The 144,179-nt window shown below is 39.2% G+C and overlaps 1 protein-coding gene across 3 annotated transcripts; it reads left to right on the top strand.

Annotated features, from left to right (window-relative positions):
* Positions 1-24,907: 24,907 nt before the first annotated feature.
* On the top strand, positions 24,908-142,203 carry GHR (growth hormone receptor). Of its 3 annotated transcripts, none has more exons than XM_054283861.1 (10): positions 24,908-24,990; positions 67,982-68,066; positions 81,199-81,278; positions 128,830-128,959; positions 130,012-130,172; positions 131,008-131,084; positions 134,779-134,950; positions 136,235-136,325; positions 139,060-139,129; positions 139,399-142,203. In XM_054283861.1, the coding sequence occupies exons 3-10, from the start codon at positions 81,209-81,211 to the stop codon at positions 140,359-140,361; spliced, it is 1,734 nt and encodes a 577-aa protein (XP_054139836.1). In that variant the 5' UTR covers positions 24,908-24,990; positions 67,982-68,066; positions 81,199-81,208; the 3' UTR covers positions 140,362-142,203. The 3 variants fall into 3 exon arrangements, with proteins under 3 accessions (XP_054139836.1, XP_054139817.1, XP_054139828.1); XM_054283842.1 differs by having other exon boundaries at positions 131,008-131,186; XM_054283853.1 differs by lacking the exon at positions 24,908-24,990 and adding an exon at positions 61,801-61,862 and having other exon boundaries at positions 131,008-131,186.
* Positions 142,204-144,179: the final 1,976 nt, after the last annotated feature.

The following is a 144,179-nucleotide window of genomic DNA, read 5'->3' as shown; positions in this document are numbered from 1 at the left end:
TTATTAAATCTCAGACAAGTCCTTTTGTCACAAGTCCTTTTAGCTGTTATCCCTAACAGTTCTCTGGATGCCTTTTTTGTCTTTAAATTAAGATCCCTTTAACACTCTCAAATAATCATTGTGTAAGCAGAACAGTAAAGTTAATCAAACATAAATGTCTCCAGTGCTGTGAAGCGTGTATTCCAGTGGCAAAGTGGTTTTTAAGGAAAGAGCAACATACAAAATAATGCTTTATATTGAGTTATACCTATAAATTATATCAATATGTTTCTATAAAAACTAACAGAGCATTAAATGTTCAATATATTAATATTGTATGTTATATTTATTACATGGTGTTCATTGATTATATAGTAATATAATTTAAAATTAATTGAAATGGCTATATGATGTAAAGATACATTAATTAGGCAGTTAGTGTTAACTGTGTAGCATTTTAGATAAGAGATTATGTGTAAGGATGTATCTCTTTTGTCTATATAATACTGGTTACTTATGATGAATGGTAAAAGTTAAGAAACAGCAGAAATCCCAAAATTAAGTCTGTTTAACCTTTATGTCATCCAGTGTATTATAGTGATACAGAATGTGGTTTGGCAAAACACAAGTACTGTTATTCAGCTGAAAAAGTCAATTAGATGCTCAGAGGAAGCCACATGGACCTCTTCCTTAGTCCCCCAGAGAAGGCACTTCTGTGTTGCAAATGCAAAGTGCTAAATAAGGAACACAATGTGATAATATTTGTTTTGGTTCCTCTCAGTCATAGTGTGACTTTATCTTGCTTATTGTATGTAAGCTGTACCTTATGTCAACACTTAAAATAGTTACTTTCTTTTATGCTTGTTACAATAGGATCAGAGCACCCTACGAGCACAAATGAGTTAGCCATCTCAGCCCCCAGATATGGTATTTTGTAAACTCCATAAGTATACATCCCAGAATTTACAGGAGCAGCCTCTAAAGTGTTTCATTACTTGTGCTCTTCACTGGGGATGCCTGGAACTCGTTTGATGGCCACCAGTCACTCGTGGCATCTGCTGGCTTCAGCTGCACTGACTTGTCAGCATCTATGAGATGCAGACTGTGGCTGTCTTGGGCTGGGGACCCAGAAAGGAGGCAGCATGTCATTAGTGGCACAGTGTGGTTGTTTACCCAGTATAAAATGAAAATCCACAAATCTGCAGTCTGGAATTAATGTGCACCACAGTCTGTACTAATCCTCACTTTACTGAGTTTATAGCTATCTGTTTAAATTCCTATTGTTAATCTCATCCCTTGAAATAATGCATGCAGTTCTTTCCTTTATATATACACAAGTTGCATGGGAAAATAGAAGTGCAATTCCTTCCAAAGGACAGGGTGTGCCAGTCAAGTTGAATTGTTTACTTATGTACCCTACAAATGTCAGTATGTCAGTCTTATTATGTATAATACCAAAAGACATTCAGAAAACTTAGGGGAGCTGCTGGGATTAATGTCAATATACTTATTATACAAGCAGAGGTCAACAAATGGACTTAATTTAAGTTTTTTTTTTCTGCATTAAACTAATATGAAGAATCAAAATATTTTCATTTTCATTGGAGGAATCATGGCAGTATCTAGGTTGTGGTACTTTTCACTTCCATAAAAAATACACTTGTTTATAAAAGATTATAAATGCTTGATGAGAAAGAAAAAGATTTTATACAGAACAGGTCTGTCAGAACTCTGTTTCATATCCTCTTTTATTCATTAATTAATCCTTCTAATTTTTCACCTTTGATAATGGTAGTTTTTAAGGGTTTTTTTTCCTGGTTTTTGCTTTTGTTTTCACAAAAGTAATTTTTAAAAATTAATCCTCTGTCTATCCTCACAGTTTCTTCTTTGTCTAGTATCCTGAAACCTCCTAGAATCTGTATTTCTTACAACAGTCAAATATCAGTTATCTGGATTGCAGATTATTTATGCAAGTTATGGAAAGACTATTAAGGTTTGGCACAAGCACAGTTCCACTGTTTCTCACACCAGTTTACCTCTGGGACCAGTGTTGCCACTGCTCTGCAGCAAAACACACAGAAAAACCACCCTGGCAGATACAACCTGGTTTCCAGCAAGCCCATCCAGGTCAGGTGCCTCCTGATCTCCTTATGAAGAGTAGGGCAGCTGGGGAGTACAAGTACCCCCAGCCCACAGATCTCCGAGTCCCAGAAGCTTTCTGGGTTTTATGCAAACCCATGTGAACACCTGGACGTGGCTGAGCTTTAGCACAGAGTTGAGCTCAGCAACAAGCCAGAGGCTGGGAGAGCAGTGCTAATCCCAAGAGACAGGGCTGGCCATTAAAGAAAACATTATCTACCACATGTTTTTTCCTGGCAAGATGCAGTCCATGCTCCTATTTATTGTACCCAAGTCCCAGCACTTTCTGGCATCTAGGAGCAAGTGCTGCTTTGAATGCAGCACCAAGGCACATGCTAGGCTTTGCATTTGCACTGTGCAGTGCTATGCTGGAGGCAAAAAGCCCATCCAAAGCACCAAGGATAGCACAGACCTGCATGGTAGTTTCTCTGAGCAGGGCAGATGAGGTCCAAACTTGTTGTTAAACTAGAGCTAATAAAGAGTATTCGTTGCCTACTGGAGATACTGGTGGTACTTTGAACTACATTCTCCCTGAGCTATACATCCCTCATGCAGCGCACTCCTGCAGACCTTTCTCTTTGATCTGTAGATTACAGAGGGTATGGCTACATATTCTGAATTTATTTATCTAATTTACATGCTAAGAATCACCATAAAGAGGTGCCAAGTTTCCTCCACACGGTGCTATAGAGAATTTAGTCTCCTGAATTTAGGTGTTTGGTATCAAGCAATCAAAGTAATTGAAAGTAGATGGTGTATGTGTTTAGCAGAATGGGGTTCAAATCACGCTATTACCTCGTATTCTATTGCCCAGAAAATCACTTCAGAAATACTTATCTAAAATTTATTAGGAAAAAATGCAGTGTGGAAAGGAAATTTCAGCTCACTCTTCTCCTTACTGGAGATGTTCTTCAGTTCAAAGTAAATGGAAGTAGAAATACTTTATAGCTACTCAAGTACTCAATGTGGGCAGGGACTTGTCTGAAAGAAGAGTCCTCTCTTAGCACCTGTTGGGAAAGAAGGAAAGTGAACAACTGAACACATCATTTACATGCAAGATGTGCAATAATTTAGAATACTTCTATTGAAGAAAAAAAAAATTATGAAGCTGAAGTGATTGAAGGACTGCAAGCCATGTCTGGAAACCTCCAGAAATGAAATCTTTGACAAATATTCCTACAGACAAATGCTGCTCTGACAGTGGCTGCAGTCAGAAATGGGAAGGTGAAACATTTTGAGACAAGTAAAAGTCATGGCCAATACTGCCCATTTTTGAAGGGTAAATTTATATTTCATGCATGAGCGAAGCACAGAAGTAGTCTCCCAGAAAGCCCAAAAGAGCTCACAGGCTGAAAACCAACAGCAGCTGAGAAAGTTCTCTGGCAATGATGACAGATGTGGGTAGGAAGGCAGCAGGAGTGGTGATAGAGTTGAAGAGTGGCAACAGAAATAACAAAAGCTGCCTTTTACCCGGCAATGCATGCCCTGGAGTTCCACATACTGTAGAGACTATTTCAGATACTTCTTAGCTTGGATAAGGATGTTAGCCTATGTTTGGATGGCTGCCATGGACATGTGAGAAGGTTAGTAATATTGACATAACTTATTTTGCAGATTAATTTTTTATCTCTGACTGGTTTATTGTTTTATTGTGTCTCTTTATCCCCTTATAAAAGTTATATTTGTTCAAATTACTTTTACTGGTACTCCTTACTCTTGTATGTCTTATTTCTCAAGTTTCTGAGACAGAATCCTAAAGTACAGATTTTTAAGCTTTCAGAAGGAACTGATAGAGTTGAATTGACTTTTTGTAAGGTTAATGAGCACAGTCAGTTTATGATTCATACTGTCGAGCCGGCCATAAGCTTCCAGTTCATCTTTCCCTTCCATGACAAGAGTTGAGTTCAACACCTTCCATGCTTGCTGAATTATTTCTTTATGCTTTTAGAAACTCTTACTGCACAGATTTTACACTTCTGAGAGTTGCAGCATGTAGTGTCAGTCTGAGCTGTGTTTGTCATGGTAGTACTTTCCCCTGCATTTGTAACTGCTTTCCTGGCTGCGTGGGTTTGTGGCTGTATCCAAACCCACTGAAATCAGTATAAAGGTTTTATGACTGGTGGGATTTGGATCTTATGTTTCAGGCTGGAAACCAGTTAGACAAATACATATGAAAATCAAAAAGGTGTTTTGAAGTACCTGCATAATACCTACTAAATTAAGATGAATTAATCTGTCAGGAAGGCAGATGTCTTTCTAATGAAAGTGTCAAGTAATCCTTTTGCAATACTCCTTCATAGCTTTGTACGGCAACGCTTTGTATTGCACCTATAGGAGTTTCCCTGGCTCACCTAATCACCATTTACATTTCACTGAACCTCTGCTATGCATGTGGTTAAAGGAAAACACTCCACATTTAATTATCCAACCAAACAGAAACAGTAATATATGGAGGAAATTAAGTTTTGAAATAAAGAAACAATATATGGGCAGTAATATTGTTGGTCAACTATTGTTGTTAATAACAAACGTAGTGAACATGTTTAACTTGATTTAAAGAGTGAACAGGACAGTCCTAAAGGACAGCATCAGGAACAACTGTTCATCACTTCAGATTAAGTCCCTGCTATTAACATCATTGCTTTACCCATTTCCCCTCAACAGTATTGACAGAGGCTATGAAAATTTCCCAGGATAAAACTTGCTTTAGCTCAGGTTAAGGTAAGGGAGTATTTGCCTTACAGCATATTAATCTTGTGGAAATTATTAGATTTGTCTGTACATGCTCTTGTAGTATCTGACTTCCACTGAAGTGTCATCAGAAGCATCACTAAAATAGGAGAAAAGTCACTGAATATGAGTTTGTAAGTTCATTTTAAATCTCACATGTATGATTTTTTCATTGCCTTCTTTTGCACTTCTAGGTTCTGTAACATAGATCTAGATTTGTATGCTAGACTAACAAAAAAAGCTCACTGCCTGTTATCCCTAAGGGAAGAGAAGCTTCTGTTCTTGGAGTGCTCTTTTTTTCTTGTGGGGAAGAAGGCTTATTGTAAAATTGAAAGTAGGAATAGCAAGAAAAAGATGGAAATAGAGATTCCAGGGAACGATGAGACTGCATGAATGTGGGAGATTTTGAGGCTATGCCAACCATGAAAAAAAAAGGGAAACCTAGATGTTGTGATATTAAAGAGGAAGAAATGTGGATGGATAAGAGCACCAAGAAAAGAAATAAACAATGACAATTGATAATTAAGTAGTAGGCTAGCTAGACCATGTATATTCTGAATAAGAAACAGGAGGGGAATGCATGGACAGGTTGAGACTAGGATGGCTAGTGAAAAGAATAGCAGAGGAATAAGGGTATTCTCTTACCATGGCTTTTACTGCTGAGGAATAAAAATAAGAGGGATTTTTTTGTTTGTTTTTCTTCCACTAGCAAGACAGCAAGGCTGATATTCCCATAATCCTTCCTCTGATTAAAAAAAAAAACCACATAAAACTGGATCTCTTGAAATTTGTTTAAAGAATCAGTTTCAAAAAGAATCTCTCTAGCAAATGGTTGCAAGCCAATTTCTTACCATACTCTTTTTACAAAGCATTTGAAAGTCATTCATCAGAAAGTTATGAGATTATTACTGTATTAATCCAGTAGTTGACTTCTGAAAATTAATTTCACTGACTTGCATGAGTAGGCATTCAAAACAATAGAAGCTTTAATTCACAGGTTCACCTTAATATTTTTCCCTGCAGTTGACATATGTATGACAACTGAGCTTTATGTGGAAAGAGCTTCTAACTTCTCTGGAGTGGTTTTTTGTTTTGTTTTTGTTTATTTGTAATATTTATTTTCTGTCAAAAGCTGTTTGTATTCATGTCTTAAAATAAGATAAACCTTCTCTGTATTATTTTAACCAATTTTAAAGACATGTCATGTACATGCCATCCAAAAACATCCCTAATGCAACAGCCCCCATTCCACAGTCAGTCAAGTGCTTTCTTTCTCATACAACTTTCTGTCCTTCTAGCTGAGAACTTACAGGTTTATTTACTGAATTTTTTAAAATAAAGATATTTGTATTTTGCACTCTGAACTTTACTGTTCACTTGAGAAGCCATATTTAGCATAGGCACCTGTAATGAAGTGTTGTTGTGCTGCTGTAGTTTTATGACCAGCATTTAATACAGAAAATGCCTAGAATCTCTGACAACTCTCCAAAAAACCCCCCGTTTGCCCAGTCTTGATCTTATTATCAGCAATAAATCTCTTTTTAGTCAGGAAAGATTACTGTGGTACAGTCATGAGATTGATGCTATTGCTACCTTGCATATTATCTCAGTCCTACATTTCAATAGTGCTCAAAACTGCACCATGAGGTTGCTGTTCCTGTGCAAATCCTCACACTGGAGCCCAGAAATGTCTGCCTTGCTTCTGCTCTTAAAATCTACCTCTAAAGGGAAAAAAGTGGCTAAGTGGTTTAGTCTTGAAAATTACTGCTGTAGCCAAAATTGGTTTATGGCCTAGTTTCAGGTTACAGCGTGGTTCAATTTGAATGCAAATATTATAAATGTTCAGTGATCAGTTTTCAAGGTGTGCTAGGGGTTGCCTGTGACTTTAACCTACAGTCCTCAGCTGTTTCTTTAGGGTCATCTTGTCTTTACCAATCTTGTCTGTGTATTTATTTATGCATTTCCAGTTAGTCATCGACTTACAATGACAGTGCAGTGGGAGTAGCTGTCTCTCACTGCCAAGTGCATATTCTTTGCCTGGAGCCCAACCAATCGTAAGAGGAAAAACCCCAACAAAATCAAAATTATTCTTTTTGGTCATTTCTCAAACGATGGACTGATTGTCTTTCTAACTTATTTTTGGAATCAGATGTACCTTCTTGGTCTTTTACCAATAAACACAAGGGAAATGAAATCTTTCTTCTGAGTACAGAATATATCAGCTACCTTTTGAAGCCAAGTTTGAGAAGATGGAAATATTAACCAACACCTTCAGTAATATTTTGGACTGTAAAGCATGTATACCCAGTTCCCCGAATCGTAGACTACTTCCCCTGCAGCTTTCAGTAAGAAATTCAGGATGGGTTCTAATTCATGTTTAGATGTTCTAGATCCTGCAGCTATTAAGGGTCTCTCTGTAGGCAGGAGGGATAGTCAGATGTGTACGGGGATGAAACTTTTTAAATCTCATCCTCTGGAGACCTCACTTCTCATCCACAAGCAGGGAGAAGGGAAATGTATTCCTCATGAGGATAAGTGCACTGAAGAATGTCAGGCATTTGCACTTTGACACTACAGCTGTGTCAGTGCCGGACACAGACCACGTTATGGAGGCTTCGCAACAAAAATCAGAAGACTTACTGTGTCGGGGTGACTGTGTGATAGGGAATAGAGTTTGTCTTGGCCCATGCTTCTGAAATTTGCTGAGGCATTAGTGATGGCTGAGGGGCTGTGAGCACAGTAATTACTTCCTTCAGATAGTGAAGAACTGAGAGACTATTTGTGTACTCAGAAGACATGAGTGTAGCTCTGAAAGCCAGATGAAATCAAGCAGAACCTAAAAAATGGAAAATGACTGGTGGTACCAACTGATCACAGGCAGTTATAAGGGTTTCAGTAAGCTGAGAAAGCAAGAATTACTATAGTATAAAAAACTCTTCAATACAAAGACAAGTACACTTCACACTTCGTGTAAAGGCCTGACTCTGAGGAATCTGGAGGGAATGTGGTCTTTGAAGATTGCCTAAGAAATAAGTGCTCAGAGTTCACAGGCTGACTTAATCAAAGCAAGTCACCCATTAAGACTTCCTTTACATCCCAAGTGCTTTGTATCTCAAGGCATATCTCCTTTTTGCACACAGAAAAGAAGGCTTTTTCTCTATGATTTTGTTAGTGTAGAGGGATTTTATAACAAAACTACCATCAGAAAGCCATTTATGCCTCATTTTTATGTTAGCATTGGATTTTTGTGGTGGATTCTGTGATTTGTTTGGCTTGGCCATCTTCTAGCTGAGGACAGGATGTGTGTTATGGACTATCATGCTCATTTCCACGACTCATTCTTCTTCACTTCCTGAATCTTGACTAGTCTGGTCCGGGAGGATGAAAAGCTCTCTTGCACTGGCAGAACAATGGCACTCTGCATAGAGCATCCTACAGTGAAATCTTCTGTTCTCCTAGATCTCAGATGCTGATGTCTAGAGCAAAATTCTGTTAGTGGTGGTGTGGGGCATGAATGTGATAGGACTCACTTCCCAGGCTACCCAACCCTTGGGAAAGGAGGAAGGGTGAACTGAATCACTCAGCCTGGAAGAGTCAAGTCCAAAGATGATATTTGTCAAGGTTAAACAGCCAACATAAACACTTGAACCTTCTGAGGCCTTTTCCTTTTCCAGGGCAAATCACTGTATTAACCATTCTCTTACTGCTAGTGGCAGACATGCTAAAGGATCATCATGGGGAATAGCTTCTGGTAGGGAAGAAGAAGGATCAACAAGTGACTAGCTGGAGGGACCTAAAGGGACCAAGGCTTTATTTAAATGCCCTTGAGGTGCCTTGGTCACAAGACTGAGTCTGGCAGGGATGCACTCATGCTAGTCCCAGACTCTGCCCAGACTACAATCACAGGTCATGTCACAAACCCTGGTGACCTGGGAGCTCTGCTGGTATTTATCATCCCAGCAAACAGTACACTTGCCAGCCCAATGAATTAAGTAGCTCTGGGGTGGAGTTGCAACACAGTAGGCTCATTAACTTATTGTGAAATAAGCAGAATGTTATGGAATAGTACAGAAGATCAGCGGAGGCTACACGGGATCAACATCCCCTTTGTTCCTGCAGGCAGGATTACCAGGTAATGGCATACATACCTTTAGTAAGTTTTGCTGCTTCCAACACTTATAGGTACATATCTGTTCTAATTGCCTTGTTTAACTAGTTTTGAGTCCCTGATTTGCTTAAATCCTACCTTTAGGGGCAATTTTTGATCCTTATGAAACAGTGAGGAGGAAAATGAGTATTGTGATCATCACAGCAGCAATTTTTTTTCTGCTCTTCCAAGCTGAATTTCATTTTCAATAAAAGTTTCATGGATTCTGCCTTGGAAAAGAGGGGAACCTCATCCATCTCAAGAACAACAGTTTGATTTAGAAAAGGAATGAAACCCCAACTGTAATAGTCAGCTGAAGTCAGCTGTTCTGCTGCCTATAAATGGCCAGGACACTGATGAATAAACAGCTAGAGTGCAAAAATAATGGGAACATTACTCTTAATAGATCAAGGCTTTACAAAATCTGTTGTTAGGCTACATTATGGGAATTTGGAAGAATTTTTTTTTTACATTATAAGGAAATATTAGAGGCATTGTTGGGATGGGGAGAAGAACTGTTCAATATTCTAAAAGGAGGTTAAAAAGCAGTGAGAGGCATACCAGCAAAGGAAATTTCCACATCTCACATCCTAAGGAATTTCTATTGTATCTCTAGAGAAAGGAAGAAGAGGTAGTAACCATGGACTAAGCTGTCAGCCTTCTAATGGAGAAAGAACAAAAGGTTGAGATAGAGAAGAAAAAGGAGAGTTTGAGTATTAAAAATGGTAAGAAAGACAACGATCATATCAAATTTGTACTTTGGAGTATAGTGATATAACACTTACAGGGTAAAGTGGCTCATAACTGAATGCTGCAAAGAGTCTAGGAAACATGAAGGAAAAATGATCTCTCTCTTACTACTGATGGGCAAGCTGATCCTTTTCTCCATTTTGAGACAACAGGAGATATCCAGGCCATTATAGCAGGAGAAAGGACTAAGAAATTCAATGCATCTACTCTACTGCTATCAGTAAAAACCAAGTCATTCTTGTCTGTTGTAATCAAGTGTAATTAGGTAAAAAATTAGCAAGTGAGTACACTTCAGACTTATTCTGTTTGCACTGGATTTTGTTTTAGACCTGTTTTTCCAGTTTTATTGGCTTGATATGCTTTGAAAGATGCCATTTCAATCTGTGACCCAGGACACTACAGATGCTTATTGTTCCTATTTTAACAAAACCACAAGGTCTAGGAATAAAATGGCAAAAGAAAATAAGCAGCAAAACTGTAACTAATAGCATTTATTAGCTCATTCTGGTATTAATGAAAGTACAGTTTAACACCAATGTTTTTGTCTATTTCAATGACAAATTTTCTCATTGGACTCAAATTTTACTTTTGTAACAATTATCATGGTAATAATCATGGTCTTCATTTTGCTGGGAAAAGAAGTGTGATGATTATCACCCAACGGGGACAGATGAGGATTAGACTGCTATATAAAATATTGTGTATATTTTTAAATTTAGTTCTATTGCTTGAAAAATTAATTTAAAAATTGACTTGACGACTTGATAGATATTATGCAAATGAGACTGGCACAAAAATTTTGTTCGTTTTCCCTCCAGTCCCATAGCCCTGTGATTTCAGAGCTCATCACAACTCTCAGCCCTGCTTTGATTGTCAAGCACATTCTTGGAGCTGGTTCTCTCAGACCAGACCCTGTAAGGTGTGGAAAGGGAGCTCACATGTTGGCCAGCAAGGACCCATCTAATTATTTATCTCATTAAGTAAATGTCTCAGTGCTCAGTGTAATACCTCTGTGTAGAGGCTGTTCTGCCTGCATTCAGGTGCTGCATTTGTTGCTGCAGCTGCTGTGGATAGCAAAGCTCTCATGAGTACGTGAAGGGCCTGGCCCTGTGGTGTGGCCCTTATTTGAACTTGGCAGATAAGGAACAGCCAATATTTTAAACTGCAGAGTTCAGAACTGTAACCATCTTCTAGCATTAAGGATTTACAGATTTTATTTTAATGATGTAAAAGAACAAGTCAATTCAGAATAGCATTAAACTTTTGTTTGTAACAAATATTTTCCCTGTGTCCTTTCCTCTAACATACTTATTCAGATGGATATTTCGATCAGGTATATACAAAAAACTTTCAAGACAATAAATAAATCCTAAGAGTGAGGAAGGGAAGATAGCTGCCCCCACCATGGGGGGAAGGAGTTAACTGCTTTCCTATAACAGAAAAGCCTTCAAGTCCAATCATGGATGCAGAGGCAAATAACAGCATCAGTTATGAGATAATGTGGTCTTCTTCAAAAAATATTTGAAATGTATAGTCCAGTTACAAAAGTGTTCTGGGAATGATCATAAGGAGCTTCAGCCTCTGAAAACATTAACCTGAACTGAAGCAGACCTGTGCAGCAGCAAGCTGTGCAGCAGAAAGCAGAGAAGGAAAGAGGTGGGATCTGAAAAGGCTGGCAAAGATTTGGAAAGAATATTGACATGCATAAATATTAATGTCTTTCTCTTACATAGAAGAGAGTCCAGAAAGTCTTGATGTATGAAGCAGCATCTGAAAGGAGCAATTGAGACAATGAGCATTGCTGCTGTAGTAATTTTTTTCCAGTTCTGTATTACTGAACTGCGATCTCCAGCAGCTGTGTCGGGATGTGGGGAGGGGAGGCTGTGGTTGGAGATCACTAACAGGGAGGAAAACTCCCAGGAGTTTACACAAAGCACCATTTAAAAGCTGAGTGTATTGACTCAAAGAGAGTTTTTGGTTGGGTTACACAGACAGAAAACTGGTAGGTGTTTGATTAGAATGTGACAAAACCTCCTTTGTTTTCATGCTATTAGGTTTTAAGTTATGGAAATTAATTAGAGACAGCTCAAGTAGGCAGATGATCCTGTCTACATCTGTACTACTAAGTGAAACAGAAGCAGTCACTGATGGGCAATACCCACACTTACATAGTTTTTGGCCATGGTTTCCTCTGGGCCCCCATCCAGCACTTGTATAGTATAATTATTATTTCTGTAGCTAAAATTGTGTGAAGGCTCAGGTTTCATCCTGCCAGACCAGTGTTTTCATAGTGTGAAACTGCACGAATGTGCTGCAAACCCCTGACGTGTACCATGTTGCATGCCCGGGGATTCAGACACTGCTGGGACAGTGCTGGGACAGTCTAAGAGCGAGGAGCCAGCTCCAGTGGTTTAGTCATCTCTGTACTTTCTACTGGAAACAGTTCCCAGCCAGTGCTATTCCCCTGGCATTATTCAGGACTTGCTGACTCAGGTCAAAACTATGCCAAAGAGTGTGTTACATGATGGGGATGATACGGGGCCCAGTGAGAAATCTCATTGCCAGGTCTTGTTTTATTTTTTTGTCATGTTGAAATTACTTTCACTAAAGAGAGAAGATGGGATTTAGTAGAAAAGGAGTGCAAGGGATGACTGGATGAAGCTTTGTCATCAAGGCTTAGGGGACCAAGGTAGATAGGTACATGTACTCCTCCTGGCACTGCCTGTCCTACTCCTCAGGGTGGCCAGGCTTCTCATCTTTCCCTGTGGCAGTGGCCTCTCTTTGACAGCAATCACCAGCTCCAGCAGCACCGTAGTGACGGTGGCATGCTCTAAAGAAGGGACCGCGAGCAGAAAGATGGATCAGACAAGGGACTTTGTACAGAGATAAGGCAGTATTAATGACACAAAACAGAAAATTCACAGAACAGTGTGTTTCACCCACTAAAACGTGATGTGGACCTTGTAGTCTCTGAGAAACCTCGGCAGAACCCAAGGTGGGGCTGGATTGCTGGGAGCTTCCCAGAAGCTGAGCACTTTGCTCACACAAGGTTCAGCAACAGGACCATGCCAGGACTGATGTGGATTTCAGATTTTGTGACTCCAGAGCAGCCAGATCTCATATATGGCAGCCAAGTACCTGTATTTCACTGCTTGAACCAAAGTCACAGGCTTAGGACCTTGGGTGGCAGAACTAAAGTGACTACTGATCTTCAAGTCGGCAGCTTTTGAATTAGGTCCTTAGAAGTTCAGTTCACAGGGAATTTCGAAATGTTCAGGTTTTGGTCCAAATCAAAACAAAGTAAACAAAAAAGGAGTAAAAAAAAAAAAATTGCATTAAACTTGAAATTCTCCTTTTAGGGCAAGTCAGGAGCAGGATTATTAGGCAAATGAAGTATAAAGCACCAGGTGAATCTCCATTGCTATTAGAATTGATTGACTGTTGATTTTATCAGTCTCTGACCTGAGAGGTGACTACAGCAGCTTTCTAAATTCAAAGTCAAAGCAAAGAGACAATAATGTAACTATCAATATATCAAGGGAAAAAATTGGGAAGGAAGTGAGTAACTTCAGGTGAAGGACAATTTTGACTGATAAAGAAAAGGATTTTTTCTGGCCATGAATATATTTAAGCATGGAATGCAATGAGTACTAATAACCACAAGAAAAGCTGTCTTTTGATCCTATCTCAAGATTCATTGCTTAAAATGGGCTCTGAGAGAGTTTGAGATGTTCAGATGACACAAGAACTGGAAACTGTGGACCCCTGTATATAAACTGCAGAGGATGTTGAAGAATATCCATCTTCCCTCTCTGCCCATGCGAATAAGAAGTTTGGAGTCAAGGGTGTGCACCTGAATCTCATGATTCCTAGTTATCAGGATGTATGTAGGCTCTTTATGTAATGCTATGTGTTGGAGATGCCTCTCTTTCACTTTTCAGCAGTTATTCAAAACATCCCACACTGTTCTGGTTTTTCTGTCTCTAAACTTCACTAAAATCATTAGGAGTGAGAAAAAAACAATGAGGAAGTCCCAACATATAAGTAGATATACAGTCATGACAATATTTTGTTGAGACCACTGAAATATGTACATACCAAAGACAGTAATCTTACTATTGTAATCCTTGCCTGCCTGACCCATCCCATTCTTCCCAAATATTTTTCCACTGTAGATAAATGGATGGGGCTTGATGGTTCCAGTCCTGTAGGCTGCCACTTCTACAGGGTGACATAAACAGTGTCTGTGCTGCACAAGTAACAGATGCTATAATTTTTAATGAGATGTGTCTCCAGAATTACAAACTTCCCTCGCATTTCCCTGTCCTTGGGTAAGTTAATGATTTGTTTCATATATTAAATTAAATTTCTAGGATGCAACAGGAGTACTCCAGTGCCTCTCTTATGGAGAAGCTTTGACCAGGCATGGATTGATCTAAGAGGGAGGTCAGAGGCAAACAGACCTTCAACCCTGAGTCCACAGCCATGGCAGCTCGCCTCCTCATCGTGTCAGGCCAATGCCTGCACTAGGAGTTACAGCTGAAAACTACTAATTCAAAATTATAAAAGCGGAAGATTGAATGGATGAAAATGGGAAACAGCAGTTTTGTGACAGTTTCTCACTAAAGCACACCTTCTGGGGTTGAAATCATTAGTGCTCCTGTTCAACAGCAAGTATCACAACTCTCAACATAACATGGACCTCCTCTTGGCTGTGTCAACCATTTTATGGGATTATTTCTGCATAGGCTGTTTCTAGCTGTAGCCTGTGTCAGAGATTTGGGCTGGTTGGATATCCAAGTATCTGTTTACAAACATCAGGATGGATGAAATGGTATCAAGTACAGTCAAAGGCAATTGGAAAGGACACACACTGTTGGTGCTCCACTTCACGGCTAGAATTGTGACTAAAAGCAACAAAACAACATTAGGTAAATGTTACTGCCATTGTTTGAATCCATTTAAATATTACAACTGCAAATTACTTCAAGGGTGCTATCTAAACTCCGCTAGACTCAAGTAAACAATGAAAAATAAAAGTATATATAACTAAGAATTTTGATTAAAGACCTCTTTTCCCTGTTTGTCTGTTTAGTCTTTCTGATAGTCAGTAACAAAAGAATAGTGCAAAAGTCTTCGAAGAAAAAGAACAGGGGAAATTCTACATGCTTGAATTTAATTTTATATACCATGTGTTCACTTTTTATGACTGCTTGAACATGAACAGTTTGGATACGTAAATTCATTTTGAACAAATTTAATCAAAAAAATTGTATGCATTGGGGAGAAATATGGCAAGCTAAGTTGAAATAATGAGGACACACAAGAAATCAATAAGAGGAGTAAGGATACCTAAAATATGACCACAAAAAAGACCTTACTGATAAATAGAGTTATGAGTAAGGTAACTACATAGTAGAGCAGTCTAACATTAAAGGACATAGCCCTTCACTGGTGCTGAACTGCAGACAAATGAGAAAGCTGGACCCATCAAAAGCTTGTGGATGATGGTGAAAGAAGAGGAGGACTCAAAAACCACAGAACAGAGAGTGAACAGAGAATACGTAGGGGAAGCCTTTATCATGAACAAATGACAAATCATTTAACACCCAATGCACAGAAGCAGAGTCACAAGAGAGCTAACTATCCAAAGAATGGGTAGGAAGGGAAACATCAAGTGCATAGATCAATTAACAAGCTCTGTACTGAAAGGCATTGTTCACTTCTATTTCTGTATTAAAAACAGAGAGAGGAGAGGCTCTTCTGGATGTGCTTCTGTACCAGGGAAAAGTACCAGTGGAAAATAGCTGTTTGAGAAAAGAATGATGAAAGGTGACTCGGAGACAGTGACTGAAATAATAGAGTATATATTCTCAGGGAAGAAAATAGAGAAAAAGGCAACAATCATGGACTTGAAGCAGACAACTTTCACCAATTCAAGTCAATAAAAAAGTCAAAGAAAAAAGTAATTAAGTTGTAGCAGAAAACATAAGCTATACTTATCAGAAGGGAAAAGTATTGAGAGAGAGATTAGTTCAGGTAGGCCAGGAACTTTTACTTTATCTCAAACTCACGAAGTTCCACCTGAAAAGTGGAAATTAGATCAAATTCTTAAACATATAAAATAACAGTATGATCCAATCAGAAAACTAAGGCATAAACCAAACACAGAGCTAGAAGACACTTCAAAAGGAAAAAACCATTAAAAATACCAAAGAGAAAACAAAATTATGATTGCTTTTCCTGACTATTTGTGAGACTGGAGGCAAGATAATGACACAGCAGATGATCCCAAGAAGATTGGAATATTTAAAACCTTTTTTTGCAAGTGACAAAAAAAGTTGCACACACCTCACTAGCATAATTAACGTTCATGAAAATAAGTTAAGTATTCAATTCAAAACAGGGTCAGTAGAGCCTTATGGAATGTTCTCAAGTTAGCCAGACCAAACAGACTTTGGCCTAGGATATTTTAGAATGAAGTGAATTCTTCAGATTATCAATTACTTGAGAATCTGTCAAAAATGGCTAAAAGATATAAGTCTGGGAAAGGACAAAAAATAACAGCTGCCTGATATAATAAGAGGGGAGAAAGTAGATGAAGAGGAGGCTGTAAATATTAAATGAATCAATCTAAGTTCAACTCAGGAAAAAAAACAAAACAACCCAGAAACAAATTCAAAGCATATATAGAATTAAGTAAACTCTGCAAATACTTTAAATGAAAAATAATATCATAAAATCTAATTTGGTAATGCATATAATTTTAGACCCATTTTCTTTATTTTGATACTTTCATATCACAAAATTACAGGACCTTTCTTTGTTCTGACTTTATTCCACCTTTTTTTAACAATCTGAATAATAGTGTTAATAAGTTTGCAGATGAGAAAAAGTTGAAAAGATGTGTAAACATAAATGTATTGAAAGACATAATTCAAATTCAGAATTATCTTGAGAAATTGCAGTGGTGGAATGAAAATGGTTTAAATTCTACATTATGTACTGCACTTAGGTGGAAATAATCAAATTTAATGCTCTGATTTATAAATAGCAGTATAGCCTTCAAGCCTTTCTCTTCTGAGCACTATTAGGACGTCACGTAGAGAACTTGGTCCCTTTGGGGCATTATACTTCGGAAGAGACATGAAACAACTGGAGAAGGCCCAAAACTGCACGTGATTAGAAGCAAAGAAAATGTGATCCATGATGAAAGATTTTAAAAATAGAGATCCTTTGGCCTAGGACAAAGGAAGAATTCTAGAGTACATGGCAATTATTTTCAAACACAGAAGAGAATAATCTGATCATTTTCAGTGTGGATAGAAGAATTCTTGAATTTAAATTTTAACAAAATAATAAGAGGTAGGCATTATGGAAAGCATTTTAGCAATAAACGTGTGAAAATCTGACACAGGTCACTTTAGTAAGTAAGGAGGTCTTTTGCACTGAGATATTTAGAAAGCTAGTCAAGAAAATACCAAGAATTAGGAAATGAAAGCAAATCCTGCTTTGGGATACATGCATGAACTACACTATGTGTAGCTAACTCATAGCTTTCCACTGTATTTGGCTTCTCAGTAACTCAACTGTGGTAACCATGTCAAAATAACGACATGTCAAACATGTCAAGCCCATGATGAGCAGGTGGGCTGTTCTGGTGCAGGAGCTACTGCTCAATTTGAGTCTCCACCAGTGAAGGGAAGTAGTCATCAGATCCTGCTTAGAGTGAGGTCACCTATTTTCCTGGAACCCATCTTTATATTTAGCTTGCCCCAGACCCCATGATGGAACTCAGGAGTTGTATAAGAACACTCCTGTTCTCGGGACCCCTGCTCTTTGGCCTCCCCAAGATATATGGTATGCATCATATGGCTATCATCTAAGGTAAAATATTGTTTTGCAACTCCATGAACCAGAAAGAGGCAGGACACACCCTAAACTGGATGACTCTTAAGGCCATTTCTGTGTCCATCAGTACAGTTCTGAGTACCAAGCACCATCAAAGTACAAGCATGCAGGATGAAGAGTTTGAAATAATCATATGCAGCAATTTCACCCAGGCAGTGATTGAGGGCTAGGGGACCATAGATTGTGTGGATGGACAGCCAAAACACTGGGAGGAACTCATGGAGGAGAGGAACTTGTTATGTTAGACCCAAAGGGTCCAGAGATCAGTATTTTGACTATAGGGTACTTATGGCTCCCATTAAGATTACGAACAGGAGAATTATCAGTGTAATCACATCTGCAAAAAAGACTCCATGATAGGGAAACCAGGGAACTACAGACTTGTGGGTCTGATTTTTACACCTGATCAGATGGATGATACAGAGCAGAACTGGGAAACATGTGAATAAACACAGTCTTTCTGAAGAGTCGAAGTGCTACCTTCCATCATCTTAGGAACTTCCACGCACATACAAATATTCTCCCTTGAGAGAAACTTCCCTGTGAGTATTTGAATTACAAAATAATGCAAGTCAAGATTTTCCTTTCCTGATATTACAATTTTCTCAAAATGGTGAATTTTTGCAAAAACCCACACTCTCCAGATAATGGTTAATGTCATCCTGAACAGAAGCACACCCATTATGTAGAGATGGCAACAGCATGTATTTGATCAGTCTGTCCATCTCAAATCCCTTATTGTCACAAATGCTTATGATCTGTCAACTAGAGACCTGAAGCTGAATCACAAATTAAAGGATGCTGCAGCTCCTGGAACTAGCAGACTTATGAAAACAACAAACAAAATTACTGTCTGGCTTTGTTCACATTCTTTGACTAGGCCAAGAAATTTAAGAATCATCCTTTATTCTCTGTGACATTGACCAAATTGCTGTCTGTTGTCTTTTGCATGGTAGCACTACTGTTTAAGCGTAAAGTGAATTTTAAGTACACAAATAATCAAGCATAGTGTCTGTTCCTATGTGTTTTCCTTTCCACCTTAATCTGAGAGACAAAAAAACTTGATGTGGAGAGCAGGAACGTCTAGCAAAATTTTGCAGAAAAATGCTCATGAAATGTGGGTAGACAATGAATACATGCTTTGAACAACTAAACATAAAATACTTGGAGATATTAATTGGTTAGGTCTCTAACATGTTACTATTTAGGAATTCAAATGTAGGAAAGCAACAAAGCCTTGTTTGAAGCGTCTAAACCTTTGGGACACTTAGACAAAAGTGCTTCAGGCAGGAGATCTACCCGACTCCCAAACTTGTTCATTGGCAGAAGGAAATGGAGGATAATATGGACAAATTGGGGCAGAAAGTGGTGTCAGCCTCTGGATTTCAGCTTTGCAACAGTCACAGTCTTCAAAAAACACTTGACAGACTAAGGATGGGATTTAGTTAAGATCCAGAGAGCAATAACAACACATTCCTGAAATAATACATACAAACACACCCACACACATATATATGCATATACATGCTATAAAATTGATTGATGTTTTTCACTGTTCATTTAGAGAAGTTCTTCTGTCTAATGTAACATCTAGGATGCAGGGCAACCTGTATAGTGCTGGAAACAGGCCAGGACCAGCTTTGATATTTCTTGCATTAAAAAATAGCAGTGAATATATCAATTGAACCAAAACCTTTATCTCTACAATCCTCCATCTCCCTTCTTCAGAAAAAAAGCAAGGAAAATACCACCAATATGCACCTTTCCCAGCAAACCAGAAAGTCATTGAATTAATTACATGGCCAGATAGGTCTTTGTTTTATATTAGCTGTAGATACATGATACATGATACATGATAGATGACTTAGATACATGATACATGATGGATGACTTAGAAACAACAGAATGAGAGAGCAAGATACCTCAGGCTCTGGCAGAGTATTTCTTCATTTTTTTCTTTTCTTGCTTTGCCTGTGCCTTCTTATCCTGCATGCATGGTCACGTTGATTCATTGGAGATTAGGTCCTAAGAGAAAATTCTCTGTTTCCACAGATATTTGTTGGTTAGGTAATTATTCTGCTTTCATATAAAGTATTTGGGGGAGCTTTGCTCTGTTGCTTTAAAGGAAGTAACCCAGACAACCCACAAACTAAATTTTTCCACATATTCAGAGGCTGAGAACAGACCTGCTATTAAATATTGGTTTTACTGTTATATACAGCAAGCACTGTGCATTCCCAGCTCTTGGTAAAAGTTTGATCGTGGTTGGAACATGCATTTTATTAGTGTGGTTTCTTTTTGTGGCAAACAAGTGTGTGTCATGGTACTTTTTTTCTGCAATTCTACTTATGATGGAAATCTAGATTAAAGGAGAGCTTCTCATCTTTCAGCTATTCCTTATTTCTTACATGAATAAAGAACATTAAGAAGGTGAAGGAAGGAAAGAAGAATTGACTTTTCCCTGCACAGAATTTTGACTTGCTATTGTCCTAAAAACAAATATTTTGATGGAAAATACAGTAAATGTCTAATTGACTGATTAACTTTCTATGAAGGTTATCACCTAGGTTTCACACATTGCCAGTGGACTTTCTTTCCCCTTAAGTTTTCTAAAAGCATGACATAAAGGGGGAAACACTTATTCACCTGAATCATTCTCTAGCTCATTTCCAAAAGACCAACACGTTCCTTTTACATTCCCCATTTTTTATTACCATCTAGATAAGATCAGTGGAGATTAATTGGAAAAAGGTGTGTATTGTATTACTAAAAACTATGGATTCATAGTCCCTGTGCTTGGGCACCAGTAATCTATACCTGTCCTCTTTAATATTTGCATCAATGACCTGGAGGAGGTATTGTGTACTCTTGACAAGTTTGCAGATAACGCCAAACCGGAGGGATTGGTCAATACACTCAAGGGCAGAGCCATCTTACAGCAGGACCTAGACAGGCTGGATGAGCAGGCTGATGGGACCTGTGAGACATTCTGCCAGGACAAATGCAAAATCTTGCCCTGGGGGAAAAAAGCCCATGAGGTGGTACACAGAGATATTGCCAAAGTGGAGTGAAGCACTACCAGGATGCCCAGATCAGGAGTTGGAGCATCAGCCCAGAGGAAAAGAGTATAGTAAGAACTGAGGAGCACAGAGCAGAGAAGAAAGGAAATGTCTTGCCCCACAGGACAGTGCAGCTATGGAGCAGGCTGTCCCAACATGCTATGCAGCCTCCAGACATGACAGGTTTTGAAACCCAACTGGGTAAAGCCCAGCAAGATTTGTCCTCTTCACTGATCCTGCATTGAGCTGGAGGTTGGACTGGAGAGCTCCTGAGACCCCTTTCTAGCTGCACACTTTCTGTTTATGATTGTGTTAGACACAAAGCCAATAAAATAAGATTATAGATTTAAACTGCAGTTAGGAATGCAGAATATGAACAATATTTTTATTTAATCTCCCTTCTGCATTATTTCATGCAGTTTTGAGAAATATAAACTCTTTTTGTAATTAGTGTAAGTAGTTTTTCACTCAAGAGAACCATATCCATGCACACATTAACCTCAAAGCACAGGGAATTTTAAACTACTCAGACTAAACTACCTTTTTTCAGGCCTCAGGTAAAAGCTCTGCAAGTAAAGCAGTGTCAATTGAGTTCATTTTGCACTACTGTATTAGCAAAAAGCCCAACAACAAAAAGTAGCTTTATTTCCTTTCAATACAAACTGCTACACAAAGAAACCCCTTTACATTTTTAGCATGGACCTTGCATGTGCACCCCATTTTATTGACACAGAAATATATAAATTAACATTGCTTTTGCTGAATACAGGCACCTATTGCCTACTAAATCAAGCCATGGAAGTTTGACTGACAGACTTTACCAATACAGCTACCTTTACACTGTAAAAGCTCAGACTTTAGCCAGTGCTTACAGAAGCACTCACTGGCAAGCAAGTCTGGCAGAAAGTACAAACAGCACTTGCTTTAGACACTTAGCAGGGAAGGAACCTCTTTCAGATGAATTATCATGAACTGAGCTGCTGGAATTCTATTTGACACCCTGTTTATAAACACTGCATTGTACACTATTGTAAACAGAGAGAAAAATCAGACTCAGGCATAATTTTGTCTTCTGCACTTGGTTCCACAGCATCATGCTCAGGAAGGATTTCAACTTTTTTGAACACTGTTTGGAAAGGAGTGAAGCAGCAACTGCATGCAGAGAAAAGGGTAGATGTAGGCATCCCTGGATATTATGTCAGAGCAAATGGTCAGAATTCAGGTGTCTTTGTGAATGTCCTCAAGCCAGACTTGCTTTTGCAGGCTTTCTAAGGAGATTGGACAGAATCTGGAAGAGAGATAGATAATACAGCATAAACCAAAAAGTGAAGAACATAGGCATGGATGAAGGTATACATAGTTTTAAAAGTAGTGTTTTAAAAGCACAAGTTATGAAGTTATACATAGTTTTAAAAGTGTTCCTAATGGACATATGAAAAATACAACCAATTTCTATATTGTTGCTGAGATAAGACTCATGCTTCATATGACACCAATCTTGGGTATTTTACTGCTAATTTATCTGGGAGATTAAACTACTACCACAGATTAGCAGTACTAAATATAGTAAATAGTTTAATATACCCTGAAATCCTCCATAGAAACTGAGAATAATAGTTATCAAAAGATAGACATTTTTTATTATTATTTTAATAACAGACAAGCCAAAAGACCACTGACCATTTATTATGCTATTTATTTGTATTGGGGTGATGGAGAAAATTCAAAGTATTTATCCTACACAGAAGCAACACACAGCCTTGTGATTCCACAGATCCAAGGCCACCTTCCACCTGTAGACAATGTCAAAACTCCACTTTTACCTGTCTCCTGTCTTTCCAGCCCCCCCCCCCCCCCCCTACACACACTCACTAACTTCCTGATTGAAAATTACTTTGGCTGCTTTTGCCTAAATCTGGTCTCGTTGGCAGTGTACTGTGTTTGACATTAGTCCACATGAAACTGAACAATCTATCATGTGAAGAAATAGAAAACTTTATCTAGTGTAGAGAAAGTCCAGGCAGTTGTAAACCTAGACTATGTAATAAATCAATGGATTTATTGTTATCCAAGTTTATTTGTATATATAATGAGGGAGAAATAAATTATTTTCTCCGGTTTATTCATGTGGTATTTTACATGTTCAGCTCCCACTGCCACTTAGTTAATGCAAACCAGCTTGTCATAGTCCCAGGTGTTACTGTGTTATCAGAATGTTGTATTAACAAACCCCATAAACATCTCTGGACCTGGAATCTTCCCCTTTTATCAAGTGCTTCAACCACAAGACTATAGGGCCAGGATCAGATCTGTGGCTGCAATTTCTAACACACTGAGTTATTAATCATGCTTTGCCATAGCTTCAGCACAAATAGTAAGAACGAAAGGTCTGAATAACAACTGCTAGTTTGGCAGCACAGGCATCTCCCGGGAGATGTGGTTATGAATTCCCTGACCAGTGGTAAGAAGTGGAACTTAATGTCCTTTGCACATGTATTAATGCAAAGACAATGGTATTGCTCGATACTGTTTAAAAAAAATCTGCTCCTGTGATTTTGAATGAGGAAATGGCAAGAGATGGTTCTGGTAGGAATAAAGAAGAGGGATCTGTGTGCCTTTAGTTTAAAACCTCAAAGGCAATACTTTCATCATATACTTATCAACGTGTGAGATTTTAATTTCCTTAAGTCAATTGGGAGCTGATGAGGTCACATTTCATGATCCACCTCACCCCTATACATGTCTTCAGCCCCCTGAAATCACTTTGTTTTTTCTGGGCAGAAGAAGCCTGGATCAACAGCACAGTTGAAGGCAGATCACTTGCAGCTCGCTGATCAGCCTTTGAGGAGCACCAGCCTCCTAAGACAAACAGCTCCCAGTCTGGGAGCACCTGGTTCAATAGGAAGGGAAGGGCAGCACCGACCTGAGCAGGCAGAGGTACCAGAGCTGTTCCCAGCCGTTATAGTCAAACAACTTCCATATGCCAGCACTGCTATTCCTGTACACCCAGCACAGCAGAAAGCTTGGGCGAGATACAATTCTCTTCTATTCCCAGTTAATTTCAGAGCCGGCTTTGTGACTTACTAAATGACTGTGAAACTCTTGCAACACTGATCTGTGGGGCTGTTGTCCCACCTTTGTTTTACGAGGAAGCCAGATGATGAGCCATTCTGCAGCTGGGGCCACACACATGACGGGAGGCCCGCAAGGGCCTTAAAGAACAATGTGTCATTGCTGAGGTTACCTTTGCACATGTGGGTCTGCATTCGGTACTTTGTCAATGCAAATGGTACCTAAATAAACTGATGATAGTATGCTCCTTTTTAATGTTTTCTTTCCTAAATAGTTTTCCTGTAGCTACCTTCTACACTCACACTACTTAGCCCTGTGCGTGCACTGCCACACACCTGGCCGCAGAAGTTGCCATCCCTTCCACCTGGCAGCCGCGCCCGTGGCACGCCGACACCTCCTTCACCCTAAAATTGCGTTCGTCGATCCTGAACACAAACATGACTGCCAGCCCCGCTGAGCCCCTGCTTCAGCCTGGGCCAGCAGCCCGCGGCTCGCCCCCGATAGCCATCGCCGGCGGCACTGCGCCCACAGCGCGGAGCTGGCGCCGGGGCCGTCCCCCGCCCGTCCGGCCGGGTTGCGCGCTGCAGCAGCCGCCGTCCCCGTGTAGACGGAGCCCCGGGGCGCAGCCCAAGTGCCGGCACCGGCCGGGGCTCGCCGAGCCGCCCCCCCGCCAGGCACGGTCCCGCTCGCCGCTCTGAGCCCCTCTCCGCGGCCGGCAGCTTCCCCGGTGAAAGACGACGAGCAGTCGGCGGCGATGGCCGCTGAGTGCCCCGCGCCCCGGCAGGGCAGGGCAGGCACGGAGCGGGCTGCGACAAGCGAGCAGTGCCAAGGCCGGCGCTCCTGCCGCCGCCGGGGGACGGTGCACGGGGAGGGGTGTGGGTGAGCACTGCCCGCCGCCCCCCCCAGTGCTGATCTCCCCTCCCTCGCTCCGTCCGTCCCTCCACTCCGCTCCGCTCCGCTCTGCTCGGCTCTGCTCTCCGCCTGCCCTGCCCCGCCCCGCCCCGCAGGAGGAGTGCGGGCTCAGCCCGCCGCCCGCCGCTCTCGCTCGCGTTTTATGACGGTCGCTGCCTCCCCAGAAGTTGGGGCCGGCCGTGGCGGCCGCTCGCTGAGGCGCTCCCATGGTGCCGGCGCCCGCCGCGGGGGGGCCCGTCCGCTGCCGCCCGCCGCGCCGCCGAAACTTGGGGGAAGTTTCCGTGCGAGTCGGTGAGTACCGGGCGGCGGCTCCGCGCCGCTCCCCCCGCCCGCCCGGCGCGGCGGGTTCCCCGCCCCCGGGGGCGACGGGCCGGGGTCCCGCTCCTGTCCGGCTTCACCTCCCTCTCCCGGGATTGGCGCGGGATCGGCGAGCTTGCCCCACGGTCGGAGCCGCTCCAGGAGCGGGGCCGCCCGTGTCCCGCTGCTGTGGGCAGTGCGGCGCCGGAGCCGGGCCGGGACCGCGGCGTCAGCTCCGGCCGGGGCTGGGACGGCGGGCGGGGGGCGAGAATTCCTGTCACGTCCCATGCTGTGGGTGATGGATGGGGTGCCGGGGAAGGGAAGCCTAGCCTCGGAGATCTGGAGAAAGAGTTTTCTTCAGAGAAACCCTCTTTTCTGTGTGGACTTGGATTTTAAAAGCACAGCAAGAATGGTCGTTTAGCTGCTAGCGTCGCAATCTTCTCCGCTGTAATAGACCTAATCAGAATTTTTCTTCTGTATGATTTATTCCTGTTTATACAATCCCTGCAAATCCGACCTGTTTTGTTTTTTTTTAATTTTTTTTTTACGACATTTGTCTGTAATTTTGTTTCTTATTGTGTGGCGTGTTATAAGTATTGCATAGGATAAAAAAATAGAGAATGTTTTGAAAAATAAATACTGCAAATGTTCTGAGCAGAAGTGTGCAAACAGAGGGGTTATATAGCATAGGAGTAACTAGTGTTTTATCATAGTAATTTCTTCGGTAAAACTTGTTGCAAACTCTTACGGGGCTAATGCTGGAGATCCAGTGAGTGGATGTGAACTAGTTACTCATCTTTTCAGTGCAGTATATTTTGTTTAGAGTATAGTGTATTATTAACTTTATGGTGTTCAGTCACAGCCTAACTTTTCTTTTTGTGTAAGCAACTACAGAAGACCCACACCAGGTCATCTTTCTGGTCATGATAATGTCAGAAGTAAGAATGAAGCAGTTAAAAAACTGTAACCCACCACTTGAGTTGGATCCCATTTTATTAATGCTTTAAGCAAGTATTTACTGATATGAAAAATTGAAGTTATTTGTCAAGATCTTTTTAGCTTAAATCCAGAAGACTCTTAACTGTAGCATAGACTTCGTTGCTCACTTCAGCAGAGAAAATACAGTTGGGCATAGAATCAATTTAAGGAGATTTGGTAAGATACATTTAAATGCTGGTGTTCATTTAAAATATGCTATTTTGAATATTGAGATTAAAGTACATTGCAATTGAGATGTCTTGTGGCTCTGAGTGATAAATGTAAGTAATACTGAAAGTTATTCAGACAGCTTGAGCTGTTTGAATAGGAATGTGATGTCTTTCATCTCCACCACATCTCAGTCTCGCATTACTAGAATTGCTACTTGCCGTGTTAATTCATGATGTTAGCATGTTCTAATAATTATGAAGGATTGACAAACCAGACGGCTTCCAATCCTTCTGAGGAGTAATTTCTAACATTGCCAGTAAGTGGTAGTGGTACTTTTATCAAATATGTGGCTATAACTGCTGAAAGTTACACTAATGTACAGAAAAGTTACAGACACTCACCAAATATTTTTAAATTCTCTGAGTATGGCCAATCATTGTTTTTGTTACCATGGGCTGTTGTATTTGTTGTATCTCCTGGTCTTGATGTATTTGCACAGCGCAGTGTAGCACCGTTCAAGTGTAAAAAATCAAGGGCTCTGTAGAGGCAGCGCACAGCACTGCTCCCATGGGTGTTTGTGCCACACTGGCTGGGTTGGGGAACCAGGGCTGGCCACAGAGCCCAGTTCTAGACATCTTTCCAAACTGAAGTGGCATGTAGCACTGTGTATGACCTCTTGTGCCCTCTTCCAGTAAGGAATGATTAAAAGCTCTGAAGGCAAATTTCCCGTTTACAGATTGGTACCATTCCTTTTCATGAACTGGAGACTAAGGAAGTGTGAGTATATAGTTGTCCTTTTAGACCATAACTTCCACTTGCAGGGTCTCTTTTGCCTGACTGTTTGTACACATCTAAGTGCCTATATCACCTGGAGCTAGGCCTTGCTTCTTTAAAATGAAACTTTTGCTGCAGAAATTGTGTTTTATCTTGCACCATTGAAAGGAGCATTGAAGACGATAAATATAGCATCCTGTATCTTATTTGAAATACCAGATTTCCACTAATAAAATAGAAACTGCAAATATTTGTTATTGAGGAAGCAATGTAGGCAGAGATGCTTTGATTTTTTTTTCTCTTATTGAAAATTAAGTGCTTTATCAGATACGACAGCATTTGCTTGCATTCCGCCCAGTTGAAGATCTTGCAATCTTAAGGTACATATCAAAACATTTCAAAAGCATTACAAATTAATAAAAATATTATAGGAATACAAAGAAGAGGGGGTAAAACTTGTGGGGTAAGAAAGGGCAAGGCTACCAGCCGTAATAATGAATCTACTGAGCCCACATGGGAGTCCTTCAGTAATAGGTTAGCTAGAGAGTCATATTTCTTTTAAATAAAAGGGTTTTCTTCTCTTGTTACCAAATGTTTGTGGGATGGAAAGATAATTCTTTGGCCCAGTGGAGCTGAGGTAGTAATTCTGGGGAGAGGGCAGTATGAGGAAAGCAGGGAGAGAGGTAGTGGGGCTGCTACTTCGGTGTGGTGAAGGCGAAAGGCTGATGCAATGAGATACTAGCTTGGCAGGAACAGATTTATGTCAAGACTTGAAGGAACACTTTGTGCTCAAACTGTTTATCACTAGGGAAATCTTCCTTTACCGTATATGAATCCTAGTCTAAATCTTTGTGTGAGGTGGGTGTTTGTTTACACATTATTTTAGTTCGTGAGAGATGGAACAAGCATCCTGTTACCAAAGAGCTGGTTTTCAGTGTATGAGAAACAATTTTTCCCAGAAGATTGGAAAGGCTGTTTTCTGACAGAGATGAATGTTGTCCATATCACTTGTACTGCAGATTAAGAATTCAAAATACATTTAAACACATATTTTATTGACCTTTGGAAAGCATGTATTCTATTTAAAATACCTTAATCCCTAAAATTAGTTATCTTCTTCAATATCAATAAGTTAGTATAAAATTCAGAAATACTTCAGAGTAGCAGGATGGCTTGCAACAGGGCGGAACTTAATGTCTCCTTTGAACAATTTAATGTGCCTTGCTATTTGCTGGGCATTTCAGACATACAATGTTATGAGGATGTAAAAGAGAATGAAAATCACTCTTACTGATGGAGTAACTGCTGGAAGACACAATTGGTGGTGGATGCAAGTGTACAGACGGTTGAGTTGGGGTAACTTTTCAGATGTAATATTGCCCTACTCTTTTGCCATGTACTCAATAGCTGAAGGACTACACGACAAATCAAGCATTTCTGAGTTTTAAAACCCCATCTGCCTTGCTATTCATATTTACGATGCTAATTTAAACCATTTATGTTTATCTTTTGACTTGCCAAGAGATCCAGACTGCCATGCCAACACCCGTACCTACTAAATCACGTTCAGCTTTATAAATTAGAGTTACAGAAGTACTCCTGTAGTGACACAGTCTGCAACATAGTCTTTTGTCCTGCTGTGGCCATGCTAGTGGTTGGATTTTGTGGAAGGGATCTGCTGTGTGGGATTGTGGTCCTCTGGGGGAAGGTGATACAGGGCTGCATGGAGAACGCTGGAGAGACGAGAACCTCTGCTCAGTGACTGCTGGTGAGAGGATATGAAATGTTGATAAATGTAGCAGAAAATTTTAACCTCTGTGCATTAAGAGAATAAACACAGCACCCATTCTGTTGGTGTGGAATGATTTATGCTTCCCCATTTCTCTTTTCCTGTGGCCATTTAGCGAGACTCAGAGCATTAGTGCATTACAGCGCTAGACCTGCTTGGCCTCTGCATCAGGCACCGAGTGACTGCTGAGGATGGGTTCCAAGTGTGTGAAACTGAACTCAGAATGTAAAAAGCAAAGATGCTTTGCTGGTTTTGTGCTCATTAAGGCAGCAAGCAGATTGCTGTCTCTGATCACTTAATAAGCTTATTGCTTGTAATTCTAGAACAGAGGTGATATATGAAAACATAAAAACAAATAATCAGTTGCATTTAAATAGGACATTAACAGAGATGGAGGCAATATTTAGAATTTCAAAAGCTGTTTAAATACTGTGACAAATCCATTATGGTCTTCAAACTCTGTAATTGGTCAGTCCAAACATGAAATATTCTTTTGGATGCACAATAGTAATTTCATACAAAAAAAGTCAGTAGTTAACAGACAACAACTCTGAGGGAAAGTTGGAAAGAGGTTATTAATAACAACTATAATGCTACAGCATTCAAGCATTTAAATAGAATTTGAGTTTTTATAGCCTCAAGAGGAAACAGGATCAGTAATACTCCATATTGCAGTAAATCTGTAGGGTGATTAATCAACCTCATCATAGCCCTCTCCTATGCCCTTCCAATCTTAATCGCAGTAGCCTTCCTTGCGCTAGTAGAGCACTAAATCCTAAGCTACATACAAGGCTGAAAGGGCCCAAACATTGTTTGCCCTTTCGGGCTCCTACAGCCCCTAGCAGATGGTGTAAAACTACTTATCAAAGAGCCTATTCGACCATCAACATCCTCTCCAATCTTATTCATTGCAACCCCAATACTAGCCTTACTCCTAGCAATCTCAATCTGAAGCCCATTGCCCCTTCCATTTTCCTTAGCGAACCTCAGTCACCCTAGCTGATAAATTGATGGTTTGTAGAAACTGTACCTGTGTTAGTCCTGTGAACAGATGTCTTCGTGTCTGACCAATATGCAAAAGTTTTGGGTTTTAATCCACACGCAGTGTATCTCTACAACCTTATTGGAACAGCCAAACAACTCCCTTTGTGCCTGTTGGAGTTTGGGGGTAGTCTGACCATTAAGTACAGCTTGTTGGACAGAAGAAACAGACTGAAAGATCAGTCACATTTTGTTCTAGCTGTCTCAGTTAAATGAGCATGCAGTCAGTTTCTGCCTTACCTACCTGTTTCCCAGCTGCAACAAGCAGTCTGATTTCTGCTAGGTTTCATGGGATTTTTTTTTCATACATGTGTTTAGTGCTACCTAGAGAATGAGTTGGGCTCTCCTTCATTGCATGACTGAAAATGTTGTTTAAATTTTTGATGGAATGCTTATTAAACTGTGTTTGCTCAAGAGCCATGTTATAAGCCTACTTTATAACTGTTCTTAGCAATGCCTTGTTTACTGTTTTCATCCAGAACAGCTTTAACTGTTTGGTGTTTTGATGGTTTGTGGCATTGCTAATAGGTTTATGTGATGCTATAAAAAATGAGTGAAAAACAAAGCAGGATTCCTTCTTGATGGAGGTTCTTGTCCCTTACTTTGCATGAGTTGAAGAAGACTGGTTGTGGTTTGCTTTGGGACCAAACTTTACCTGTTCTGCCAAGAATAAGAAAGATCTGATGCAAGGACTGAGAGAAGAGCCATTGAAAGGTGCTGTATCTTTGGGTTTTGATTGCATTTTATGTCTAAGCCTGTTACAGTATATCAGGGGGGCACTGTGGAACTTTTACTTAAAAAGAAACCTCTAAGAACACCATAGCTTTCGTAATGACTGTGACAGTTCACAGTCAGACAGAGGAGCTTCAAGTCAGATGTTAAGTAAACAGAGTAGAATACAACATGGTCAGGACTCTACCAGGCCATCTCTTTCATAGGACACATAGATCAAACCTGGTGAGCTGTGTTTATGCTGGGGCTTTGGTCTTGTAGGTTGAGTCCTGGATGGTTTAGGGTGTAAAATAGGTGCATTGAGCCACCTGAAGGAATGATTTGCAGGGTGCAGTGGGAAATCCTGCTCTTTTTCTAGAATCTGTTTGCAGGTTTTGGCTGAGGCACACATATAGCTGCAATACATGCAGCTGAAACACTACAGTTCTTGTTCCAAATAGTGCCAGCCTACTGGTCCAGCATGTGTGAATGAGCTTATCTTACAGCTGCAGTGTTTTTGCGGTAGGATCAGAAAGAGTGTGTGAGACAGTGCTTTACACTTTTCAGCTGTGATTCCTGACCTTTGGAGAGCAGCAGTGTGCCTCTGGGTCTGCTCATGCTGGGTGTTGCTAACAAACACTGCACAGGAGAGGTGCTTGTTACGTGATACGGTCAGGCTGGCCGGCTGTACACCAGCCAGTTCTGCTGCTGCAGGACAGCGTGTACAGCACGGAGGGACTGCAGCCTCACAGGGGGAGAAACGGCCCTCCACTTCCCTGTGAGAAAGGCTATTTTTGTGCAACTGTGATGAGCTCTGGTATCTTCCAGCTCTGAGGCGCTTTAATTAGGATGGCCATATCAGTTGAGAAAACATGTCAGAAAAAGAAGTCACTGTTGTAAAGAAGCCTGTGCTTCTGGTTCTTGGGTAAGTATTTTGTTTGAACAGCTAATTTCCTTGAAATATTGGGTAGCTTTGAGAAAATTCATTTCTTTGGTTGTACTACATCCAGTTTTTTTCAGTGGTGTGTAATTTCATCCACCATAAGGCACACACAAGTAGGTTGACTACAGTGGATTCTGTTTGATGGTTCTCAGGGCTCTAGCTGACCACAGAGGTGCGGGTGCTGACAGTAAGGAAGCATGGCATTCACCTCTTTAAGTGATGTGAGGGGCCTGCCTAACTTGCATCAAATCAAGAGGAACAAGAGTATTTGCTTTATACATCACTGTAGAGCTAGCGTGGCTTTATATGAAGGGGAGGTCTTGCCTGACAAATTTGGTGACCTTCTGTGATGGAGCTACAGGTTTGCTGGACAGGGCAGAGCAGCTGATATTATTTACATGGGCTTATGCAGTTGGACACTGTCCTGCAGGCCATCCTTTTCTGTAAATTAGAGAGACATTAGAGAGACATTAGATCACCCACTTGGTGGACAAAGAGCTGGCTGGATGGCCACACTCAGAGCTGTGCTCAATAGCTCCTTGTCCACATGGAGACCAGTGAGGAGTGGTGTCCCTCAGGGGTGGGTCCTGGGGCTGATACTGTCCCACACCTTTGTCAGGGATGTGGACAGGGGGATCCAGGGCAGTCTCAGCAAGTTTGCTGCTGACACTGAGCTGGGTGGGGCTGTCCACACAGGGGAGGGCAGGGATGGCATCCACAGGGTCCTGGACAGGCTTGAGAGGTGGGACCCTGCAAACCTCGGGGAGCCCAGCAAGGCCAAGGGCAAGGTCCTGCACCTGCATTGGGCAATCCCAGGCACACCCACAGGCTGGGCAGAGAAGTGATCGAGAGCAGCCCTGAGGGGAGGGACTTGGGGGTGATGGCTGGTGAAAAACTCACCATGAGCCAGCCGCGAGCGCTCCCAGCCCAGAAAACCAAGGGAATCCTGGGCTGCATCCAAAGAACCGTGGCCAGCAGGTCAAGGGAGGGGATTCTGCCCCTCTATTTTCCTCCTGTGAAACCCCACCAGGAGCACTGTGTCCAGTCCTGGTGTCCCCAATTTAAGAGGGACATGGAGCTGCTGGAGTAAGTCCAGAGGAAGCCACAAAGCTGATAAGAGGGCTGGAGCTCCTCCCCTAAAAAGACAGGCTGAGAAAGTTGGGGCTGTTCAGCCTGGAGAAGAGAAGGTTTTGTGGAGACCTTACAGAAACTTGCTGGTATCTGAAGGGGGAATACAGGGGAGCTGGAGATGGACTCTTCATCAGGGACTGTAGAGACAGGCAAGGAGTAATGGGAACAAACTGAAAGAAGGGAAATTTAGGTTAGATATGAGGAATAAATCCTTTACTATGAGTGTGGTGAAACAGGTTGCCCAGGGAAGCTGTGGATCTCCCAGCTCTGGCAGTGTTTAGGGTGAGGTTGGACAAAGCTGTGAGTAGCCTGGTCGAGTGGGAGGTGTCCCTGTGCATGACAGGGGAGACTGGGGCTAGATAATCATTACAATGCAATTCCAACGCATTAATATCTCTATGATCTATGATTTTTCAGGCTTATGGTGTATAATACTATAAGACCTGTATCCAGCATACAGGGAAATTAAGCAATATGTTTGGCCCTTGTGTCTTTGATCCAGCCAGTGGCATAGGTGAGTGCACTTAATGCCATAATGTTGAAGTGCACTTAATGCCGTAATGAGAAGTAATGTTGTTTACTGTTGTACCCATGTGTTCGTTGTGGCCTGTTCTATTGCTTTTTTTTTTCCAAATATAAAAAGTTAATATTTTATTAAGGTTATGAGGTATATTGTGAAAATCATTCCAGGTCTCTTTTCCTCTCCTGTTCTACTGCTGCAGGTGAAGGTGAAGAGCTCTCTCCATAAAAGCCCAAGGGAACTTTGTGGAGCCAGTGTGAATAAAAATATCCATCTATTGAAAGGAAAAAACTAGATTTAGGAAGAGAGACTCCTCCTGACTAGTTGTTCACATTGAATTGAATGATATGATGGGAATCTTCATGTAGAACCTTCTATAGCCATGCTCCTGTTGTCTTTGCTGAGGTGGGAGTTGCAGAATTTAAAAAATAATTTTGTCCTATTATTTGAACATTATTTCAAACCCAAGGAAATGAGGAGCCAAGTTATCACAGGAGATCTTCAATTAGAAGAGGGAAGCAGTTTTTCACAGTGTTAGCATGTGTTTAGTGTTTCAGTTTACTAAATCATGCAGAAAAGGAGAAGATGTTAAAGGATCAAGAGCCAGGGATTAGACATAGATTCTGGATAATTTGGGAAACAAAATGGAAAATGTGCAAGTAGGAAGACCAGGACATGAAAGTTTGGGAACTAATGGTTGTTGGAAAGACTGCAGGTATAGGCTCTGTAGCAGTTGGTTCCACTCTTAAGTGGACATTTATGCGAACACGTGACTGAACATTAGGTGGTCAGTAATCAAAAGAACATGTTTAAGACCGAGAGTAATGATTTGTTTAAGGATGTGTGAGGTGGCTGGACTAAAACACAGTAAAAAAACCCAGCTTCCTCAAAATGATTAAAAAATTCTAAAGCAATTTGAATTGCACCTAGAAGTGTATTTTCATACTGATTTGAAATTTTCAAAAATTGTTATTATTGTAAAGATCACAGTGTTTCATGGATAGAGCTATGCTAGGAGTAGAAATATTTTTGTTAGGGTAGGACTGATTTTGTCAGTGGCTTGCTTTCCAAATGGCATACTAGTTGCAGTATTTTTTAGCAGCCTGTCAGTGCAACAGCATGTAAAAATAAAGGGAACAGAAAGATGGTATTTTTGCATCAAATAGATGATGTCATTCAACTACTCATTTTATATGTGAGTGGTGGGTACACATACTGTTTGTTTGTGCTTTTGCAGTTTTTGTTTCATTTACTAATGCTGGACTGTGAAAACAAAATATAAGCTGTCAATAAAAAAGGACTGGCACTGTTTGTTGTTAGGGCTGAAAAAGAAGAGCTGTCTCTCACTAGTTACTTTTTTGTTGGGAGTTTTTAAACTTCTAAAAGGTTCCTGCCAGGGAATCTGATCTTGCAAAAGGCTGCAACTGTTTGTGTAAACTGTTTGTATATACAATCCTATTTACAAGAAGCAGAACTGTGGCTTTCTGGGCAAAAGAAGAATTATCCTTTCCACTTTCTACATCTCAGACACCTGCTCTGACCAAATATCTTGAAAATGAGAGAAGCATTCATTCCCATTAAGATTAAGCAGTACCACAGAGCAACAGCCTCAGCTGTGGCTTTGGGGCCTGAAGGTCATACAGCTCTCTCTTCTTGGGACTTTTCATTGTTGCTTCATATCCCAGTAGATTGGTATTTTCCAGATGCTCTGATCTCTCCCTATCCTAAGAATACAGATAGGTACTCTTGCAAAATGTTATTAAAATACCTGGTCAGAAGCAGTGTGCTTGTTTACAGGCTGTGTCTTGTGGAGCCTTTCAGACAGCGCAGGCTGAAACCAGGTTGCGGAAAGTGCTGGATATGCTCAGGCAGAGATGGCAGCTGCGGCTTCAGCTGAGCATCCAGCAGGCTGCAAACACAGCTGCCATCCCCTGCTCCTCACCAGCCCCTCGCCCTTTGCTTCTGCTGAGCAGAAATTGGAGTGTCTCTGAGTTTGGGCTAATGCATCTGAACTCAGCAACCAGTGGTCTCTGGTACCAGAAGAGCAGGCAGTGATTTAGCCTCTGGGTTGTGTGTCCATCCCTGAGAGGGGGGAAGAGCTGCAGAAACCAGTAGAAGTGTGGCACCGCTGGAGGTGGAAACTTGCTAATAGAGAAGAGCAGGAAGGCTGAACAAACAACTGTATTCAGTTAGGCAATTACTGAACAGAAATGAGGCATTTTCTGGGGAAAGAGGAATATCAATCTATGTTTTGCTCCATTGGTGCTGTTCCTACACAAGTGACTGATAGTCATTTGTGCTGGTGCTATAGTCACACAAACAGTACTGGAGGAATTTGGGCATTAGAAAAATGACAAGAAGGAGTACCAAAAAGACATTTAACAGGCTAATATCTATACTTGACCTTGTGTAAGTTTTCTAGGATGCATGAAGGAACTGAGTAAGTCTAACATCAAGTAATTCTAACAATGTAGGTCAAGGATGGAGGGTACGTACTTCTGCCTCAACAGCACTCACCTTTTGTGTGTTCTACATTATAAATAGTTGCTTATCGGCAAAAGCTCTGGCTTTTTGCACTGACTTTTGATCCTTACTGCTCTTACCATTCCTTTCTTTGTCTTGTCAGTTACTACAGGAAAGGACCAATCCCATGCATTATATTGTTTTGTCATTTGAAAAAAGTCAAAACAAATGCTCATATTCCTTTGACTTTTTCTTTGCAGACTTGTGGTGTGTGGAATGGGTGAGAAATGATGCTTTCAAAACTGTCATTGTAACTCCTTTCTGAGAAATGACATAAGGCTCTGGGGAACTATCTGCAGAAAAATTTACAGATTTTATGTGTATTTTGTGTAGTGTTAGTACTTCTTGATATTGTTTGGCTCAAAAGATGTATTCATGGGTGTTAAGTACTAGCTGCTCTTGCCTTGATTACCAGCAAATCACTGTGTAGGGCATGGTCATCTAATTGTTAACAATTTAAGCAAATGATGAAATGGTAAAAAAGAGCCATGTGGACCATTAGATATATTTATTGTGGGGTCAGGAAGACCCACAAGAGTAGTTTCTCTTCAGCTATTAGTAGAGTTGGGCATTGAGAAGTTGTGAAGGAAATTCAAAACAATGTCTCCAAGTTTTGCCAAGATTACTCAGTGAAATCACTTCTTGCCAGATGCTCATGCTGAATGAAAGAGAACACCAACCACTGTAGTGGGAATTAGTTTTCTGAAATTGCTCAAAGCCAATTATCAGTCTAGTTGTTTTAGGGGATTATTAGTACTCTGTGAACTGTTCTACAGTTTGAATGACACACCAGCAGGTAGAAGTTATATTCATGAGGTAGTATTTCTCACCTTTATCCTGTTAACTGTGGGAATGAATACAGCAGCTTCTATTTGGGATTTCAGTGTAGCTGTGAAAAAGCAATGGGAGCACAGATTGTGGGATCAGAGTGAAAGATTTGGTCTGTATTTCCCAAGCAGTAGCTCCTGGAAGCGATACGGAGCTTGTGGCTAGGAATGGAGCCATAACCCTGTCCATGACTGCATGGGAGGCTCTGCAGTGAGTTCAGAAAGACCTCAGCCAGATGTGAGCCTTCGAAGCCTCTGCTCATGGCACTGCTTTCCAAACCATAGCAGAACCTCATACTTTTTTTTTCTTCTTCTTGGAAGAGGGGAATACTTGTGTGTTTTGGTGTGACTTTGGATGTATTGTGCTCTTAGTTTTTATGCAAAAACTACTTGGAAGTTGTAATAAGCCTGGTGTTGATTGTGTTTCATGGATAGTGTATCCAACCCAAGAATACAGGGACCCTGCAAACAGACTATTCCTCTTCCAGCTGTTCTTTTTGGCAGTAGCATGAGCTGAAAGGTTTACATGAGTTAAAGATTCCCGGCTGAGTATGAAGTTATCTGCTGATCAAACCCCTTTGCACAATTTGTTAATAAAGTGAAAATCCACTAAGTATGTTTGATTGCTTCAAGGGTAGGTGCAGCTGGGAGGAATCTAGCATCCTTTCTGGAGTCTGGTTTGTTGATTATTGTGTGACCCAGTTGGCAGCAAGCCTGTCCTATGAGGCACAGGACAAGAATATGCTGCACAGCTATTTTGCTAAGTAGTTGAAATACAGTGCCAGCGTTATTTGGGACAGATAAGTCTTTGATAACCTATTGCTGCTAAGTTGCACAACAGAAAAAACAACTTTCTTTCTATGATAAAACGTTTCTCCATTGTTCATCAGCAAGCAGAGCCTGAGGAGCTCTGCTTCTGTTGAGATTAATGGGTAAGTTTTTAGTCGAGGTGTCAGTCTGTCCTGATGCTCACTGGCAAATCTGCTTATTTTGAAGTTTTCCCGACTGTACTAGATCTCTAAGCATTTGCTAAAAAGCATAGTTTCAGAAAATTCACATTGGGCTGTCAAACTTATTTAGAAGTTATTTTCATAAATCCAGAAAAACTAAAACTTCACTAGTTGGTATCCTCAAAGTTAATCTTATTTTGTAACTCTTGTCTCTGCCACATAATGACTTACCTGCAGGAAACAAGCACTTTTTCACCAGTCTCAGAATGGCTAAAAACTTGCTTCTTAGCAAAAAATAGGAATCTGGCATGCTTCAAGTACAAACCAGTCTCTTTGTGGAGACTTACTGCAGGCCCTTGGATACACTCGTTGCTCTGCGAAGTTAGTTCAGTCACCTGGTGTGGTTAGTATGATTTTTTTTCCCCCTCTGTTTAAATTTCTCTGTTGTTTGAACTCTGCCTGAAAAGTAGACTGGCACATGTTCTCTTATTTTTCAGATCAGTCATGCCAGCTATGCATAAAAGAGCTGGAGCAAAAGCATTCCATATCCGTTAAGTGTTTTATTTTCCAGACTGAAAACTGAATACTTGCAGCTTGTATGTCATTATATGCTTGTCATTCCTAATTACTTTCTGGCATGTTCCTGGGTGTTTTGTAGACAGGAAAATGCATTTGGTTATTTTTTTAAGCTAGGCTAGCAAAAAAAGAAAAAAAAGGAAGAAAAAAAAAAGAAAAAAGAGAGACTTCTACAAGAATGCCAGAGAGGGACTTTTTACAAGGGCAGGCAGAGATAGGGCAAGGGAGAATATCTTTAAAATGAAAGAGAATGGGTTTTGATTAGATATTTGGAAGAAATTTGGTATTGTGAAGGTGGTGAGGCACTAAGTTGCCCAGAGAGGTGGTGGATGCCCCATCTCTGAAGATATTCAAGACTGGGTTGGATAAGGCTTTGAGAAACCTGATCTAGTGAAAGGTGTCCCTGCCTATGGCAGTAGGGTTGGAACTAGATGACCTTTAAGGTTCCTTGCAGCCCAAACCATTCTATCATTCTGTGAGTTAGAAAACTTTTGGGAGAAAGAAATGTGTAGACATAATAACTTGCATTTCATAACTGGAAATTAATCATCAAGCATATAGTTATTTTCAAAGAATGTAAGTATGTGATTTTTCCCTGCAGGTATTCTGAATACTGAAGGAAAGCATTGAGATTGAGTATCAGATTTTTATGCACAAACTCGTAGATGTGTACGGAGAAGCAGATTTGTAGTTCTGACCCTTTAGACAGGCTACCAAGTGAGCTACAATAACTCATCTGAGGCTAGTGGTAAATAGAAACTGTGCCAATGAAGAAAAGAGTTTCCCAGCTAGCATTTCCTTTGCTTCTTTAGATTTTGTACTTTCTTGACAGTCACTTGACAGCTTGACTACTCTCAAAATGTGCTGGAGTATCAGAAGCCTGTTATCTCCTAAAATAGCTGTTGTTCCTCACACAGAATGTAAATCTCCAGAGTCACTGCAATGAAGAGTCATGCAGCTTTGTGGGGTGTGTGTCTATACATGGGTTGCTTATAACAGATTCAGACATGAAATTACATTCAAAGGCTATGGCTGCAAATTTAAGCCCAGACTGATTATTTGGCTCTCATCCCTCTGCCATGGGAGCTGTAGTGCAGGCTGCATGAGCTGCACCCCTAACTGGAAGCTGTTTTCACTGGGCTGATGCAACTTGTCCTACAACTGCCTGGTTCCAGGAGAGATGGGAGCCTGTGGCAGGAGCCTGCCTTGTCACCAAGAAGGGCTAGGCAAATCCTTCTGGGAGCAGCCCACAGCAAAGCTGGTTTTGGCCATTCACAAAGCTGCTTTTTGCCAGCCTTAGGTACCAGCCAGCACATGAGAAATGTGACCTAAGGGTAGCTTGTCTGTGTGGGTGGTCTCCAAAGTTTGTTAAAGTTGCTGAAGAGTATGCACATGATGTAGTATTGTTTCCACCAGATACCTGAATTGTTGTTTGCCGTCTGTAAAGACTCAACAGACTATGAGAAGTGCAAGGCCGCCACAGCCACCTCAGTTTAGAGCCTGCTTTTCAGTGGTATCTGCTGAATTTCACTGGAAGCGTGCTGCCTGCTGTGATAAACACGAGCAAAGACTCTTGCCTTGGGTGACAGTAATTTATTACTTTTACAGTGCCATAGCCATAGTTTGCAATTCAGTCAGCTATGCTAAACATATATGAAGATATCTGCCCTGGAGAACTGCCAGCCTTCAGGAATAGCAGGATAATTTATGCTGCTGAACAAAACAAATAGAGTCACCTGTGGCTGTATACTGCATGGTGAATATGTGTGCTTTTGTAAACTGTATTACTAATCTAATGATTCCCAATATTAGTTGCTTCTTTGTACCTTGCTAAAATAGCTGTAGGAAAATATTTTCCTGAAATCTGAGGTTTTAAAGGAATTTTGAATATAGCCTGATGAAATATGACAGTGCAGGAATCCTGGAATCTTTCCCTTAGAGTGAAGAAAATTACTCTCTTCTGTGCAATGACGTGTATAAACTCTGTGCTATAAGCTTGCCTCTGACTGGATGAAGTAAATAGTAATTTTTCTGGAACAACAGAAGTTTTCAAGAAGTCAAGCCAGTTGCAATTTTTGGCTTGAATTAGAGTAATAGTTTCATCTCTCAGAAGTAGTTGTGACTTTATAACTCATAAATGCTGGACTGGATAAACACATTTAAAATAAAAACTTTTTCAGTCTGAAGGATTATTTTAATGTTAAAAACCAGTTAAAAACCAACTAAACAAAAGTAATTTCAATAAGTCCAAATAAGTTCAAATAATTTCAAGTGCATTCGTACAAATGCAAAAAATATTTGGTATTGCATAAAATGATATAAATTTGCTAGAGATAAAAATGTCAGTCTTCCTATAGAATTATGCATCAACATGAATGAAGCCAACTGAATTTTTTCATGTCACCAGAAGGGCCTGTTACTAAACTGTTTTTTTGCTGCCAGGCTAACTGCTGTCAGGTTTTTTTTTAATAGAGAAGTAAGTACTTTTACAGTGTTCATGAGGATATTGAAATGCCTTGAAAAATAGAGAATTTTGTTAAATGATTACTTACTGATACAAGGTATTGATTGTGCAAATTACTACTCTTGGTCAAGAGTAGACATAATGTGCTGTATGTGTTGTAGACATGATGCTGATGCTGCTGGTGCCACGATGGGCACCTCTGGTGCTCATTCTGGTGAGTGGATGCACCTCTGTCCTTTGGAGAGTGTGCAGCATGCATAGGAAGCTGTCTCCTCTCGTGTGGATGGGTCAGCAGAGTCCCTCATCACCTTTGAGTGAGCTCCACAGGGTCTGCTACAGGGTCATTTTGCTTTTATTCGTTATCTAGCTGGAAAGGAGCTGCTTTAACACCAAGAGCGTAGTTTCCAGGCTGCAGCACTTTGGGCTCACCTCCCTTTTCCTTGCTCCCTCACAAGTCTTGCATCTCCTCTGTAAACAAACTCTCACCCTCTAAAGCTTTCTCCACAGGTCAGGTTTTCTGAAACGTTTTATCTTCATTGCCCTCTTTGGCAGAGTCTTTCACTTGGCAGCAGTATTGGAAAGGAGAAGCCTCTAACATGTGCTGCTCCCATTAATGTGGTACAGAATACCAGGTGCCGATGAGACAATGGCATTTTCTCATCAGCTTTTTCTCCCTTTTGATTTCCACTGGTTTGGTTTTTTCCCCTCTTCTCTTTGCAGAACTGCTGCCTAGCCTGTAACTCTTTACACTACACTGGTCAGTGGTACAATATGACACATTAAATCGTAATAAAGCAATGAGAAAAGTGTATTGAATCATGAGAAATCCTTAGATGCGATCAGGTTTTGGTTTGAGTTTTTTTTCTGTATCTTTTTTTCTTTTTTTCCCCTTCAGATGCTGCCCCAAAAAATGTGTGTAAGAAGAAACTTCAGGCTGAAAATTGCTTTAGTGAAACACAAAACATCCATCTTTATTTCCAGGTTAGGTTTGGGCAATGCAGGATTTGCTGTGGATCTTGGACGTGTCCTATGCTGTATTAGCATGACACTAATGCCCTGCTGCTCTTTGTCAGAGCCAGCACCAAAGTCCTGTTTGGTTTTAGGTGTGTAAAGGTCTTGGCTCTCCTTTCTTCATGGACTAAGGTGGTAACTGCAGTAGCCAAACTAAGCATCTGACAGTACAGCTTCCCTTTGGATCCTAACTGCTGCTTACAAAACTTTGCAAACACAGCTCCTAAGCTGGCAGGCTGCTTGTTTTCAGCTACAGGGAGAACCCTCATAAAGGCTTTCACTCTCCCTGAGGTCTATTGCAAAATGAGAATGTTCCCTTTCTCTTTGGCATCAATCGGGTTTGTAAACTTTGATAACAAAAGAAATACTGAGTTCATATTCCAAAATACTTGGAATCTGGTTGTTGATTTTTGGGTACATAGGGCTGTTGCTCTCACACAGAATAGTTCAGCCTTTAAAGTTCTGTCTGATCCCTTTACACATTTTCTTGTTTATTCTGTCAGATGGCTTATTCCTGGAAAACGTAATATGAGCACAATTTCCAAATTGTGCTGAGGGTAATTGTTCTCTCTTGCTGTGAAAGCACTTGGTGGGATGCATAGTGGACATTTATGTTACTGATTTTTTAGCACCATGGATGAGGATATTCACATTACCAGAGACAATGAATGGATGGGGTGTGTACCTAGAGATGGAGATGGGCGGGTAGCACAAGGGTGTGATGCTTAGCTGGGAGTTCTGACTGTTGGGCAAGTAGGAAGGGCTGCTATCTGGGAGAGGCTGCAGGAGGTAAGACTTGCCAGGGGTCACCTACTGACTTTCATCCACTCATCTTGGGCACAGGTTGCCCCCCTTGCTCTCCAGCCTATCTCCTTATCTTGGCCATCCCAGCTTCTTTTTGCCTTTGAGGCTGACCATGACTGCTCATATATCAAAAGGTGAGCTCCCCTTAGCAGCCTGTTTGTTCATCTTAATCCAGATGCTGAATTATTTTATATTTTAATTGTTATTTTCACACTTTTCGGGGGTAATAAGGACAAGAGGCAGTGCTATTGTAAGGACTGGTTTACAGAGGCTTTGAAGATGGGGCTGTTCCACACTGAGGAATAATGTTTTTTCCCTGTGCAGCATCAATCACTTTGCATTCTGTTTCCACTATGACAGCTCAGATATAATTACTGTTCACCTTGGGCCACTTAAATGAGTACTGTATATTCCTGTAAACCTTTTAACCTGCTAAATTAATCACATGGAGAAAGTTAATGCTATTTATATTTAAATAAAAATTTGCAAACCAGGCAGGAGGGAAGAGTGTTTTTGTGTACAGTGTTACCATTTACGCTCAACTGCTTGAGGGAAGCTGGTGGCTTTTTGAGAGATTATGAGTATGAGCTTCTGCTAAAGGCAATTGACTGTAATGAAGAGTATTTTTTAAAAAAGGGCACTGTCCACTTGAATATTGTGGCAGTCAGTAATGTTAAATGCCTTATGGGGGGCTACAGCTCCACTTCTCATTAATCCTGTTTATTTATTGATACTGTCATGTTTGGAGGGGGTTGGATCTGAAAAGACGTGAATACAAATAACAAGGTTCATTCTCTTTGGTTTGCTCCCTATTTACCTCCATGCCCATTTAGCACCTTGCTTGAGATTTAATCTTACACACAGTGCTATAAAATGCCTTAAAGCATTCAATTTTCAAAGAAGTGCAATATGACTTTCTCTTGCTTTTAATGAAATTTTACAGCCTTCAGTGTTGCATACACTGATTTTGCAAATGTAAATCCTAAAGGCTGATGCCCCAGAAGAAATAAGAAAGCTCATTTTTAAGCACAACTTTAAGCTAGCATCTTGAACACTGAATGCCTGTGGTAAGCTTTGCAAGTCAAGTAACTTCTTAATACAGTCCCATTCACCATCTTTGGCGTATGAATTTCTCAGCTATTTAAAATACAGAGAGTAGAAACTGCATCTTTTTCTACATCTTCTTTCTCAATCAGTGAGAAAACTGATGTACAGATATATGTGTTGTGCATTACTTGCTTTCGCAAGGTGGGCACTACTGAAGTCCCTATTCTACAGTACAATCTCTAAGCATAAGCCAGTGTGGAAATCACTGGTGCAGAATGAGAACACATGCATCTCTCTGAAAAGACCTCATTTCATGTCTGGGCAGTGTTGGGGGGGAGCAGTGAGGTGCATTTTATCATGGAAATGTTGGAAAAACTGTTTCAAGTGCAAGGAAGGGACAGGAGTAAAAGTAGTGTATAGCACTGAGTCATACTTGTTTAAAAATATAAAAACATTACTTTCCATGTTAAAATAACCAGCAGTTGTGTTTGCTTGCTGGAATGTAGTTAAATTGTTATCTCAGGAGAGTGTGCTCCCAGTTAATAGGATGTTACCCAAACTTTACCAAAAGTACAGGAATTTCAGCATGTTTCACCATTAAGATGTTTTTAAAAGTGAAGACACATCCTGCCCTCTCTTTTTCATACTTTTTCTTTAAGCAACAGTTAAACCATCTCAATGACTCTTAATGCCACTTATCATTGGGAGATAGATGAACACTGAACTGTTTTGCCCTTTGCAATTTATTTCTCAGTTCAGGATGGTGACAAGTGGCCTTTAATTAAAAGGGGGGACAATTATACTTAATTGTTTCCATTGGAGGATTTTAAAAATCTTTTTAATTGTGCTACTTAAGATGTTTTCCTCTCAAAAAGAAACTGATATATTCATTTGTGTATTTGTTTCGTTGTTTAAGTGCAAATACTAACAGCATTCCAGAACCTTCTCCTCTTGCAGTGACTGTTGCTGTTTATCTCTGTGTCATCTATGGCTCATACTGTTGCACCCAAACCTAAATTCTTCACATCTTGATTACCCAGAGCAGAGGTTTGTTGCTGTGCTGACCATCGGCATCATTAGCTAATACATTCCCTTTGTGTCTGCAAGTCAAATGCAGCTACAGTGATATTTCTGTGTTTGTGTAACTTGCATACTTTGTAATCATCAAAATATCAAAAGATCAGGCTTTTCAAAAGTACATATGACTTAATAAATGTGTTTCTGATGTTCTGATGTATCTACTGGAAGAGGCATTTAGAGAAGGGGGGAGAAGGATTTATTGAGAAATAACAAAATGACTTATCAGAATTACTTCTCCTCTTTTCTTTCCCTTTGTGACTATTTCCATTATAAACTGAAGTTATCAATGTCTGCCTGAATGGAATTGAGATAGCTCTCAGAAGCTGAAATACTTTGTAATTTTTAACCTTCCATTTCTATGTTTACATCTGCTAAAGGCAGAAAGAGTTTAGTAGCTCTGAAGAATGTTTGTCTAGTTTACTTATATCTTTTTCTGAGGGAAAAAAAAAGAAATGGACAATGTTTTCCCTTGTTCCTGAAATTCCTGAAATAACATGAATGTGTTTATCCCACACTAGATGGTAAAGATGGACTCCTTCTGACAATTAAAGTTGCTCTCCATTAAGGAGTGTATGTACTGCATTTAATGAAGCAGCACTTAGCTTTGCTAACATCAGTCTGGAGCAGTGCAGAAGTTCTTTTAGCACATGAGTGGATTCCCAGAACTCTTACTTTGTAAATAATGTCTGTGCCCAGTGAGCCCTAATTGATAATGACTGGTAATGTAATACCTGCTGGCTAGGCCTGGTCTTTACTGAAAGAGCTCTTTGAAACTTATTTATTGATTGCTGCAATCAGTTTAGTTTTAAAAAACAAAGAAAGAAAAAAAAAAAACCACCAAAAACCCCCAGACGTTAATTTGGTCTCAGCTTTCTGATAATTGTTTTTCTTATTTGATAGAGTTAGTGATATTAAAGTCTCAAAACCCTTGTCTGCCTTTTTACTTGTAAAGCATGTCGTGGTTTTGATTATGATCTCAGGAGCAGATACTGAATAAATGTAATTTTTTGTCCAGTTCAAGAAAGGCCGCTCCAAAATAAAGACATAGAATTTGCCTACTCTCTGTGTCATGAGGTTTTTATAAACTAATTATTATTTATTTACCTGTGCAGAAAGTGAGGTTTAGTCACAAGGCCGCGATGGCGTTCTCCTCACTGTCCTGAGGGTTTCTGTTGCTTTGTATTTGCACACACTGTACAGACATCAACTTTTGAACCCTTGTCCCGTGGTGCAGACTATGGCCAGCTCTGCTGCTGTCTGCAAAAGGGATGGGAGTTGTGCTTTCATCTGGTGAAGTTGTGCTTTCATCCTTCTCACCTTTAGTGTTTCCTTTCAGGTTTTGATTTCATTGCCATTATCAGAGAATGGATAATGCTGGACATAGATCATCCAATGGTGACATTCACATAATGTTTTCCTCTTCTCTGTCTCACTTTATGGACATTTTAGTAGTTAAATTCTTAGTGCTAAATTACTTAATGGTTGCAAAGTGATCAGTTTAGGGAGGGATAGCTGTATTGTTTTGCCTTTATGTATTTTTACTTCAAAAGTGATTTAGTTACAGTTTTTTATGACTTGCACTAACTGTTGTAGAAATGCCTAGTGGGAGGTAAGATTTGCTTCAAATTATCTGAAAAACAGTAGTCCATAAAAGAATGCATGAAAAAGAATTAACTGTTGATTTTTAATAAAGGTTTAATTAATAAATAATTATTATTCGCTCTTTATTGCTGGGTGGTTTTTGCTCTCAGCTTTTCACTGCTTTTTAAACTAATTTTTAGTATGTATGTCAGTTTTACACCAACAAGGAAGACAAATACAGTACACAAAATCAGAAAAATAGCTATAATCTAGCAGTGTATTTTAGTTGGGATAATTTAAACTTAAGTAGCATTTTGTGGAGAACTGATTTCTGATTTTGATGTGTCCCTTTAAGGATTTGTGCTTGGAGACTAATTTGTGCCCTGATTCACTCTGTGCATCTCACGTGTATTTTGGCTGAGCAGTTGCACCCTGAATCTTTTGTGACAAGTTTATCAAGCCAGTTGATATAATCTGTCAGTCCTGGGTCTGAAATGGGCATGGGATCATAGTGGTTCATAATTTACAGCTCAGCGGGTGTTTTACAAATGATTGCTCCAACCAGTGGAGAGATGATGCAGTTTTAAGTGTTCTAAGGCACAAGGAGTGCAACAAAATAGTTCCAGATGCACCCAGACCATAAATAAACATCAATATAGGCGTCTTCTTCTGACATATGTAGTTATAAAACCAGCAAAACAAATTTACAACACACTTTTATTTTACCATTACTCTGTACAAATAATAACTATTATTAAGCATTTCTTTCCCAGCTGTTATTAGAGTCTAACATTGGTGTATAATACATTTGTGTTAATGATAAATGTAGTTAGTTAAAAATCCCCTCCTTTACAGAAAAATACTTCAAATACAATGGAAAATTTAAAGTGGTTTGTAGCTCTTTTGAGCATCCAACAATATGGTAAAGAGTTTTGAGCTTAGGGATATTGTAGACTGCTAAAAGGCCTGGGGTTTTGGGGGTTTTTTGGGAGGGTTTTTTTGGTTGGTTGGTTGGTTGGTTTGGTTTGGTTTGGATTTTCAAGTTTATTTTCTCAGAATTTTGCATTCTGCATATTCTGTTGTCCATTCCCAGCATGCCCGCTTATGAACCTCCACAGATTTGGTCTTTGTTAATAGCTTCTGTTTATTAATAAGACTGCACCTCTGCTGAAAGCAGCTTGACAACTGGTGTGATTGACAGTATTTAAAAATAGTAGAGATACTTGCATTTCTTTTCAAGATGTTAAATTTTTTTGTTTTGGCTCTTTCACATGGCAGTTGTCCATCACTTCACTGGAATACCCTCCTGACAGCACCATGGGATTGTGCTGGTGTGAAACAGGGCAAGCCAGTACTGTCTTGTGCATCCTGCCATGCCAGGAGTACTCCCAAAGGTGCTTTTGCTGAACACCAGCACCTGTCTTCCATCCTTCTATCCTTTCTGCAGGAGAGCCTCCTTGGATGACATTTTTTGGGGGAGCCACAGGGGTATTTGGACTAAGTTCAAGATGTGACAAGGCATGGTGGTAGCGTTCCTGGTTGTCATGGTTTGACTCTGGCACAATGCCACTGCCCCCATGAGAATACCCTCTCCCTGGTGTCTGCTGTGAGATGTGACCAGGAATAAGCAAAGCAGGCTCCAGCTTAGAAATAAAGAAAACTTCATTAACTAAACTACAAGAAAATAACTAAACTACAAAGAAAGGAAAAAAAACCACACAAGGAAAATGAAAACCTTACAAAAAGCATTTTCCTCCTCCCCCAACTAAATTTCCCAATGCAATACATTCCCTCAAAATCACCAACTCTCAGTCCGGCACCACCCTTTAGAATACTCAATCCTCAGTTCATGAAGAGGAGAGGAGTCATTCTTGCACCATAGGCTTCCGCTGGAAACACGTTGTAACCTCGTGTGCTTCCATGTCACTCAGCACCGCCCGGAAAGTCCTTTTGCCATCGTGACATCTTCCTTCCATGCCCAGTGCTCTCACCACCGTGCATGGACCAGAGCTGCTTTTAGGGCTGTCTTTTAAGGATGCCTTGTCTCACTCCAAAAGGCACAGTCTCTCCTTCGGGACATCTGTCCCCCCTAAATTTTTTTCACCCCCTGGGGCCGAGGGGTACCCACACTGAACCCTCCTGGTTCTGAGGCACTGCCTCCCCCTAAATGCAGTCTGTGTGTCACAGAAAAAAAATGGTTCTGTCTATGGCCACACAAGAAAAGTCCAGCCAAAAGGCCACTCCGTCATCTCTCCCCCCACTCAAAAGTCTTCTGCACTTCCCTTGTGGTCCATCCCTTCTTATCTCATCTCTTATCTCTCTTCTCATTCAGCTCCAGGAGGATCAGCATTTGCAAGGTTTCTATCATGCAAGAAAAGGGTTAAATATCTCAGTCTCTGCTGTCTGGAGCTCTGGAACTCCCACGCTGCCCTGCCAGGCACCTTCTTGCCGCACTCCTTCTCCTCCTGGGCTGGCCGCTGTCAAATTCAGATGCCGGCTCTCCCTCTCTCTCTGCCCTGGTGGGGGGTGGCTGCCTGATGTCTCTTGGTGCTCCTCCACCCTTCCATCCTCAAGGGCCTCCTCACCTCCCATGTCTGTCCAGGCCCAGGCCTACCACATGGCTGCCCTTCCCCTGCCCAGCAGCAGCAGCTGGACGGGGGAGGGAGATCCGACCTCTTTCCCTCGAAGTCCCAAGAGATCCTCCCAGGGCCGCAGCTCTGGTTTTTAACCCCTGTGTGTTCTCGGAGGCATGTCCGAACCTCAGTGGCTGCGTCAGATGCCAATATTAAAATCTGAGCACCCATTGGTAACCACAGCATATCCCAAAAAAACCCCTACTTCCTGTCAATGTCAAACCACGACACTGGTGTTGTACCAAAGGCCCTTAAAAATGGCCTTGCAGGATCCCTCTGAGATCGGTATCCCCAGCAGGTGGAAACAACTGCCTGGGAGCTGTGCGTTGGTACTTTAAGCACACCCAGAGCTGAGACCTGCAGAATGGCTACCTCTTTACTATTAAAATGTTTTGTTCCTAAAACACGCTTAAGAATTGTTTTCAGCTGTGGGACTTGACCCAAGCCAGTGATCTGCCAAGGACTATGGTGAGATAACCAGGCTTCATGGGAAAGACATAATTGTTCTTTCAGGAGCAATGTGCTTGGGAGCATTCCTGTGTTTATTTTGACACACAGCCCAAGTGAGGACATCTGATACTAGTCCTTTTGCTCCTCTTCTGACTTTCTATATTGAGGTCATTTTTGTTTCAGCAATCTGGTGATGAAGACCTGGACACTCTTCCAATGTTTTCAAGTAAAAAGAAGCAATCATGGTGAATTCCTGTGATGGAGGAAGGAATGTCCTGATGCATGCTAAGGCCAAACTGACCAAGGATTTTTAACAGGAGGAAAGCCTTGAGTTGGTGAAGATCTAATTTTAAAGGACGGAATAGCATTTTAGTTTCAATTTCATAATCGCATAAAACTGTTTTTAATGGCTTTTCAACAGAGACATCACACAAGGCTTTTCTTTTTCTTGTGCTTATTATATTGTATAATTGGTTTCTGGTAGTATCAAAACACTAGGAAGTTTATCTCAATAACATAATTAATCTCTACATGTTACAATTTAGTCTTAGCAAGGTCTGTTTTCCCAGAACCTCATATTTAACATCAAGACACTTTGAATTGTTTGTATATGCTTTGGTGCTGTCCCGTGGTTTTGGCAGTCAGTGCAGTATCCAAATCCCAATACCTAGTGCTTGCATCACCTCAGCTTTTGATGGCCACCCCTGGGTCACTGGGCAGTTGTGTCTAGCAATGCCTGGAGTTAATAGGATTCAAAAGCTTATAAATACAAAGCAGCTTCCTCTAGAGTGCTGTGGGGTTCCACCTTGTATTAAAAGTAACACAGCAGCCAAACTAAAAACATTAAGGCTTGGCTCTAATGGTCCAGATTTTCAGAAACTGAACTTTCAGGTCTAACTGCTTTTATTTATATAAATATAAATATATTTATAAAATATATTTATTTATGTATTTATCAAGTACCACTACTACTAGAATATGCATAAGGAGCACCTAAATACAAAAATAAAACCCAACCAAAACTTGTGCTATAGATTGAACTTGCTAGGTGCTTCTTAAAACAAGACGGCTGCATTAAGTGTGAGCTATATTCAGCATGAGTTTGCAGTGGGAAAGTACCTGAAATTGATCCATTTTTTTTCCAGCATATCTATCAAAATCCCATGGAATATTATGCAGAACTCTTTTATACTGTGCATAGGCTGCTTCCATGGAAGCTGAGTGGCTCTTGGTGCCTCCTCTGGTACCTGATGCAAATGCCATCTTCCCATGCTGTCAGACTGCCAGCACTTGTCCTCCTTGCAGTCCAGAGAGAGGACAGAGCACTCTGCCTCCATGCAGGTGGTGCAGCTACTGAATTTTGCTTATAAATAATTTGGATAGGGGAGCAATAATAAAGAAGTCGTGTAGTTCTTTTTGGAGCTATTTGGTTTGCCGCAAGCCCAGTCTCTACAGACAATGATAGATCTCTGCCTTTCAGTAAGAAAGTTTTTGTTGCACAGAAGGTAAATATAGGTTGGGGAAGTTTTTCAGTGTATTTATACTGTTGACCCATAGTTTATGAGCAATTCATCTTGGCTGTGTTGAATAGCAAATTAATTTGCATCATTTTGTGTTTTCTTTCTAAAGCTGGCAGCTGGCAAGTAATTGGCTTTCAAAGCAGGGGTCTAAATGTAAAGGAATATAAATAAAATAAACTGACCTGTATGAATATAGCATTGAAATACCAGGATTTTTGGGGGGACTAGAATAAGAGAATACACCTGAAAATAATGGTGGCTAATGTCAAACAGAAGGATAGTAATTTGTACCTCTGTGCCATGTTTTTCATATGCTTTTGAAATATCTGAAATACGTGTTCTCCAGAAAGAACAAACACATGAGATTCTTCAAGATGTGAGCTAGAAATAACAAGCCCAAGAATTGCAAGTGTTACTCTGGAAGACACTGATAATTCTGTGGACATGAAACCTTTGTCTTCAGAAGCCTAAGAATGTTTGTCTATTATTTGTCAGGCTCTTGAGCTATGTCTAAGCTGTATAATACATACCATTGTGAGCTGTTCACGTTTTTAATATTACAGACTCTTATTTTTTTGCTAAGCACTGTTTAAGAACATCATTAATCCCTGATGTTCTCAGTTAAGAATAAAATAAGTATATGACAGATAGAGAACAGCAGGAAAAGACCTTGAAGCAAAAGTATAAGGACTCTGTTCATCTTTCGTTAAGAAAAGAAATTCTCATCACCATCACAACTTTTTCTAACAGGTGAAAATATTCTTTTCCCATATTGACTTGGTTTATTTAAACTGGACATTCATGTAGAATTCTTAAGCATTTATACATTTGAACTAGAGAAAATAAGGGAAATTCACTTGAGTTATTTTTTCTTCGTTTGAAGACTGTCAACTTCGTTTGAACCCAGCCAACTGGGTTTCTATTATGTTTTATATCTCCATAATAATTTCAACTGAATAGGGGTCTGGCCACAACATATTTACTCTCTGGTATAAACCTAACTGTTTCAGTTTTCTTCTGAAGTTAAATCCAAATCAGTATCTCTTGATGCTTCCAACAACAGTAATGTTCTTTAAATGAGCACTCTTTGCTCATTTGGTGGTTTGAAGTGCCTATTTAATTCTTATAGTGCAGCAGATCCTTATGCTCACACAGCTGCCACCATCAGGGAGGTTTTTAAAGAGGCTGGTACCGCTCACCTGGGTGCTGGTATCTTCTCATAGCAGTACAGTAACTTTTCTTGAGTCTTCATATTTATTTAATTGAAGGCAAATTTTCAAGTTGTTGCTGCGTTTAAGAATAGTTAATTGTGATAACTGTTTGCAAAATCTTTGTTTTACTACAAGATATTTCTACAGCTACAATTATGGAAGGTATGGTGTTCTGGGCTGTTTCCTTAATGCTTTAGCCTGATATAACTTGGGCTTAACAGGAGCAAGCCACAAGATTGCTGGATGAAATCCTGAACACAGTAAACAAGTGGGAAATATACCTCTGAGAGGTTGCTGTCTCTCCACAGTCAGAACCACAGTAAAACAAACCTGATTGTGAAGAGAGGATTTGAGCAGCAGCAGAGGAGCTACACATAATATTCATACTATTTTTCACCCACAGCTGGGCAGGGCAGTGTGTAAACACAGAGTGGTGTCTGCTGCTGTTGCCATGCAATGCCATGCCTTGCTTGGAGAGGAAAGAATCTGATTAGTATGAGCCATCACCTTCCTTCACTGCAATTCTTAGATCTGTGGTTTATTAAACATCCAGATTCCTTAGTAAAGTGCCGAGTGATCCCAGGATTTTGCTCTACAGTTATTTTACAGAGCAAGTACTGCTAAGCTGCTTACCTGTGTGATTCATAATTTTTTCCTCAAGGTGATGCATAAAGAAGGCTTTATTCTGCATCTCTTTTGCTTAGTGTAATACCACAGTGACAGGAGTGAAACAATGTTTATTGTAATATTCTGAGTGTTTCGCAGCTCCATGTCAGTCATGTGGAATTAGCTTATTAATGTTGATGAGAAATCTCATCCAAAAAGTGAGTGCAAGAAAGGAATGACCTTTTACACTTCTGGCTGGTTCATCATGCATGCTTACAAAAGGATCTTGCCATAATTCACAATCCTAACCTGGCAGAGAAGCAGGTATCTGGCTGGTGTTAGTTTTGGCAGTTGGTTTCTTTGTAGCTTAGAGTCTTAATTAAACCTTTGAGAGCCTGGGGGATTACTTAAACATACATGCAAATTATCTTAGTGTTCAGGAATTTTATATGTTTATTTTTAAAGACCTTCCTTCATTTCTTTTCTAAGACTGGAATGGAAAAGAACATATTACCATAAAGGTTTCTAAAATGATATTTATGCATAAAATGCATATTATCATAAAGGATTTCTCTCTGGGGTTCAGATAAGGAATTATATTAAGTACTTTTCCTGTTGCTATTCCCTGCTGAATTTCTTCATCTGATAATATTACTGTTTAGGAAGTGGTAATGTAGTCATCTAACAAGTTAATTGTAAAAGCCCAAAAGGGGTAATGTGATTGTGCTACTGTAACAATAGTAGTCAAGCATTCTGGTCTGTGATTGCCAGTTTTAAATTACCACGATTTCTAAATCATGCAAAGGAATTGTGGGAAACAGAACTTTCAGCTTTTCATTAGAAATGCCCCATTTTCTGTCCAGGATCGTTCAGCCATCTGTCTAACAGACTGCAGTGGTGCTTCACAGGCCATTCCTTCAGCAAGCCAGGGCAGTAAGAGCGGTGTGAGGGAACATTCCTTAGTGTTGCAGCATCTTTGAAATCTTAACTATGCAGGTTTGTGGCTGAGAATCGAGTCCACTTCTCAAGGTAAATGATGCATAAGCAGGCACTGGCAATTTTCCATGTTAGGAACTCTTCATATGTTTCACATACATGTAATTAGCTGGTTAGCATTTTGCTGTATAAGAGATGCTTCTCCTTTTTACTTTTAAAAAATAGAGTCCAACTCCAGCATTCCTGAACTAATGTATTCTCTGCCCTTGTGTGATTTCACTAAGGTATCAGAGGACCTGGTAGCATCCTGTAGAAACATTCTGGAGAATCAGAAGGGAAAATACCACACGCAAAGATTTCAAGTAGTGTGTAGGGGGAAATAAGTCTCAATTTTAAAATGAAGTCAAAATATCTCCCATTTTGAAACTTTTTATTTTAATATTCATGTTACCCATGTTGTTGGTATTGGACTGAGATGCAGGCTATTCCCAGGAAGCCCTAGTCCTGTTGTAGATACTCTATATTTGCCCTGTGGTGGAGAGGGGAAAGTAGTTCACACTGCATGTGGGGGCTTATTTCTTTCTGGGGTGTTTAACAAAATGGCACTTGAAGAGAATGATATTTTGTTAAATGAGTTCTGAGCTAGGACAACTGAAGAATTTAACTGGTAAGCAACTGAACTGCTGGTTTAATGTATATATAGCCTTACCAGTTTTTTTTTGCTGTCTAAAAGTGAGCAAAGTTGTATGAGTAATGTCAAAATCACTATTCTGCAATGGAAGTGAGTGGTATTTGGGTTAGTGTCTCTTGCCATTATAAGGCATTCCTAATGCTTAACTCTGCCCTGATCCTTCCAGTGAAATTTTTACCACTTGAGCACATCATATGGCCACAATGTGTATGTGTGGGAGTTGGGATTTCCAGGATGCTAGTGCCTACATCTGTCACAAATATGTGAAATGTGCTGGGATTCCTAATCTTTTATTTCAGCCTACCACATTTCACTAACTCTACTGTGTTTTGTATCTGCTCTTCTTCTCTTTAAAGGCAAAAAAAAAAAAAAAGGAAAATATTAAAAGGTTTCTCTGCAGAAATTTACATCTGCCTAAGTACACATGGCATGGAAACAAATATAGCAGTCATTCTAATTATAAGCACAAATTATTATGAAAGGGAGGCAGTTGCCACTTTATTTTTAAAAATGCATATTTATGAAGTAATGTAGATAGAAGTCATCTATATCTCAGTTCAGTTAACAGCAGAGTAATTGATATGTTTTGATTAATCATAAGCTAGTGTGATGTTGTTCTTAGTGTGGAGACAGATACTATCTTTGAAAAGCATTAGCTATTTGTGCTTATCAAGTATAAGCAGTGGTAGTGAAATGCCTTCTGATTGCCTTAATTTACTATTATTTTGGCATCAAATAAAAGAAACAAAGTAATTTTCAGTGAAGAAGTCATTATATCTGATAGACACTTCAAATTTCCCTTAGTGTTCTTTTGTGATGATGTGGCAATAAAAAAACTGTTCTTCAGCTGTATGCAATCTTTCGCTAAAAATTAGATCAGTGAACTCCTAACTTGATTTTCTTCTTTGTGCAGCTTTAAGCTGTTCAACTAATTTCTTTCTGGCAAGAATTTCCTTTTTTTTTTTTTTATCACTTGAGGGGGGGGGATTTATTTAAATTTACTTATTTACTTTGGCCTCTAAATGTCTTTCATTTCAGTTATCCTTTAACCTTTGAAGTAAGATTTGGGTAAAATTTTAAATAATGTCTTCAAACAAATTCTTGCCTCTCTATATAATACTGCAGTGGATACTAAATTCAGGGGGAAGAAAAGAAAAATTTTGCAGACTTTCATTGAATCTCACTTCTGTTAAAGTCAGTTCGAGTTTACAGTTATTTTCAGTTTATTCCCAGCTGTATTTTTCAGTGTGACAAGAGAAATTCATTTGGAGTAAGAAGTAGGAGGATTGTGCTCAGTCAGAAGAATTTACATGTATGCAAAGCTGCTGTTTCTGGGTGAGGCTTCTAAAAGATAAGAGGGAAGGAGGGAGTGAGTTTGAAAGTAACGAGCTAAAATGGAAACCCTCACAAAAAAAACCAGATTTGTGGAGTTCAATCAGAGCAGTGAGCAAAGAAGACTGAGAGTAGAATTAAGATTCTGATTTGTTTTCCAAAAAAAAGTCTTCAGGAATTTTCTTGAGGTGCAAAATATCCATATTTTAAAGTCTGGATGATTAGACTTCTAGTGAGTGGATGTGTTTGGCTTGATGAGTTTGAGGTGAAAATTGTAGGCAGATTCATGACAGTTCTGGGCTGGTAGAACAGAGAATTTTGCAAGATGAGAAATACTGAACTTATTTATAATGGAAAAGTAGAGCCCTAGAGTGAAAGGTCAGAAGACAACATGAAAGAGGGACAGAGAGCAAGAGGAGGGAGATGAAGGATTTAGAGTAGACCAAAACCAAAAATCCATCTAGTTAATAGTTGAGAGAAATCTTCCGGCTCTTTCAACACTAATCCACTCCTTTCCTCCTTTCTCCAAAATCAAAGATATCAGAGGGGGAAAGTAGTAGATGAGTTGCACTGGCTGGTGATCTGGTGGCAGCACTGGGACAATGGCCCATGTGGAGCAGCTGTGTGGCAGCTGCCTGGTGTATTTTACCTGCACTGTTCAGAGATCTCTCAGTAAGCAGGAGATTGATGTGACCTGCAGTTACCTTCTCTTTCCTGGGCTCTGTCTTAGAATGGCTTGAATGTTGACTCATAAAAGGAACACAGAGTTTGTTCAGTGTTCTCCATAATGCCCCTGGAGCACTTTTTGGATACCTAGAAAAGAAGCTGGGCCTCTATAGCAGAGTGACACCACCCATGCTGTCTGAATGATGCTATCCTTGAGTCATCGCCCATGTGGGAAGAGCTGATCTGTGGGCCAGCCTGGAGATGAGCTGTTGATCAGCACAGACTGTACTGTACAAAACTGTGAGTTTTGTTGCTCTGTTTTGAATCTTCCTTGGTTATTTTGAACATTTTGCCATAGCGTGTTTTCCAGCACATGGTGAATAAGAAATCCAAAGTTTGTTACATGACATCCAACCACCTCACCAGCATATCTACCTTACCAGGCTTTTCTTGTCCTCTGTCTTGCCCTGCCTGTGCAGTGATCCTTGTCCCTTTGAACTAAGTGGAAATAGTGAATATTTAGACTTAGTTAAATATTTTATTTCTCTATTAATTTCTCTACACATGTTTAATTCCACCCTCAGGCTTTGTTACACTCTTAATTCTTCTCACTTAATTTTTCTAATGCTCAGGGAGTGTCATTTGAGCTCTTTCTTGCTCTGTCAGAGTTGAATTCATCTGTGCTCATTCAGGTATGTCCTTATTCACATTTCCCTATGGACAAGTCTAGTTCTTAGAGATGTGATAGGACCCACCATGTCCTAAAAAGCTGAAAGATTCTTAGGAGTCATTCATCAAGAGTATGAGCTCCCTTTGAAGGAGGGGGCTGAGGGGCATGCATGTATTCTCCCTGCCAGTCTTGATACTTGCTGTAGTCATTGTGGCAGCTGTGGCATTCTGAAAGAGTGGGTCTGTGGTATGCTTATGAGAAAAAGAGGATGTATTCTTACTTGAAACTGGCTTTCCTATGTGAATTATTTAAGTAAATCAATTAATTGTTGGGGTGATTTCTCCTGATGGACGTCACTTCAGCTGTGGTTACAGGAATGGATTTCTACTGGTAGGAAGTGCTCTCACAGGATAAATCTCTTCCTACCTCAGTATTCTGTGCACTGGCTTTCACAGGTAAAACTGAGTGTAGCAGATTCTGTCTGCTGGGCTCCCTAGCAGGCTGATTCTCAGAAGCAGCAAATTCATGGCATGGTAACTGCTTTGGTATTTGGGTGTGATTTTATGTGATAATTTTTATTAAAAATTCATGAGTTTGGAGAAGAATACTCGCCCTGGTGAGAAGCAATTTCAGTTTCTCACACTGCTACTTAAACTGAAAATGCTGGAAACAATTGCTTTCTTTTTTAGGTCTTTGAAAAATCAGCTACCAAAGTAAACTACATTTGATAAAAAAACTTAAATCATTGATTGATCTTAAGTTCCAAATGATAAAATTACTGAAATGTTCTGATATCAGCATGTGGTCTGAGGACTTAGTGCTACTTTAGAAGGAAACAAAGCATTCTAAAAATTGCACAAAGCCATATCTACAGTTTTTTTTACAGATCTGTGACCAAATTCTGAAATGCTACTTTTATCTTTATAACTGTTATTGTGAGTTTTCAGTCTGACAATGATCAGTTCTATAATTCATGCTGCCCTGGCAATCTTAACTGATGTCCACTGTTCTGATTCATTATTTTTGGCAAGGCAAGGTAGCATGCACCAGAGTTAAGAGGAACAAGTTGAATTGAAAGTTGCTTGAAATGTGATGCCTTTTTTTTCTCTCTCTTTTTTTTTTTTCTTTTTTCTTTTTTTTTACCCCTAGGGTTTCTTTTTGATAAAATTTTTTTATTTGTCTGTGTAGGTTGCTGTTTTCATTCTGAGTTTGGTATATTATTTTTCTTAAATCGTGTTCAGGTTTTATTTCCAGAAAGTTGACTTCATTGTTCTTTGTGCCCAGTACAGAACTGCTTACAGAAATAGATGCTTGTAAATAATCTTTTCGAAGACTCACATTGTAACAAGTGAAGCCCTTGATCCCTTCATCTAGGTTCTTAAACACTGAACAGGTAAATAAGAGCTTCATGAAATTAATTATTCAGTAATGGAAAATGAGTATTCAAGTTTATAATAATGGGTGAAGGGGTGAATTGAACTTTACATTAAACTTACCATTAAATGAAAGAACAAAGAAACATAATTTGCATCTGTATAAATGCACATGCTTTGTGGGAATCTAGTTATTAAGCCTAGAAGCATTCTTTGTAACATCTATTCAGTTACTATCAGCACCAGTTAGTCCACTATGAGAAACTTCTGAAATAACCTGAGGTTTGGGAGAGCTAACAAAACCCACATCTCTTTGTTTAGGTTCTTCAAAATATTTGGGAGTCCTTGATAACTTGCAAGTCCCTTCTATACTGAGGCAATTAAATTTACAAACACATTATTAAACATACCTTACAAAGGCAAGAGAACTGCGAATCCCTTTGTTTTTAAGGACATCATTTACCATCAAGGTATAATTATGTCATAAGGAAGCTGTTAGAGATTATCTGATTAGGCATATAGGACTCTCTTCAGTGAAGCTTTATGATGTCTGCATACTGAAGTGGGAAGAGGAAGCCTTTGTTTTAAGTGAAAGTGTTAAGTGAGTTTACTTGATTGTCTTTTGCAGTTATTCAGTATTTATGTTGTGGACTGTATAAACAAATATGACATAGTTGGAAATAAATACCTATATGAAATAAGTATAGGTATGTAAATATGTAAGTAAACTTATATTCCTAATTCAGCCTAATATTGGCTACAGGCTGGAAGCTGAGTCCTGCCATCTGTGGTGTTCCTGCCAACCCCTGAAAATAGGCCTCTTTGAATTCCTGAGTCTGATTTAAGATTGTTGATTTAATATTTTTAGAAGGAAAAACAAGCCTAAATCAATGGAGAAGTACTTGGCTGGAGATTTCAATTGCACAAGATACATGTTCTCACTTGAGACCTTAGGTAAAAGACTCTGGACTCATTCCTATGTAAATTCTGACCCCAGCCCCCAAAAAAATCCTGCTAATGATGCTTTCTGTTCCTTAGTTAACCACAGGTAAAGAAATCTTAGTTTTTGATACTGGTGGTCTTTTAGTTGAACTCAATTTTTCATTGGCTGGATAACACATTGTTTTATTCTTTTCCTGAGATGTATCAAAAAGACTTAAAGCTAAAGAGGCAGTGTGGATGTAAATGTACATGAAAATCAGCAGCAGAATTTAAGAGAAAGTAAATAATGGCTATGACAAGAACTTGCAACATGAAACGGAAACTTGTATTTATACATAAAACCTTTAATTTAAATATATACATCGATGCAAGCCCAGGCAGTCTTAGGAAAGATGAGTGGAAGGGTATGAATTAAATTTCCCAAGTGCCTCATTGTGACTGACTTCCCAAGGAGGAATTCCGGAGCTGTGTTCCTTCTTCTGTTGATCTAATAAAAGGATTGAATAATAGAATGTTCAAAATAGAATGGAAGAAAAATACAAAATCTACTCTAAAATGTCCTTGTTGTATAGGCGGCAGAATTTGAGGCATAGAATATCTCTTTTGGGTCTCTCTTTCCATGGGTGACACAGGTCAGTAATGCCATGTATAATCGTCATTGAGTTAAGGAACTGGATTGGAGATCTCCTTACAAGCAATATTGGGCTCTGAAATAAAATGTTGAGTCTTGCTTGAGACCTTTAAAATATTTTTTTTTCCCGATCTATTAACTTCTTTGTTGTAGGGTTATTCTTCAGATTTAGGTTTTAGAAAGTAGAAATTTTGAAAGTTTGAAGAAAGATAAGACTAAAACCAACAAAAAATGTTTCTTCTTCAGCAATTTTTAGAGTTTGGAAAAGCCATAACATATTAATATTAAACATAACATAACATATTAAAAGCCATAACATATATGGCTCCCGTGGCTTTGTTAAAGGGACAGATCTCTAGCACTAAGAGTATTTGTTTTCCAGAATTGTGGAGGATTACCACAATAGAAATATATTTAGAATATGAAAATATATAAAGTACAAATGTAGCTTGCAACAGAGGGCAATAGAAAAGCCACAGCTAAGGTGTAAATCTTAGTGACTTTTTGCCTGTTGCATGATACCTCAGTGGTGATTGTTGAAGAACAAAATTTAGACCTGTATTTTATAATAACAAAATATTTATTTTGAACATGATTTGTGCATTCGCTCATATTCCAGCAGTATTTGAGGCCACAAGTATCTCAGCATATTGCATGAACATCTGGTGAGGCCTGGATGCCTCACTCAGCCCTTGGCTGGGCATCTAGAGTCGGTGGAAGGGGCTGCGTTTTAGCCCTTCATGCCTGTGTACTTCCCAGCCACACTTTTCAGTCCTGGCTGACTTCAACACCTTTCTTCTTAGCAAGCTTCTGTACACCCTTTCTTTAATGCTTAATCTCTTCACAGGGGCTTCTTCTTGATAGCACGAGTCACGCAGACCTTGGAGCTGTGTGGTCAGTGGTGAAGGGTTTAGGCATTGCTCTGTGCAGCCAAGTGATGTCCAGGTTCCCCTGGCTGCAGAAGCTCTTAGGAAGTGCAGTTCAGGACTAAAAAGCTGAGAACATATTTCAGAAGTGTAGAAAGAACAGCCCATTATGCTACATAATTTTGAGTGAAACTCAAAATACCCAGTAACTAATGAAGAGTTACATTTCTTGTGTCAGTGAAATCTGAACCCTGTTAAGCTGAAATGGCAAATTTTAGCCTTTTTGAGGAAAAAGGAGTGATAGTGAGGCAGGAAGCGAAGTAGCTGTTTTAGGATATGGCAACAAAGTGGGCTTTTTGTATTTGCTGTTGAGTGAAGAGAACGCTGGAGAAAGTAACCACTCACAGGCAACGCTTTGTTTGAATGTGACCAATTTGTAGAATTTGTAAAGCCAGACATTTAAACATTAGGAATGCTTAGGGTAGCAGCTACAAGATTTAATGGCCAAACTAAACTCAAACGTAGAAGAGATGGAGATAAGGTAAATTTGCTGCTATCCCCTAAATCTCTCTCCTTTGTTCTCAAGAATGATGAGCTAAGGTTGCACCATTCCAAAAAATAGAGAGGGAGAGGGAACCCTGGAGGTTTCGTCTTTGCCTGAGTTACATGCTAAGGCCCCAGTACGCCTAAAATAACATTTGTATCTCTGAATTATAAACTCTGTATTTCAAAGCATAAAATGTTTACTCACTGTGCTGGTTAGTCATGAGCTTTTTTGATCCAATAAATACTGTTTGTATGTTTCTGTATTAACAGTTTGCCAAGTCATTCTATATACTATGTGTTTTCTTAGAGCACTGACAATTTTGGCAGCATACATTTATTGGGTGATTTTCTGAATACCCTGTATTTACTTTTCAAAAATTCTGTATTTTTTCTTTTTCTTTTTTACAGTCTTAGTTCCGTGAACCACAGTTTTTATTCCTGCTTTAGTTAATATTAATAGATTTGTTTTTCCATATTAACTGACATTTTATGTGCCTATTGAGAAATGTTTAATCAAAAAGGAGATTAATTGAATTGCATTAATTTCATTAAGTGATCTGGCTGGGAAGAAGGGGATTGGATCAGATAATGTCTGACACTGTTGCACTGCCTGATTTTCTCCATTTCTGTTACACAGATCACCAGTTACTTGTGCCAAGTGATTTGTTTACTTGAACAGCAAGTTAAAGTGATGGAGATTTTTTTAAAATTAATATTATTTTTCTTCTAGTAAATTCCAGTTTTCATTTTGTTTCAGCCTTGTAAAATATTTTTTGTTCTTTATTTCTATTTTTGATTCCTCAGTATCTTTTCGGTTCCATTGAAGAGCAATCTAGTGCTTGTTGTTTCTGCTACATGTGGATTATCACCAGGTACAGTAATCCATTATGTATTTTTCTTAATTAACTGGCTATTACCTTGATAGTAAAAAGGTGCTCAAGACTTCAAGCAACATTTTTATGTCTGTGCTCTTTTGAAGTTAGTTTCTTAAGTGTGGACATAAGAAGTATCTACAATAATCCAGTAATATATTTTTTTCTAATCTTTTCTTTGTCATTTTCCTGTTAATTTATCAAAAGACTTTTCCTTTTAAGTTACTGATATGTCAGCAACAGTTTCAGCTAATAGAGTTCTGGGTTTCCAGCTGCCCCGATCTCAAAATACTTTCTGTAAACATTGACTAAGCTATTCTTCATAACATTCCTCCAGCACAAGAAGATAATTAGCTGTAGCTGGGAATATGACATATTTCACTTAAGAAAGGCAGTCTGAATTTCTGGATACCACAAGAGCTATGTTGTTTGACAAGTGAAATTGCTAGGATTTCTGTTTGCATCCTTTACAATACTGGTGGTTTCTTTTAAAAGGTCAAAGAGGTGTATTAATTCCTATATTTGGCCTTGTACCACAGTGTAGACGTCCTGAGCTATCCGTCCGCATATACTCTTGTAACCATAATGCAGTGGAAAACATAAATTCATCTTTTATCCTACCATGAGTGCCAAAAAAGAATCAGTTGTTACTCAGCTTAGCGCTGCTAAGAAAATGTTCCGGTTATTGTTATGTCAAAGGGGAAAAGACTGCCAAGTCTGTAAGGGCAGAAATGTGGTTCAGTGAAGTATTTAAAGCATGAAGGGCAGGATTTATTGTTAGACTCCTAAAGATATGAATAGATTGAGGAGGGGAGGGGAAGAAGACTCTGATTTGGAACTAGAATGTGATCCCTTGTCCAGAGTAGATTGGTGAGACAAGTGTAAAGTAAAACAGATTCAAAGCTTTTGGTGTCTGAAGAGAAGAAGAAGGGAATGGTGATGGAAGGTTCTGATGTGTTTTCTTCGTGTTTCCTTGAAGGAATATAGGGAATTCCTGTGCAGAAGAGAAAGTTGATGAGATAATTTAAGGAGTGAGTTCACAGTTGCAAAACACTATTTTAGCTGAGAATGTGAAACCCCATTGCAAGTTTGAAGGTGAGAAGTTTGAACCTAAGAAAGAGCACATAATCGCAAAATATCCCAAGTTTTAAGGGACCTATAAGGATCATTGAGTCCAACTTTGCCCCTCTCAGGACCATATAGAACTGCTTTAGTTAGTATTAATAGATTTAGTTAGTATAAATTTATAATTTTTAATAAATTTAGTTAGTATTAATAAACCATATAACCAAGAGCATTGTCCAAACAATCCTTGGAGCCCTGACATACTTGGTGCCATGATCAGGGGAGCCTGTTGGAGTGACCAACTACGCTGTCAGTAAAGAACCTTTTCCTAATGTCAAACCTGAACTTCTCCAGTGCAGCCTCACTGCACTTCCTTGTGTCCTGGCACTGGTCACCAGGGAGAGATCAGCACCTCCCCTTCTCTGCCCCCAGGCGGAAAGTGTACCTTGCTGTGCCAGGTTCCCCCTCAGCCTTCTCCTCTCCAAGCTGAGCAAGCCAACTCACTTCAAATGGTCTTCGTAAGTCTTGCCCTGAAGGGGTTTCACCATCTGGGTCGCCCTTCTCTGGACACATGTAAACAATCTGATGTCATTCTTACACTGTGGCACCCAGAAGTGCCCCCAGCACTGGAGGTGAGGCTGCCCCAGGGCAGAGCAGAGCAGGACAATCCCCTCCCTTGCCTGGCTGCTGATGCTGTCCCTGATGCCCCCAGGACGCGCTTGGCCCTCCTGGCTGCCAGGGCACTGCTGGCTCATGTTCAACTTGCCATAAAATGATTGGAATGACTCAAAAGTGCATATGAAGAGTCCGTTTTTCCTTTTGTTTGAGATAAATACTTTCAAAAGGTTTAGGGAAAAGTAGTTCAAGACTCTCAGCAAGTGTCACACATCACAATCTAGGGAAATAAAGTGCTTTTCAGGTAAAATTAGGATACTTCCCAGACAAATTGTTTTGTTTTCCTTTGAGTTAGGGTGTAGAGTAGTGGTTTAACTGGAAATGGAAAGAAATAAAATACAAGAGAAATAGAATAAAGAGACAGGATTCCTTAGGTCAATCTCAGGAGCACAAATGCTCTGGAAATAGGTGCCAGATATCACAGGTGCCAGGAGTCCTCTGACACATCCGTTAGAGGTAGCCCAGCATAATGGAGAAGCAGGAACTCCTGGACAATCTTGTAGGACTTGTGAATCCATGTCATGTGTCTGCTTGGAAATAATCCACTCCTTTTCAATTTTCCATGCAATCACAGGGGTTTTTTGCAATCTTTCTTCCAAAGCATGTAATTTATACCCGCCTCTTATACTTAAAAGTCTGCTGCCTGCAACTTTTCAGCTAGATATGTAAATTCCACAGAATTGTGGAATCATGGAATAACTGAGGTTAGAAAGGATGCCTGGATATCATTTAGTCCAACCCTTGTGCTCAGAGCGAGATTTCACTAATGCAGTTGTGCTTTGAGTCCATTGGACTTTTGAGTACCCCTGGACTCCACAACCTCTAAACAATCTCTTCCACTGTTTTGTCTCCTCTTCAGTGAAAAAGGTCATTAATGGAGATTTAAACAGAAATTACTCTTGGGCTGCTGCTTTAGTGGCTGTGCCTCAGCTGGACTTTTTGCCAATGGCTGAAATCCTTTGAGCAGGGCATTTCAGCCAGTTTCCAGTACATTTCTCTAGTTTGTACTTCATCATTAAGATTTTACATGGGAGAGGTTCAAAAGCCTTTCCAGCTTTTTTTCAGCACTGGACCTTTCCTTAGATGCTTTTTTAAAGACTGAAAGAACTTCTGGCACATTTGAGTCCATTTGATCTTGTCCAGATTATTATTTTCTGGTAGGTTAGCTTAGGACATAATGAGAAGATAATAATGGGCAAAGATTGTCACATCCCAGTTAAGGCACTGATGCATCTGGGTCTGTTTCTTATTTTGTGAAACAAACTAGTTTCGATGGGCCCTGTCAACTCAGTGCTGTAATCCTTTTGTTTGCCTTGTGGATAACAGTAATCAAATGTGCTTCTGTATCTCTGAAAAAAAAAAAAAAAAAAAAAAGAGCTTCACCTATATCAGTTATTCACGTGAATCTGTGTTATCCTTTTTCAAAGCTGCAGTATTTCCAAGAATCATTTTAAAGGGAGACTGCTAATAATTTTAACATCCAGCCTGTTACCTTACGTACAGTAATGCCTGTTTTTCACACATAATGAACTGTCAGAGCCAAGTGCAAATATAGCTGATTTTGTGCTTGTATGGTTGTTCTAAACTGTTGCTGCCGGCATTTTTTGTGCTATCACCCCTTGCTGCTGCCACAGATAGAGTGACGCACTTCACCTGCAAGAGAGAAGTAACAATATCTTTATTGAAGTAAAGCAGCCATTTCAGCCATTTAACAAAGTTTGGTGGTAAATGCGTCAGCAGTTTAACAATATTCAATGGCAAGATATACTTGATTTTTTACAGCACAGAGGATGGAGTCATACAGAACTGTCCCGGAGACCATCCTGTTGAGTCACAAGGTTCAAAGGACTCCCCTGTGTTCAAAATTTTCTGATGCGAGTTTAGTTGTGCCTGGATCCAGACTTAGTCCCAGGCTTGGTCAACACTTTATGGCTAAAGGATTGTAATTGCATAATCAATATTTTATGTCACTTAGGTAAAATTTTGAAGTTTAGCATGTTACTAATCACTTACTGAGAACCTTCTAAGGCAAGGAGTCTCTCAGCCCCAAGAATTAATGTAGAGAGGTGTCCATGCTGAAAGGGAGCTCCTGGAATACAGCCCCTTCTGTGCAGGAGAGCTGATCAAGCCTCAGGCTGCCCACTGTTTATGGAGTAAGATGATTGACTTATGGTCATATTTGCACAGCAGCCGTATTTCGTTTGGCGCATGCTCAGCTAGCCCTCAGCTGTTGAACAAGCCTCACAGGCCTTAGGTGTCAAGCAAGATTTATGGCCCTTAACTATTGTGTTGGTATCTGTGAGCCAGATGTAGCCGTCACAGCCACCCCGGGTGGCTGTTGCACAAGCAGAAAGCGGCAGGGGTTGGAGCACATCGCCACAGCTGCCAAGAGTGAAACAAAATGTTCTGAGTACAATCAGGTAATCAGAACTTAGGACATTTCCCTTTGTTGCCCATAAAGTAGCTGAGAGATCTTTTCTGCTGCTGAGCAGGGTTTCAAAATATTTTGGAAGGACTGCTGGAATAATTTTTTCTGTCCTATTGTAATAGGATTCTGACTTTGTCATATAAAGGTCATTTCCCCTTGTTAGTGCCACAGCGAGTGTTTTGAAAAAGGAATTTGTCAGTAGTCCTTAGTAGCTCACTTCAGTTAATAGCTGGCTAAGACTTTATAACTTTGTTCCACACTAAGCTGTCCTTTTATTTTTGGAAATGGGAGTTGTGGCTCACTGCTCAGTTATTCTGCCTGAAATTCAGAGTTCTTTCAAAAGTCCGAAATTAAATTAACACAAGACTCCTTGTAGAATTGCATATGAATGTGGGACACAATCAGTAATATTCTCAGCCTGCGGAAATGTGTGCAGGGGCTTTCTAAAATGTGTGATAATAGAATTTGGCTGAGCATATTATGGGGTAGACTAACGTAAAGACTTATAATGTAGGGGCTTGTCTACATGATGTGAACCAGGAGGGAACCGTGCTTACAGGTTCTACTTTGGATAACCGCACATAAGATGATTTTTTTTATAGTAATACTGCATATTAGTCATGCTTTTGCATGGAAACGGCATTCTGTTTATCTCAAATATCTGTTCAATTTTTCTCACTATTGAAGGATTTTCTCATTTGGCAGGTAGGGAGGGTATTGTTTTGAGGCTTTTTAGTATAAACTTGGAGGTGTCAGCCTTTTACACATTGCACTAAAGAAGGATTCCAGAGAAATGTTGATGAAACTTTCACTCAAAAGCACATTTTGCTTTCCATTGTTTAGTGATCTGTCTGTACATTAAAATTATACACATAACAGATAGAAAATTCTGGGGGTACAAAAAGATTCTAGATGCTCTTTTTTCAGCTAGTGCTAACTCAGTAAAGGAAAATTATCTTCTAAAATGTTACTTTTTTTTTTCAGGCTAGGGCAGTGTGACCCTAGGCATTCAGTTTGCATGTACACAGTAGTTCTTTAAACATTATTTGAGGGGTTTTGCAGTCTGATTTTTCCCCCCCATGTTTTAAAGAGCTTTATGCTGTGAAATCTGGTCGTCTTTTTGTAGTCCCACCCACTAGAAACCAGATTATTGTGAATTATTCAAATAATGTGAGCATTATTGGACTTTTTAAATATCTGACTTTTTAAAATGTCTTCAAAAACTGACTTGAATTCTTGGGAAGAAGTAACTTTCCATGCTGAATTTATGTTATTTTTCTTTAACAGAGAAATGCTGCTAGTTAAGAACTCTTTTGGATGCTGCTGCTGTGCCAAAATATCATGGCAGCGAAAATGTGCTTAGGAATTCAGAACATATCACGCTACTTTTTTTTTATCAGTGTGCCGTCTTCATGAGATTTAGACATCCTCCTTTAAGAGGGAAATGAAATGTTGTTTTCTTAATTTCACCAGTTTAAAAGTTACTGTGCTGTAATTCATTTATCTATAGTGGTAGTAGGAGGAGTTGTTGTTGTTGTTGTTGTTGTTGTTGTTGTTGTTGTGGTAGTGAGATACTACTCATCCTCTTAGTGGTTCAGAGATTACTTCCAGGGCAGCTGATTTTCACCAGGAATGTGCATTAAGAGTGAGTTGATCAGTCACCTTCACCTCTCTTTGCCTTTTGAGTATGTGTTCACGTTAATGTCAAGGTTGGCAGGGTGCTGTGGCTTGGCAGGCCTCTGCGGCGCGGGGCTGGGGCCCGGTGCAGTTTGAGTGAGCAGCCCAGGTGCTGCGCTTGGCGCCGCCGGGCACACGGCCCTGCTGGTGGCCTTCCCTCAGGGACAGCAGGACCAGGACACCAGCCTGGATTTTGTCATGGTGCCCTCCCACCGCAGGTGACCTTTGCTGTTCCAGAGCTCAACTCTTGTCTGTTTCTCCTGTTTCCATGAAGGTGCTGGGATGGCTGGAGAGGGTCGTGATCTGCACTTGAGCTGAGGGAGGCGTGAAGCGTTGTCCATCCCCTGCTGACATTTGAGGTAGGGTGATAATTTTTATCTTACCTGCGAGTGACTTTATTACCAGTGTTGGCTAAGCAAATTGATCAATAGTGTCCTTTAATACCCCAAAATAATCCACACAGATCCTAGGATTCATTCCTGCAGGAGGTGATACTTAGAATGTGCATTATACAAAATTCTGATTGGGATCTAATTGTCCTATTTTAATACCCAAAACAATCTAGATATATGAACTAGGGCTGTCTGATTCAGTTCTGATTAAATTGATGACTTCAAGCCTTTCTGTCAATCTCTAGTAGCCAGCATTTGAGATAGAGGGCTGGGTGACTCTTTGAAGTGGTTAAAAGCCATTTTTCCTTGTCAGAGAAAAATTATTATACTGCATTTTAACAAGCCATTTCCCCCATAGAGTGCTATTTAGGATATTAATTAGCTGAATTTAAATGCACACTATTGAAACAAATAGAGAAAAAAAATCTCTATTTTATGAATGAGAGAGAATGTGAAAATGCCTATAAGAACACTGTAGGTAACAAATCATGGTTTAAATAACACTTAAACATGTCATTGAATTTGAATATACATATTGGTTTTAATTAATGTCTGATTCATTGGTTCTCTCCTGTATTACTGAAAGTCTAATCAGAATACAGTGGTGTAAATTTGAATTGGACATCACAGAAATATCTAGTGTATAAGGCATTCAGACCCGTGGTTGCTCATGGCGTGAAGCTGAAAAGCTGTAATCTGGTGTTAAATTGCTGCATGAGACTTTACAGCTGCTATCTGTGTGTACTGTAGCAGTTTTATGAGACTTGAACTGGCTATTCCTGTCTAAGTGTACATAGTTGTACGGTCATTAAATAGAAAAGAAATTATAGATATTTCTAGCTTCAGTTTCTATAACAGTAGGTAAAACTTGCTGTCCTATGTCTATGTTTTTTATGTTTCTGAAACCAGATGGTATAGCCCTAGATTCATTCATGCACCTTGGATCTCTGCTTGGGATATTTGCCTATATGAATTTTACCAAGGAAATGAGAAGGTCAGAACAGTGAACAGTTAGTTGTAAAAATGCTTGTAAAGTATGCATTAATTAGTCATTAGCGATGTTCTTAACCAAAGCCTTCTTTGTTGTGGTTATCATGCTTTTTCATACAGAGTTCAGCACACCTGGAAAACAGTTTTTGAATGACTTCTGTTATTTTATAGCTGAAACATGGCCAAACATCCATACAGAAAACTGCTTCTGGGCTCTGTTTTCTTGGCTTCCTGTGCCCAGGGAGTGATTTGATCCATAGTTAAACTGCCCATTCCTGATTCCTCTGTGAGCTGCCTAGAACTAGAAGGACACAGCTTAGACACGGGGTCTGGCTTTGCTTCTGAGCTCCACCACAAACTCACTCGGGCTCTGTCACCTTCTGTAACCTTGTTGTGTTTCAGTTTCCTGTTTGTAAATGAAGGCTAATACTTACGAACTTTCAGAAGGGACCAAAAGATCCCAATCCTTAGGAAGTGCTATTTGCACAGTGCTTATCATCTTTGATGTGATGTTGACGTGGTGTTACCAGGGGAGAATTTAAACCTTTTGCATTTATGTGTGACTGATTTTTATTCTTTCAAGTATATTAATTTAGTCACCAGTTAATGAGTGTGATTACTGAAGAAAAACTTGTATGCAACAAATGAACTAAAAATAAGGACTGATTTATGCATCAGGGCAATTCAAAACTCTGTCTGCTGTGATATTCCACATTTTTAATAATGTCGGGAAAAATATATGCTATGAGGAAGTGATTTATTGAATATTGCTGTACAATTTGTGTTGAACCTGAGAGCAGTCAGTCTCATCACACTTATGTGAACGTGGCTCCTGTCACACAGTTGGTGTGATTGGTGTCATGCATATTTTACCAGATAGTATCATTGCTAATGATAATTTTAAAAAAAAAGATTAAATGTTTTTATGTATATATATTTTTATTTTGCATTTTTTAAAAGTTTCTCTTAAGATGAAAGTCTTTGGTCTCTCCAATAATACAGCTTCCTGTGATATAAAATTAATTCAGTACAAGAACTACAAAAAAGGAACAGTCCTCCTCTTTCCCTTCCATGCTGACACTTTCCACATGGCGTGTGAGTGAGACTGCCATTCAGAGCCCAGGGCTGAGTGATGTGAGGGTGTTTAGTGGTGGCTGATTAAAGGGAGAGAGCCAGTTCCTAAGCCTTTTGCTGACAGGCCTCTGTGCAAGCAGTCTTGCTTCCTACTTTAGTATAAAAATGCATACTAGGGCAAGGCTCCTAGTCAGACTTCAGATGAGTTGGGTGATGTGCTAGATGAGAACAGCCCCCAGCAGGGCTTTACAAAACTCCCTCCAATGTCCTGCCCTTTAGTCTGCTCCTTTTTTTGAATGATATATCTGAGATCTAGCTTGGTATGGGATTTATATTTGTGAATAGACAGCACAGAGTGGGTTTGTGCCTGAGAAATACTTAGAGTGGTTGTGGGTGAAGCCCCAGGCTCTGTGAATTTTATCTGTAAATATCTATTTCCTCATGGTCCCATACAAATAACAGCGACAGCAGTGGAAAAATGTGGGTGCATTTCCCGTTTTTAATGAACAGTTGAATGTGCTCCAAAGTTTCACTTTTTTAATGAGTTGGTATTGTGATGGAGTTCCTGCAGAGAAGGAAGTCATAAAATCAGTGAAGGCAGCGGTGCTGTCGCTTGGCCAGCCAGCCAGCTTTGCACGGGGCAGCTCTGTTGTTTGTAGCACCTGTTTGTTGCATAGTATCCCATTTTGATCAGTCCATACTTGATGTGCTTTATGTGTGATGTCTAAAATCAAATTTTGTAATGCTGAGCTATGATTGCTTTGGTCTCTGACATTTGAAAAGTGGTATATGTGGTATGATAGGCTTACATCCACTACACTGGTGTTACTACAGCTAAAGAGCACAGTTCATTTCTGTTGTTTGTGAAAGAGCTATACATTTATTAAGATGGCTTTTCTAGTTGCTTGAGTGTTTCAGATGAGCTTTTCTTTCCTCTTAATTGCAATTCTTTCCATCTTAATGCAAACTGTCAGTTTGGTTGGTTTGTTTGGTTTTGGGCGTGGGATTTTTTTTAATCCACTACAGCTTTATTTTGTGTTGGTGAAATGGCTGGCCGTGTATCCACAAGACTGTAATATTCTGTGGTATATAAGGGGGGTGTTGAAGTCCCTGCTTTACTCTGCTGCTAGGCTGAGGTTTAAATGCAGGCAGGTTTAAATGTTCCTCTTCCCAGTGTGTCCTTTTCTCTGTCTTTTAAATGGATAATGCCACTGATTCCTGCTGCTGGCTGCTTCCGGATTTGCTGATGGAAAATACTATCTGGCATAGTATTAAAATTAAAATACCTCTTTAGAAATTGGTCTGTCAAATTATCTTTAAAATTAATATGGTTGTTTCTGTGGCTTATTTTACAGACACTTCTTAATTTCTCCATTGGTGAAGTTTTCTTACGGGAAGCGATAGGCATTGGAACAAAGCTCTGTCAGTTTCCAATGTGCATTTTTAATCACAGCCTGGCATTTCTCTTTATGTCTTAACAGGTAATGAGCTGTTAAGAGAAAGCCATCATTGTAGTGCTATGATAGCTGCAGGTGCCCACGCAGATTTACTAGGAGGTAAACTCTCTGAACCAGTAACTGTTCAGTAGATCGTTAACTCTAGAGATTACCAGGCATGTCTGTTTGGACTATGCACCTTAAAAAGCAGGCTGGCTTCATCACTCAATGAGCAATCCAAACTTGTCTCCCCTTCCTTTAATAATCAGTCATATTTCAAAGCTGTTCTGGATCCCATGTTACGTACCCTTCTACCGCTCCAGAGCAGGAAAAAAGGCTTTCCATGAGCCATCCCGTACTTCCTGCTCATCAGATCTAACCCATGCTCATCTGCCTCACAGGATGGAATCTCATTCTCTCATATGTAAAAACTCAGGATATAAATATATATTTATATATATATATATATAGAGAGAGAGAGAGAGAGAGAGAGAGAGGATGTAAATAATGAGCTGAGTGCTTGTGAAGGTGCACCTTCAGGTTTCATCAAAACACCAATATGACTGTGTGCATGTGTGTGTTAAGTATGTGCAAGCACATGACACAAACCAGACCCCACTTCTGCTGCTTCCTTGGGAAGAATTCTTTTAGGGCCTGTGATAACTGAAACAGCTAAAATAATGCCATTGTATGTTGCAAAACGTGGATTGGAAGAAGTTCCTTGAAGGCCATGAAAAATCAAGCCGTGTACACAGTTTGTGCACTTTCAGTAAATTCTATCAGCAAAAAAGCTAGTCAGGCTCCCTATATTTGGACATACTAGACACTCTAGCCTTGGAAAAATCTCCAGTTAAAAATTAGCAGCATTCCTCCTACAGCTCTTGGCCTAAAAGGTGTCATCAACAGCCATATCATAAAAATGCGTATCAGAAGTGATTGTTTCAGTATAAAGGTTTTAGAGATCCTGTTTGGATGGTATCTAAAAATGCTCATATGTTTTTAAGCCACTTTGGTAAATGTGGGCATAGTCTGTCTCTGTATGTGTGATGCTTCATCAAAACATACTTTACATTTAAAAGTTGGGTATTTTGTATCCCAGGTCTTACCAGCACAGGTGGAGACAGAAGTTAACAGACTTTTAAAGAATTTTATGAAAGGTTTGAACAGAGATCATCTTTTCTTTACAAGCTATTTCTTACCTCATGAAAACTTGTTTTGGCAGCACAGCATTTAAAAATACTGAATGATCTTCTCCACTTGCTCGTTTCATTCAGCGCTTATTTCAACTTTTTGCTGATTTTCACAATTAAGGATCTAGCTCCAAATCTCTCTATGTGTTGATATGAAGTAGTTTAAGCAGCTGTTGAGTGCAGTAGCCTACTTTCTGGTAGGTGCCCACCATTTCTATATTCAGGTTTGTGTGGACTTAAAGCGCCAAATCAGCAGCAAATAGGGGAGGGAACAATGGTGGTATGATCCCAGAGAGGGCACATGGAAAGCCAATCATACTGTTTCTTATTAAAACAGAACTTCTTAAACATTATTTAATTTTGCTTGCAGTTATTGTGGAAAACATTTGCATTGAATAGGTGTGCTTATATGTTAAATCTGAATCACTTTAACTGAAATTTAAAGTTGGCTTCAGTCTGCATATTACAGACTCAAAATATACGAATATATGTCATATCTTAAACTTGCATGAGCTGCAGGACATACAAAACTGCAGTAAATTAAAATGCAGTGATTGCTGTTAAACCTTCCGTCAGGAAGATTCTTTTCCTGCAGACCAACTGATAGTAAGTATGTGAGTGCTTGGAGTCCTGAGTGGTCATGCAGAAATGCACTCAGAAATGCTTTGTCTGTCATTCACTAGCTTTCACTTACTGTGCTATTTAAGTTAATGACTTCCTAAATGCCATACAGGCTCTGTTATGTAGTCTTTAATCTGATTAGGAGCACACTAATAATTTAGCGTGCGATTAAACCGTATAATTAATTTGTCCCATGGTAATGAGCTGTTAAGTAATTCCATTAGTCTAGGCTAAATATCAGGCCTTGAACTTAAATTTTACAACTTCTTGAGGATTTTTTTTTTCTAGAAGAAATGTTTTGTTTTTTTTTTTTTAAATAAGTACTATTTAAAATTAAAAGCCTGCTAGCTCTGATTTCCTGAAATTGCTCTTTGACCAAAAATGACTGGCTATTACCAACTGTTCCAAAATAATGAAACTCTTAGTGATCTCAAGTGAAATAGAATTGGATTACAGCCAAGCATTTTTGAACAAAACATTCTCAATTTCTTCCAATCACCTTGAACTCAAACCTGCCTTGCAGACTTCAAAGAGCAATTTCAGGAAATCAGAGCTAGCAGGGTTTTCATGTTATAGAAGAGGTCCAAGAGATCAGATGTGGATTTATTTATGATATGTGCTGAAACCTAACTGAATATATTTGCCCAAGTACCAGGCAGTATTTTTTTAATTCGAGCAATAATGCAGATACTGGCTTTCTGCTGGCACACAGCAGAAAGCTTACAGAGATTGTCCTGACTGAACAGTGGAACTGACCTGCTGTGTAATGATCCTACAGCACATATAAAATGGTAATTTGTTATCAAGCATAAAATAATCTTGTCTGTTTTCCCTCATATTCCAGCCTAAACTCACAGTGGTGTCACACAGGTTGCTTTGCACCATGTTTCCTGTGCTTCATTATTTTTCCCTAATTTCTGTGAGGTGCTAAGCTCTCTCACCATGCCAGGAGAATTACTTAGCTGTGTTCTCATGTTAAATGCATAATCTTGCCTGCTTTAAATCAGATGTTTTTTACTGCTTTGCTGGATTGGGTCCACACTGCTGTAGTCCTGATGGGATTTGAACTTCAATGCCAGCAAGGCAATGAAGAGCTTTTGCTTTGTGGTTTGGGATTTTTTTACAGAGCTGGAAATACCGTTTAATCTCTTTATGTAAGGTGTGAATAATTATCTCAGTGAAAGGCTATTGAGTAAAATCACATTTTTTTAGTACAGATTACTAGGGGTGTAATAGATACAGACTTAGATATTTCTCTTTGCTTTCTTAACATGATATTGGACATTAAATTGGATGCATTATATTTCTTCAAACAGATTGGAATACATATTTGCTTCTAGCACTTTTCTTTGCAATTCATTGTACAAATAACAAAGCAAAGAGCAGAATTTTGTCTTTTGGATGACTGCTATCTAATAATAACTAAATAAATACTAATAATACTAATAATAACTAAATTACTAATAATAACTAAAAAATCCCCCAAAAAACAAAAAAACACCAAATCGAGAAGCCTTGGAAGAATTAGTACTATAGTTGAGAAAGTGTTTTTAGCCTGAAAAACTTACCATTCTCACAAATAGGCCTGAATCTTCCTTAATGATACAATTATATGTAAAGCTGAGTATCTGCTCAGGAGTTCCCGTCTGCATGTTACGCAGCTAAATGTTTGCACTTTCATCTGAAATGCATTTATTTCACTGCTTTGATCAGTTTGGGGGGCTGAAAGGCAAACAGAGCAATTGAGTCTTTTCCAAGTTCAATTTTTTCTATCTATGTAGTAGACAGTAACTTAAGACTATAACTGCAATCCTCTTTTTAGGAACTGTTTTCTGATGGCGAGATCTACTAGTCTAAGAGCTGAGATCCTCCTGTGTACCTAGTCCATTAGGTTACTGCTGTCAAAGTACAGCACATTTTATTGTGAATAAAGAAGTGATACTTCATTTGCCACAGCCATCCTTAGAGTTATTAGCCAAGCTTTTGGAGAATGACTTTAAAGAGCTTTCAGTACAACCCCAGAGAAATGTCCAAATGTGGATTCACTGAAGGGCTCCTTAACCATATCAAAGAACTGATAATTATTTGGCCTGTTACAAGTTTAAATCTATTTAATTAATAGACACATTGATCCATAGAAAAAAGAAACCCACTGAAAGCATTAAAGGTGTCTCTTACAGTAGAGAGAGAAATAAACTGGGTGTTGAAATTAAAATTTAATATACCTCTCTATTCCAAAATCATAAGTTTGTATAGGGAAAAATATTTTTTAAATTCAAAGTGAGAAATTAATTCAATAGATTCTATTTGCAATTTTAACATTTTAACACTTGCAATCACTATAAATTATTTAGCTGACATAAAGACCTAATGAATAGAGTTGCTTCTGTTCCATAGGTTTAGTTTGTGTTTATATGTACTTTTTTATAGTCCTCAAATTTGCATAAAAACATGTATAGTAAGTGCAACTTTATGTTTCTTTTTTTGTTGAGATTTTGACTTTTTTTTTTAAGTGAAATGTACCATTTATGAGGTTTTTGTTTGGTTGGTTTTTTAATTTGGAATACGTAACTTCTGCTTCTGTGGTATCATTCGCTGACCTTTTTATATCCAGGATAACAGTATGCAATAGGTGAGTGGTGTGTTCCTCATATCAGCTGAGACAATTTGTTATCTCTGTTTCTTACTGTGGCTGAGTATAGAGCCCTGATGAGGGCTGTGTAAAAGCAGGCACTCGTCCAAGGGATGCTGATGACTTAATCAAGCCGTAACATCAGCAAGCAAGGGAAGAAGGCTTTAAGTCCATTGCAGTTTTAGATTGTGTTGATCAGAAGGGCTAAAACTAATTTCAGTTGCAGCATGACTCCATCCTGTTGGCACTCAGGGGAATGAGGGTATGCAGGCAAAGTGATTTCAGCTATGCACTATCAGCCAAAGCGATGGGAATGTTTTTAGGCAAGCACAGAAAGATTACCTCTTGGTATCACTGGTCACGCCCTGAAATAACTTTTAAGAAATGTTCACACTGTGAATAATAAAGGCCTTTTACCCAGAAAAATTCTGCACAGGTACATGCATACATATGTGGTAGTTGCAATAAAGAAGATTCAGATCTGGGGAGCCTGGAGTTATGTTCCCTTCTCAACACTTGTTCTTATTTGGTGGTGGATCTGCTGGTGCATATTCTCATGCATGGCATACTCCTGTGCTATTGCCTCTTTCTGATCTAATGGAATGATGAAACAGCAGTGTATGGAAAACTCTTCAGATTAATCTTCACTCAGTAATTTTGTGGTTTGGTTTGCAGCAGGGAGGCTGCTTTTTGTTCTGTGCTAGCTGCAGAGATCCTGCTGTTGCAAGCAGTGCTAAACGGGAGGGGGTTACTGGGGAGAAACTGTCATATTTGGAGTACCCTGAATTAATGGTCATGGCAAAAACAGAAGTGCCATAATAGGTACAGTTCAATGTCCTTGTCCTCCTCTTTCCTTCTGGTTCTTTCAGGTTCAGAAACTATGTAAAGGTCAAGATCTCAGTTCAAGCAAGTTTTTCTTATAAGCAGGTCTCCTTCTGGTTTACTTTGAGTGTTAACATTTTTACCTGACCAGAGCAGATGGAAACAGTGTGCTGTGACTAAACTGTTTCTTTTCTCAGGGAGCTTCTTAGCCCAGTTTCGCCTGTTTATGCTGACTCTGTTCATGTCCCACTGGAGAGATGTTGTGTTTAAATTCACTTGTGATTGACCTTACTCCAACATTGCTATAGAAAAGGGCCAAGATATTTTTTTTTTATCCTTTTTATAACTCCTGGCTCTCTTTCTGTACTGAAGTAATTAGCCTGAGCTGACCTCTAGCCAAATGTTTCTGTGGTCAAGTTTCAGCTGGCTTGAGGACAGTCAGCTGCTGTAATTTTTTTTTTTTTTCCTGATTTTAACTCTGTTCATTCTTGCAGGCTGCTGGAGTTGGGTAAGACATAGAATATAATTCTTTAGAATAGTATGTTTCAGAAACTTTAAGGTTTGGGGTTTTTTTCTGTTGAATAAGAGGCACTTTATTAGTGCCATTTGTCTTTCATAGGCACATAGGGTAGGTGTTGGGAGGTAAATACTACTGGATTGTAAAAGGTCAGTTTTGTCCTAATGCCTGCAGAGAAGCTGTCTCTTGCTTGGTTAGCAGGGAAGAGTCTGGACAGTACTGCTCCTATTGACAGCAAGCTCTCAAGAATGCTTAGAGGAAGGGCAGTGGGTCATTATGGAACAGATCTTCAAGAATTTTCTGCAAGGCAGTAGTTGTCTGATGGTGATACAGGTGGTACCTCAGAGGACCCTTCTCTCAGAATTTTTATTCTGTACCACCAAAAGTGGTATTGTGATGGGGCAGTTCCTGCTTTCCACCAGATTTTCTCCCATGAGCCTGGAGCCATGGCAATGTAGCTCTCACTTCATCTCAAATACTGCTAGAAGTGGCTGTCATAACTGCAGCCCAGCCGAGCTTATGGTGTTTGTGCTGGATGCAGAGGTCACGTCCCTGCTGCTTCACACCCTGTGCAGAGCTCCATTTGCCTGGGTGAGGCCTTGAGTACAAGCCCTATCCCAAGGGCTCTGGGTTGCAGCTCCAAGGAGATAGAACAACTTGGCCTTTTACAGAGGCTCTTGCACAAAGGGTGGAGCATCATGCATCCATATTTTCAGAGCAGTTACTGTTTTTGAGCTCAGTCCTGTCCATATTGGGTATGTTCAGAGTATACCAGTTGGATATTATTCACTGACACAACTTGTCTGAATGGATAACTCTGTGGGATATCCCATGTGGTTTTAGGCAAAGCCAAGACAGTGTTTTGTCTTGCTGAGATTCTGGAATTTGTGAGAGTCCACTGAAGAAACATAATTTGTTTCTTTACTGTGTTTTACTAACAGAAAGGCAAGGGATGAAGCAGCAATTTTGTTCATTTCTGATGTTTAGGAACACAAGTTAATCCTGTGCCCTGTTTCAGAGTGATGGTTGTTTTTGTCAAGGTCTGTGGCTGAGCAGGACATTTCTCAATAATTGTAGAATTGCTCTTAAGCAAGTAATAGCTACTGCTGGAGGGAGGCTGTGCCCTCCCCTCCACTTGACTGCTCACTCCCATGCCTGTGCTGCCCCAGCTCTGCTCATGGGCTGTGTCTTTGGACCTGATAAAACAGGTCTGCAAACAGGTTAATTACAATAATGGTTTATGGATTAATTTTGACTAGAACAATCTCCTGATGGAGTTCACTGTGTTGCAGGTATGTAAACAAGCCTACCACTGCAGGAGGGAACAGCAGTACTGGAAGAGGATAACAAGACCTTACTGAAGTGCGGTGTGTTTGTTGACATCTGTAATGTGTTTCCAGGCTCCTGGGTTAGTGCTTCAGCTTCTAAACCTTCCAGACTCTTCTTGGAAGGAGACTGAAATGGCTACCAGTCAGGTGTCCAGGGATGGAGGGGATAGTCATGCTGTGACAGCTGCACATGGGGACCAACCCTGGTCCTACCAGAGTTGTTTGGTGTGGTTATGAAAAGTGAAACAGTGTTGAAAAGTGAATGATGGATTCTGATCACATTTGTTCTCACAGGAGGACTCCTGTGAGGATTTGGCCTTCTCTTGTGGCTGTTAATAGGCAGGAAGAAGTAGAAAGACTTGGAAAAAAAGTAGTTGGAAGATTAGCAGAGGCTGATGGATGTGGGAGAACAGGAAAGTGGGAATAGGAAGGCAGCATTTCATGCCTGGGTACTGGGAAAGGAGAGTTGTAAATAAAGTGACGTTGTTCTCAGGCATGTGAAAGAGGAAATAAAACTTTAGGGAGAAAGCGGAAGAGCAGAGTGGGAGAAGAGACTGATGGGTATACGTTGTGTAACAGGAGAAGAATTGACAAACACAGAGGCACATTTTTGTAGTAGATTTATTTAATAACAGATAATAAGAATCCTATAAACAAGAGTACAGATGAAGCAGGAGGACCATTTGAGCTACCTGAAAATTTAGCTGATCTCGGATGAGCTTTGTACTGTGGCAATGTAGCTCCTCTACTGAGATTTAGGAGGAACTGTTGGCTTGTGGTTTGCTTTATTAGCTTTGTCCCAGGTCTGTGCATTCCAACAGCTGCAGTTGTCACTTCTCCTGGTCCTGCTCCCCAAGTTATCTCACTCCTACACTGCCCCAAATCCTCACTAAAGCACTTCTCTTTCTTCCTTTCTTCCTCTCTTCCTCTCTTCCTTTCCTCTTTTCCTCCTTTCTTCCCCCCTCCTCCATCCATCCCTCCCTCCGTGCCCCCCTTTGGTGTGACCCATGTCTGCCTGGCCAGAAAAAAGTCCTGCAGGTGCTTGGGCAGTCCAAAGAGCTCCTATAGCTCTTCTCTTGGTGTAGTAGTCCCATGCCCACTCAGGCTGGCCCAAGCTTGTCTGGGTAGTGCTGCTGGGCATCCTTGTCCTGATGTGTGTGAGGTGGGGAGCATTTCCTGGCTTACCTTTGCAGGTCTGGCTTAGGTTCTGCTAGTCTAGAGCAGTTTGAGTAAATGCCAACTCATGGAGATGGTAATAGTTCTGGATTTTTTCTGTACTGTGATTCCATCTGCTCTCTTAGTATAAGAAAATTGAGGGAATAACCTTTTAAATTCAGCATTACTATAGTTTTACATACTCTACATTCTTGTGTTTTATGGTCTTTAACCTTATTCAAACTTTGATAACTGTACTAAGCAACTGACTAGTTTTTGACACCCAGATTTGATAGCATTGTTACTTGATAACTAACACCTACGTCAAGATTGCTACTCATTAGTTGGCTTTGGACACTTGTCGTTTAATCTCCTATTAGAAAGGAGATTAGAAGGAAATAAAGAAGAAGGAAATAAAATCTCTAAATGAAAACAGTCCAGTGTAGAATCAGTCTGTCATACCAATTTACAGTCAGATGTGGAAGTGGAGCTATTCTCTCTCTGCTGCCTCTCTGAGAGAGGTGTTAGTGTATGGTGCTGGTTTGATGCCACGCAGCAAAAAAAATGCTGCCTGACTTGTTTACACATCCATGCTCATTTTAGCATGTATGTTGTTGGTTTAGTTTTGAAGGTCTCTGGTAATCTCCATGGCTATAAATGGTCAGGTTATAATCCATGGTATGGATGTTTTCCCCATGGTATGGATATTTTCCCCATACTTCCTATGGACACCTCAGGAGGTTTTTGGGAGCAAGGTGCCATCTTGTGCAGGTGTCTGCACAATCTGCAAGTCCAAGCTGCTGCCCTTCCCCATTGTTACCAGATGCTGGGGATAATGGCAAGAGCAAAGTAGAGCCTCAAAACAGGATTGTGTGATGGGGTTGTACGATGTGTGTACATTTGTGGCACAAGTGAATTAAGGAAAACAAGGAGCGTGCTTTTTTGGGGGAAGTTGTAAAGCCTTGCTGGTTTATGCTGGGATTGTGTTTGCATTCTTAGAAGTTTTAAAGTCATTTGCAGATGTCAATTGACAATACTGATTTTTCCTCCCTCTGTATTTATCGAGAAATCAAGAAAATACTTGATTTTTCCTCCCTCTGTATTTAATGGACTAGAAACGCATAAGCTACTTCTCTTGTAAATACAGTATTTACTATCTGTTCCAGACTGCAAGATGATGTATTGTTTTATGAGGCAATGAACAATAAACTAAATGTACTTCTGGTTTAAATCCAATCAAAAATTCAATAAAACTAGATAATAGCTTAAATGTCGTATCAGATTAGTAATATTTGCTTGTAAAGAAACTCTCTTATTGTCTTTTCATATTACAGAGTTAGGAGTATGGATCTTCGGTATCTGCTGTTTACTTTGGCACTGATCTGTGCAAATGACTCACTTTCTGCAGGTGATGGTAAGTTTTATGATGCCTTTCCATGCCTTTATGTGTGTAGATGTATAAATATGTAGCTTTATTTAAATCGTATTTTTATATTGAATTTTCAATGACTGTGCAACTTTCTTGATTGCAGTAACCCGGGTACCTAATGTGACAAATGCATCAGTTAATCTTTTTGTAAACATAGTGGGTGAGGTTGGGACACGTTGCGAAATGAAGGTGAATTTCAAAGACAGTTTTTGATGTGTAAGCGAGATGAAATTGAAAGAATGAAAGAATTGTATGGGATTAGTTCGTTTTTTTTCCCTAACAAGTCTTCTAGCATATTCATATTTTAAGTTTAGTATATTAATATCTTAAGTGTAGGACTTAGTATAAGTATAGGACTAAGTATTTGGACATACAGGATAAGCATTTGAAGACTGTATGCTTTGAATCTTAGGCTAGTAGGAACAAGTTTCATAAGAAATAAGCTTAGTAATTCTTGGGTGGAGATTATGGGATTTCAAAAGAACATGTACCCTTAACCAGCCAGCTGGGACTGGTGTTTAACTCATTTAACAAAACACACGAACTTCAATGGGACTTGCATGTTGTGTCAGATTGATCTGCTTATGCTTGCTATGATCTAATTAACTAAAGAAGTGCAGCTCAACCTGATCAGCTCTGTACTGTTCTGGTTTTCAGAACAGACAGCAGTAACAGTTTTCCATAATAATTAATTTCATGCAGACATGTCACTGCTTCTTGCAAAGCTACAGAGCAGCTGCAGCTCTGTAAACAGGTGCCCCTCCTGACTTAGCAGAGCAAGTCAGAAAGGGCAGTTTGTCAGGAAATTTTATTAAAGTGGGATGAAAACAGCGTCCACAGCTAACTCTAAATAAAGTGATATAATTTTCAGTGAAATTTTCTGACATCTCAATTTTTTTTTCTTTAGGTCCATACTTTAGTTTTACTGACTGCAAATTAAACATCTATAGACTTGCAAGCCATGTAACATCAGCCTTTCTAGTGCTAGTTTTAAAGTATGGTAGTAAGCCTAAAGGCAATGACATAGTTGCCTGTAGTCATAACTGGCTCACATTTTAAAGGTATAGCCATAGCTCTTTGTCTTGATACAGTTCTGTATTTTCTTGGAGTTGCATACTTTGAATTTCTAGGTGTCTTGTATACATTGAAGCACTGGAGAGGCATATGAGGTGTTACTTGGATGTTAATGGAGACCTTAAGCTAAAATAGTAAATAATTAAAACTCAGGTGATCAGTTCTCAGACAATTCTTCTATAAAGTTCATTCTGTTTATTAACAAACAGGTTTGGATACAGAAAATACAAGTGTCTGTTTATTTACTTCTATGCACGTGGCTCAAATGCTTGTCCTCTGTGCTAAAGAGAATCTGTAAGGCTGCTAGTTAAGACTTTTTCTTTAACATTTACCAAACATATACACATGCACCAGCTCCTATTCATTGTGACCACAGAAAGGTCAGTAGAACAAAAATTAATGTGTCCTGACTTCATCCTTTCCCCCGCTATGTCTGCATTTTACAGTAGACTCATTCAACAGTCAAAAATAATCCCCAGGGCAGTCTACTGGACCAACTGATTTCTCTCTTGAGTTTTAAGAACACATGAGGGTTATATGATCCTTGGCAGATGAGCTGTGGTCCAGATGTCCTAAGTGCAGTAAAAATCATTGTTATAAATAAAACTTGACCATAGCATCGTCTTTGTGTGACTTTGTCAATGTTGATGAAATAGTAATTTCTATGAGATTTCCTTCAGAACCAAAAAATTAAGAATATTTTGGTTGTTTCTGTGCTTAAATACAAGACACAGTACTAAATATTTATGTTCTGATTTGTTGTCCTAATAAAGATTGTGTGTGTGAAGGGAATTGCTTTTTTTAGTGATTGCTATTGATTTAATTGCTTCTAATTCTTTGGGCACATGCACAGTGAGAATGTCAGAGAAGGAAGTATAAATTGAGCAGCAGTATTTGAGATAACAGTATGAAAGAACACCCATTTGCTGTTCTTTTGTGATTTAGGAGGGAGTATTAGACAAGATCTGTTTATTACATGTTTGAGTTTTTTTCTCCCATGTGAATATGCTCATATCTACCAAAGTTCTCATGAGGATCCAGCCCCACTCAGGTCGTGAATCCTGACAATCTTACAGTGCTCTGCCCAGCACAGTCTTGCTGAGACCTTTGTATAAAGTTCATTAAATGTGCTCTATACTTGTACCATATCTGATATGTTGCCTGGTGACTGGATCTATGGTGTCATGATTCCCTAAAAAATTCACTTCAGTAGTCCTATTTCTTCTGGCAGCAGAAGAGATAAAAATTACATATGTTTTGTAGTCTTGTACCAAAGCCCAGTACTGAATCAGTGTAATATAGACTTGCACATGGGATACCTACATGTCTTGAAAGTAAACAAAGTGGAAGTTCAGCTTTACAAGAGTGCTTGGAGTTGGCTTTGTGCCATGGGGTCAGATCCACCCAAGATACAGTGAAATCCCATACAAGTTTCCTTCTGGCAGGATCAAGGATGTGAGGCCAGCAGTTGGCTAGGCAACTGCACATCATTTGAGACCAGATATTGGACATTTAGTCACCTGTTTCCTGTCTCCAGGCTGGTATCCACTTCCGCTGGAGGCTTTCTATTGATTTAGCTTGTTTTTCATGCTCTCCTCTTGCAAAGAAGCTGGCTTCCAGCTCCCTAAACTGAGACTGCAGCTAGCATGAAGTGAGAGAGGTTCCCACTGTCTCTGAGAGGGTGATGCTCGAAGTGACCAGGTGTGTCCACTGCTCCAGGCCTTTGACTGTAATTCAGGGCTGAGCAGGTCTGGCACTTTCAGCCTTTCACCAGGGTTGCTGACCCTTGTGCTGTCCATTCCCGTGAGCTGCCTGATGTACAGTGACAAGGAAAGAAAGTAAAGGCTGCAATAACAGGAAGGTAATTTCTAATAGGTGCATAATTACCATAGATAAATGGGTTTTCTGCCTTCAGGATTGGAAAGCACAAGGGCCGTTTTCACAGCTGATTAAGACTTTTTTTTCAGCAGAATTAGGCTTCTAGGTTGCTTTGAAGATGGGTAATTGTGTAATTTTGACATTTTAGTTTAATTTAGTTAATTAGATACATAAACAAGAAAAAGTACTGCCTCATAAGCAGATGTATATCTGTGCAGTATTAATTGTAGTTCAGATATAAAAATATATAATTGCATGCAAATACACAGTTTGTATTTGAGATTTTGCATTAATGTAACTGTAGTGTTTCAAAACTATATCCAGAACTCACCAAGTACTTTGGTTTACTGTACCTGCTGACATCAGAGCAGTTGAGGGGGATTGCTCAAGACACAGACTGAAATATGTTTAGGAAGCAAAATGAAAGTTGTGATATTGTTTGCTTGTTCCTTCTCTACGTCTGATGAGCGTAAGTCAAATAAGGACATAGAGAAGTAAACTGGGAACTAGTCCCAGTTAATAAAACAACACATAAGCTCAAGCAGCTCCAAAATGAATTTCTTTCCAGTGAAAAAAATGAGAAATGTCTTTTACCATATTTTTATGCTAGGACAAAGTTAATTCCAGACTATTACAGTTATGTTAATTTATCCTCTGAAACAGCTTTAGAAAGGCATTAATCTTTAATTGTTGCACAAGAAAAATAATTTTGAGTGAACTGATTGTACAATGACAATTTTAAGAGTAACAAGCCTTATATTATAATTCATTTTATCTAATTTGATTTTTAAAAATATTTTTCTTTTTCCATCACAGCTTTTAAAATTATTTTATGAACCTGCTATGCTCAAATAGTCTATTTTCATAACTTTTATTTAAGAAATAGACTTAGTTATTTTCCTTTCTGAAACAAATACAGTCCAATTTTTATTTCCACCTGGATGTCCTTTTGTTTTACTGGTGTCTGTTGCTGTACTTGGATGTTTTGTGTGCATTACACATTGATGATAAACCATCCAACTATATGTGTGCACTGGATATCAGTGTTCCAGTTGCAGAACTGGAGATTGAATCCATAACCCATGCATATGACTTCAGAGTCATTAAAGACATGCCTGAGCAGCCAAGATTTCTGTACAGGGCTCCCAGTGATCTCAGTGGACCTGCAGGACATCTGCATCTTCCTAGGATAGTCAAAAGCTTACAGACCTCTCTTTAAAACCTTATGCCCAGGTATCTGATACATAATTGACATGTATTTTCAGGTAATTAAGTCAACTCTATCAGCTGTTCTGTGTGCCAGGGCCTGTTTTGCCTAACTCTCTATTTACTATTGGGAGCTTGGACACCTAAGGCTAAGATTTATCACAGGGATATCTCTAGATACTCAAAAAGTGTGCATAAAACTTGTAGATAGCACACCTGTGCCTTTTAAGCTGAAGCTGGAAGGCAAGCAGAGTATCCTGGGCAGTCTGACATAGCTACAGATGCTTAGGCAACTGTATTTTGCCCTATGGGGCATAAAGGGAGCTAACTTTAGGTGTTCTTATTTTGAACTGAGCCTCATCTTTGCAGCTGACTTGTTTCAATGTGCATAATTCTGCTTGCTTTCTTCTGGGTAGTGTCATACCTACTCAGCCAGACACTGTAGGTTTTCTGCTACTGTCAAGGTGAGGGGTCTTCTCACTGGACTGTTGGGAAAGCATGTGAGATCTTGCTGGCAGACACATGTTGTCTGAAGGCTTTTGTGACATGTGAAGAAATTATTAGAATTAAATTAAGCAGAAAGGTGACTTTGAATGGCAGCATATTCTCTTCTAGGACAGGGAAATTTGTCCTTCAGTTCATGGAGTCAGGAGGTACCAAACGATTCAGAAAAATGGTCTTGTCTGTAAACATGTTTTGTGATTTAGATGAACTCAAATTTTATAGATGCAGTCAGTAACAAAACGTTTCTCAAGTATTTTTTGGGGTTTTTTTAATAACTCCTTTCATAATCACAAAGACTAGATATATTTGCATATATTAAAATCCTCATCTTGTTAGGAAGGGACAAAAGGACAGAATCTTCCTTAGCTTGAGCTGCAAACATTCTTGCCTTCTTTTGGTAAATAGTACATAATACAGTTAGTAGTCATTTGTTCACAGTGGTCATTTTCTCTTCTTGATGCTTTTAGTTTGGTTCATCTTTCCTATGGCCTTTCTTTATTTTGTCTGTTTTCTCAGTTAAATGCAGCTAAATATGGAGCATAAGTCCAAGCAGAGCTGACAGGAAAACCTGATAAACTGAAAACTGTAATCAGTGTGATGAATCCTGGTGGATGTGGATGGGGGCAGAACTGTTGAGAAGGCAGGTTTAAAACTTCCACCTGAAAACAAAGCCTTTAGAATAGTTGCCCTATTTGCCTATTTTAAGTGTTTCCAAGCAAGAAGTGTGTTCCATTATGTAGAAGAAATTGCTACAGACACATTCCAAGAGCCAGAATCAGAAACCTTGGCACAGAGAAGCATAAGTTATACCACTGCGATCTGGCTAAGCCATTTCAGCTGAAGAGAAGATTCATTTTGGCAGAGAAAAAAATAGTATTTCCATCATCACTTTCCATTGGGATTAAGGATAGCTTTGATGACTAGCAGAAAAATCCAAGGGAAGGCCAAGGAAGTGCACTTCTGAGTTACTTTTACCACTCTTGCTTCCTACCCAGTAGTATATATTTCAGGTAAACCATTTGTCTGGGCCTGTGTGACAGTATCTCATGGGGAAGAAAGGATTTCACATTGCCTGTTCTTTTACAGAAAACTATTTGGGATTTCTAAATGTGGAAAACACATGCTGAAAATTAATTGCAGATGGGGCTATATTTTATAAGAAAACCCAGAAAATCAAAAGCATTTTAAGATATTTGAAGCCTGAAATTGTGCCCCAAAATATCTGTGTTTAGGCTTACATCTGAGTAGATCCAATGGTTTAAATGCTAACCTGAGATGCAGAAACTTGTCTCCTTTGTCCTGTCTTCCAAACCACATCTGTGACTCCAGCATTTACTGAAGATTTTCAAGGCTTTGAATATCTTCACCCACAAGCCTGCCAAAAACACTTCATGGACAATCAGCTTCAATCAGATACCCTGTAAAAGACGGTACATGCCAAAGTTTCCCCATCCAGTTATCTCTGTCATCCTTAATATTCCTCCTATTGTGTGTATTTCCTTCATTGCTCTTTTGTTGCTATCATATTTTCTTCTCTGTTTAACACAGACTTGCCAATTTGCTGTCCTCTGATTGCTGTGTTTTGAGGCAACTTGCAAGAATTAGCAACTCATCAGTGGTTAGTGCCTGGTGTAGTCAGAAGGAGAGGTCAGTCTTCCTCCCTCCCAGGGGCAAAGCTTGTGATCCCAGCAGGGCTTTGCTCTCCCAGGCAGACTTACAGACTGCAGGCTAGCTACCAACATGTGCCCTGGTCCTCCTGTGAGCCAGAACTGCTCCTCTGCTACCAGGACAGAGCTGCATCCAGAACCACTGACTGATAGTGGCCACTTGCTTTCAGAGGAGTGAGGCCAATTTGAAACACAAACTTTTTGCCCACAAACGGAGTGAAGCTTTTGTATTTGTGGAGGAAGATCAGGTGATGGAAATTATGCAAAACCTTGCACAGCAGTTAGTTACCACTATCTAAGAGGCTAACAAGTGAGAAAGTTCCTGGTTACAATCTTTAACTCCGCTTAGTATTTTAAATGTAGTTGTGTATTTAATGTGAATTAGAGAAACCATGTGTACTGCACTAGCCAAATCAATGCAGTTAATTAACTTTGCAGCAGGGGAAAGAAAAGTAGCTCTAGCAAATAAACACTAGTCTGTATTATAAAAGCAGACGACATGAGTAGTCGTTCCACACGACTGAATGAATCGTTCCATACAGTAAAGTACACACAGAGAAAATTTCTTTAAATACCATCCATCTCTAACAGGAAAAAGAACCTTTAGTTGCTGCATATTCATAGTATGTAATGAAATGCTCCTGAAAAGGGGTGACTTTTTCAATTTATTTAAACAATGATGCAGCTATTGTGCAGTAACTTGCACTGCCTGATTTAAAACACCAGGGATTTTTACAACCAGGAGACTCTTTGCTATTTTGCACATTCCTTATCCATGCTGTGACAGCAGGGATTGTACTGGAAACTGAGTAAAAGTGTGACTGGAATTTGGAGAGCTGTAATTGAACAGATCTGGTTTCTGTAAATCAGGGAGTATTGTGTGCAGCTCAGCAATATTTTGACACAACTGGGTGTTCCCCCTCAACCATTCCAAGGGATCCAAAGTGAACAAGAAACATTCTAGAGCAGGAGTTCCCAAGATGCCATTCTTGAGGCACACAGAGTGACCCTGAAAGCTTCGCACTGGCCGGCACCTGCAGCAGAATCAGATGATTCTCAGGGTTGCAGCAGAGCTTTCAGCACAGCTGGGTAGTTCTGGAACTGGAGCCACCATCTGAAGTGTGCCTAATTCCAGCCTTGAGGAATTTTTGGTCACTTGGGCTCCAGAGACACCCCTGTTTCCAACCCTTGCAACTGCCCCAGTCTTCCTTGTTACGCTCTGGCACACTGAACTGGTACCCAGGTGATTATTGACTTCTGAGGATGGAAAGGGGAATGGGGATGAGATACTGTTGGGGAGCTTGGCTGTGGTGTGACCCTCCACAACAAGTTTCTGGCAAGGTTCCCCTTGGAAAACAAAAGTACCTGGCATAATGTTTCCCTTCTGAACTACTGGAGAGGTACCCATGAACTATGGAAGAGTGATGTAGTAGGTGAGAGGCAGAGCTGCAAACTATGAGTCCTCTCTCTAGCTTCTGAAACTGGAACAAGTCCTGCTACTTAACAAGATGGAGGTTTCTCTACTTTGCTTGCTATTCTCGCCTTTTGTAGAAGCATAATCAAATAGTAAGAGCAATGGTCAGTTTTATTCAGCACATCTAACAGATTGTGACTCTACTGGGGATTTTAAATTCTTCCTGCATAATGCAGTGAAGATTTTCTTTTTTAGAAGTATTGGGGGTTTTTTTACAGGTGCTTATATGTCTTCTACTAAGTCATTTGGTGCAAAGGGGTAAAAAAAGAAAAGCTGTAATGTATGCTGATAAAGTTGGTGGAGTGTCTAAAGAGCCATACAAAATACCAATTCAGTCCTGTGATTCATTCTCGTGAAGTTGGTCAGGGAGACAGACAGTTGTTCACTCCCTGCCATTTTGGATTTTTTTTGAGCCCTTGATATAGCACTGTAAGCAACAGTTCCTTGAAGAAACACCAGGGACAAAAAGGAAGGACTTGTATGGATTAAAGAATTAATCAAAAGCGGGGTAAAAAAGAAAAATGAGCTCCCACATCCAAGGGTATCTCCTGTCTACCCTTGTACAGGGAAGAATTAAATCCAGGTCTGTTCTGCTGTGGCAGGACCGGCTGGAAAGCAGTGCAGGTCTGGGAGGCGCTGAGGGAATGAGGGAGAAGGATGCGAGGGGAGCTGCTGGAGCCCTGCAGCCCTGTGCACAAACACTGGGCACTGCTGGAATGGGGCTGCCCAGGGAAACGCCACAGAGTCACCCAGACCAGCAAGTGTGTCTTCTGTGGGCTATCCCAGATTGTACCCTGAGCATATTCGGAGAAACATGCTGAAAGGAAATATGTTTATTTTGTATTTGGTCTGGGATTTTGTTTATTTATTACTCCCTTAGAAATGTGTAGTCTTGGCTTTAGGGCTGACGCAGAAACTTCAGAAGCAAATTGAAAACTGACTTGGATCAAAAATTTACTCTTGAATCCCTATCTACTAGAACCTTTCTGTGTATTGCACTTTGTAAAGACAAAATAACAAGACCAATTACGTGCCTGGCAGGCAAACACCATGTGCATCATGTTGCTTTTAAGATACACTTTGTGTTTGCTACCTATGCCTACTATATAACAGGAAAAACAGAGAGTATTTAATAAATAGTAAATATTCAACAAAAAATTTGTACAAATAAAATAATGTCATTATGCCCTTTGAATATGTGTCTGGTCTCCTCGTAGCTGAAACACTGAACAAAGAATAATGTGATAATTTACTTTTAACAGGAAAACTGCGAGTGTTAAGGAAGCAAATTTAGGTAATAACTATAAATGCTAACATGATCTATTTATTGTTTGTTGTTAGTGATCAAGTAGTTAATAGTCAATGTAATTACTTCAGTAAAAATGCTGATGTCAACTATAGTTACTGTTTTAATACTGTATAGGTTTTAATTCAAACCATCTGTTTTAATCCTTGTATATATCCTGGGTTGATCTTTACTTGCAGTTAAATGTTTTTCTGGCAGTTAAAAGTAATTATTAACGGAATGGAAATTATTAGTGGTTCATGGTTTGGCAAGGAAAAAAAATGCCTTTTCAAGTTCTTGGTGTCTCTTTAAGAGAGCTCCTGCACCAGAAATGGTTGAGGTTGGAGTATAACACAGAATATTTTCTGTCACAAGTCTATGTGATATTTGGGGTTCATCCCAGTGAGGTGTTTGGAAGTGTAAGTCACTCGTCTGATTATTCTCCACCACTTAATTAAGCCCATTTATTTCACATGGCAAAGGAAATATGGGTGGTTTATTAAAAGGGAGGTATAAAACACTGGGGAAGAATGTCAGAAATGCTGGCATGTATGCATAAACAACGTAATTTACTTTCTAGTGAACTGTGTCATTCTCCAGTGTATTCTTCACAGGATTTATAGAGGATCTTTGGTCTTGCTAACTTGCTGAATCAGCTTTGACTGTAACTGTCCTAAAATTGCCCCGTTACTCAAGGATATCTCCACCTGACTCCAGAACTCAGCCTTCATGCTGTAAAGATCTGTTAAGCCACTTTGCAGTAAAAAGAGAAGCATCTAGGGCAACTCCAAAAGTAGTGAAATAGATGTGAGATCAATAATTTATTATCCTTCCTTTCTGATTTCATAGCTATGACACAATAGGAAACTGTAGAAGTTTAACAGAAAAACCCAAAGTATCTCCTTCTACTCTTGTCACATGCCTTTCAGCACACCTAGGGACCTTCAGAACTCAATCAAAGTCGTGGTTGGATCATGCCATACTTTATAGATGTAGAGGGCAAGACTTCTCTCTAGGAAGGATGCACTGGAAGCTTTTCAGGCTGTCCAGCTGTCACAGCTGACTGTGTTTAATCTCCCATTCTTGGTCAAGCCAGTTAAGCAGAGTTAAATCGTTGTCTACAAAAATACTTGTAATAATATTGCAAGAACCCTTCTGACAGAGACATAATGTTAAGACCAGTAACAGAGACAAAGCCATCAGAATTTCTTGTGGTGACCCAAAACATGCAGCTGATATTATGTACTTTTCAAGGCTGTGAATGATGTTCATAGTTTAAAGTAAATTTTTCTCTGTTATGTCCTTTTTTCTTTTTTCCTCCCTGACTCAAGAAACATTTGTTTTTTTACCAGGAGGAACATGCGTTACAGGATCTGGCACGTTTGCATGTGGTACAAGCTTGTGAATGTTTTGTTGAGATAAGTGAGTGACAGCTTCCAGTTGATGTTCTGCAGGAGGTGAGGGTTTCTTTCCAGAAGCCCTGACCATCTGAAAATAACTATATTCTCCTTGCAGAGCTCCCAGTCTGACATGTTATCTTATCCCCTCAGTACAGCAGTGCTGATATTTTACTACAACAGTTTTTCATGCTAATTGTCTTGGGTAGCAGCTTTAGTTACAAGAGCTGAAAGGATTATATCTATCAGAGTTAGCATTTTGTCTCCGTTGCCCAGCATTATAACAGAAGACTTGATTGTAAATTGTTGTTAAATGCTGTTTTTCAGTTGTGACAGCATGTTACCACTGGAATTCAACTTATTTTTGTTCCAATTTTTAAGCCAAAAAGGGCATTTTTTCTTAAGAGAATAAGGCTATGTTTTCTTCTGTTTTAGAGAAGTGTCAACAGTTAAGGCCGTGCTGTTTAATTCCATTATACCCCCTGGAAATTTCTCAAGAAACATGAGTTATGACCATGTCAATGCTTTTCACTTTATGGGTTTCACATCTCAGCAACTTGCAAAGATGTGTGAAATACAATTAACAGTTCCAGTAGTCCCAAGATACCTATATATAAGCACTGGCTTTCTAGACATAGCATTGTTTTTTCCCAAAGTCATAGCTATCCCTAAAGGAAACAGAGTATTAGCCTTAGTATGTGGCTCTTAACCCCATTTAAGAACGCAAGTGGGACCTGATTAAAATAGTATATGGCTTATACTGGTGGGAGTCCTTGATCTAAAGAGAGCTGGCCTCTGTATGTTGTTCTAATTGCTGTGGGAATACCATCATGCACTCAATTGTAGTTTATGAAAAGCTGGTGTAGTCTTCCTAAAAACTACTTTTAGAAAAGTTCTGAATCCATCATATTGTTACTGCAGATAAGCTGCCATGACTGGTATAACATACAATATTTCCTGGTTGTCATGCACTGTAGCACTTAAATGCAGCATGTTAGAAAGACATTATTTTTTTACAAAAATACATTAAAATGAATTGTCCTTCCTTTTAATCAGGGCAAGTCTAATGTACTAAATAAGGAATAAAATTTAATCCATATTTGAGATGGCTACAGGGTAGATATGTCCCTAGGAGTTTCAGACTGTCCTGAGTTCTCAAGTGTTTATTTCAGTGCTAAGGCATGAATGAGCTGGGGAGTTAGTTAGGGATTTTTGTTATTTTTGTGGGTGGTTCTCACCTGATTGGTGTGAAATTACAATTTATATTGTTTTCGTTTCCTGGAGGGAAACATTTACCTGAATTGTCACTGACAGACATACCTGTCACGGGTCTCAGCAGAAAGGCAAATCAGTGGCCATAATCTGAGATCTCCAGATAAGGCTGAGGTGTATTGGCAGAAATGGTGACCTTCCAAAGCCATTTACTTGTCCTAAAGAAAGCAAAATTCCTGTGACTCCTGCAAGACTAATAGTTCTATAATAATGACACTGGTCTGAAACAAGCTTTCAGCATCTGGCTGTGCCATAGAAATTCCTCTGTGTCCTTGGAAAATTGATTAATATCTGTGTCCTGGCTCCCTAGCTGAAAAGTGAAAAGGCACTTCAGGGATAAACTTCTTAATCTGTTTGAGTTTATCAGATATTATGGTGAATGAAATTGCTGAGGTTGTGCAATACCCTCTGTCAACAGCATTGTATTTATTGTACAGAACAAAGTGATAGAAAATTGTATCTCCTCCTCCAGCACTCATGAAGCTGGCAGGCTCCCTCCTCCACCAAGGCAGGGAAAGGTGTCTGTACGCTTGTCAGGAGGTAAGGGACACCACCCAGGAGCACATAAAGAGCTGAAGTGTCCTCCAGCACATGTATTTTTTTTTTTTTCTGAGTAAATCTACATACTTGCAGAAACTATGATTTTCTTCCAACAGGAAAGGTCTTACGTTAATGTGGGCCCATAACTAATTGTTGCCATGGGAAACTCTGAAATGGCCACCCACGCTTTTATATCTGAATGGAGCTTGTGTTCATTCCATCTGTGGGTCAGCATACGCAGATTAGTGTGTATATATGTTTCTTCCCTGGTCTAGCATGGTCAAGCTGAATTATGAAAGGTTGCCTTTCATGTTAAAGATTCTGGAAGCATCAACCAGCCCTGGAACACTCTGTCTTATGGGGCTGCTCCAGTGCTGACATGCCCAGAGTACCCTGTGGTCTTCCTTCAGTTCATTGGTGTGCTCAGAGCTGATGAAAGGCACAGCCAGTCTTAGGAAATTTTCACTTTAATTGTTGGCAGCGTGACCCTGCAGCCCTTCTCCCCACAGAATGAAATATTGTGCAAACATGAAAATGCAAATACTGGAGCTTTTCAAAGAAGAAAATATGGTGTTTTGAATTATAAACCTATTTTACCCTTTTCTTGTGCCCAGACTGTATTGTCCTGTGTGAAGTTTTCTAAAATACTTGCATTGTGAGATGTGCGCTTGATTTGGAGAATCCCAACTCAGATGACTGAAGTTTGGAGAAATGGGAAGTGACCTAGCCATCCTTGGTGGCAGGTAGTGACTGAGGTGTCTGCTGGACAGGAGAAGGCAATGTCACTGGCACATGGTTTCTGCTAACCAGCAAGTGCTTGTGGAAGGTACTTGGACAAGCAATTCTAGATATACTTGTTGATAGGTAAAATTTGGCTTATTTTTAAGCTGCTTAGTTTTTGAAAGCTTTTTTAGGTCTGCTACTGAAGACAAGGTACTTGCTAGCTACTTGCTAGGCTAGTAGCAAGCACTAATTGCTAAGCTAGCAATCACTAGGCTCAATAAACAGGGACTTCTCTCACTGTACCATTGTCCTTTCAGAGCAGATCTGTGTGAAGCAGATTCAAACATATTGATGAAATGTTGTGGAAAAGGCTTCATTGTCACTGGCTGAACTACACATTTTCTTTGGACTGTGAATTTGGCACCATTTATTGAGACGAAAGAAACACCAGCCGTAGAGTGCAATGCTTGGCTCCCTCCCTGCCTTCAAAACAGTCTAACCTGCCAATTTCTTCTGCATACCCAAATACTGACTAGATTAATATAAGTGTTAATTATAGCATCATTTGAGACAGCAAGCTAGCACTTGTTGCTGTCTAGCACTTTCATGTTGGTGTGTGAGCACCTTTAGTCACTAGCAGCTCTTTTCCGTAAATACAGGATAAGTCACAGCTGTCACAGGAGCATGACCCTTAATGATCCCCTAACTGTGTGACTTTGTACAATTTATTAAGTTGTTCCCCTGATTTCCTCATTTTTTGTTTTGAAAGGTTTTTTAAAGTCTGAACAAATAGAGACTGCACATTCAATGAATTTAATTTTATTATGGTGGATTTTTTTTTTATGATTATGATTTATTCTGGCACTTCAGATGACTAGATAAACTTAGTGGGATTTTGGGATGTGATTTACATCTAATTGTCACACTATTGCTGTGCTTGCATTTCCTTAAATGACAATTTTGCTTTAACTGTGGGAGAGCTCACAAAAATGTTAGCTATAATGAAGTACATACTGACAGTATAGACTTCCAGTAGGACATTGAGGTGCTGGAGTGGATCCAGAGAAGGTGGCAGAGCTGGTGAAGGGTCAGCTGGGGATGAAAAATCCTGTGAGGAGCAGCTGAGGGAGCTGGGGGTGTTTATCCTGGAGGAAAGGAGGCTCAGGTGTGACCTTACCACTCTCCAGAACTGCCTGGAAGGAGGCTGTGGCCAGGTGGGGTTGGTCTCTTCTCCAGCAACCGGTGACAGGAAGAGAGCTCATGGCCTCAAGCTGTGCTAGGTTAGGTTTATGTTGGACATTGGGAAGATTTTTTTCACAAAAGGGATGACTGAACATTGGGATGGGCTCCCCAGGGACATGGTGGCATCCCCATCCCTGGAGGTGTTTAGGACTGGAAGTGACACTTGCTGCCATGGTCTGGTTGACAGGGTGGTTTTCAGTCACAGGTTGGACTTGATCGCAGAGATCTTTTCCAACCAAATTGATTCTTTAATATTGAAAGTGAGAGTACCAAGCTAAACCCCTCTGCATGCAGGCCACCTGATGCTCATTATTACCTCCTTTACCTAGACTTGAGTAATTTACTAATGAAGAAAAGACCTTACAAAAATAATGTGAATTTAAAACATATTTTATAAAAGTTCCCCTATTTTTAAATGATCTTAAGGATATTTTACTAATTAGTTAAACTGAATTGCATAAATGAGGCAGAAACCTGTTCAAGCTACAAAAGATTTCATGATCTTGGAAAGAACCTTTTTTAGTAAAATATCAATATTGAAGTTGTAAAAGAAGAAGACTTTTGTTTTTCCACCCTCAAGGTTACTTATCTAACTGCTATCTGTATTTTTGATGAGTTACCATAATATTTTGTATTTCTGTTACTTGGGCCACTTAAAATATCTTTATAGATTTCCAAGTAGATAAATCTCTGCTTTCAATTCTTTGAAATGCAATAACAGATGTTTGTCATGTTATGGTTGTAGTTGTAGAACCATAGGCACAACAGGAGTTTCTAATTTACTTCATTTTTCTTTCATTTTGTGAAGTGCCTTACTAGAGAAAATGGATTCTTAGGGGTATGAGTTACTTTAAAACATGAAATGTACTACATAGGGACATATTACAGATGCAATATTTTATCCTTTAGCTGAAGTATCTTTTGAAAAATTAAGAAATTTTTGTACTAAAAGTATTTTTAATAAGTGAGTAAAACTGTACTTAGTTGTTTTTAGGTCAACAAAATTCTTCTATTTTAAGTGTTTGCAAAACAGTTGTATAGAATTTTTTGTTGTTGTTGTTGTAGTGTCTTGTGTGTTCTTCTTTTTCTTTTCATCCATTACTGAGAACTTTAATCATATTGAGCTTAGCCCAAAGGTTTCCCGTGTTCCAGCTTTTAAGCTGCTTAACCTGTGTAAATACATTAGGGCTGTTCTAAACCATTAAAAACAAGAAGAGATAGATGTGTGCAAAGTTCAAATGTGTTCTGCTGGCTTTTATCATCAGTGTGAATCATACAGCAATTTAGAAGCTTAAAATAGTTCGTTGTTCATAAAACACAAAATACAGAAAATGAAATCTCTTTAGAGGAAGCAGAAATATATATTGAGCATTTCAGTTCAGTGTTGTGGGAGGTTTCTTGCTGTAAGGGACTTTTATCTATTTGTATGTTTTCTCCTTTTTTTTATTTAATTACTTTTGGTGTATTTAGAATGGTGTGTTTTGAAAGCTGCTGAAACTGAAATCCATCTTTCATCCTCAAAGATGAAGTAGTATAGAAATACATTACTTTACTTTACTACTTTAAAATACATCCTGCTTCCAGGACAGATTTGGATCACAATTGTTGCCCAAGTCAGGATTCAGTCTTCCTTATGAATTAGTCTCTTCTTTTTCTGTTATTTTCTGAGACCGATAGTTTAATTTAACATTTCATGCAGAATGAGTGAATAAAAATGCTCAGAAAACTTAAAAAGCCCCAGAAATTACATTTTGTGGGCCTCCTGTCTGAAATGTCCATGACATAGGATAAGCACTACTGAGCGACAACCAAAACATCACTGTGTAACCAGTGTGATTTTCATAGAGAATCCAAAACAGAGCACTGTACCAGCTGCTAGGAACAAAGCTAGCTCTACCCCAGCTGAAACCAGGACTCAGCTATTCCCTAAAAGCAGTAAGCACAGTGTGCCAAATCAGCAAAGCTGAGTGAGGAGTACATCAATTCAGGAAAGTGTATGAAATCTTGTAGATTCATTGCAATTGATTGGAATTTTTTTTTCATCTTGAATTGTCATTTGTGTACAGACACAAAACAATAGATACCTGTAAAGTGACCATTACTAGGAGTGACACCGTTCACTTTTGTGTTGGGAAGAGTTAGAGGTACAGGGGAGGCAGTACTTGAACTGAAAGACAACTAGATAACAGAGGGAAGGAGTCAGTGAGCTGAGGTGATATTTGTGTGGGGACCTGTTCTTTTCCGTGCATTCATAAACAACTCAACAGACGAGGCAAATGCTGAAGTTTGCAAAACAAGAAGTTTGTCGATGCCCCACTAAACCATAAAGGACTAGCTAAGGGGCTGCAGAAAGTCCTTACAAGGCAAATGCTTGGGTAATAAATCATTAGCAAGCAATGCTTGGCGTAGATAAATGCCAAATGATGCTTGTAGGCAAAATACAACCCTAACATGGCACATAAATTCATGCACTCTAAATGTTATGATTCAGAGATGGGGTTTTGCTGTTGTGACAGGGTGTCCCCAGGAAGGTCAGCTCATTGCTTTTCACAGCTCCATTCCTCCCCACACCAAAGACATAGAGCAGAACTGGAAAAGTGCAGAGAAGGCCAATAAGGATGAACAAAGCTCTGCAAGACATTCCTTGAAGGTCTTTCTTCACCTTCAGTTTTCCTAAGCTGTTACTTCTCAGATGCTCCTACAATTGATGTCCTGAAATGAAGAACCAAGACCTTCAACAACAGAGGCGTCTCTCACTTGTGCTCACAGAGACCAGCTGGGTTGCTGTGTGCAGGCGCTACCTGATGGCAGCACACAGGTTGCATGAAGCCATACCCTGGAGAGAAGAAGGCCACTGGTGTGGCTAATTCTGCACTCTGTCTCAGTGTGTGCAAAGTAGTTCTGGTTGGGTCTAGTCACTCTTGTACTAATTATTGCATCTGACACAAGCTTTCTGGAGGAACATGGTCAAAACTAGTTGATTGAGACAAATACTACACAGCCAATTTTTAAAAGAACACCATGAAAGAGTAAGGGCCTCAGAAGTCCTACTTTTCTGTGGTTGTTTTGTTTGTCTGCCAACCTTAAGCTAGAGTTTAAAAACATTGTGCCGAGATGAAAACTCAGTTACTGAGCAGGAGTAATAGAAATGTAGTAGAGAATAAGGGCAGCTCCTGTTATGTTATGTTCTCCTCCATTCTGGTATTTGTGCTATTTCCACAAAAAATACTGGAAATTGTCTAGTCTGTAGTCAGCTTGAGGGAGTCCTTGGCTCCTCTTCTGCTCTTGGTATGAAATAAGTCTCATTCCAGTTAGAGTAAAAAACAAGAAAACAAAAACAAACACAGGAAAAAAACAGGAGAAGAAGAATTTGAGAACATTTCAGAACAAGGATGGGCAGCACTCAATGTTTCTTCTCCATAGTTCCTTCTACAGCCAGGTTTTTCCAGCTGAGGAGGCTTTATCCATCCTCAAGAATTGCAGCCCCATCCAAGAACACATGCTCTTGGCAGCAAGCTGGTCCCATGTAGCAAGAGAACTGAAAATAGCTTTCCTAAGGGAGAAGCTTTAGGCATGGCTATCTAATGTTGTTAGGTTTTAGAGTATTTATTTTGTGTGATTAGAGCATTGGAGATTAGGGTGGGGGGTTGTGCTAGTTTGTTTTTTTCTTCTTTCTCCTCAAAAATAAACAGCTGAACAGTTTCCCCACAAAGATAAATTATATCAAACCTGCTGCTGCATATGAAAGCCAAATTTCCAGTCTGTAGTTTTGAATTATGTGGAAAAAATTCAGTCGTTGACATCAATGCTCAGTCTTTGTTTTGTACTGTTTTGTAAGTGGAGTTGGCTTATTTTCCAGTTTTCTCATTTATGTTAAGAGCAAAGAAGTACAGCTAACAATAATGTTGGATAAATAGATCAATAAAACCTTAGCAATTTTGTTGGGGAAAAAAATGGTGGAATTTGGATCACCATTTTTTTCTAATAGGACTATCTGTTTTCAAGTAATTGTTAGCAGTGCCTGTTAATTTAAAGCAATCTAACCAGCCACTGCTGTTGGAGGATTGTGACCTGGTCACCCACTCAAGGCAAGACACTATGTCATTTAAAAATAAATCCTTAGACTGTGCTAGTGCTACAGCTTGATTCAAAATAAGTGGGCTACTTTAGTGGTAGTAGCAGTAGTAGTAGTAGTAGTAGTAGTAGTAGTAGTAGTAGTAGTAGTAGTAGTAGTAGTAGCGTGTGTTGTGATAAATGATCCTTCGGAAGCTCTTGGTGTCTTCATATGCAGTGCAGACATAGTAACAGAACCATATATTGAGGTAAAAATTGCTGCGTATGCTTCTTAGAGAGGACCTTACATTTGAGAGTGTCAAAATACTTAATAGAGATTTAATACAGAATGACAACAGGTTTCATTAATATTATTTTCATTTAATTGCTGAGGGAAACAGCAGTATAAAGAAACAGTGATTTTCCAGAACTGTAATGATTAAGAATGTGCAGACTGGGCAGAGAAACAATGGAGAGGCAGGTTTCTCATTTTACTGAGTTTTGCATATTTCTGTTATATTAGTAATAAAAGTGATGTTTTAAAAGTATGTGCTATACTTATAGAGTATAATTTGGCAATATAGAGAACATCTGGTTCTGACTTTTAGTTACTGGTAGGGAAGATCAATAGATTATTTTGGGAAGGAGTTGAAGAAAATTTTTTTCATGTTTCTTTTAATTTTGGGTTTTACTTAATTTCAGATACAATTCCCCACACTGAAAGCATAAAGTAGAGACATTTTGTTTGCAATGCTGGTTACATTCTTTATATTTTATCAGCTTTCAGTCTGCTGAGACCAAAAAAATCCTATCAACTATTAGCAGCTTCACTTATTTACCAAATATCATTTATATGAATATTTTGGCTTTTCTGAATCACTTTATTGGTAGAATAATTTAAGTGTTGCCTGAAACCTGAAAAATATGTGAAAAATGTGCAAGGAAAAAGAAATTTATGGTATGAACTGTGCTGTTTGGTAATACTCAATTTATGAGTGTGCTCTCTGACGACACTCACAACAGAGTGCTTATTGAAAGATTGATCCATGCCACATAAGAGAAAAGAAAAACATAAAAGAAGAAGAGATGAATGGTGATGGATGAGTTTGAAAGCTAGCCACACAGTGGACCACTCTTATCAAGAGCAATACTCTTTTAGTAATTTTAATGATAATGGCATCATTTGATATGTATTTGGTTGAAAGGTAGGACCAATATTATCTGTATTCTGAAAGAACAGAAAATTCAGAGTTTGCTGATTTTAAGTTACATTTCTATTTAAATACTTGTAGTAGATTTTCACTCTTGCTCTGTTTTGCAGGTTATAGTCCTATGCAAGTAATTTATTAATTTCTGACAGAACATTTACATTTCAAATGGTTGAGTATGGCTGTTGCACACTAATTTCTTTCTACAAGGAGCTGAAAATCCTTTGCACCCAACAGCACTGAGAATTAAAGGCACTTCCTGGATTTACTCTACTTCATTATAGAAAATTGCAAACATTATTAAGTGGTTCAGAGCAGGAAACATGGGAAATGGTGATCTCTGCTAAGGGATACCAATTCTGCCAGATCCACAGCACTGAGCATTCATTGAGTACAACATAGAATTGCAACCAAAGAAAATACTGGAAGACCAGAGCAATTAAAAACTGTGAATTAAAAACTGTGAATTGAGTATGATACTCTCTGGAAAAAGGAATGATAAATGAAGAAGGCTGATGCTACTGTTAAAATTTTTCTGCATTTCAATGCAGAACATGTCAAAGAAAAAAGTATTTTAGGTTTTTCTTTCCTCATAGAATAAGGGAATTTGTACCAACCAGATATTTTTCACATAAAACATTATGACAAAAAGGCAAAATTGTTATTGATTAGTGTCTGGAGCTCTGTGCATGAGTTATGTACATACTACAGTCAGCATAAGAACCCATTCCTGTGTTTTGGAAATCTGGGATAAAAACCATTAATGCATTAATGCTTTGAGGTAGGTTGCCTCCAGAAAAAAGCAAACAAATTCTTTTTAGGGTTAGGAAATAGTAAGTTTCTCATCATGCTGATTGTGTGATTTGACCCTCCTCTCTGCCATCACAAGCTGGACAGTCTTGTTTCTGCTTTAGGAAGAATTAAGATCCTTATTAAGGTGTTTCTTTAAATAGCAGTCCACTCTAAAAACAAACCATGGCTCGCCCTGGTCTTATGAGCAGATACAACTGGACTCTTCATGGACTACTCTCATGGAAGTTGGAGATGGTTTTGTTCTATGTCTTTAGGGCAGGATAGTGAGCCCTAAATCTCTGCTGGTTGTCACGAATTGTTGATTTATAACATTTGTCCTGAACACGATAAACTGTTCCATTTGTCAATAGGACTTAACAGTTCTCATTAAAAGTTTTCCTTCTTAAGAATGAGTGGCACCATTTTTTACTGACAGAAGCACAAGCATTTAAAGCAACGATTTTTAGATCTGTTTTCATTTTTGTGGAATAAGTGTTCCAGGGAAACAGTAAGATTTACTGTTGGAAATGCTTATGATGCATTTATAGAGATGTGCAGCAATCGTTTTCCTAGTCTTGCTGCCAGGTGTCTGAGAGGCCTATTTCTAAATGTTATTATGATGAAAAGACTTCAGTAAGGTTTCATACATTGTTCTACAAATAGCCATTTTCTAGCTCAGTTGTGAATTGTGTAGAGGTCTTTTGCATAAAATAAACAGACCAGTATATGGGAGATTAGGTCAAAGTAAACATAATTTGTCCACTACATGGAAACAAAAGCAGCAAGTGTGTGTATATGCATGTTTTTTTGTGTATTCAACTGAATGTTTTTATCTGTTGTCTTCACATGAGAGAGAGAGTAAATAAAGTAATTTTTAGGATTGCAATTCAAGTCAAGAATGAACTGGACAGCAGAGTATGGCTGACGTGGATGAAAAATGCATAAAAGAGCTGAAGTAAGGGCAGGGAAGGGTAAGAATAACAATATGAGGAAAGTGAAAATCAGGGACACAATGAAAATACTATATAAGTTAAAGCTGCAAAATGCTGGCTCATCAAGAAGGGCAGAGTGCGGCAGAATATGTAAGATTGTTTTGATTTTCTTTTTGTCAGCGTTTACTCATTCTTTGTTCCTTTCTTCCAATAGGGAAAAATTATCTTGAGTCTTCAAATGTGTCTGGAGTGATTATGTTTAAGAAAGCCTTGATTCAGAAAAGTCCTAGCAGTTCTTACAATATCTCCAGATTTTACTATTTTCATCCAAAGTTGAATTTTTGAAGTCCGGTTTATAAAACTGAAGAACAACAGCCTTCTTAGTTAACAATTAGTAATCTATTCTGTATGGCCCCTTTTGAGTCATAGAAACTTTCAGTCACCGAATCAATCTGAAGAAAACTCTTCAGGTCCCTAGTCTACCCCCCTGCTGAAAGCAGGGCTGAGTTTAAACTTAAATCAGGTTGCTATGGGCTTTGTCAAGTTTTGAATGTTCCACAAACTGTCTGGCATACCTATTCCTGTCCTTGACCACCCTGACTGTAGGGCAAAAACTCGAATTTTTATGTCTAACCAGAATTTCCATTACAGAAACTTCTTCACTGCCTTCACCAGTTCCAAAACTAGCATAGTCTCCCCAGCTGAAGCTGCTGTAGACCTTCACATCCCCTACCAGCTCTTCCTTAACTGTAGGTCCTGCAAAGCATTTCCTTCAGTTATCCTGAGGTAAAAAATTGTCACCAACAGACTCAGTTAACCTGGGTAGCAAAAGTAAATAGGGAAATTTTCAACACCTGTACCTAGAGATGCTTTGGAGATAGATTGACATTAACACAAGAATGACAGGTAAACTTCAACCATGACTGAGCTCATCATAAAGCTGATGTCCATCCGATTTTACATGTCTCCTGTTTCTCTCCACTGATTGTAAAGGCTGCTGACTGTGCTATGTGTGGGTATCTAAAGTTGAATTCAATTAGTCACGCCTTTGCTGACATAAATGACCACATCTCTGTGTAACTCATGGGTATTGGAATCCTGTAAGATGAAGTACAAACTTACTGAATATGATAGTTGCAGTACTCTGAAGGACCTATCCTATGGGGATGTCATTGTGGCATTAGCATTTAACATTGGCAAGAACATACTTTATTTTACTATAACACTTTTATTGATATTAAATATCCTGTTAGTTTGCTCCAAAATGTTTGCAAATTAAACTAACGTAGGCTGTAAATGCTTTCTTGTCTGCTCTGCACATGTTCTGACAAGTTGATAATTTTATCTGCTGCTTCTGTTCCACAGTGCCATACTATAGTTTTTGGCTAAATTAGGCAGTATCACTTTATTGTTCAATCTGTGAAAGCCTAGACAGAGTTTTTACAACTGTTGATAGAAAAGGTTGGTCTTGGACAGGTATGTGGAAAAATGCCAGTCTGACTGGGAGTTCAAAGGAAAGCAAAAAAAAAAAAAAAAAAATTTCCAGCATCTTGGGAAGAAACCTGAATCTGCACAGACACACTGGCCTTCTTTAGAGGGTTCACAGGCTCTTTTCTTTCGGTTTTGCTGTGTATAAAAATTATTAGGAAGAGATTGAAAAGGTGTTTCTAACTTGCAGGCTTCCTTCCCCTGCCAAAGAGTGTCATTCTCCAACCAGCCTAAATATCCCTCCTTAATTAGTAACAGATGCAGCAGTACGTGCACAAGCGTTGTGTCAGGAGGACATTTAGAATCATAGCAGAAGGTGCTGTGCCAGATAGGAAAGGAGTATGTGAAGCTGGAGCAGGGAGTTGTTAGGAGAGTTCAACAGTTGTTTTGTAAAGATAGGGAGGGAAATGGGGCAGCTGTTATGGGATTTTAGGTAACATTGCACATCAGACACATGACTCCCGCTTCTCTTCACTGGCAGTCTTTATCTGTAATTTAGATTTGTCAAAAATGCATAGGAGTTACAAGAGATTCCTCCATAACTGCTCTTCAAGATTATGCTTAAAACATTTAAGCATTTTCCTCCTGTCTGCAAATGGAGAAGCTTTATAGCAGTTTAATGTCCACATTTTCTTTTCCTCTTCTTCTCTTGCTATCACATTGTTGTGTATGGAAAGCAGGCAAGGTGCAAAGATATTAGTGACTGCACCAGTACATGTAGAAGAAGCAAAGAGCATAGCTGCACACAAAATTAAACAAAAAATATTTTTCTATCCCTTCTTTTAGCAATGCTGTTACTATACTGGTTGTATTTTTATTGCTTCTGATTATGTTAAGAATATAGTAATTGACCATATATATTTAATAGAAATTGTTATTGATGTTTTATATATACTTGCAACAATCTCAACATATTTAGACCCTCAATTCCAAATGCTAATTTTGAAAACTTTTGGGGTTTGGTTTGGTTCAGTAGTCTTTGTTGTTATTGTTTTTATTCTATTATGGTTTTTATCATGGTGGCTATGATTTTATTATTACTTTAGAATAGTAAACTTATAAATATATGAAGTTACATTGCAAAGTTTCTGCAAGTCTCACTAGACACCATGACTGCAATCCTTTTTATACCAGATAGGCTGTAATTTATAAGTACTGGTGTTTTCAGTGCATTTTTGTGACTTTGTAGACTAATCCAAAATACTCAGATTTTAAATTTATTATCTGTGTAAGAGATTTAAATGTATTTTAAAATATAGTTGGAGAAGTCGAATCATGAATGAGCATTGAAGTGCAGAGCCTTTGATAGGCACTGACCCATAACTGCATGACCAAGGAGGTAGAGTGGCTCCTCTGGTGTCATGTGGATAAGGAGTGTCAGGCACTATTGATGCATCTCAGCTGCCACTGCCCCTTCAGAAATACCCTGTGAAGGAAGGATGCTTCCAGGAAACCTGGACTTGAACTTCCCCAAAGCCATTACAATGGTTTTGGTATTAGGAATACAGGAATGAGGCTGGCAGCCCTGCTGCTTGCAATGACAAGCACTGTCAGAAATACATGATTTCTGTTGTCCTTCAGGAATATCACAACTGGTACCACATGGTTCCCACTTTCCTCATTGTTTCTCTGTACAATGAGAAGTGAGGAGTTAGGCTTCGAGGCAACAAGAACTCACTGTGACCTGACAAATCCATGAAACCCTTTGTGATGGCTGCAGAACAGTGCCATGGGATAAGGTAACTGCCCTTACTATGCTGGAGGAGTTTTCATCAGTTATTGTTTCCCAAGAGTTGGATAATTTGGAGAGCTTTTCTGTAGGCCACTTCAAACAAACTGGTGTTCATCGCAAGAAGTGTTTCCAGTTCTTAAGTGTGCAAAGTGATTAATGAGGCTTTTCAGAAATATTTTTCAGAAGCACATGAAAATCATCTCAGTTCACAGAAATATGGGGCTTTGCCAGATGTGGAATATTCTAAAAGAAGGTACTTTCGGCTCAAAATTTCTAACCCTGTACTTACACCCAATATGCTTTCAGGTGGGGTGTAATACACAAATACCTTGGGACATTTTCTTCCTAATAGTTATATTATTGCATAAGCTTTATTTTTTAATCTTACTGTACAACACACTTACAGAAACTGGCCGGTGCTGTGTGGTAATTACCGGCTAGATCTACCACTTTGCTTACAATAATTTTCTTTAATGAATAATGAAAGATCTGTAAAATTTATTCATAATATTTATATTACTGTTGTTAAGCTAGTGTGTTGTTGTGGGATTGAGCAATCTCGAGAGCTTTATAAATACTTGCAAATATTGCTGACAAGCTGGAGGCAGTCCAGTGGAGGGACACTAGGATGGGTAGAGGGCAGGGACACACAATAAACAAGGGAAATGGAAAAAACTGGCTTTGTTTTTTGTTACCTACAGGAGCTTTCATACCTACAGAAGCCAGTGTCTTCTGAGAGGTGTACGCAAAAAGTAAGAAGTGGCAATGGCTTACAAACTGCAAGAAGAGATGACTTGCATGAGCATAAGAAAAACATTCTTCTGCAGACAGAAAAGGTTTTGCCAGAGAGGACATAGGATCTCCGTCTTCAAAGTACTTCAAGCAGGACAGTGCAAGGCCCTCAGCATACTTATGTAACTTCAAAAGTCCTTCCTAGGCTAGATGACCCCCAAGAAGTCCCTCCTACCCTAAACTGTTGCTTTTCTCATAAAGAGGCGCATCATAAATAAACACAATTTTATGTCCTCCTCTGCACTTGCAAGCTCACTGGTGGCAGAATGAGTGTAGGCAGTGGTGCTAACATGTTATGAGGTTACATTTTGCCTCAGTCTTCCTACTGAAATATTCACAGTTGCCTGTAGTTTACCGTGGAATTTTCTTTTACTCTGTACGTGAAATTGTATGCTCAAATTCTGGTGCTCCTGCAAGGGCTCTTCAGTTCTGTGTGTGCTCAGTAGAAAGTAGCTTGCACTTAGAAACTAAAATCTCCAAAGCCCCTGACATCACAGTTTGCTTAGGCTCTCCCAGCAATTAGCACTGACGAGGCTGTGTGTGCTCCCGAAGGAGGGTGTCAGAGCACGCTGTGTCCCCGGGCTGCAGGGATGAAGCCGAGTTTCTGCAGCAGCCAGAGCCAGCTGCTGTGGGCTGGGATGTGGCCAAGCCTGGGAAGCAAGAGCAGGAAGCCTGTCTCTTGTGTGCGTTCAGTGACCCCTTTGCTGGTGCCAAAGCAGTGTGGAGGAGGGAATAGGCTCAAATTTAGTGGGGACAAAACGTAAACGGCGAGGAAGGGATACAGGCAAGTATGCAAAAATACAGATGCTGTATTTTTGCAGCTGTGTGGATGTGAGCTGAAGGCATCTCAGTGGTCCTGTAGATCCCTATCTGCTTTTCTTAATCATTTGCATGCATTTGTGGCTCCCTCCTGTAGTGATGTCTCCATATTCCAGGAGAATATTCTCGAAATATTGAAATTTTCTTTGGATAGTCATTTAGAATAAGCTTACCTGAAGTGCAGTTGAACCCATCTCTCTGTACAGCCTGTCACCTGCTGCTGTTAACATCATGCAGGTATTCCCTAAAGGTGATCTTGCATTGTGTAACTTCAGGGCAGATGAGGGTCTGTATTGGCTGAGACATGCAGGGCTGGGTACACAGCCAGAGAGCAGGCTGGACCTGTTTTAGACAGACTGAAAGAGAAGGCATCTGCACAGCAGCTTGCTTGCTGTATGTTGAAGAACTGTGGTGACACACAAAGAAAAGATAAGGATGATCTGAATGGAAAAGGGGGGCTGAGCACAACTTGAAGAGTGCATTCTGTGAAAAGGGCAGGAATCAAATGACAGGTCTGTGATACTGAGGCTTGAGGTCACACTAGCAAAGAAATGCACAGAAACTCCCTGTATAATCCCTACAGCCTGCTTTCATCCAAAGCCTGAATTAGAACTGTATTTCTGTCTCGTCAGTCTGGTGCTTCATGCTGAAGGGATGTAAATCTCACTGGCAAAGCACTTGTCAAAGCAAAGGACATACGGAGTTCCAGCAATTAGGCATTTCCCATCCTGACAGGGTTGTTGCAGTTGGAATTCAGGAAGGTTGGCTCATATTTATTCCATATTTTCCTCCTCTGTACATAAGTGTGTTTTATTCACTGTGTAGTAGAGCTGCAGCAAAAGAAAACAAATCTGCTGGTGACTGAGATTACCCTAGGCACTGCACCAGAAGCACACTAGTTTTGTCTCCTTAGAAGTAACATATTAGCTTTAAGAAGTTAGAGAGGGAATGTTTTGTTACATTTCTCTTCTCAATTTAATCTGAATAGGCCTGTAGTACATTTTGCAGAAGGGTCCCATGGGGGAATTGTCTAGGTACACCCTGTTCTGCATGAGTAAGCATGGCACAGATGGCCCCACCCTGTGTTCGTTTGATAATTAGTTTGCATCCTTTTTAGTGATAGGACTTAAACTGCTTAGGAGTGACTATGATCTTGACATGCCTAAATTACAACCCAGCTTTCTAAAAAAGCTGTTGAAATGTTAATGGTTATTCAGTGTATCTTTTATGTGAACTTAAAAGACAGTTTTCATAGAAGAAATTGCCATTGTGTCAACAAGAGATTTCTCACCAGAGTGCCTGTGACAAAAGTAAATCCATTTATAAATTCTGTAAAAAATTACTAAATGCTGTAACACCCACATTATGCAAGGAAGTTAGTAATGATAACAAGGATTCTGTGGCAGCAGTTTAGAGAAAACTTTGCAGTATTTTAAGGTCTTGATACCTTTTCATTTGTAATACTTGTGAGGTTTTTTTTTGTGTTTCTTATTGCAGTCTTTAAACACGCTTAGGTAAGTTTTCACAGTCACATGTCACATAGCAGAGCTGTGGTTCTCATGGACCCTTCTGGACTTCAGATGGCAAAACAGAATTCACACAAATCATAGAATCATAAAGTGGCTTGGGTTGGAGGGGTTATTAAAGACCATCTAGTTCCACCCCCCTGCCATGGGCAGGGACATCTTTCAGTAGACCAGGTTGCTCAGAGTTCCATCCAACTTGGCCACGACCACCTCCATGAATGGGGCATCCACAGCTTCTCTGGGCAACTTGTTTTGGTGCCTCACTACCCTCATGGTGAAGAATTTCCTTCTAATATGTTATTCCTAATGGTAATTATTCCTAGTTCTTCATATGTTCTTCCTCAATGCTTGCCAAAATGTATTTTCTGAATTTTAGTAGTGACCTATGTTGTCTCTATAGCAAAAACTCAGTGTTCCCTGTGAGGCAGCCAGGACAACTGTTGGATGCACCCTAATTGAAGATACAAAGATCTTTTGGGATTATTTTTTTTCTCTCCCTGGATTAGCTCATTTCCACTATCCCACTTCAGGAGGTTTGCTGGGAACTCTTGGTCCTGCATAGAAAACAAAATTGTGTCCTGGGACCACAGCAGGGTCTGTCCCTCAGCAAGCAGTCTGCTGCCATTCAGAAATGATGTGTCACACATTCCCTCATGCACTCATCAAATGCAATGTTTACTTGAAGTCAAGGAGTGTGGAATATCAAAGAGAAAATCAAAGAAAATAGTGGTAGAGGGAAGAAGATGTCAAGAGGATGGATGAAGCTCTGCTGAGCTATAGTACAAGAGGCAAGGGGCAGAACATGATGTTCAGGAAGTTCCACCTGAAAATGAGGAAGAACTTCTTTATTGTGCTGTGGCTGGAACAGATTCCAGAGAACTGGAACAGATTTCCCAGAGAGGCTGTGGAGTCTCCCATAACGGAGATATCCAAGAATGATCTGGACAGAGTGCTGTGACATGGCCCTGACTGGGCAGGGGTGTTGGACCAGATGATTCGCAGTGGGCCCTTCCAAATTGACCCATTCTGTGAAAGCACCTTAAGGAAAAATGCAAGGAATACATCAGTGGAAACAAAGACATTAGGGAGGGAAGGGGATGACAAAAGGAGAAAATGAGAAGTGTGCAAAAGGATTTCTGTCACTAGGATTTCTGTCACTAAGTGACAAACCTGAGACATTCAATGCTCTGAAAGAGCATGAAAGGGAATGTTTTCTCTGATCTTCCCATCACAAGAATGTTAGCTCTTGTCTTTTTACAAACTGGGCTTAAAAAATCCTAGCGTTGCCTTTCTTTTGACTCTCACCTTCCTAAGGTGAGTGCCTGGCCCCAAGTGTGCTCAGTTTTCATTGAAATTGTACACTTGGATTAGATTATTCAACTAGACACATTTTCTTGCTGTTCTGTCCAGGGCCCTACCACACTATAACACAGCAGTCAGAAACTGAATTGATTCTTGCCACAGACTTGATTATTGAGGGATTGAAAATTAGATATTTTTTGGCTCTTCTGAGACTTTACAGGCCTACAAGCCATGATAGCCCCCTTCGCTTTTCTTCATCCCTCCTATTAATCTCTCAAATTGATCTTAGTCTGTCATCAGTGACTGGATCCCAAACCTGTGCATCCTCTGCCTTATCTTTACATGTAGTTCAGAAATCACAGACAGAGTAAATGCTGCAAGAGCTGCTCCACAAGTTTTGCAAGGGGAGATGGTGGCGTGTGGAGTGAGGCAGATCCTAATCTGCAATAAATAAGTCTTTTTCCATCTATCTCTGGTACAATCTCAGCAGCAGAATAAGCATATGGCAAAAGCTTAGGGAATACTCTGTTCCTTTAGTTCTTCAAATGACTCCTGCTTGTCATAGCTCTGCCTGGAATTCAGACAGGTTGGCTTTGGAACTTACAGTTGCTGCCGGCTGTTGGAAGTGGTGGATTTAGAGCAGTCAAAAAACCACCATGAATGCTGTATTTATTCTGGTAATGGAAAAATTATTAGGAGGGTTTTTTTTCACAAGGGAATACCTGCCAGTCTTATTGGTCCTGAATGACTACTTGTTAAGAGACTTTATTAAGCTGCCTTTCGTTTCGTTTGGTATGGTATGTCCTTCCTTACAACAAATTGCCTCTTTTTGTAAAAGATACTAAAGAAACTACTTTGTTTCTGGCCTAAAGAGGCAATGCAGCTTAGGCTTCCCATTCTTGGCTGCACTCCCACACTGGTGCTTATATAGTAATTTGTAAGTGAGCCTGAGAGGTGCCATTTACAGACAGAAGACAAGGTAGAGCTCAAGAGAAGAGTAGAGGGCTTTACACCTTTAAAAACTGTGAATTTCATGCTGCCTCTGCCATACATCTCCTTCTGAGCTCTCTGTGTACATTGTACATAACTTGGGTTTTCTTCTGGCAGTAAAATAGGAATTGTTGGCACAGAGCTGTGAACTGACGAGAGCTTGCCCAGTATTTCTTTACTAAAGTAGAGGAAAGAACTTGTGTCATGTTTGTACTACGTAGCAAGTTTTATTAATTTTTTAATGTACTGACAAGGGATAACAAAACTAGGTTGACTAATTAAATAAATTGTAATTTACTTTGTAGTAGAAAACATATTTTGAACTACCACAAGTTGCTACTCATGTCTGTCTTCCTTGCAGGCCTGTCTTTTCAAAAGCATTGTGAAACAGTAATAGCTGTGCCAGTGTAAACCTAAAATTCTATTAGCTTTGTATCCTATCTCCTGGAGCTCCAGTGGTTGCTTGCCAAGTGCACAGCAGAGAGCAGAGTGGAGTGATCACTGAATAACACACCTTCCGCTGGTGTTGTGTGTCTCTGGGGTTTGGAGCCAGAGGTGGTACCTTGATAATCATTGCCTTTGAATACTTTTTCATCTAAAGTTGACAGTTGCCCTCTTGAACATGCAGATGTAGAAAATTTTAGGATCCTAAATGCCATTTAGTAAGGATCTTCACAGCTCAGCTACAAGCTGTGTGGAAAAATGTGTCTTTTTGTTCCTTTATCTGCTACTTCCTAGTTGCATTATCTTTCCTTTTGGTTTGTGGTTTTTGAGTTGTTTCATTTCTTGGGGGGGTTGTTTCTTTGGTGTTGGGGGGGGTGTTTGTTGATTGGGTTTTGTTCTCTAATTTTAATTTAAAGAGACAGTGACTCAGACAGTCAGGTCATCTCTTCTTTCTAGTTTTGTAAATCTCACTACTTTGCTATCTCTTTTCCAGACAGGGAAGTCCTAGCACATTTATTTTAAAATAAATAAATTCTTAAGCTTTTGTGGTAGGCTTGTCTGAAAACAGTTTAGGATAGGATGTTGATTTTCCTTTCCAACTCTGATGAAGCCGGGGAAGGAGATGCACCTGGGAGAGGACAGAGATCCCCATTGTGCAAATCAGCTGCTGTCAAATGTAAGAGCAGCTGTTTGGAAGAAGTTTACAGGCTTTCTGCAGTGACAGTGGGTGATGGTTCTTTGACTTACCTTCTACAAGGCAGCATTAGATATTCTTTTGTAATGTTGCCTCTCTAGATGCTTAAGCAACTGATACTTTAATCTGCTCCTCACTTAACCTGGTTTGGAAAGGGCTTGGCACTTTTATGGGAAAAAGGATCCTGATTTGAGCTCAAAATATCTGCTGAGTGATTTCTAAAAGAAGAAAACTTGTAAAAACATATTTGATTTATGGTTCAGTGAGACATACGTAGGCATGTTTGGGGGCCAGGTGTAGATTAGTCTGTCAGCATTTTGCCACTGTCGTAGGAATTTCCAACATGTGCCACCATGTTCTATGCCCTTAGGACTCAAAAGGGATCACTCCTATGTTTGGTTTCCCAGCTCAAATAACAGTACAAACATCTCACCAACAGACTGAGACCTACACTGACCTATAATAGGATTATATAAGCAGTCACTTCAAGAAAAGTCTGTCTGTGCCTCATGTGATAAAATTGTGCCTTGTGCCAGGGACTAGTGCAAATTTAGGCACACTGTCAAGCCTATAGTGGAATTGGAGCAAATTTCCACAAAATTATGTGGTGTTTCTAATTCAAAAGCTGTTTTCAAAATGAAGAACCCGTAATACTTAGCATGAGCAAACCACTAAGGAATCACCAAATCGTTTCAGGTGGAGATTTCCATAAAAAACAGGCTCCTGACACTGAGATTGTCACCTCAAATAAATATGTTAGAGCAAAGATTAAAACATTCAAGTACTAGATTTTGTAGTGGGATGTGTAAAGAAGACTTAACTGATGGCATTATTAGCTCTGCTACTGATACATGTTTTATTTTAACATGCTTCTGTTGTCTTATATCTGTTTTGTCATGTGGACCCTGAATCTATTCTCACTACTCTTCCCATCTTCCAACAATTTTTCTCTCTTACGCTAAGATAAGATCGCAAAAACTACTAAAATTTTTTGAGTTTTGTTTTACAGTTATCACAGCAGTATCTGGAGTACCATAATTTTTCTTTTTCTCTTCATTGAAATGTTTTGATTTCATTTGAATGCTTTCCTCAAGCTTTATCATCTAGAAATGAACCTGGAAGTCTTATATATTATACTGTAGTATTTCCCATTTTCTTTGGTTTCTGGTTTTGTTGGAATAATTTTTACTTTGAAAATAATATTTTTACTGATAATTTGACTTTTCATTTTACTCTTCCTGGTAGAACTAACAAACATAGTTAAAGATTAAGAAAAATTGAAGGATTGTAAAAAAATTTCAATCTTTCATATTTCAAATAAGGCAAAGCTGGACATTAAATGTATATAAAACTTTGTGTTATTGTTGTTTCCTAAACCAGCTTGCTTATTTGTCTTTAATATACATGGTTCTCAGATTTGTTGGGGCCTAAGTTGCTGGAGCTGGTTGTACAGTCGACACAGAAATGTTCTTCCAAATTTCAGGTTCACTTAATTGGTATGAATTGCTCTCATTAAGTTCATGTGTGGCATGTGAAAGCAGTACAAGCTGATTTCTTTTGTCTTTCATGTTCATTCCTGCTGCTGGAGCCACACCACAGGCCAAGACAAGGGACCAAATGTTCTTCTGCTTGTGGCTGTTACTCCACCCAATGTACCCCTGAGTGATGTTTAAGCTGTGCAAAATCACTGGCACTCAGCCTTAAGACACCTCATGAGGAGCAAGGGTGGTTTCTTGTTTTCTTTATTCCCCAAAATAAATACTTTCACTACAAGTGAAAGAATTGAGCTCATCTGTGCCTGGCTGCTTGTTTCCTAACCATGGCTGCCTCCCACATGCCTGGCAAAAGCTTTTTTTGCAGTCACATGGAAGGCTGGCTTGATAAACTGATTTAGCTGGAAAATACTCTTTTCCCCACCAGCCCCCAGCCCACCTCGCCACCACCCCCATGGCAGCAGTCAGCTGCATCCCTTTCCTAGTTCATTATACCACCTGATCATACAGGCTGTTGGGCCAGGGAGAGAAGTGGCCTTGGAGCTTCCTCCTTCCTGCAGCACAGGCAGCTGTGCCTGCTGGAGGAGCTGGCAGGGAACTGCAGGCAAGGAGGAGAGATCAGCATCTCCAGGTAGCAGATCAATATCTTCATATGGCAGATCAAAGCACCTCAACTCCTTTCTTCAGGGTATGAATTAAGCCCTTTGAAGTCAGAAGGTAAGATTCCATGTCTTTGCACTCAGAAGGCATGCCAGGGAGCCCGGGGAGAAGGAAAGTGGTAGAGCCCACACAGAACAAGGAAACCTTTAGGGCAACAGTAGTGGCATGTATCCATAGCACCCTGGGAAGTGTTCAGTGGGGCTGTTTTGACATCATCGTGCTACAGATGTTAAAGAAGTGATGCCAGGCTTGTTTGTAGAGATCAGGAACAAGTGATTGCATCATGGAAAGATTCCCTGTGCTCTCTTGCTTTGATAGTAGCAGGAAACCCACAGAGAGATTATCCAACTTGTAGCTATTAAATATCCTGTGTCTCCTGCTTAGGGCAAACAATTGGTTTAGGAAGTGATTTGATTTACTGTTTAGTTTTCTTATATGTGTCTTGAGATGTTGAAGGAAATGCCTGATAGCATGGGATACTTCCTGGGCAATGAAGGGACCAAACTGTGTGTAGCAGAGTTGCAGAGGGAAGTGTTCTTGGCTACACATGAGAAGTAAGACACAGGGTTTGTGAGGATGTTTATTATTGGATTTATGGCAAATAGAGTCTCTAAAAATTGCTAGTGCAGTATCTAAATAACAACTTTATAATCTATTACGATGAATTATAGTATCTAAAGAGTTATAATATAAGCAGGTTCAGCTAGAAGTATACAGGTTTCTTCGGCCTTGCAGACTTCACAACTTTGTTACAAAGCAACAAAGCACCTATGGAGATGCTCTAGGTTCTCTTCTCCATATTTGGTTGAATCTTACTCACTTTTACTCAGATATCCAAAAGGGAATGTTCAGTCTTCGGCCTGGATGGACCTTGCTGGCATCCCTGGCAGGGAGGAGGCCTCCACCCAGAAGCTGCCTACAACCTTGGGAGGCCAGTTTGCCCAGTTGTCCCAGTCTCCAGCAGCATTCCCTACACTTTTACTGGCTGATGTCCTCCAAAGTAAATGCAAACATGTCAGCTTTCCCATCTCTGGAATACATTGATTGTGCAATCATACAGACAGTTCCTCCTGCAATACCCACATGATGTTCCTTTGTTGGGAAGAACCACATTGAACATCAGGGAAAAGGAAAAAAGGGTGGGAGGGACAAGGAGGATGGGCCTGGGGGGAAGGGAGATGTGATGTGTGCATGCAAAGTCCCAGCTATCTTCAGTTGTTGTCATACTGACCAAAGTCAAGGTAGGTGAGGTTCCTGGGAGTCTGGCATAATGGTAAAACTCTGTCAAATGGTTGTATTGAAACACCCTTGTTGGTCCTGTGAGTGTCAAGAAGGGCTTTTGAGCTGTGGATTGTGACTTCACTGTTAATTTTGTGTTTTCATTGCCCAAGAGGAGCAGTATGTACTCCAAAATCCTGACTGCAGGTGGTTCAGCAGAGGGAACATGGTGGGGAATATAATCTGTCACATTTCAATTGTCCTCTCTTCTCAGAGCAGTTGTCATTTTTTTTCTTCTGTAACATCTGCACGCTTTCACCAGGACAAAGTGTACGTAGATAATGTCTGCACGTCTCTTTTTCTCTGAGTCCTGAAGCAGTTAAGTCCCTTGGCTTGCTAGTGAGAAAAGGAACAGAGATACATATTGTAAAATACAGATGGAATTTTCTGTGTCACCAGTGAGGCCTCTGTCTCCATGTCAGGCCCTCTTGTCTATTGTATTACTCTTCTATCTTAGGGAGGAAGGCCTAAGATAGGCCTAATATTAATACATAGAGGACCATTACTGGATATCATTGCTTGAGGATCTTTCTACTTTTTAAAACAAAGCTGTTATGTATTTCCATTTCCTATTGTTTTGTGAAAGATTAATTTGCTAAAGAGATCTCTGTCATTGCCTGGACACTGTCTGATGTGATCTGTATTTTTCTTACCTTTTCAAAAGAAAGAGCTGAGAGCATCTGAAGAAAAAATTATCTTCACATTTCCTAAGTTACCATTTTTTCCTATTTTGAAATTAAAACAGTTAGTAGTAGTAGTAGTAGGAGTAGTATACTTATATGTATTTTTATTGTCTTAGGCCTGTCTCTGTCTGTGCTAGGCCTACATGCAGAAGCTAATCATATTATACTGTACACTCTACTAATACTATATCTTGTGCAGACACAGCAGAAATTATTTGCACTTTATTTCTGGGGTAACCATCAGAATGTGATGGCTGATGTCATTCAGTATATTTTTTTTTCTTGGTCACTGAAATAAGCAAGGTGACAGAAACCCAGAAGTTCACCATAAACTCAGAACTTTGCAGATTTTGAGGCTGACTTGAGTTTTGAATGTCACCTCTGCAGTTTTCGTATTCACTCTGGGGACTATCTTTATGTGTGGTGCAGTGGTGCAGTGCAGAGTCAGTGGAAACAATCAGATAGCCTCCCTCTAGGTGTAATTATTTTTTCCAAGCTCTAACTGCATTCCCTGTTTTAACATTACTTTTAACCCAGCTATGAAAGGAAGGTGATGAAAGTCACAGGGGAGCCCCTGCTCAGAGACTTCCAAGTCAGCTTTGAACACCATGGGAAAACCTGTAACACTTGCCTGGCTATACTCAGCTGGATTGCAAGCTGAAGAATTTGTCTGTAGAGATGCAAATAAGCTTGCAGGCTTGAAGCGCTGAGCTCAGCTTTCCTGAGTTTAGTCCAGCTGTGACCAGCATTAAACACTAATGAACATCTGCCAAGGAAGGGCTTTTTAATGGAAATAGTGTCGTTCTTTTGGTAGAGTCTTTACTGCAGTGTCTTAGCAAACAAATCCATGTTTTTCACAGTTTGCAAAGTTCAGCTATAATGGCTGATGTAAACCTGTCCAACTGTTTGGGATTGTTCTGGCCTCAAAATCAATGACAGAGAACAAACATGATGGACTTTTATTGACAAGTTTACTTCTTAGATGTGTCAGTAAGGACAAGTAGGTTTAAAATGTTGCAACATTTTAAACAGACTGTATGCTTACTTTTGCCATTTAATCTTTTTCCTCAGTTTTGAGCTTTTTCAGATCTAACGTTTTGCTGTAACTGCTGCCTTTCTGTTGAGTTTCTTGAATGTCAACTTTTCACAGAAATATTTTGCTCTTTCTTTCTATGTTTTCATTAAAAAATTAATTTAGTAGCTACTCAGAGTAGCAAAGATCAAATATTTTGAAAGAAGCAGTGTTTGTTTAAAACTGGGGGGGTTTCATCAGTTACTCAGAGCTTGTGAATGAGCCTAGGCTGGTTCTTCAGGCAGATGCCAATTTGTGCAACCCCTTCTGACTTTTTGGAAAACCAGAATAAATATACACTTATGGCTGTAATACAGACTAATTAGTGTCACTTATTTCAGTTGAATAGCAACATTTGTGCATTGGCTTTTTGTTCTCAGGCTTCTGTTTAAGCTTCTTTCTGTAACATGCATTTAAAAAGCTGCTTCCAGGTAGGATTTATTCAATACTTGGGTTCTTGTCTTCTTTCTGCATGCTTTTCCTTTTTTTTTTTTTCTGTCTTTTTTCATCTACTTTTTGTGCGCTGCTTTTAGCTCAGCATAATAACATGTTTTTTTCTTCACCTGTAGATGGAGTGAATTAATCCCTTAATCTCATGTTCCTCAGTGTGCCAAAAATGTAGTTTTGGTCAATTTATATAATTACAGCTTGCCGTTTTTAATGAAGAGATGGTGTGATTATAACATTATTGTTTATACCTGTCTGAGTAGCAAATCTACCCCTTACTATGCAGGGGTAGGTGGAATCATCACCGTTCTGAGACTATATCAGGAAAATCTGGCTGAATGCACAAAAGTGGTCTGTGACTTGTTTTAAGACCAATTTGCTCTTACTAAGGCGCTGGAGCAAAATCACAACTTCTGGCTCTAATGGTGCATTTGTTGACATTTACAAAGTAGGAGAGGATACTGTAAGAAAACTCAAGAGAGCATGGAAAGGTGGGCAGGAAGGGAGGTGACACGTGTTCACTGTAGGAGACAAGTTCTGCAGTACCTGCCTTCATGGTTTCCAAAATTACAGGGTCTCTAGAGCAGGCAAGGTGTATCTCATTGTAGTACCCAGTGTCAGTGAATAGCGCATACATCAGTGACTAACCACCTGCATCTAGAAAACTGATTGCAAATGGAGCTTTCTAACTGACTGGCACTTAGTGTGTTCTTTAATGTGTGTCTGACACAGTGAAGCAAATTGTTGATGGCAGGATTTTTCGGAGTAACCATTTGGGATTTAGGAACTATTCTTCCTTTGAACCATCTGAGCTCACTTGAAGCAAACCTCTCTGCTGCTCCTGTTTCTTCCCTGCAAAAAGCAGTAGTTTTGGGGAGATGATGGGTAATTGTTTAATGATAAATTGAATGAGGGCAATTGCAAAAGTCTTCATGTATTGTGTGTAAAATGTTCGTGACCTCCTGACTTTAACTGCATATTGGAGAGCTCCTAGAGGAGAAGGAAGTGTGTTACTATAAATGATATGTAAGACTGTTTCCTGACTGACCTCTATTTCTTTGATTGTTTTAAAGGCTCATTAGATCTTCCCTTATTGATAGTGCCTATTAATCTTTTGTTAATCCAAATAAAGCATGAAAAATGTATTCCTTTTGCATGAATGGCACTCAGGGGAATGGACCTCTCCTTGGCATAGTATTGTTAAAAGTCCATGCTTTTATCAGAAATGAAGTCTTCTGAGGCATGCTAAAGACTACAGTAATTCAAGAAACCTAGGTTGGTCTTTAGTTAACTTGAATGTTTGGGCTTGGTTTCTTTCCTGTCAGGAAATGTCTGTATTTTCAAATTTAAAAAATCACATCTTCCCTCTAAACACCTCCTGTAGTCATTTGAAAAGACTAGTTTATGAAATGGAAGGTGGAAAACAAGCCAGGTGGGAAAGTCTCATTCTTTAATAGCCACCAAACTTAAAGAATATCTCAGGAGCCTTTATTTCAAAGACTTCAAGTATTCTGTCCATGAGCCTTCCCTACGTAAGCTCTGAAGCTCAGGGCTGATAGCACTGGATTCTTAGAAAGACAAAACAGGTGCCAGAGAAAGTCAAGTTCAGCAGAGGATACATAATGTAAATAAATAATTTTTGGCAGTCTGTCAAAAAAAAAAAATCCTCTATAAATCTGTCCACTGTGATTTTTGGATTTTCCATTTTACTACTCTGCAGTAGTAAAATAAGGATTAGTCTGGAGGCTTACTTCTGGCCACCCAGTGCCATAGAGATGATCAGAAGATCTTTTAGGTTCAAAAGCAGATGACAGAAATAAAAGCTGAAGGAAAATATGTTTTATTCCCTTAAGCCCAACTCACTTCTTAGTCATGAGTGTCCCCCGTTTGTATGTTCTCTGATGTTTTGTTCCTCCTAGTGCGGAATTGCCAGTACTTCTGGGAGTGGGGGGTGTGTTTTTCCACTGTTGACTTAATTCCACCAGTCTAACATCATTGACCTGAGCTCTTCTCTTGTTTGGTATTTACATCATCCTGAATTTCAGATAAAGTCAAGATGCATCCAGCTCAGCAACTTTCCCATTTTGGGAAGAGCTTCAGATACTCCCTGTTTGTAATTTACAGCTGTGTCACATACATTTCCTTTCATGTGCAGGAATCCAGCTGGGATCCACAGCACATGTGTCAAGTCATGGCTGTGAGAACTGCTTGGTACTCCAATTTCTTGGTTGGGGTTTTTTCAAATAAAAGTTGTTTGTAAATTAGCAGGACTTTTAAATGATCTATCACAATATTGGCTTCATTTCTGACCACTAGGAGATGGAGATTGTTGCTTTATAAATATGATTAAAAGGACAATCATAGTAGGGCTGCCAGAACTTTGCTTAAGAGGAGACAGAACTGTTGTCACAGTGATTTTCCTTTTAAAACCTACTAAAAAAAAACTTTCTTACAAAAGCAAGAGCCCTGCAAAACTGCAAAGACTCATGTACTTGTTAGGTTTGAAGGTAAAAGGAGGAGAAAACAATTATTTTATTCTTCTTGAGTTTGATTTTTAAATTTCACTTTGAAGTTGGAAACTCATAGTTCACGATTTATTGCAATAATAAAGCTCTGAATTATGGAATGAATAAACATTCTGGCCACAGTAATAAAACAGATACTTAAAAAAGCACAAGAGAAATATGGCACAACAGAATATTCTAAAATACTCGATTAAGTTTCCTTTGGGATCCAAAAGAAAGTGTTATGGCCTAGAGCTGCAAAAAGACTGAAAATACCATGTAAATCCCTGTGTAATTCACAGTCTGTCTAATGATGAAATTGGATGGTTGTCATGATGAAGAATTGTGAAGAATCACTAGACTTCAGTCTTCAAAAAGTTTTCAATCATCACTGCCACAGGAATCCTTGGACTCCTTTGAGAATTCAGCTTCTGTTGAGTGCCTGTGACCCTGCTTGCCAAGGATATTTTTTGTAGTAGCACTTCTCAGGGAATGGCTCAGTAAAATGCCATGAAATTTCATTCCAGGTGAAGGTAACAAATGACTCTCCTAGTAGCAGCCTCCATATCTGTTTTTATCTCCATAGTTTTTAAATTGCTGTATGGTGACTGTAATAGGAACTTCCCTCTAGACTAAGGAACAAATTGTTGCTGCCTTTTTGGAATGCCCTTCAAAGATATTCAGATAATTATTCTCTGGATAGATCTAGAATTTTTGCTTCACTTGAATAAAGGCCAAATTTTACTGCTTCAAATGGAGATGGTTTAAAATCTCTGTAGAGTAAAAGGTAGGATTTTCCTGCCATGTAGAAAGAGATACTGCAAATATACCAGACAGCCATTGTTTTGAAGAATGGTTAAAATCCGCAGAAATCAGAAATAACTTGAAAGTTTAACAGTGGAAAGTACAAGAATTTAGAGATTAACTCTGATCTCCCAAAAGCAGTGTGAATTAAAAGGACTGAATGTCAAGAACAAGGCCAGACTGGGGGCCGTATTTCTGTGAGTTACTTCATTCAAGTGTAACAAGGGTGTGGATAGGAAATAAACAAGAAATATCAAGACACATTTCTGTATAACCAACACTGTTTTGATGATGTTTAGGACACAGTGTCATTGTCATCTTGCCCATGGATTTTGGGATATAATATCACTGTTAGTGCATGGCTGCATCTTGATGATGAATGAAACCTGGCAAACTCACAGCCCTGCTTTCATGGAGCACTGATTGTATTAGACCTGATGTCTGACACTTAGATTTGTGAGGAAGGCCTCAGTCTTTCTGTTGTGCAGAACTGCATTATTCTGCAGTAGTCCTTGAACAGGTTTGCTGTGTCAGTGCTAGCTTGTCTCTTTTCACACTGCCCTTGCAACCACCTGCTTTCTCCTCCAGTCTGTTGCCTTAGTATCTCTCTTGGGTGATCCCAGGTGCATGCAGTTTCTGCTCTACATTATCAAGGTATGCATGTGCCAGACCCACAGTTGTTGTCTTCACTGTTTGAACTGAGTAACAATGACTGCAGGCTTACATCAGCTCATGTGTTTCATTTGTAGTTTTTCAATGTTATGCTTGTTCTGCCTTACCTCAAGCCTTTTGCTGCCCTGACTTACCTTCCTGTCATAACCACTTATGCTTTCTTGTGCTTTTCTTTCCAAACATGTGGTTTTCTCATTCTTCTTTTCACCTGTGTCTTTGTTCTCCTTTTTCTTTTTCTCCCTGTTTTGGCTCCATTTGTCTACTCCCACTGCTCTACTTCCCACTACTCTGCTTCCTTTTTTAAAACAGTCTCTGTATTGTTGTCAGGCTGGCACTTGTGCTGTTTGCTTTCCTAACATCACTGCACAGTCATTTGCTGCTGCCAGGTTTTGCAAGGTGTGCCTCGCAGTACCCTGCCCTCCATGGGCTCCATGCACCAGCCACCTCCACCAGGCTCTGGGGCTCAAGGCTTGGTCCCCTCTTATCCCCTGGTCAGACCAAGACCTGGCTTCCCTTACCCAGTGTCAGTAGCCACTGCAGTGCAGTCAAAGTGCCCCATCTGCACAGTTTCTTGTTTATAGGAAGGGAGCTAATGTTAAAACAAGGGAAGTAAGTTGCAACATTTAGGCAGGAGCATTAAGATATGCCCTAGAGTGACTTTTCATTGTTTTGTCAAGTTACAGTTCTTACACCTCACAATCTTACTCCCCATGTCCTCTGAGTACTCTCTTAGAGTTTGGGAAGGTGTTAGGTCCTAGATTGGGAATGCCAAGTTGAACTTTAGCTTCTCTTTCTGAAAAGCTTGTCTTTCTGGTGCTGGTTCTGAGCACCAATCTCAGCAAAGATAACCCCTTATTGCTGCATGGTAGGGAGCAATGCATTTGGTTTTAGACAGTGTTAACTTTGAACTGGGCTTCAGAATATAAATTGCTAGTACATATGCAGGAGAAAGAAGGATATTGAAAATTTTTATCAGTTTCAGTTTGCAAACTGAAAAATTTGTTTGCACTGAGAAGGGCATGGAAGACCTTTTGTGTGTTTGCTAATTGCACGTTCTCTTTGACACAGGACCTCATTTGTGCTTCCATATTTCCTCACATAATCTTCCACATAATGCTAGCCAATACTGAACATCTCCAGCAATGGCTGTAACAGATAAAAGCATTACACTCTTTTTTTTTTGTACATAATTTCTTGAAAAGGTCATTTCAGTTTAAGTTACAACTACGTAAGCAATTAAGAGAGAATTGAAAATGGGTTTGTTACATTAACTGCCTTTCATTTACAATTATCATGACCTTTGGCTTTGCTTCTCTTTATTTGTTATATGAAGGCAAGCCAGTAGACAGTGATTACCTGAAACAGAAATCCCTTGATTCCACCACTGCACGTGGGAGGGCATGATTTGGAAAGCACATGCCAAGTACCATGGGACATGGCATATGTGCACATCCACTCTCCTCCCTGTACTTTCGCATGGGCAATGGTACTGAGTAATGCTGTGTGATTGTTTTTTCTCTCAGTCCTGAGCTTTATTTACTTTGTTTGTGTGTACTACCCTTACATGTGTGAGCCACATTGATTTCTGTTCTGTGGATGCTTGATAGCATAGAAAGTGTGGGAAACCAGCACTGCTGTTAAGACTTCTATGCTATGGAATAAGCTCAGTTTCTCCTGGCTTTTGTGCTTTTAACCACATCAGACTCACTAGACTAAAGATAGAGGAAGTTTTTTTCTGAAAGATCAGCCAGAATAGTTAGCTGCTTTGCAGGGATGCCTACATAATGTATTTTGAGATAGCAGTCACCAAATTATTGTTCAAAGCAGAAGTAAACATCCCACTTTCATTCTTCTAAAAAAAACACCTGAATTTATAATGAACTAATAAAATATTTAGGCTTACTTCATGGTCATAGTATTCTCTTACACAACATTTCCCTTCTGTTTTCACTGTGAAACAGCATATCAGAGTTATCAAGTTTTGCTTTGTACAAGTCTGTCAAGTATTTTGTACAACAGAATCTGATTTATTACTGATGTTAAATAAATTTTATTCTTTTCCACAAAAAAATATTCCAGAACTTGTTGGTCCTTTATGGGTCCCTTTTACTTAGGGCAAAAACTGGGTCAGATTAGCAAGCAGCCTGATGAAGAGGTGACCTGGTTCTTGTCTCCCTGTACTGCTTCTCCTGCTCTCTGTATAGGATGTCTGACAATTTATTAGTACTAGATTGTACCTATTCAACATATCATCCACTGACACCAAATGTGGTTCATTTTACTGCCTAATTTAAACAAATTAGAATTTCCTGGTAGCACAGAAATCAACTGGCTCTTATTAATTAAATGACCCAACCTTTGATGGGCCTGGTGGATTCAGGAGCAGGAGCTAATTGACGGAGCATTTACTGCCAATGTACAAATTTGAGCTACAGGAAATAGCACTCCAGCTCTTCATAGCTGTTTTCAGTGTTAACTGTAATGAATTCCCTTCATTGTATTGCCATTTCCACCTTTCTGTATTGCACTCTAGCAGTGACACATTGTATGTGCTTTGAGAATGGATTATATTAAGAGATGTGCTGTTGCATAAGATTTTAGTTATCAGTGATTTGCATATTGTGGCATGTTATTCTTCTGTGAGTTTAACTTTGCTGTAGGTTTGATTGGTACAGGAAGTTCTGATAATGGATAATTCTACTTGAAGCTTCTAAAATTCACACTAGAAACACCTCATTTTGTTCAGCAAAAGTGCAGCCCCTTTTATCATTTTGTGTTTAGTTAGCTTAATTTTTATCAGTCATATGCTTATTATCATTTCACCTACCAAAGTCCTACACCAACAAGTGAGATATTTCTGTACAATTTGTGTACTCCTCCACTGTTGTCCCTGCAGAAGTGCTAGAGGTCTGGTGGCAGTAGGACTTTCTCCAAGATGATGATAAACTGTTTTGCTACACCCCAGTTACATATGTCAGTTCTTTAGTCTTCCACACTTTCAGCTCCTTTTAAAGTTATATTTTATTAGAGGAAGGGCGGGAAGAGGAAGAAAAGGAAAATAAAAAAGTAAATTCAATCTCTAAAAGAATTAGCCTTCTGACACTTTTTTTCCCATGTTTTTTCTTGTTGAAATGGCATATTTGGTCAAGCCATTATCTTGAGTAAAGCAAGTGGTTTTATTAATGACAGTTTGACTGGAACTTACTGGTTTAGATAGGAAATGAGCAAGTGTGCATCCATGCTTTGTTTTGCTCTTCTTTGTTTTTCTCTTCTAGTCTATTTAAAATCTTGGTTTGACAGCCTTTACTTTTATTGCCCTGCTGTCTTTATGCCTAAATGCATTCAGCTGAGCTATTGCTTACAGTTATCACATTCTGGGACAGTTTGTTCAGATGGAGCTCACACAGGATGCACAATGCTGATAATTGACTTGTGTGGGAAACAAGGAATTCATGAGCTCTACCCCAGGAATGCCAAACCTTACACAAGTTAATATGTTAAAGTTTTCTTCAGTCAGTCACAAAATCTGCGGCTGGAAACTTGATACAGAAACTGGAAATGTTTATCATAAGATAGTATTTCTTTCAAATAGTCATAAAATAAAAATATACGTATTCATATAAACTGGTTAACCAGGAGTACTGAATCCCAAACAAAAATATTCCCTGTTCTAAAATTCTTGGGACTGTTGATGGAACATCTATTAGATAAAGAATTAATGTTCCTGTCATGATGAAGTGAAAATGAGCGACTTGGGGATACATTCTTCTGAAGTTACGATGTAAGAGATCAAGTCTTAATCTGTATTCTGCATTTCTAATCCTCTCCATTGTAAATGATGCCATTCTGGTGTGCTATGATCTGTTTTCCTAAAAGAGTTTGTACATCTGAAAGTGTGCATAAAGCTGGTAAATTGCAGATAATTGATTAGTAAGACATGGTAGAGCCTAAGATTCTGCTGGACCTCTCAAGATCTAAGTGAAGTTTGATTCAATTCAGTTCATTTCATTATGTGAAAAAATGACAGTGTGACTTTATTTACTCCTACAGATGAGAACATAGTCTGCATGGTCTGTAAATATTATATGTTCTAGCTATAAATACAGATATAAATACATCAACAGAAATACTCTAATTTAGTAGTTTTCCAGTATATCATTTTCTCAAATTTTTAATGTGTTGCAGTAAAAATAACTATATTTGCATGTAGCTGAGGATAGAAACAGGAAAAGCCATAGCATGTACTTCCTTGCACACTATCTGTTTATAGAAGAAGGGAGAGACATGTGTCTTCTTGATTATAGGTATTATGCAATTTTATTCATGTCTTTGAAGTAAAAGCAGAAAATATAATTCATTTTTCTTCTGTTTTTAAACATTTTTTTCATCTGTTTTGCTTTTATATAGTAATTTGATTTTCAATTAAGTAAGAAAATTCAAATTTGAAAGCTGGGACACTCGCACTTGTAAAAGTAAAAAAAATACAATACTGGTTTTAAATCTTTTATCCTATTTTGTTTTGGATTTATGTTACAACAATTTGCAGTTTCGTGATCATGTGCTGTTTGTAACAAAGACATCTACTGCGTGGAAATTGTTTGACAAATGATGTGAAACTATGTAAAAGCTCAAATCAACATCAATCCCAGAAGCATTTTGAAGTTTTGCCAAAGCTGTCAAACACTAAATATCACACTAAAAATAATTAGACACGATAGTAAAAATGTTCTGTTTCAATATTTTCTGGAAAAAGAACAGTGCAATTTGTTTTCCTTTGCACCAACAGTTCATTTCAATATTTGTTTCAGTTTTAAACTGAAACTTATTTAAAGTTGAGTGAAACAGAACATGCGGGCTAAGAAAAAAAACAGGTTTTTAAATCTTTCCAATCAAACTTCACTTATTTTAGGGTGGCAAGATGAATTCTCAATGCTTTGGGGAGGCAGGAGAGGGAAGGGGAGAGCAGAGAGATTTAATCTAACCAGCTTGTGAAATCTATTTACAGACGTGTTCTCAGGCTTTGTTCATTGTCCAAAGTGTAAAATCAGACAATTTTATGAGATGACCAAAACAGAAATTCATAAGACTCGTTTACCAGTTAGTGCCTGATATGGACACTTGGCAGTTTGTAATATAAAGTACACAATTTAAACCATGGAGCCGGAGAAAAACAGATTGCTCAGGCATGGAGTGGCTGCGTCTGTCTGAGCCATAAATAAATGAGTCAGTGTTCATGAAGGCCACAATATCCTCTTGTGTAGCAGGAAGTCCCTAGTGCTTGTGGATGACTGCATCTGACTTTGAAGGTAAATGTCTTGTATCAAGTATTATCCCAGAATCACAGAATGGTTTGGGCTGGAAGGCACCTGTAAGATCCTCTAGTCCAACCCACCTGCAATCAAACAGGCTGTCTTCAACTAGACCAGGATGCTCAGACTCCTGTCCAACCTAGTCTTGGATGTTTCCTGGGTGGGACACCCACTATTTCTCTGGGCAATCTGTTCCAATGTTTCGCCACCCTGACATTAACATATTTCTTCCTTATTATTTTGTCTGAAATTCTGATATTCACAGCTGTGATATATATTTCCAGTGGCCAAAACCTTCGCAAAGAACTTTGCATGCAGGGTCGAGGAGCACCATGTTATTCCCTTTTCAGGGATCATTTCACCACTCATAATACCTGACTAACATCTACATCTTAAATGCATTTTGGAGAAATTTTCTTAAATAAACGATCATATTCCCAGATAGTCTGTGAAGAGAGGTAGACAATTCCATGTACTTTCTCTGAAAGCTTTTCAGGCCAAATAGGGAACACTGGCAATTAGAACCTTCAAACTCAGGGAAAAGTTAAGGCTTGGCTTTGGAAGCAGTGAATCATACCTGCAACTTTTGCGTTTATACTTCTCACAAGAGTTGATGTGGCTGACTTACTGCAGCAGTCATTTTATGAGCTTTCCTTGTTTCGGTTTTGACAAAGAATAGAAATTATGGATGTAGAAGTGGGCATGTGGCAGAACATGCCCATGCTTAGCTCAGGTAGCTCAGCTCAAGGTAGCTTCTGTCATGAGCAGGTGTCATGAAATGCATCAGCTGGGTATGTGCTAAGCTGTGGTGAGTCTGATGGAAGCTCTGCAGTACCACACCTTCTTCAAAGCAACTGAAGTGCTAATTCAGTTGTATCTGTACTGAACTAACCAAACTGGGGACAGCCAGCTAGTCCAAAGGCAATGAGCCCACTGTGCTCAGCCGTGATGTGACCTCCCTGTGTGCAGTATTGGGCGCTGCAGTTTAAGAAGATTTGAATGTCCTTGATTGCTTCCTGAGGAGGGAAACAAAGCTGATAAGAGGGCTAGTGACAGGACATGTGGAAATGTTTCAAAACTGCACCTGAGGGCTTGGGACTGGACATTAGGACAAGCTTCTTTAAGTGGTCACACTCTGGAACAGGCATCCTAGAGAAGTGGTTGACACCCCAAATCTGCCAGTGTTTAAGAGGCATTTGGACAGTGCCCTTAATAACAGGCTTTAACCTTAGGTTAGCCCTAAAGTGGTCAGGCAGTTGGACTGGATGATTGTTTTAGGTCCCTTCCATCTGAAACAGACTTTTCTGTTCAGTTACAGCTGTAGGGCTGGCAAATCCCTTTGCCTAGTGTCAAGCTGTGATTATATTCACTTCTACATGGCACAAAGGAGAGCTTGATGCATCTTTCGAATTTATGGCTTCTATATCCCTCTATATGTATGCATGTAAGAATTTAAATCTTGCCTCATTGTACATAAGGGATTGGAAGAAAAGTTAATTATTCATTTTAACAGCAGGTTATCTGGGGTTTGGATTTGTTTAATGTGTATCCTTCTATCCCCTGCTTTTTTTTTCTGACAGACCTCTTGCAGTGGCCACAAATCAGCAAATGCAGATCACCTGAAATGGAGACGTTTTCATGTTTTTGGACTGCTGGAAATTTTTATAACCTCACTGTTCCAAGAATACTACAGCTGTTGTACAAGAAGAGGTAATAAAAGCTGAAAAAGGAAAAGAGAAAAGTATTTTTTGGCATGTTTGTTAGGTTGCTACTGTTAATTTTTTGCTGTGATATGAACCATGCTCTTTTAAAGGGTATAAACCCATGTTTTAAGTACATTTTTTCCAATGTTAGATTTCATTGGTAGTTATTGAGCAATTTGCAGCAACAAGCATTATTTGACAGATAATTAAGAACACATTCTTACTAAATGTAGGTCCAGGTTGCAGAATCCAAAACTGAACACTATATAGCTTGGGTAAGGATATTTTAATAGGCAACTTCAGTTTATTCTTTATCCATCTCACCTGCAACACTAAGATTCCTTATATGTGTGCACAAATGTGGAGGTTGGATACAGGCCCTTTCAAATTTTTATTAAAGTTTTATGAAGTCCCCATTGATCAATTGATGTGATAAAATCTGAATGTACTAGTCCGGGGGAAAAGGCTGCTATGATACTGGGATAATGTTCCATTGAGTCCTGTTCAATTATGATTCAGCTCCACTTTAAGCTTTTTTAAATTTCAGGTTGCTACAATGATTAGCCTGAAAAATGACATAGACATTACCAGTAATGGCTATTAAAGAAATAGGCCTTTTGTTCACAGGAATAGGAGGACGTGCATTTCTGTTCCCTCTAATGGACAGGGTTTTGATCTTTTTGATCTACAGATGATGGTAATGATACATTTGCCAAGCAGACTTAAGCCTAATAGCAAGGCTGGCTTTCTTAGTTACTCTGAGACATCTCAGAAATCATAGGAATATAGAATAACAGAATCATGAAATGCTTTGGGTTAGAAGGCACCTTAAAGTTTAGCTATTTTCCAGGCCACTAAGTACCTGAGTACCTAAACTCAGTTATACAGGTTTCTTCAACAGTGGTTTCATTGTAAATCACCATCAGTACTGACATGTTTTTATCCCTTTCATAAATTTTACAACTTATCAGTACTGTGTCTAGTAACATCTGTAATTTGTACTTTGTAAGGTCTGTAAATCTCTCTCTCATGAATATTGCATTTTTGTTTTCATTCTAGTAATGAGGAAGACTGGAAAGAATGCCCTGATTATATTACTTCAGGACAAAATAGCTGTTACTTCAATGCATCCTACACCTCTGTGTGGACACCGTATTGTGTTCAACTTGCCAGTAAAAATGAAGTATATGATAAAAAATGTTTCAGTGTTGATGAAATAGGTATGCTTCCATTATGTATCTTACCTCTATAAGTTTTTGTATTACTTAGGCTGTATTTAAATATTGCCTCTCAGAAAAGTTAGTACCTAAAATATATGATAGGTGGGAAGGGATTTGATTTTGCAACACTGTAATGTGATCCACACCAGAAAATACTGCCTAGATTGGAAGAAAGCTTAAAGGATAAAATCAAATATGTGATTTCTTTTTCTAAATACCAGTGGTCTCTCAAATGTGTGCATGCTCAAATGAGCTTGTCTTTGCTTTCACTTTGAGTCCTTTGTAATGCATACTAGATCTCCTTGTAGAGCAAAGTTGGCATTAAAACCTTGATCCTGCAAAACTCTGGAAGCCAAACACTATTTTTTTCCTGAATCAACTGTAATCTAAAGGATCAGGATGTGTAGTATTTCTAAGCTAGGATTTATATTTATGGCAATATGAATCTTGACTGCCTGGGACTTTACAGATGTTATTGCTTGTTCAGAGTGGTAGTGTACCACTCTGAACAAGCACTCTGCATATCCAGATAATTTATTCCTACAGGTAATTAGAATACCCAATGCTGTCTTTTATTCAGCTGAGCATTCATTCTTAATCTTCTTTATTAGTTGGTTGGGTGAGATTTGTGCAGAACATATCTACTACCAATTGGCAGAGTGCCTTCTTGTTATCAAACTTGCAATAGCTTTGACATTGCAATATATTTGATTTTAATCAGAAAATACATGGTTAATATACTTTTTAAGTCCTGAAATAATTTATCATTATGTAGTAAGAATGGTCATTTCACATTGAAAACTGGCTGTTTTATTCCAAATACTCTTTTAAACAGTACTACCTGATCCCCCTGTCAACCTTAACTGGACTCTGTTAAATACTAGTCAAACTGGGATCCATGGGGATATCCAGGTAAGATGGGATCCACCACCAACAGCAGATGTTCGGAAGGGATGGATTACTCTGGAATATGAATTGCAGTACAAAGAAGTTAATGAGACAAAATGGAAGGAGGTATGAAACAAATATTTATTATACATTAGTCATAGTGCAGTGCAGGCTTGTTCTATCCCTAACACTCTTGTACCACTATGAAAAACATGTTTGTAACTGCTAATCAGACAATGCCTTGTTTCTTAAACAATGTACCTGCATTTTTTCTGACATTTTCTAGCACATACTGTAACTTTATGTGTCAAGATAGTTGACAGGCAGGGTAATAAAAAGCCCAGAAACACCTGTGTTATATTAGTAAGTATAGGAAGAGTCAGTATATGCAAGTGTTTTCAAGGACAAAATATTAATCTATTATTTTCTTAAACCTCAACTATTTAAACAGTGCATGATGTTTCAGTAGTCTGAACAGGAATATTTTGTTTGGTAAATATCACCATGTCAATCCAGATTCTTCAGAGTACCTGTAAATTTATAATATGGATGGATGGATGGATGGATGGATGGATGGATGGATGGATGGATGGATGGGAGGGAAGGAGGGAGGGAAGGAAGGAAGGAAAGAAAGGAAAGAAAGGAAGGAAAGGAAGGAACTGACTTTGAGTTACAATTTAAAATTTGATACAATAAGCAAATAAAAATAATGTAACATAGATAAGACTTACAGATTCCATGCCAGACATCAACAGGAAGTTTTGGGATAGTCTGTGAAAATATAAAATAATATATTATAAATATTTTAAGCTTACTTTTTGAAAATCACTTAACTTCTCATGTAGTTAGCTTTTCTGTTACAGGTAAGATATTGTGCCCTTCTTACCTGAATGCATAGGCTAAATTCCAGTGTGTCATGGCATGTTTGCATATGGAGAGCTCTTATTCAATTCAGTAAGAACATTGTGTCAGAGCAGAATTCTTCCATCGCTTTCTTATTAATATGAACTGAGTTAATTGGCAGAAAAAAAATCCAGAAAATACTGTTACAAATTTGTCATTAACTACAAAAGTAAAATTCCAACAATTTGAACATAGCCAGATTTACCTGTTGAAATGTAGTCAAACTGGTTTGTTTGCCTTCCCCTGCAAAAGACCTTGGCTCACTCCTCACTTCTGGTCCTTCCCAGTGTTAGTATTTTCTCTTTAACCTAGTCCTTATTAACAAGTCTACAGCCAAACAGGCCTATAATGTCTGTAATGATTTTTCCTATTAATTCTCTGTCTTTCTATGTATACTGGTTTAATATATTAGCCTCTTAATATATATATACTTAGTATATTAGCTTCTATTTTAAAGCCTGTGAAATGTGTTAAGTTTAGGCAGTAAATCAATAATCTTTAAGAAGCTGAAAATCTGCAAATGTTCAAAAGCAGAATACAGGTATGTCTCTAAAAATGCACCATTTTAATGTTTTTTTAAATAAGAATTTTGATATCAGTCATATAAATACCCTAATAAAGCTTTGTTCTTGCTCCAGTACTGTCAATAATCCCAGAACGCTTTGAGAATAGTTCTTCTCAGGAGAGGAAAGATTTGAAGATCAGTCTTCTTTCTGAACACAGATAAGGAATTCCTGATTGTGATACTTGCGTCAAGAGACAAAGTGTTATAGATTATGTTGGACTTAACCTGTGTATAGTGGAAGGTTTTGTAAGCCTTTCATCTTAGGAATATAAACATGGCATAATTCACTGAGACTTATATATGAGAGTACAAAAGACAAATTTCTGAACAAAATCCTGGTCTGGCCTAGGACAAAAGCAAATTCTGAATGACAGCATTGGAGCAATGCTACAATTTCACTCTTTGGATTCCTTGCTACAAATGCCTTCTCTAATCAATGTTGAAGCACATTAAGACATAAATGTCTGCTTATACATGGTCAAGTTATACATGTCTACTTATTACTAGTTTTTTACACAAAGGATAATCCTTGACTGCTTAAATACACCATAATGCTTTGTACATGTAACTAATAAAAAAAATTAATTTATAGTACCTTTTATGGTACTAAGTCCCTCCTTACTAAGATTTGCTTGTAATTTTTCTAGATTTTTTGGGATGATTCATTGCTTTTTCATGCACAGCCTTTATTGTTTTCTCAATATATTTACTAGTTGAAAATAAATAATTTCTAAATTGAAAGAAGATTAAACATTAATTAGTAAGTGTTAAAACAGTAAGTTATAGTGATAAGAGGACCAAAATTATTTTCTGAGAAACGTTCTAAATGAATAAAATCCACCCTGACATAATGGGTGTTCATGAGACGGAGATAAATTTTTGATTACCTTTTATGATGTCTCTCTCATATGACTTTTACTTGAATTAATCTATGACAAATGCTGTTTGTTCATCCTTTCACTTCTTGCTGAACTTTCCCCACTCCATACATCCTGCTCCATCCAGGAGTCTTTCATAAAGGCTCTGATTTATTCTTCTTGGCTTTTTCCAAGTAAGACCATTATTTGGGATGTGTGTAAACTTATCCGTAAAACTTCAGTCAACTATTTCTTTATGGCTTAATACCATGAAATAGGTATATATGAAATATCCTTCCCAATGATTTCCAAATGGATATTCTACACATATTAAAAACATTGGTGATGTACAGCTGTGGTTCTCCACAATGCTCAACTACTACGAGAGAAGAGCAGTCTGTCTCCTCCAAAATGTGACTGGTTGTAAGATGATGTTGTAAGAACATTGGAGTCAGGAGTCACCAGGGATCAGACAACTCCAGAGATCATACCTACCAACAAATATTGTCTCAAGTTGAGGTTATGCAGCTATAGAGATTATAAGACTATGTTGTTGAAGCTTCCTTCAAAATCCCAAAGGCAGCTGTTGTCCAGATATTTTAAGTTCTAGCCATGATGCTTTTTTTCTGGTATCATATTTGATTCTAAAGTAAAAGTAGAATATAATATCTGCCACTTTGATTTCTATTTTGAGCACATTTTCCTTATTTTGTATACTTTTGTAGGGTTATTGGAATGAAAATGCATATAGAGGTATAATAGAAAAAGGCAGAAATTTTACTTATTACGACCTCCAGTATGATTTCCTAAACATTTTCATATTCAGCAGTATCTAAGTATGTTTCAGCTAATATAGAAGTTTCAAAGACCATAATCTGATGCCAGCTGTCACACAGTCTCCATTATCACATTTTGTATATAGCTGGAGATTTTGATTGTTCACCAAATAAAAACATTTATAACATGCAAAATGTTTGGTTATAACCATTAAACCCATAGTGGAGATTGCAGTAATTTAGAACTCCTGTGTTATTTTAACAGCATTTTTGGCATTCTGTAATCAGTAATGTTGTGTTATAACAGTAAAAAGTATTTACAACCTGAAAGATCAGTGAAAGATGTTCACACCACCTACTTATGGTATGTAACTGGGGGAAGCTGCCTTTCTTCACTGACTGTATCTTCAGAGCTTGGATTGTCTGCTTCTGGTCCCCTGAATCACAGAAATGCCTGATGACTACTAAGTTGACAGTAAATGGTGTGAATGTTCTCTGAACTCTTCTTGTGCTATCCTTAAAATGCCCAGTAGCAAAAATGCCTTCAGAAATAAGCAACATTGTAAAATTTCCAGTACAACTCAAACAAATAAATCACAGTTCTTCTGTCTTTACAGTTAAAACCCAGGCTCTCAACAATGGTTCCACTGTACTCTCTGAAGACAGCAAGAGATTATGAGATACGAATCCGATCAAGACAACGAACTTCTGAAAAATTTGGGGAGTTCAGTGAAATCCTCTATGTATCATTTTCTCAAATAGGCATTGGATGTGATCATTGTACAGAAGGTAAATAAGAGTTTTAAAGCTTTCTGTCCAGTGTTCCTTGGCCCAAAAAAATAAGAGTGACATTTCTGTAGGAAATTTTAAATTATAAAAAAATTAGAAAAATCTAAGACTAAAGCTAGAAAAAATTTCTCTATGCTTTGTAGTTTACAATGTAATATTAAGAATAATGGAATTGCTAGTATTTAAGAGATAAAACATTTCATTTATCAGCATTGTTCGTAATTTCTACTAAACTGCTTATTTCAATAATTTCTAAATTCTTTGTAGCCACCTGCGAGGTAAATAAAAGGGGCTTTTTTTCAGTTGATTCAGTTGGTCCACAAAATAATTAATGTTTGACCTTTAGAAAGAGAAGTGGTATGTTTTTTGACACCACCATACCTTAGTTTTTGTGAGAGAAAAATAGTTTGCTTGTGATTTTATGTGCTATTAGTAATGTTCTTTCAGCATGAATGAACAAGTATTAGCATGGTCTGTGGCATTATATGCCCTCAGGACTACTTGATACCATGTTCCAAGCATTTTCCTCATGGCTGGTTTTGCTATAAACATTATCTTTATTAAGATATTGTTTAGATTTATGAAATCAGTCTGGTTTAGCAAGGAGTCCCAGTGGTCTTATAAATGCATGGAAACTGCTGAGACCAAAAGCTGCCATGGATTAGGAATGATACTTCCCAATTCAGTGCTGTGACTGAGGCTCTCCCAAACCACATCCTGCTCACTCAGTCCCTCTTCCCCTTTCTGCTCCAGTGGGAAGGAGTTGAAACTGATAACACAAAAAGTGAAGATCACAGGTCAAGATACAAGCAGTTTACTGGAGACAGCAATGAGATAAGAAAACAAACAGTAAAAGCATAATAATATACCACAATACCACAATATTAATATAATATTAATACCACAATATTAATAGCAAAAGTATGCAAAAGAGAGTGTGGTTCACACCCTCTGAGTGAGAGATGCTCACTGCAGAGACAACAAGCAATGTCAGACAATGCCACCACATTTTTCAATCAGAAGTTACACCCTTCTTCTTGGTAGGCAGTGAGTCCCTTCATCCGCCCCTGGCTGTGACATGAGGTGGTATCCAGGAACATCCAAGTGCTGGCCAGAACTAGGACAAAAGCCCATTTTTATTTCTGCTGAACATAGAACTTTTACATTTGAGTAGCAAACATTTTCATCAGTTTATACCATTTTGGAATCCTCAAGTGGTGGAAGACAAGGCTAAAGTTAAAGATGTGACATTCCTGCTTATATGTTCATGTTTTGTTCTTTCAGAAGTTGAGTTTCCATGGTTCTTAGTTGTTGTCTTCGGAGTGTGTGGGCTGGCTGTAACAGTGATCTCAATCATGCTGTCTAAACAACCAAGGTAGAGACTTTTTATTTGTTGGATTTTATGTACCTGTAGCTTTAAAAAAAAAAGGAAAAAATAAGATCTTTTGATTATTTCAAATATGGGGGACAAGGAACAATTTTGAGCATTTTTGTCTATTCTTGTAAATTACATATAACTGAGATTAGTATGTATGGGGCCTTCAGCATGGGGAATCTGATTATCTTGATCTTCCTCTTTCACTGCAGTACATTTATTCTGCAGAATTGACATGATTGATTTACTTATGCTTTGAAATTTTTTTTTTTTAGTTCAGTCAAATTTTGAACATATTATTTTTTATTCACATGCTGTTCAAAAGTTTAATACAAACCTATGTCTATATATTTGATTTTGTTCTTAGACCATTCCACTAAACTCTACTTCTTGAAGCCAAGGGAAAGAGATTGATTCATAGAGCAATATTTGGTCTCTGTGGATAAAGTGCAGTTTCTGTAGATAACAGGAATAAAATGCAACTAAGCACAGAATTGCATTGTTTGTAAAAATTATGAAATGGTGTCATATACAAAAATGAAAGAATGAAACATAAATAAAAATAACAGGTGTTAAAATTAATTAATCTTCTAATATGTGTTTTCAGGGGTAGGTTTTGGCAGAATTCAACTTGGATGTCATATCAGTACTGTTATACACTATGGAGCAACACCATGGTCAAGACCCAGTGCACACATGGGTGTTGTCAGTGGTCTTGGGTATACACTTTGAAAATGAACACTGAGTAGTTTTGCACATACCAAAAAATGGTGAAATTTCATTTCACATACTGAAATTACAACAATTTGGTGCATTTGGAGCAGATCTAAAAATAAATTTTTCATTAGGCAGTAATTTTTTATTTAGGCAAGCTCTATGCTTTGACAGAGTTTAATTTCAGGGAGCCATTCCCTGCAATAGCATCCCAATCCCAGATTTAAGAGCAAGGCTCCTGATACAATTTATGACAAAAGCTTGATGTGTCAGAATGGAGCAATGTGCATGTAGCACCAGGAGCTAAGGTCAGCACACTGAACAACAGGTGGATCAGTCTGAGAAATTTTCTCAGTGAGAAAATCCTCAAGTCTGAAGCATATCTCTAATCAGATTTTATAAATATCTTCCACGCTAATCATGAATGCTGGAAGAAGCTTTTCTCTACTGAGGATCTCATGTGGAAAGTTTTTCTGGACTGCAGGTGTACACCCTTTCCTTCAAGCATTGCCATTTAGTGGTGAAATGGCAATATTTTCTGCAGAGAAGCAGCCTGCATAGGTTTTCCATAATGCAAAATATCCATGCTTGGTTACCTTCTGATTCTGAAAGATGCCAATTAATATTTTCCTCAGTTATGATCTCACAGGCTCTGAGCGAGTCTCTGTAGGACAGATGCCATAGGTTTAGGTCATTAGAGCTGAGAGATGAAAGCTTGAATTATGCTAGGCTAAGAAAGGAGCAGAGCACAGTTCTCCCTCCCAAATGTCTTCTCCAGGCAGTGAGTGGTAAAATTCTTTGTCTGTTTCATTAGAAGCAATGCCCAGTCCTGTCAGAATACCTGATTTGTGGATTCAGCTGTAAAGCACAAGTCCAAACTCTGAGAACCCAACCAGTTTACACTGCCTCTCCAGAGATTAGATGGAAAATTACTGTATTTCTGGCTCTCAGTAGGCTTTCTGGGCAGAACACTGAGGATCTGCTCAAAACCAGAAACATCTGAGGAATTTGGACATGCCATGGTTAAGCCAAAGGTGCCTAGATTTCTCTCTAGGCACTCTTTAAGACATCTGCTACCCTCTCTGGACCTCACCAACATCCCTAAAAAGGCAGCAAAGCTAATATCTGAATTTGTATTCACCACTTTCCACACCTTACTTTCTAAAATAGGCAATTAACCCAGTATAAAGAGAATTTTGAATTTTTCTTTTGTTCATCTGTTTGCAAAAGAAGCAGAGAGGTAACATGGAGGAGATAGGCATGAACAGCTACTGTTGTATTAAGGGAAAACAAGAACTGGGGAGTGGTTTGGTTTGGAGGGGTTTTTTGTCCCCTAAAAATTAGGAATGCACTTTATGAAGGATTAGAATAGTATGTATTTCCACAGCCTGCAAATGCCCAAGGAAGTTACTAGACCTTTCTCCACAAGGGTAACGCCCTGCCTTAATTACAAATTATTTTATTATTTGTTGCACTAATAATTCAAGAAGCAGAACTGTCATAGAGATGGCAAAATACTAGCCTAAATTTTTGCAGATGTTTTTCAGTTTTATTTATTAGTTCTAAAGTAATTCACTCTTTCCACCAATTCCTATTTTCTGTTCCCCTATTTAAATTTATTGGGCATATGCAAGGCTACTGTATCCCTGAAAAAAAAAATTGGAAAGGTCACGACATACTGAGGTTTGTATCAGGTTGCATTGAAAATATGTATAAAGGGAATATATTCACAGAGCTCTAGGAATTTACTCTCTTTCTATACAGCATTGAATTGTCAAAGACCAGACTCCAAAATGGATTCCCACATAAATTTAAGTGATTTCCAAAAGGAAGCTTGCAGAGAACTTGTTTCTTAATTTGCAATGAGAGGAAATATTCTTTTCCCTAGGAGTATTTGAAATTTTATTATCAAACATTTAAGTTTTCGAGTAATTAAATATAAATGCAATGTAAGCCTGTCTTCTTTCTAACTTCCTCAAAAAAGACCACTGTCAATTAAAAGCCTTTTTTTTTTTTTCAGGTTAAAAATGCTTATTTTTCCTCCTGTGCCAGTTCCAAAGATTAAAGGGATTGACCCAGATCTTTTGAAGGTAATATCGAACTCTAAAATCTACAGTGGGAATCTTTATAGTAGTAGAAGATGACAACTGTTGTCCCAGGCAGAAAAACTTTGTAGAAGAAAATTCTGACATTTGGGGAGTTGCCATAGAATTAGTTTGCATAAAATAATTTTTAATCCCTTTGCAATTATTACATAACTACATCTTTACATAAGTCATCTTTACATAAGTCAACATTATAAAAAGGACAAGCATTTCTATTACTTCCTTTATAAAATTCTTTTTTATTTGCCTTGTAGAAAGGAAAGCTAGATGAAGTGAATTCCATCTTAGCCTGCCATGACAACTACAAGACACAGCTCTACATTGATGACTTGTGGGTTGAGTTTATTGAGTTGGACATCGAAGACCCTGATGAAAAGAACAGAGCCTCAGACACTGACAGGCTCCTGAGTGAAGATCATCTGAAATCTCACAGCTCCTTGGGAGCGAAGGATGATGATTCTGGACGGGCCAGTTGTTGTGAACCAGATATTCCAGAGACAGACTTCAGCACAAGCGACACATGTGATGCCACCTCTGATAGTGATCAGTTCAAAAAGACTACTGAAAAAGAAGAGGATCTCTTGTGTCTTGACAGGCAAGATAATTATGAGTCACTTCCAAGCCTTGCCAACACAGACCTGCAACGCCAGCATAGGAGTACTCAGTCTGAAAACAGCCACCTGTGGGCACCCTTTGGAGACAGCGTTGAGTCACCCCGTCCATCAGTCCATAGCCAGATAAGCAACCAGAATTCACTGGCAAGTACTGACTTTTACGCTCAAGTGAGTGATATTACTCCAGCAGGCAGGGTTGTTCTTTCACCAGGGCAGAAATCCAAGCTGGGGAGAGCACAGCGTGAAGGCTGCACAGAACCAAGCTTCACCATGGACAACACCTATTTCTGTGAGGCAGATGTGAAAAAATGCATTGCTGTGACTTCTCACGAAGAGAATGAGCCACGTGTTCAGGAACAAGGCTATAATGAAGATGGTTACTTCACCACAGAGAGCCTTACCACTACTGTTGCTAATTTTGGAGCTTCAACAGCAGCAGCCCCAAGTTCAGAGATGCCTGTGGCAGACTATACATCGATCCACATTGTTCAGTCTCCACAAGGCCTTGTGCTCAATGCCACCGCCCTGCCAGTGCCAGACAAGGAATTCAACACGTCTTGTGGCTATGTGAGCACAGACCAGCTGAATAAAATCATGCCATAGCTCTGTTTTTCACTAAGTGTGTGTAGTGTTTCACAGCAAAGAGTCAGTTTTGGGCTTGTATGCTGAAACCAAAATGAAGTCTAAAAGTTTTTCGTGGTTCCTATAACTTTATCTGAAATGTCGCAGCGTAAAATATACATCAAAATATTCCTATTGTGTTCTGTAAATATTATCTATGAATTTGTCTTGAGGCTGTTTTGTCTTGTTCTTGTGGGTGTTGATTTTTGTGAAATTAAACATTGAAATTGCTGTTTAATGTACACTAAATTGTGCATTTTGATAAATCTAAAAATCAGGTGGTTTAAAGTGTAAGAATTTAGGAAAAAACTGCTGTTGGCAGAGATCTTTATATCAATAGTTGGGAACTGATCATATAGGTGAAAACACAAAAGTAGCTTGACTAAATAACACATCTATTTTGATTTCTGTAAATTGGTAAAATATATTTTAATACTTTGGTTGTAAAACCATAAATTTTTTCTATTACACCAAATATTGTTGTTCAATTATGGTGACCCATTTAAGTAATGTAATTGCTGCAGTCCTAAAAAGGAATTTTCTGTTTTTTAAAATTTTGTTCACAGCTAAAATAAAAATAGGTTTTTACAGAGCCATTTTATACCTCCAAAGAAACCTATATAAATTTTTGGAATATTGTAGAAACTTAAAAGTAACAGATTCTATTACTTTCTTATGGGAACTATTATAGAAATATACATGCAATTTAAAGTTCTGTGTAAAATTTTAAAATATACAGCATACTTGGGCAAATTATTCTGTTCCTCATCAGAATCTAGTTAATGATAATAATAATACACTTTTTATAAACAAAATCTTGTTGAGCACAGTATTAAGCACTGTGCAACTAAATTTTCACTGAATATTTTTGAGAAACGTGAATAAGCTCTGATAACTTAGCAGCATAGTATCTTCATATTTGACCAACTTCTGAAGCCCTTCGTGAGCCAAAGGTATCATTTATAATCAGTGCCACATAAAGTCTTTATTTAAAAAAAATAAATTAAGGACTTCAGAAGTTAGCCAGCAGTTAATTTTTAAATATATAACAGGATTAAAATACTTCAGTGGAACAAGGGGATCAAGTGCAGTATTGTTCAAATGTGGTTTTCGTTTTTGCAGCCTAACAGCATCTCCTCTGACCGTGTTAGGCACACTTTCAGAAGAAAAGGAGAGAAAACTGAAACTCAGTGGGGAAGCTCTCTTTGTTCTTGCATATGTTAAGAGCCTGACAGAGCTTTGCAATTAACTCTTATTGTTTCAGGAGTTACCTTCCTAAGCCATGGTTTTATCACAGCAGGGTTCTTTCTTAGAGGGCAAATAGGAACATTCATTTCTTTACTCTGACCTGAAGAGAAGTGTATGATGTGCAACAAATTCAGGTCTTGCTTATGATGTCTCCAACTGAACTCACTGATGCTCTTTTTGTGACCAAGTGCTACACAACTGGGCCCAACTACTGGGTGGGATTTTTAAGTTTAGCACGTACTTTATGGTAAATGTGCATTAGATATTCTGCTAATTTGCTGCTACAATTTTCTAACAGCTGCATTATTTAGTTTCATATAAAATTTCATAGATGGTAGACACTAATGCAAGTAATGCCTATGTGTGTGTTTGAAAGAAGTTTCTTACTCTGTTTCTATTGCCAAAAATAGTTAAATACCTCAGTCAAACTCAGAATGTCATTTTGGTACTTTACTGGTCACACAAGCCATGATATGCCGGTCAGAAGATGTGTCTTTCAGTTTCTATTTAACTTTCTCTATGTTAGTGTTTTGTTTGTTTTTCTCGAAGTTTAATAAATGTATTGTCTTTGATCTGTCTGGACACAATGTGGTTTTTTGCAGGTAATTTTTTTTAAGGGAAAATAGAGATTTTATTAGGAGAAAACAAGTATTTCTCACAGAATAAAGCATAAAGCCACTTTCCTTAGAATAGAAACAATGCCTTATATAACCAGTGTTTTCACTAATGGATGTGTATGGAGACATAGGACATATTGCACCCAGAGCTGGCCAAGATGTGTTGCCAGTTTAGCTGACCCATTTACATGCTGCTGGAACATCCTGTGATGGGCAGGGTAGTCCCCAGCCTGTACTGGTGCATGGGTTTATTCTTCCCCTACTGCAGGACCCTGCAAATTTGCCTTTGTGGAACTTCATTACGTTCCTCTCCACACAACTCTCCATCCTGTCCAGGTCTCACAGAGCACCTGGAGTATCAACCACTCCTCCCAGCCCTGTGCCATCCTCAACCTTGTCCCTTCATCCCATGTCCCTTCATCCAGGTCACTGATCAATAAACTGAACAAGATGGACCCAGTACTGAGCCCCGGGGAACACGGCTGACTGCAGGCTCCAACTGCACTCTGCACTGCTGATCACAACCCTCTGAGCTCTGACAGTCAATTCTCAACCCACCTCATTGTCCACTCATCAGCCCATGCTTCCTGAGCTTCTTGTGAGGGTGTTACGGGAGATAGTGTTAAAAAGCCTTGCAGAAATCTAGGTAGACAACATCCACAGCTCTTCTCTCTTTGAACCAGCCAAGCATTACATATTAGAAGGCTTTTTTATTCCCTATGCTGCATGCATTGGTCTACAAACATTCCAGGGAGGTAGCTGGGCATGCAGGTCTCCCAAGAAGGGTGCTGGTGAATTATCACAACCACACACACCCCCCTCCTTGAGGTGGCTGACCTTTTGGTTATTACCCTTGAAGGCAGCTAGGGAACATTTGTCACTGCTCTGGTTGGCCTAGTCTGTGTCCTAATTGGATGGAATGGTGTGAGCATTGCCATTTTGGATCTCATCTCCAAAGTCCGTCACATTAAAGCCCGTCTCAAACACGTTGGCCAGCCTGCATATGAACTGCCTGCATGTGTTCCCTTTCTTGGAACGACACTTTGTTCATAGATTACCTGGCAGTGTTTAATCTGTCCTAGTATCTCTGTTCAGAAAACATGTTGGTTATCAAAAGCAAGGACTCAAGTTGCTCTGTTGCCTGTCTGTTGGTGTCAGCAAGAAGCTATCTTGTTTTGGAAAAGTTTGAGCCTCTTTTTATCCATCAAAGAAAATGTAAATTTCCAAGGCTTAGTGTTACAAGAAACTGAAAAAAGCTTCATCTATACTAGTTTCCATTAAGATAAGAAATAATTTTGTCAAACATAATGACTTGCACTATTACTCTTTACTACTTAGGGTGAAATATTTTTTCTGACTTATGGGGAGTGAGATCAGCAGATTATGAGGGCTGTTCAGTCTGAATGAAAAATAACATTATAAAAGGTATATTTTCTATTTTAAAATGAAGTATTAAAGAAGAGTTAAGTGCTCTTTACACCTGCCATGATTTTTAAAACACTGCAATTTAATGATGGCAGTCTCTATTGGGAACACTTTACTGTCATTTACAGTTTAGTATATTTAATTACATATGCATCAGCATAGTTGTATGAATGGGAAATAATTCTCTGGTTCAAAGAAAAACTTCAAACTATATGACATTTAGCCACAGGCAACTTTCTTTCCTTTGAGATTTTCTCAGGGGCCTATTACCAGACAAAAAACATGTGCCTGTTGCAGACTACCTCATCTGAGAGGAAAAGGGAGAAAAGGGAGAAAAGAGTCATCCTAGCCTGTATCAGGGACAGTGTGGCCAGCAGCACCAGGGAGGTCATTCTCCCCCTGTACTCGGCACTGGTGAGGTCACACTTTGAGTGCAGTGTCCAGTTCTGGCCCCTCATTTGGGAAGGACATTGAGACTCTTGAGCATGTCCAGAGGAGGCAACGAGGCTG

This window comes from Melozone crissalis, unplaced genomic scaffold (assembly GCF_028551555.1).
Source record: "Melozone crissalis strain CALT ecotype California unplaced genomic scaffold, PUWL_Pcris_2 ptg000005l_1, whole genome shotgun sequence".
NCBI lineage: Eukaryota > Metazoa > Chordata > Aves > Passeriformes > Passerellidae > Melozone > Melozone crissalis.
This window is presented reverse-complemented; position numbering and strand designations above follow the sequence as displayed.

Excerpts from the sequence above, each read along its gene's own strand:
- GHR (XM_054283842.1), top strand. The coding sequence starts at position 81,209 with ATGGATCTTCGGTATCTGCTGTTTACTTTGGCACTGATCTGTGCAAAT. Across the intron at positions 130,173-131,007 it reads TTTCAGTGTTGATGAAATAG|TACTACCTGATCCCCCTGTC; the intron begins GTATGCTTCCAT and ends TCTTTTAAACAG. Across the intron at positions 136,326-139,059 it reads ATGCTGTCTAAACAACCAAG|GTTAAAAATGCTTATTTTTC; the intron begins GTAGAGACTTTT and ends TTTTTTTTTCAG.